At 38.7% G+C, this 144179-nt stretch overlaps 5 protein-coding genes across 10 annotated transcripts; 2 read left to right on the top strand and 3 right to left on the bottom strand.

Annotated features, from left to right (window-relative positions):
* Positions 1–305: 305 nt before the first annotated feature.
* On the bottom strand, positions 306–50892 carry FNIP2 (folliculin interacting protein 2). Of its 6 annotated transcripts, none has more exons than XM_041479820.1 (18): positions 50479–50892; positions 28279–28405; positions 26195–26329; positions 25014–25114; positions 24856–24927; positions 24165–24265; positions 23899–23988; positions 22728–22799; positions 21996–22125; positions 18376–18577; positions 17720–17808; positions 16718–16864; positions 16404–16573; positions 11826–13143; positions 10884–11040; positions 8988–9188; positions 5402–5517; positions 306–4160 (listed from the first exon to the last, which is right to left on the bottom strand). In XM_041479820.1, the coding sequence occupies exons 1-18, from the start codon at positions 50571–50573 to the stop codon at positions 4082–4084; spliced, it is 3402 nt and encodes a 1133-aa protein (XP_041335754.1). In that variant the 5' UTR covers positions 50574–50892; the 3' UTR covers positions 306–4081. The 6 variants fall into 6 exon arrangements, with proteins under 6 accessions (XP_041335754.1, XP_041335756.1, XP_041335751.1 ...); XM_041479822.1 differs by lacking the exon at positions 50479–50892 and adding an exon at positions 50010–50384; XM_041479817.1 differs by lacking the exon at positions 50479–50892 and adding an exon at positions 33429–33895.
* Positions 50893–59581: 8689 nt separating this feature from the next.
* Positions 59582–73973, top strand: PPID (peptidylprolyl isomerase D). The gene is made up of 10 exons (XM_041480084.1): positions 59582–59737; positions 61394–61534; positions 61979–62085; positions 65352–65540; positions 66294–66416; positions 67926–68032; positions 70659–70800; positions 73006–73092; positions 73170–73212; positions 73742–73973. Exons 1-10 carry the CDS (start codon positions 59653–59655, stop codon positions 73828–73830), a joined length of 1113 nt encoding a protein of 370 aa, XP_041336018.1. The 5' UTR covers positions 59582–59652; the 3' UTR covers positions 73831–73973.
* Positions 73974–74322: 349 nt separating this feature from the next.
* ETFDH (electron transfer flavoprotein dehydrogenase) lies at positions 74323–93328 on the bottom strand. The gene is made up of 13 exons (XM_041480082.1): positions 93196–93328; positions 91239–91385; positions 90564–90793; positions 90169–90250; positions 89779–89897; positions 89401–89478; positions 86713–86859; positions 84828–84968; positions 82752–82895; positions 77712–77880; positions 75802–75984; positions 75230–75451; positions 74323–74925 (listed from the first exon to the last, which is right to left on the bottom strand). The coding sequence occupies exons 1-13, from the start codon at positions 93227–93229 to the stop codon at positions 74762–74764; spliced, it is 1860 nt and encodes a 619-aa protein (XP_041336016.1). The 5' UTR covers positions 93230–93328; the 3' UTR covers positions 74323–74761.
* Positions 93329–93435: 107 nt separating this feature from the next.
* CUNH4orf46 (chromosome unknown C4orf46 homolog) lies at positions 93436–95700 on the top strand. The gene is made up of 2 exons (XM_041480086.1): positions 93436–93660; positions 93755–95700. The coding sequence occupies exons 1-2, from the start codon at positions 93499–93501 to the stop codon at positions 93908–93910; spliced, it is 318 nt and encodes a 105-aa protein (XP_041336020.1). The 5' UTR covers positions 93436–93498; the 3' UTR covers positions 93911–95700.
* A 1134-nt stretch (positions 95701–96834) lies between these two features.
* Positions 96835–126012, bottom strand: RXFP1 (relaxin family peptide receptor 1). The gene is made up of 17 exons (XM_041480083.1): positions 125873–126012; positions 113707–113811; positions 112797–112902; positions 111479–111550; positions 109787–109858; positions 108665–108736; positions 107787–107858; positions 106944–107018; positions 106593–106664; positions 105603–105674; positions 104800–104871; positions 104347–104418; positions 102211–102279; positions 101747–101976; positions 99985–100395; positions 99253–99471; positions 96835–97136 (listed from the first exon to the last, which is right to left on the bottom strand). Coding segments are annotated over exons 3-17 (1884 nt in total). The 5' UTR covers positions 112799–112902; positions 113707–113811; positions 125873–126012.
* Between the last annotated feature and the right edge of the window lie 18167 nt (positions 126013–144179).

The raw sequence follows: 144179 nt of genomic DNA, 5'->3' as shown, positions 1-144179 counted from the left end.
GCCACACAGGTGTATGGAACTTCTGCACAACCTATTCCAACAGTCAAAGTCTTAATTTTCCACTATTTTTTGCCATATTTTTCACACTGTAAGAGCTCTTGTTTACATGTAAGTGGGGTAAAACTTCCAAGGATAACCAACCACGTTCCAAATTTTGTGTAGCCTTCCTGTTAGACACTTCTTGTAACAGTGACTTACTTTGCTGATGGGTTATCTAATAGTCCATGTGCTGTTAGACCTCAGCTACAACAACAGCAGCCATTTCAGAAGCTTTAAAAAGGAAGATACCAAATACCACTTACATTGATTTCAGAAAGTTTATTGCACCAAATGCCGCAAAGAAATTGACCAAAATGATAGTGTACATAAACAACTATAAGAAAAAAACATGTAGTTTGACATTGGTGTTCAGTCATTCCTAAAAAAGCCTATGTTCTCCAAACATGCAATAGCAACACACATTTTTCTACTATGGAAAACTTGCCATGTATGTCAAATTACCTCATTTGACCTCAAAGCTCCCACCCCCTCCCCACCAAAAAAAAATTTAAAAAAGAAGGAAATTGTCTAGACTAAATTCAGTAGTTCAGACTTGATTTTTATGTGGGTCCTTTTAATTGAAGTAGAAGTTATCCTTGAAGGGTAAGTGACCATTTGGCGTAAACCTTATATACAAGAATTTGATGCACCTGAAAAGAGGCTTTGACTTTAAGAGTAAAGATGCTTATAATATAGCTGGGGAAAATCAATCTAAAATTCTAGAAGATGCCATCAGAAATGTGAATTACAGAATCAGTGTCTATTAGCTTTTTTGGGAACAAAAGAAAGTTGTATAGCTAGTTCAGAGTGTACCTCACTTAAATTAAAATGTTCCAATCTTGGTATTGTTTGGGGTTAAAGAATTAATTTCAATTCAATTCTACAATTTAGCAGTTCATTCCTCCCCTATGTTTAGTCTTGCCTGAAAACAGCATACATTCTTTGAATTTCAGTGTGTAAACTGCATTTATGTGGGATTTTGGAAAGACTGTGCACTCCCACCTAACCAAGAAAATATGTATTTAAGTTTACAAAAAACCTACATAATACTGATAAAAACAACTTTGGAATATTTGAAAATTAAGCTACATTATCCATTTTCAACACAGCTGTACATTCATATCACTTTTCATCCTATTAAAATAAAACCAGAAACATGCCCTAAAAATGTCTAAAAAACACATCTGTAAATACTTACTGCCCTGTCATGCCACACCAATTTACATAAACATCAAGATGCTACCAAAAACAAGTTAAAGACTTCGAGTCAAAAAAAAGCCCTAGAAAGTGGAATCCTGTCAACTGAGGTAGTACATTTGGTGGAGGGGAAATATGTAATTAGCTTTCATTAGTCTAAAGCCTTTAAAGGTAATAAAGAGCTTTCATTTTGAATTTTCTTTCCCCCAAAACTAAAACTGTGAGAATAAAATAGTTCAATGTGTAATTTCTGAAGAGCAGCAAAATGTTAGAGAAAGCAGCAAGAACTATAAAGTTTTAGCCTGGGCTGAAGAAAATTCAAGTGCTTTTGACCATCGACTCACATGCCACTGCAAAGTTAACTGATGTCTTGCCCAAAGGCAGATTTTTTTTTTTTTTAAACAGCTGATGTGGTAAAATCATGTCTATTATTGATTATGGTATTAATCTTGAAATCACTGAATGTCTGCAGATCTCTGTCCTCTTTAAGTAAACCCTGTGACAACAAAAGCACAACTTTAAGTTAGCATATATTTCTTTGAAGAACTGTCAGAGTCTGCTCAGATAAAAACCTCACGTTAAAAGAACTGGACTGACTTTTAATGATGTCAGCTACTATTTAAGAATGACATGAAATAGAGAAAGTACATGAGGATTTCTATATACACTCAGAAAAGCAGTTTCATAGCCTTACACATGCACACACACCTTCTCCACCAAGAGGGTAATTTAGGAATACGTGACTTGCTCTATGGTTCGTTCCTTGTTTTAACCTTGTGAAACAGAAAGTGGTATCTGCTAAAAGCCATATGCAGAGGTAAATTGACTTTCCAGCAGATAGGATTCGCAGACCAAAGATATGAAAAGTTTGCTTAGCTATAAAGCAGGAGAAAAAACCCTGAACCACTGAAACATTTTAGCCTTTTTAGGTAGAATACTAGGGAGAAATATGAAAATGCAATAAAATAAATATTTGGAATGTCAGGTCAGAAAACCAGCATAGAAGGAACAGCTTTAGAAGTCTTGTATCAGAATATTAAGTATCCCTCCACGTGGAAACAACCTCTTTTCACAGTACGCCAGTCTACCTATTTCCCTCAAAAAGCAACACAAGGTTAATCAAGACCCCATCACATTTAAACAATTCACAATAAGCACATTTCATTATTTCAAATAATTCAAAGTTTACTGTAGAAAAGTCCAAACATCAAGGTAGTAGGAAATAAAAACACTTTTAATAAAAGTGTGTCCCTTCAATGTTAAAAATCTGTAACCACCAACAAGGAGAACTCACAACTGGTGACCAGGAGTTTCTTATTAGAATTCACTATTTTCAAGCAATTGTGTTGCCAGAAATTTGCTTGCAAGATGACAATTTCAAACACTGTATTCACAGTGGCTCACAACAGAATGGTCCAACATTGAGTTTTCCATTTAAGAATGTTTTGATCCTTTGTTCTCTCCTCAGTCTGGTCCATAGTTTCATATCCAGCTTAACAGTGCTTTATGCAAAAAAAGTATTTTTTACATTCATTTTAATCAGCCACATGAAAACAGTGAAGTACAAAATTTTATTTTGCTTTCTAGAAACACCAAAGGCCAGTATCAACTAGTGGAGAAGTAGTTTCTGGTGTCAGAGTAGTTAACCTAGTAAGGAAAGGCACCTGGATGATAGTTCAAGATTTCTGCAGAATCAAAAAGGGTAATTGCAAACATTCAGAGTAATATCAAATATTGGGGTTTGTCCCCACATGTCACTTTACTTCAAACAACGTTCCTCTTTTATTCCTACTCAGAGCAACAACTCATAGCTGGAAAAAAAGTAATACTTTTGACTAAAGGTTTGGTGGGGGTTGTTTGATGTCTTGTATTTTCCCAATACGATGGTCTTCAGTTTGTGCCAATTGTTTGGTGTATGTGCACATGGACACATGCTCACAGCACTGGCATTGTTCAGAAGTTTTTCAAATTCATACTCCTTGGAGATAGCAATACTTGATGACACCAAGACAAGTTTAGTTCCCAGGACCACAGTCATACAGCAAATCAACAGTTACTGAAGTTGCATCAGCAACAAATGTAAACTTGTAGCAGAAGTTCCATAAGGCTTTCCCACAAAATCCCTCTCTCAGAAGTCCATTCCATTCCACTTGTCGCCATGGGCCCATTTGAGTGCCTCCTCATTAAAACAGAAGCAGCCACAGCTCTGAACCTCTCGGTCCTTAAAGGGAAAAGTCACATCGTCCTCACGCACACCATTCCCACATGACATCTGGCTGCTGAATCCAAGTTCCTTGTTCTGAGCCCATCACTTCTACTATACAAAACCACATGTATGTTCTGCAAGAAAATCACATCCCACCGAATACACTTTTGTATAGGAATGCTATATACAGAGTTAACAGCTACCCCTCCTCCTCCCCAGCAAAGAAACATACACATCACACCACACTCACAAGTGTAGTATTACAAAATCCATTCTAACCCACTTGTTCTTTTAACTGGTACTTCATGTTTTGAGCAGCGTTTTGGGTGGCAGCACCCAGTCTGCCACATAGTGTTAACTTTTGTCCTTTCAATAAAAATAAAATGCAAGGATGCAGTCTCTTGGTTTAAGTCAGAAGTGAGATTGTAAGAAAAACCTGAATGCCTTTTGTGTTATGTAAACTGAAGTCCTCCGATAAAACATCCGGTTGAAATCAGAATCGGAAGGTGGCAGAATGTACAGTCATCACCTGCTTTCATCAGTGCTCCCCTTTACCAGTGTTTGGCACCTCTGTTCTTCATTCAACATTCCCATTTTCATAATTGTACTTTAAGGGAATGACTATCCTGAGAATTTAATTTATAAGAGTATTTGAGCAACATATGGGGAATGAGTACTTGCTATAGCAGCCAACAAAGGCAAGTCATTGGATTCAATCCTAGAAATTAAAAAAAAGAGACAGCCTTTAAAATAATATACAGTCACTTTCACAAGAGAAATACAAGATGATACTTTTCATCCACTTTAAAGAAACTGGAAGGGTCTTGCTATTACTAAGTTCATTGTTTAATTATTATTTACTGTCAATAATCATGTACTACCAGTAAAGGTAGGTAAATAATGCTTAAAACCAGGAAGCATGTTAGCACTTAAATCAAAAGATAGCAAGCAGTATTACACTCTGTGCTATATAATCTTTTGTAGTTTAAATAAAAGATCTTTTATGTATTTGCTAAACACTAAGCCTCAGCTTGTAGTCTTACCGGTGAGCAGGCACCAATAAGCCCAGTTTACCCAAGTACTAAGTATCAGCTTATGGAAGATTATGCATTTCAGGTTTTGAATATAACTCAGATCACTACATAGTAGCCCTTTCTTACAAAAAAATTACCAAAAAGCTGAAATTATTAATTATTATGCAATAACAGTTCAAGGAACACCTCTCAAGTGCAATGGTCAGTTTCCCACTATTTCCAAAGGTGAAGCTGCTCAGAGGCCAGGATGTGTGTACATATATATATTTAACATGGACACACACACAGAGAAAAGTGCTTATTTCACTGTTTCACTATTTACAGCTATATTTCTGAGTATGAGATCTGGAACAGTCTGGAAAAGATAAATTAGATTTAATCTACAGTGCTAAAAAACATCTTGAGAAAGTGTATTTACTTCTTCCCCCTTTTCTGCTGTCAGCAGGCAGATCCCTAAAGGTTATATGCCAATCAAGTACTATTATTAGAAGACAGCTGCTGAACAGGACACCTGTTTATTTTTCTACACCTGATTTTTGAGACCCTCTTGTTCCTTAAGATTCAAATGCACCCTTTTCATTCCAAAAATTCTGAAGTATTTTTCAGGATGAAGTTCTCATTAAGGAAATCACAACAGAAGAGAGCGTGTATGAATACTTGGATAACTTCCTAATGACCAAAATTCAAACTCTCTTAATTCTGAAGATTTAAAAGTGACAAGTATTTTGTTTTTGCTGTATAAATGTCTCCTCATTTTGAGATAGCTTAGTAGAACCCATTTTTGCAACTTATTAGGCACATGAAAGAGAAGTGTTAAATATGAAGCAAATCCTCATGAGAACAAGCTGTCAACAATCAGATGAAAAGGAAAAATAACTGCCCCAGCTTTTGCCATTGCTTAAGACTGATAACCTGCAATACTCACCCCAATACAATTCCTAGTTCTTTTACATGCACTCTTGTATGTCCTCGCAGATATTCTGAAAGCATTTTGCTTTTGAGATACATCTCTTGCAGTCTATCCTCAAGATGCATTATGCACTGTAAACACAGACCACAAACCTCAGAACAGCTTTTGCAATCACATGCAAATATTACAGAAATGTAAGCACATCACTTTACCTTCCATCTTAGAAGATAAACTAAGCCTCCACTCCAAAATCTAGATGGGGCAACTGGATTTATTAAAATTGTGCCATAAACATTAAAAAGTTACACTACCCCACAAAGAGGAAACCCCTCATAGGACTGGGGCATCCCAGCCCTCCTGGGTAGCAAGTTTGTTGCATAAACTGCACCTCTATTTCCACTCATGTCACTGCATTTCTGCCAACTTCAACAGTTTTAATGAGGTTCAAAACCACTCGAGAGATCTTACTAAGAAGTAAGGCAAAATTCTTGGATCCAGATGTCTTTGTTATAAGTCAGTACTATTTTTCTGAAAGACTTGGTTTAGACAACAGTTTCTAAAATGATCATTCTAGCTCTAAGGCTCTAGTGCCATTCAAGAAACTAAGATACAACATGGAACATGGAAGACACCAGTACCTTCTTGGTCACAGAATTATAACCCTTTTCCTGACTGCTTTTCTGTAGCAACCAAGTTACAAATCCATTTTAGGCATTTGTTTTCATAATTCCTAAGTACTTCTAGTTTAAAATTGCTTAAACATTTGATGCTGATTGCCAAAAGGTAATAGTTCAAGTTCAAACATCAGTTTAATCATTCCACTTTTCTTCCAGAAGTGGAATGCTAGAAATGCGTATTATTTTTAAATACAGTCATGTGATTCATGGCAATTTCTCATATACCAACTACAAGAGAGCAGATGAACCTTGGCTTCTGGCAAGACAAGGTCAGCAGGCAGCATGTCTTCACAAGCTGAGTAGGTAGGAAGTCTTATCAGGTATTTTGTTGTAGGACAAAGGTACATTCAATTTGATATATTCCTTCTTTTCATGAGGATGACCACTTCAAAAAAGTTAAATTAGGTCAGTTCTCTGAAATCAGGAGATGAAAGCAGGAAGCACATACAGAACCTCCCATTATCAAACATATAATCATCCAGCAGGCACAGACAGCAATTAGAAACAGTAGCAGCAAACAGCTTCAGGCCATGTGCTGGAGCTGAATGAAAACCCTAAGTATTAGAAGTTGAGATCTGGTGTGACAAGCTTTGTTAATTAAAAATCTAATGAGAAAAAAAAAAGACTCAGGCTTGTAGGTAGCCTAATATGTATTTTTCTGATCTGGAGCAAGACGAAGATGTTTAATTATTCTTCCAATGAGTTAATATCGAGTCTTAATAATGGACAATAAAGAGGCATTTTAAAAAACATGTTACATGGTAGCAGAGTAAAATCACTGCCACCAGTGGAGGAAAGGCAGAAGGTTTTTGACAATAGTTTGATTGATTTGCTTCAAGCAAATTTTCATTCAAGTCATTACAATCATAACACTTCTGATTCTGGCCAAAAGGGAAGTAAGCACTCTTATCTTTTCCATGACAGGTAACCCTCATGCAAAAAGCCTATGAGCACTTTCTCAGCGGTTCAGGGAGGCATGCAGCTGATTCACAAAGTAGCAGTTCAATCTGTTTCAATTCCAGTATTTGTGCTGATGATTCTGGACTATTTTTTTTTTTTTTAGTTATGAGGGAGCAAGTAAGCAAGCAAGTAAGAATCCCACATTATTTTAAAAGAGGGGTTATTTACATCATATGATCTATTCCTTCTGAATACCAGCAAAGAATCAAAAGACACTTCTGACTTCTGCCCACAAGCTCAGTACATTAACCTATCTGGTTCAGTGTCCACAAGTATTTTCTTTTTTTTTTTTTTTTTTTTTAAATATATTAGCTTCCTCTGCAGTTTCTCATTGACCAAATGGAAGAAAAGACAAGTAACTTCTAAAAATAGAGAAGTAGCTTAAACTGCGCTTAAAGGTGCAGGTAAAACTTTTGACATATTGCTGAAATGCAGCAGTTGCAATCAGCACTTTCACCAGGGCATACTGCAAAGCTCTCTGCAGCACAGTTATCAGTCTGAAGTGGTACAACAAAAATATCACCACTTGCTTTTCATCTGGTCTCAAATTGGGTTGTTTTCTGTTGGTACCACAAAACCCCAAAAATACTTACTCATCTGAACAGTAACTGCATGTAAAGAGATATACACTCCTAAAGGAAGCTTCAAACATACTGCACTGTGGTCATCTCTGATTGACGAGTACATCAATACATATGTTTCTATCCAAATTTAAATCAATAGAAATACTACTACTAAAATGTCACACTTGTCCTAGAGTTTAGGAACACTTAGCTTCCATGCACTGATGTTGTTTTAGCAGAGTTGCAAAATCTCCTCACAGAAGGATCAAAGTATTTCTAACACAAATGATGAAAAATTTACAAACTAGCACTGTCAGTTCACAGTTCCTTTTCGTAAGAAAAAGGAAATAAAACACCTGAAAATCATTCTGCCTCCAGACACCTCCCAAACCACACAAGCCATACAGAAACTGCATATACAAATCCTAAGGCAACACCAGAAAGAACACTTCAGCTGCAAAATCAACTACTCAGTTTAAAAATGCCAGGATTTAAGTTGTGACTGTGCTAGTATTAAGATACAATTTCAACCACAGCTGCATATTTTTCAATGCCCAGAAGAATCCAGAGAAAACACTCAAAAATGTACCCACATATTTTGCCTAGCATTTGACTTGAAGAACTTAGTGTAATCAATACCACCAATTTAACTCAAAACAGTGCGAACCAATACTATTTAAAGCTATTAGTGTTTAGCTCTATCTTCCTCTTCCATCTGCTGGCACAGTTATTACACAGGATTCCTACAGAATTTCTCAAGGCTATCTGCTGAAGATGAAATCAATTCTATTTATTAGAAAAGGAGTGACTACTGAAAAAACCCTCCATCTCCCCTCACTAATAATTATGTGCTAAAAATTGAATTACAGTTATTGCAGTCAGAGTTGTGGGTCATTTTGTTGTAATCAGCAAAACCAGCATTACTGATTTGCTCTGATGAACTCCACTACAAATGAGGACAGGAAAGGATGCAGTGGGATAGGGAGTATGCAACATGACAAAGTAACATTCCCTGCTGCAACGCACTCATTCCCAGGTGTCTCATCCCATCAATCCTATGAAGCCATCTGCAAAGCTACCCAAGACAGCACTTGCTAAAATATGCGTAAAGCAGAAGCGTCAAGTAAACAAACAGGCACAGTTAGTTGGACTGGAGAGAGAACAGGCATCTACTGCATGGGGCTGGACAGAAACCCCAAGAATAGGAAGTTTTTTGCCAGAACCAGGATTTGGTATCCATTACTGGACTGTAGCATGGATTCTTTCCAATATGTTGTAACAGCTCTGCATTATATCAGGCATTAGTTCATTGGTATTGCAACACAGTGTACAGAACTCTGTGTTTGCTATCTGAGCTAAACAACTTCCATTAGCTACAGCCTTCAATAAAGAAATACTTACAAAGTCAGCTGGGACGTTCAGTTTGTAAAGCTGTAAAATAGACTGCAACAGACTGGATACTTGACTCGAAACCAGAACATCCTTGCCTAACTTCACACTGTCCATCATCTTCCTCTGGCTTGTAGCTACTTGTACATTCCATTTATCTGTGTCTGCAATAATGCAGACAGCTTCTGCTATGGGCTCATCTAGCACCGGATGCTGCAAGAGAAACAAAATACAATTATGTGACACTTTCATAGACATTTACACAGTTCAGTTTGAGGTTCTACTTTTATTCACACTGATGTAGCAAATAAGAAAGTGATTCAATGCATGGTTTTGTCCATTAGGGAACCAAAGGTATCAAAAAGTGACAAGGAATACCAACTTCAGCAACAAGATTTACATTCAGCATTCAGCAGCACTGCATCTGCCAATTTGACTGAAACATCTAAATTTCATTAGTGCCTAAAAGTCACTACTCAATTTTATTTTTCTTCATGTATTCCTCCTACCCTGAAGAGATTAGTTTCTTTCAAAATGAAAAAATAATGACACTGATCCAGTGATGGTGAAAGTACCTTCAATGTTTCAGAGATATGTGAGGGATTTTATTATGCAAAATCAAGAAGGGTATAATAGAACAGCTAGGGCTGGAGGGGACCTCTGGAGATCCTCTAATCTAACTCCTTGCCAAGACAGTGTCCCCTAGAGCAGGTGACACAGGAACAACTCCAGGTGGGTTCTGAATGTCTCTAGAGAGGGAGACTCCCCAGAAGACTCCTGAGCAGCTGGTTCCAGTGCTCTGCCACGCTCAGCATAAAGAATTTCTTTCTCAGAAGCTGAGGTGGAACTTCTTGTGTTTTAGTTTATGGCCATTGCACCTTGTCCTGTTGCTGAGCACCACTCTCTTGACACTTGCCTTTAGGACATTTGCATGCATCAATGAGATCTCCTCAGTCAAGTATCCTCTGAGAGGTGTTCCAGATCCCTAATGCTCTCTGGGGCTTTCCACTGGAGTCTCTCCAGTAGCTCCTCATCCTTCTTGACCTGTGGAGCCCAGATGTAACCTCACTAGGGCTGAGTAGGTGCAGGTTCACCTCCCTTGACCTGCTGGAATGCTCTTGCTATGCACCCCAGGAGAGCACTGGCTCTCCTTGCAGCAAGAGCTGCTCAGGCTCATGGCCCACTTGTCATCCACCAAAGATTTATCTATCACACTATCACACCAGACCAATCTGATGCTCCTTAAGGAACAGACACACACATCACTGCTCTGGACAGTACATGCAGTCATATCAGCAGGATGATTCTTAATTGCTACAGAGAGAAGCTGCTGACAATTACTAGATAAGCATTTAAAATTGCATACTGAGGTAACAGTTATTCCAGTGAAAGCATAGTTATAAATTTTATAATTTAGGAGTACTTACAGTAGAGAAAGAACACAGCAAAGTTCTTATCTATATACAATTACCTTCTGTAGCCAGTCATTTCTGCTACAGACTAGCATCATACAGGCCTCAACATGACTTTACCTCACCTGCAACACATGCCACTAAGTGGCAAAATAAGATGTTTCAACTTGCATATAATTTTTCTGAAATACCGGTAATTTTGTCTGCTATTGTGATGGAAAAGAGAAGCAGCTCAAGGGTTTTCTTCCTTGTTTGTAACTTGAAGTTGCAAACAATCTTCCTCGTGTTAATCTTTGAGGAGAAGCCTTCAAAGTAATAAAGGAAAGCACATGATTCTTGCATGAATAGGTGTTGCATATAGTAAATTAAGGGTTTACATTTTCAAAAAGGAAGACATGGCAGGTGTGGCTGTTCAGAACAGGTAAGTAAAAAACATAACCTACTAAAATAACCTGCTTCTGTAGATTTCAGTATCACAACTCCTACTTTAACTCACATGCATTGCATGAAGTAGATCTGCTAGTAGACACTGCTTGAGTTTTTCATCATTATTTATTCCATGCAGCACTAGATCAGGTATATATGTATGACAGTAACCACCCAGAAGCGATCTTCCAAAGTTTTTCACACATTGACTGCTGATGGTATTTGACCTGAAATACAGAAACAAAGTAGCTAAGACTCTTGCTTGACAACTGCATTCAGATTTTACATTAATGCAAAGTCATGCCTCCTTCTACTGCAAATATTAATCAACAGTTGTACTACAAGTACACATAAATGTTCACATCAGTAAACATCTACTGATGCCCTTTGAAACAAGAATTTCAAAAGTTGAAATTTAACAACACATTGATTTCTTCAAACTTGGAAATAAGCAAATGTATATGCACTGGAGTTTGTGAGATAAATGAGCTCCATGTTCTGCAGCTTACAATTTTGCTAAATTTGAGTTTTCTTCAATTTTCGTGCTTAAGGTAAGTCTAGAAACTGAGCTTAAGCACCATCAAACTCCATGTGTATCTGGAATGCTCAAAAACTTTCAAATAGCACGCCCATGTTTATTCCAAATCTGTATTTGAGTTATAAATATGTCAAATCTAAACAGTTATCTTTTTAAGCGAAATTTTGTTTGTCCTCAGATGCTCTATCTACATGTCTACATTCAATGTTTCAGTCAGTTTACATAAAAAGTTTGATCACCTTTTTTTAGGCATTTGAAGTATACCTTTGTAACAAAACTTTAATAAACTGCTCTCTGTTTCCTTTATGCCAAATCTACTTACAAGAATTCTAACTACATCACTGTCTACTACTGATTTGTTTGCAAGGAACTTAGTCAAGCTCCCAGAAGATTTCAGACTTGAAACTTTAAACACCTCCAAAGTAGCTACAGCTTTTTACTCCATTTTGTTCTAAATTAATCAGACTTCTTTACCTTGGCAAAGGAAGTTCCACTTCTGCAAATTCTTCAAGCCGTTTGCTGAGGTTATCACGATGCACTTCATCAGGGATACAACAATCACCTTCTTCATCACTAGCTCCAAGAGCACTGTCTGAACTCTCATTCCTTGGAATGTCCCCTTCAACTCTGAAGGAGGTTTTCCTTCCAGAATCCCCATAGGGGACATCTTTAGCACCTACTTTAGAGGAATCCTGTTTGACAGTAGAATCTGCTTCTACACAGTCAGAAGAATAGCTCTCCAAATTGCCAGAGCATAAAGTTCTATTTTCTTTCATGTTTGGCAATTTTACAGCTTCTATGTTATCTGTGGGCAAAAGCAGTTCACTAGATATTGAGTTAATTAAATTCACTTCAGTTCCTTTACTTTCCGTATGTTGGTTAAGTATACTTCCCTTCTCCTCACATGGTGGGATTTGTGCATAACAAACATTATGTCTACTGATGGGTATAAAGGCAGCTTCACAACTGTCTCCTTGATTCTGAGAAGCATCCACAGTCAGATTTGTGGAACTTGAGGCACAATGTATCACCTCTGGATTTTTAATTAATGCCTTCAGATTTTCTTCCATTTCTCTTCTATGAGTTTCTAAGTCTGACTCTGGTGACGCTGAACTTCCAATCTGAAATGTGACCTTTTCTAAGTGTGAACTCCTGTGGCCAGACCTTTCAGGACAAGGTACAGCAGATGACCTACCAGAAAACTGCTTCTCCACTTTGCTCTCATTCTGGTTCTTGTTCTTCTTTACACCCATTATATCCTCTAATTTAGATGATTCTTCAGAGTGGCAGGATATGATTCCTGTATCAGTGACAGTTCTTTTCCTACCATCAGCTGTTCCTTTACAGAAACTGCCAGTTAGACAGTCAACAGATGTTTCAGAGGTCTGACTGGCCTTTTCTATTGCTTCCCTCTTTTCTCTTGAAGAGACTGGGACAGCCTGAGTGCCTTCTGGTTCATGCACCCCCTCTGCAGTACTGTTGTTCTTACTTCCATCATTCTTTGGAGGTAGGATTGGAGGCACAAGAGCAGGATCATTTTTAACAGTGACAACCACATAATCAGATTCCTCTACCTCTCCCTTTTCTAGTGCAGTTGTGATCTTGCTTCCATTTAGCACCTGCTCTCCTTCCCCAGCCTTGTCACTCCATGTCAGCTGATTCTCCTGCAGCTCAGAGCACCGGATGAAGTAAGTTAGAACATAGAGCAAGCGCTGCACCAGCTCCTTGCGCTTTCCAACAATCACAGTCCGAGTCAATCTCACTGGAGAGCCTATGGCACCATAGAGGTCACCTACACAGGAAAGCAAAAACTTCACAGGTTTATGTTGCATTGTAATATAACTCATACTGCTCAAATTCAACACATTTTGAAACAGCATTTACTATGGACACAATTAGACAGTTAATTTCTTCCACAGTGAATTCATAAAAGTCTTAAAGAGTAACAAAGGAAGTCACCTAATGCTTCTTACAACTGGCTTTTCTCCAGAAGGCCTTTTGTGACCAATCAGCTGCTATTACTCATTTTATTTCTGTTAAGAGCCACTAAGATTTAATTTACACAATGCTTACAAGATATTATCACCTGGAAACTGACACAAGGGAGCAAAGAAGAATGCATGTCCAGCAAAACTATGAAGCCAGCTATATACTATTTTCTATTTTTCTACTAATTTTCTTTCATCAGAAACAAAGTTTCTCTGTTTTAGTGCAGTGACCTTTCTGTTAAACACAGGCATTTTCACACAGATAAAATCTTAATTATGTTTTTCAGGACTAAGATATCAAAAAAGAATAAAAGAAATAAATATTAGCTTAATAAATGAGGTTCAGAAAAAAAAAGGCATGTAACTACTTTATTGAGCAAAGCACGTGCTGTGTATGTGGGAGCCAACCTCACTCACATGAGCATTTAACTTTGGCAGGGGGAGTAGAGAAGCAGGAAATCAAAATACAACTGCAATATGAAAGGCACTACTACATCATCATCTAAGTCCTCCTGAGAATGACTTCTTGCTATTTATCCTGAATAACTGCTTTTTTAACAGAACTAAGGTTGTACATCTCCTACTTCCAACATATTTTTTTGTGAGAGTGGCAATTATCTTCCAACTGCTTATAATCATCTATCAGCTAAAGGGTTCCTACTCCAGAGTTCTGGGAGAAATAAACAAATAAACATAGATAACCAGTAAGGGAATGTTCACATGCCCCACTGGTAAAAGATCAGCTAACTCAGAGAAGTGTCTATTCCTAGGATGAGTTAACCCAGTTGTCTTCACATGACACCCATCAGAGAACACTCACTAAATTGCCTTTGGCTAACGAATCTATGTCTGATCTCACCAGCACATGGGAGACAGCCAAACCCTCCATTTTCCTCAGATACCTGAAGTATAGAAAGCAGGCTTCTCTACCTTGAGGTCTGATCAGCTACCTGCTAATCTATCAGACTGCTTTCAGGTGCTAAATGCTTCCTTCCTCTGGGCTGCTCAAATTCTGTTCTGGACAGAGCTTGCCATCAGGATTTTGTACTAGACCTCAAAAAGCAACACTATATTAAGAGTTATAAACAGAGCTTCAGAAAGAGTTATACACAGAGCTTCAGGCAAGGGGGCCTCTGGTTTCGACACTAACACAGCAAAAAAAAAACTCCAAAGAGCACATTTATGTCCAGCCTCCTTCTCACTATACACATCATAAAAGGAATAACACTCCCAACTCCATTCCTACAAAACAAGGATCAATGAGACAGTAATTCCATGGCTTCTCTGTCTCCCCTGCTAAGATCTGCCATTTCCCACGATGCCAGTGATGCACTGGAGAGGCTCCTGGCGGGTGGCATCAGTGGTGCCATCTTCCTTCAGTTAGGGACACCCTTGCAACTAACCCTAGAGCCTAACAAGCCAGCAAATTCATTCCCTAGGAACTAAAAGTGGTTTTTCAGACTTCTTCAGACTTCTCAATTAATCTCAAAGGCTGGTAGGCCACAAAGACAAGCAATATGGAAATGAAAGTGGAATATATTGTTTTACTTTTGAGTTGAGCACAGTTGCTATGGAAATCAGATTCAGGCTTCATGTTCATTTGCACAATTAGCTTTTATATAAATACTAATAAGACAGTGCAAAAAGTCAAAATTGTGATCTTCAAAACGTACTAATACTTGTTAATACCATTAGATTGAAGCTGGTGTTTAAGAGACAGTATGTCTTCATGACAGAGGGACTTACAATTGTATTAGTACATAATTGCAATTGATATGTAATGTGTAATGAAAATACAGGTCTGAAGGTGGAAAGACAGGTACATCTAAATCCTGTCATTTCCATTTTTAAGCACCAAGACTTGATTTTTTGTTCTTCTTCCCTCTTCCTAAAGAAGACCAGCAGAGGGCAACATCTCCCTTTCACAATCAGCTTTTGCAACCACAACAGTAACAGCTTTTTGGGCTTTGTAAGAATGAAACAAAAATCAGAGAGCATTTTGAGTTCAGGCACTGAGAACTTGGCAAAACAAAAAGGGAAACAGACTCTTGACTAGTCACCAGTGGTGACTCCTGGGAACAACCACAAGAGCTACTACTGAGCTTACGCCTCCAGTCCAGCTGGTTTTTGCAACTCCAGGCCTGGCTCCATCCTCAACACCATGGACACACTTCTAATTTCCCCTTCAGTCTAACCTCTGCACAATGTTTCAAGGACATCTTAAACCAGGAAACAATTCACTACAATTACATGGTCACAGTAGCAAATCTTTCACAGAGCTTACTGAGAAAAAGAAGCCTGAGACAATCAGGAAAAGACAGCACCAGCATCACAGAGTAAGTCACATCCTTGTCTCAGCGTGCATGTGTTATTTTACATGGCAATATAGTACATCAGCTAAAGTGAAGGGTTGTCTGATGTCAGATTTTCATCTGCTGCCAAGAAGAGAAGGAATTTTCAAATATTTACCACTGACAGAATGACTTTCTCAGCTTTCATTCACCTACTCACTTGACATCAGTTATCTAGTCCCTTGTATCAAGATAATTTACAAGCTATAAAATATTTGTCAGAGACCAGTCTGAGGCACAGAGGATAGAAAAAACATCTTGCCCCAAGCCCATTCATGTAACAGTAAGTGAATGGAGCTACTGCCAGTCGCCAGACTTCCGATTTATTGCCCTGCTCTCTATTCTAGCTATGTGAGAATAAGACAAAGGGAGGTAGCCAGTTTCAACTACAAAGGGCCTCCAAGGCCCAGGGAACTCCTCTCAATCCAGTCTATTTCATCTTGTTTTTTCCCAAACTGCTAAGACTATTGACAGCACTTGCACCATCTTAATGCCTCTATGACAAGTTAACCAGACAGTGTAACAGAGGATGTCAACAAGGATAAAAAGCAGGACATGCAAAGAGGCCTCCAAATGCTCTGATTAATCAGGCAAAAGACACGTGTTGGTAGCAGGAAATGTGACCCGGATTACAAGTAGCCCTTATCTAAAAGGAGTGGATGCACAAAGGTGCTTGTTAGAGAAAAATCCAAAGCTTTCCAAATCATACTGACCCAGCTGTGCCCAGAGAGGGTTGTATGGGTGGGATTTTGCCAGCATGTTCACAGACTGGGATGTGCGCTTCTCAGAGAAAGCCTTGATGGGAGGATGGTCAACTGGCATCACTGTTGGGACCCACGCCAGGTGGTAAGTCAGCACTGCGGTCAGCAAAGCAGCAAAGAACCTAGTAGGAAAAAAAAAAAGTTAAAAAAAGCATGTCCAAAGTAACACCAGCAACAGAACACCCCATTAAGTGCTTTAACATAGTCACATGCACTGGGAAGCACAAAAGCTTTTTCTTAAGAAAAATGGAGTGAGGGAAGCTTACTGATTTTTGTTGATCTGTTCTATCAGAAAGGTAAATTCTTTAAGAAAACGCTGGCATAGCTGATTCTTTTCCAGGGTGCTGGACATCATATTAAGCCACACAGGCTCTGCAATCCTTGGAACAGAATATAGGTTCCAGATGGTAACTCTGCTCAAAGAAAATTCCCAAAAAGTCAGTGTTAACTTGCATGTTTCAATTCTGCAAATAAATATATGTAGCCCCTTTCCTCTTCTGTTGTCCAGATTTTAATTTGCCTTTTTTTTTTTTTTTGCTAAGATCTAGGAGACTAAACAAACTGGAAGAGTTTTTACTCTTCCAGTAATTACTAGTGTTCAGAACACTAGTCTGTTTAGTTCATATTATCAGTAACCCAGTGTCATATGAGTTACATATTTAGCTTCCTTTTTTTTGCATTCCCATGTGAATTTTATTCAGAGAAACCATTCAGAAATAAATTTGAGGGGAAGAACCACCCATTCTATTCATTGCACAGATTCGATTCTACATTCCAGATATTAGAGAACCTCCATTCCATTAAAACCTTCTCTCTCTCCTGGGCTGACTTTCTTAGCCTTTGACCATTCCTTCCTTCCTCAAGTACAGAAAAGAGAGCTTTTGATTACAACTTTCTTGCCAGTTACATTGTTCAACATCTATGGCTAGGAGTAGACACATCTATCTGCATGAGTACATCAATCCACCCAATTGTACAGTCATCAGCAGAAGCCAGCTCTTGATGAGATGTTTAGACTTTTACTGACAATCCCAGGAACATGTGAATGTAACATAACTACTTTCATTCGCATTTGGAAAACGGCTGAGTTGGTTTTGCTAAAGTTTTCTGAAAACATTTCCCCAATAACCAATGCAGAAAATTCATTCACACTAACTGCAAGACTGTCTAAAATACAAGACCTTACATTCAGTTGCTTATAACTGACAAATATCTTTCATGGGGCATGAAAAGTGCTCTCCTTGTAATTCAGAATTCCATCAACTCACCTGAATTCTCCCAGGGCATCCATGACACGGCTGATATAAACCTGCACTCTCTGGCTGGATTCTGCTATTTTTCTACATGAGATCATGGCCTTGATTAAGAGTTAAAGACACAAAACAGCTGCTTAAAGGATTCACATTCTCCATCTTTTTAAACTTCATTAACATGTCAAAATAACTAAGATCTAGCCCCAGTCCTATACAGCCACTCAGGACAACAACAAACGCCAACCTCCCTCCACCTCACAGGACAACAGTCCCTAATACTGGACAAGGGGAGAGAAGAGAAAATTTCTGAGAGGAAGAAGACAGCAACAAATATTTTGTGTCTCTCTTTTAGACACTGCATGAAAGGGCAGAGTACCATCATTTCCATAGTCTCTAGGTAGTCAAGAAAACCTCAGAGTGAAATATGGCAAGAACGAAAGGAAAACCACCCATAGCATAAAACTCTCCATTCTAATTCTGTCTAGAAAAGAAACTGCACCTCTTTCAGCAAATGCTGAGTTCCTACACTGGGCTCAAGCTCAAGACTGCATGTGTAAGGAGGGAGGCAAGCTTGAAACCACGCACCTTCTCCCACTCTTCATCTATCAGGTTCTAGAATACTTCATTCTGATTGACATTTTTCCACATTATGCCAAATTAGTATTCTGTACCTTTTCTATTGCATATTTCAGCTTGTTCATGTGAGACTCAAAAAGAGGAAAGTGAGAGAAAAAGAAATCCTGGAAGTTTCTCTGTGCTTCTTCTTTTTCAGGCAGAGAAAAGATGATGCTGATTGCAATTTTTTTCCTCCGAACCATTGCAGGATTGGAGCTGCAGGTTTCATCAGCCATACTAAACATTTCTTCAGTGGACCTGTAAGACAGATTTGTTAGGACAGTTACCTGTGTACTGAGAGATAATTCAGCTTCTCTCCATAGCTCTCTATATAGTGGAAGGTAACTCATTTGTAGGACTCCTTTGACTGACTACATAAGGCTTTGCTGTCACATGTTTCTGAACAGAAGATGCCTGACATTTTGATGGGTAAGTCCTGTGCTTGTTCAAATAGGAAGAAGACAATCCCCAGAGAGGTCTGGTGTGAACACTTTCCTCTGAAACGGAACTAATAGATTCCCTCCTGGATTTAACTTTGAGGGAGATGAAGAAAAGGGAACAGGGATACATCACACAAAATCGTAACCAAAAAAAGTAAAAGGTAACTTTGGAGCTGTGAACTGCATCCAGCACTCGAGGTCCTATCTAGGTGCTCAGCTGCATATCTATGATGGTCTTGAATCTGGACAATTGCTCATGATGGAAGCTGGGAAACATAACCTATACTATCTATATTGTTCTGGCATCTCAAGATAGATGTTTGCAGTTAACCAGTTAAAATAGAAAGTTTTATTTTGTATGAAGACAAAATGTCACCACCCAGTAATTACTGTGAAAACACAAACTTAACACCTACAAATACATGTTTGCCCAGCTCAAAATTCTGTAGACTTCAGCTTAGAAAGATTGTTTTCTGCTTAAAACTATAAAAAAATACCAGAAAGAAAAAAACACTCATCCAGTGGCTATTTTACAACCATTATTATTTCTCCAGTTCTATTTATTTCCTTGATAGTGCAGCCACATTTCTTTCAACAATTGTGTCTCTTCTCAATATTACATACGGGCTGCTACTAGGATCAATACTGCTCAACGTTTTGATTATCAGCCTGTGGATCAAAACACATCTTCAGTGAGTCTGCAGATAATGTCAAATGGGGGAAAAATGGTCATTCAAGGGGACAGCAGTGTCCAGAAAGGCTGTGGAATCTCTATCCTTGGAGTTTTTCAAGACTAAAAAGAGTCTAAAAAGAGTTAATCAAGAGTCAAGTTCCACAGACACCTAATGTAAATTCCAAGCTACCGCTTTGCACAGGCAACCGATTTGGATGATACCCACAAGTCTCAGCCCAGCATAATTTTTACTGTGATTATACAAAAGGGTGGCAAATCCCTCACCCTGTTCTTCAATAAATACTAGCCTTGCAGTGCTAGATATCGATACTGCTGGATTTACTATTTTTTTTTCTTGTGTAAAGAGTCTTGATCAACTTCACTGAAAAAAACACCATATAAATATATATAAAATATGTATACATAAATAAGTAAAACACTATGGAAAAAATGTCTGTTGGAAGGAACTTCAACTGAATAATGGGTGTTAATCTACTGAGAAATTACAGGAGAATAGAGTAAAAAAGACAAAAAAGCCATGGAGATATTCTGAGCAGCAGCTCATCTGGAAATAGCTTGGCTTTTGAGTTTCTTTTAAGTTAAGACTGCAATACCAGTGAGTGGTAATTAAAAGTTTGAAGTCTTTTCATATCAGAATTATCTTGAAATGGAGTCTGTAGTATTTATAGAACACTATGAAGCAATTAACAAAAGGAAAGACTCAGGGCTAAGCACTCAGTCCATTCTAAAAATAAGTAGTTTACAGTTTAATTGGTTTGACAAAGTTAAATATACAAAAAATTCTCATCACAGAGGTATGAGTCCATGAACACCGGATAAAACACACAATCAAACCCCAGCAAAAAAGAGCTTGTGGGAAAACAAGAGTTCAAGACAAAAACATAACCTCTGAACTTCAGGAACTTGCATACAGAGACAGAAATTCCCAAGGAAGTCAGAAAAGGATGGTCAGTCAGCATCTAAGAAACATCACAAGCTTTTGTACTGCTTCCCAGGAACTGAAATTGAGGAATTTAGGTCTGAGAGAGAAGCCTTTTCAACAAAACTGCTAATCTAGCTTGCTTGCCAATCGACTATGTGGAGTTCCAATCAGACATCTCAATTTCTTTGAGCTATTGGCCTAAAGCATCAGTCACAAAGACTATAGAATCTTGGCTGTAACAACCTGGGGTGCAAACTATGTGGCACTGAAGTATTCAACCAGAAGCTTACTGTTTCTTTAGCAAGTAACGAGAAAGCAAGTATCTGAAGAGGCTTTTTGGCTTAGAAAGAATCCCAGTTCAAGAATAATTCTAGACAGTAAAAATAATGATGTGCTGTTTCCAGTATCTTTCCCCAGCACAGGTTCTTCAGTGGGAAAAAAAAAAACCAACAACCCTGCTCTGGACAGCGAATAAGCAGCCCAAAGAGGCTTTCCTCTCAATAATTTGTAACTTTCAGAACACTTTGCAGTTTATATTTGTGAAAATTTGGCTATTTCTTAAACTGGGCTGAAATTATCTTATTTACCCTAGATGTTTAAACCTTTTTTACATGGGCTGTTCTCAGCCTTCTTTCTTTAGGAAACTAGACTAAAAGGTACTTCAGTTTACTTAAAGCAACCAGTTTATTCTCAACTACAAGTATGATTCAGAAAGCACAACTGCTACATTAGTACTACGGCACAATTCTCCATGTTAAAAATGATTCACTAAGAATATCTAGGAAAAATGCTGCAAGCGTCAGTTGACACTAGGGAAATAAGTCTTTTCAAATGAGGTTCAATTTTTATTTTTTACTGACTACATATTTTAACTGGCAGCTTTTATGCTTCTCTTAACTGAAAAGGGAGAGAGGCCAAATAGCATCAATTTCTTGTAGGTCTCCACTAATTCCCTTCTGTCTCTGGGTACAGGTGGATGAGTACAGAGAGAAGATAATCAAGAACCATTTGCTATTTTGCAAATGACAAGGGAAGAATTTGCTTATTAGCTATGAAAAGTCTGCTGCATTCCATGCTTTGTTATGCCACTGAGCTACAAAAGCTAATAAAATTCCAAAACAGAAGCCAAGCTTTTTGATCATAGCTTTTTTTTTCTTCCTGTTTTGGCAGAAGTCACATCAGGAACATCCTGTACCAGCCAAGAGAGTCGTCATGGGCTATTACTCCAAAATTTCACTAACTGCTCACTAGTCAGACTTCATCATAGTATTAAATCATTATGGTAGCAGTGCTGTTTACAGTCCCTTTCATCTCAACAAGATGCTCTGCTCCTTCAGAAACAATTTAATTTATTTTTCAGAATATGGCTTCATACACAGCCTATACAGTCACACCATGTTAATACACAGCCTATGTATTCAATAAAAATAATTATATTCCAAATTGGGCTTTGAAGTTGACATTCCGCCAAAAGTTCATCTTTTTTTTATATTGGCAATCTCATGTAACACACAGAAGATAGACTGAGTCGAGAACATTTAACAACAGGGTTCGTGCTTTTAAAGAAAGGAGGCTTAAGCTCTCAAACGGTTGTTGTAAGAAGAAAGGTGCTACACTCACCACCTGGGAATAATTCCATTCTCTAAACTGGTTGTCTGACTTCGGAGCCAGCGACGTTGATAGCTGCTAGAAGATGATGATGAAGAGCTTGGAGATGGAAAAGGAGTAACCAGAAGACTGCTCAGAGATGCTATGAAGAAAGCAACAAACCCCAAATACAATTAATCACAAAGATTGCTGGTTAAATACTTTTCTTCATACTCTAACAATAATTTCTCACAAATATTGCTCTTGCTTGCTGATATTTTTCACACAACTTACTTGCCACAGGAGAGAATTATTTTAAATAAATCTTGCTGCTTGAGGACATTCATTTGTTATAAAGTAGGAGAATGTCCCTACTAAAACATACTAAAATGTTGCTTATTCTCATTGAAAGTGCTCTCTCCCACGAGTCCTTGCACTCCCATTACAATAGACAGGATGACTTCTGGTCTTCATTTTCCTATTCAGTGTAAAAAGCCATTTTTCTTCATTTGCTCTAGTAAAGGCTCCAACCAGTTCTTCCTCCAAATTATAAACTGGTTAAGAACCCAGAACATGGTGGCTGTAAACAAAGAATATAATTGCAAATATTTTTGCATGAAGGCTTGGGGTAAATGCAGAAGGCAAACCACCTAGCAGATAAATTATGGATTTACAGGTCATGAGGTGTTTATATTTCAGGTGAATCACTGCAGCCAAGAATTGTAACAATTACAAAAGCAGGCAAACAAGATAGACAGCAGATACCTGACCGAGCAATGCCACTGTCTCTGTCCTCATTTTGTCCTCTGCTAGGCATATCAACAGGTGTGCTGTGTGCTAAAACAAACAGAGCAGATCAATAGAAAATATTACATAATTCATCATACTATTTGTCAGCATTTAAAAAAAAATGTTTAAATTTAAAGGTTATACACCAAAAAAATTACATCCCTTACTGCTGCTCAAAATCAGTATGGTGTGAAGAGAGCTGGCAGCAAACAGTAGCCTATGCTGAGTAGCATGTCACCACAGGAAGGTTATTTGCCCGAAGTAAACGTAAAAATATCTCTAAGGGGCTTAAGAATATGAATACAGTCTGCATTATCAGAAACCAGAACTCTGAAAGTGAGGGCTGGTGGTATCTTCATCACTCTTGATAAACTCTGAGTGTGCAAGATCGTCCTTTGACACAGGTTGAGATCAGAATGAAATAGTCCAGCACAAGGTCCATTAAAAGCTTCTGTTTCACTTGCTGAGCTGAGATTTACTGTCCACAAAGCCTCACAATAAATATTCAGTCTATGTCAGATTACATCAAAGTGTTAGTAGTGCAGAATTACTCAAATTGTAGAGCATGCAAGATTTGCAAAGGCTGTGAAGAAACTCTATTGGTATTTCAGTTCACATTTTTGCAATTAACAGAGTAATTAGGCCTGAGATCTACCCACCTGCATGGATCATCATTCTGCCTGTAAAAAGAGACTTTATGCTGCTTAAAGTTTTGAGAATGAAATAAATTAATATTGCTTAAGGAAAAAAAATCCTTAAAGCCTCCCAGACTTAGCTTAAGAATTTTGAATATCTGCCACCAAATTAAAAAGTAGCAAGAGATCAGAGAAGAGAAAGCAGTACACCAGCAAGACACCTGCATGTTAGCAAGAAACCAGCAACAAGCCAGGAAACATAATGTCTCTAAGAAACACAAGGGCTAATTCATCTTTAAACGACTGCATAAAATACCTTTAAAATTAAACACAGTAATTTAGCCATCTTTTCAGAAGACATGTTTTTAAGTATATACCAGATACACCTGTTGTCACTATTTTAGCCCTCTGTTTCTAGAGACTAATTATGCATGTCCTGCAAAGATTCAGAAGGAGTTGGATTTGTGTGTGCATATGGATGGGTCACACTGTGGCTGGCATTCCACACAAACCTGCAAAGAAAGAAGCACTGCGGATGAGCCGGAGGGGACCTCCTTCAGACACACCCTGCAGCAGTTTGCTGCTACACAGCTGTAACACACCTAGGAAACAAAAGCAACGTAGAGAAAATGGAAAAAAAATGAAAAAAAAACCAAAACCAAAAAACAAAAAAGTAAAAAACCCAAGGAGGTGATGTACTGGGAAAGAAAAAAAGCCAAAACTGAATGAACAGATGGCCTTGTGTTGTCAGAAAGACACAGAACCTGGAAATATTTACCTAAATTACTTCCACTGCGACAGGTTCCCAAACCATTCTGATTGGAGCTCAGCTTTCCCAGACTGGGATCTTGGTTGATGTATTCAAAGCTATCTTGCAAGCTAAAACAGGGAGAAGCCAGTATTCCTTGAGAATATGATCAATAGGTATTAATATTAGCTTATGAATTAGGTTCATTTTATAAAAAAAGAAGGCTGAACATGAACTTTAAAACCAAACTGAAGGATAAGTAGGTTTCTGAAACTGGAAGGAAACAGGCATTTATTTTTTATATTTGAATTACTGGAAGCTTCTTTCTATGGCATTTAGGATTCAATTTATTCATATTGCCCATTTTGGGGAGGACGTAAAACAAAATAGTGTATTTGTTGAAGGAAACAGAAGTGGGATACGGGGACAAAGCATTCTCAGTATATCTCTTCCTCATCTTCTGAGAGCAATAAGAGATTAAGGTTTTGATTGTCCAAATCACCTAACCTCTGAACTTTATTGCATGCCCTGGACAAATTAGGAAGTAGAAACATGGAGTTTTTTTTTTTTAAATCAAAAACTTGGCCAGCCTAACTAGGAACTATTAAGAGAATTCTCCACAGCTGCCTTCCTGATTTTCTACCAGAACTACAAAAGGAGACAGACAACTGCACTGGCTGGGAAAGGAAAGAAATTATATATAAAAAAAAGATGTTCTTACTTATTGTTGCTTCCACTGAAGCTTCCTACCCTGGCTGAGAAGACTTTACTTATCATCAGCTGTGGGGGAGAGCTGAAAGGATAAACAGTCATTTATTTCACTGAGTCATCAATTCCAAGTGCCTGACAAGACAGTGCATCACAGAAAAGGACACTCACCGTATGTAGTGAATTTTCAAGGTGGAGCCTTTGTAACTCATTGCCACTGAGCCAAACATCATTTCTCCCAGCATATTGACATCAGAGGCTGGTCTGGTGTACTACACAGACAAGAAGATGGGAACAGCAAAGTTAAAAATAACTTGGCATACTATTTCAACTTACCATAGTGCCACAGTGATGCATTCAGAATGGAGAACAAAGAAGTTCATCTTTTTCATGCAGAGTAAGATCAGTGTGCACCCAGTGTGGGCTTAACACTGTGGATTTAGCAAGTACAACAGGAAGAAATCCCGCATTTTTCTGACTAGATGAGCAGTACTACCCTTGTTCTGGGGGGACCCCCAAAGGCAAGAGAGAAAAAAGGATCTTCTGCATTTCCAAAGAAATAGCTGTGTCCAGCAACATTCCCATATAACAGAGTGTTTGATAATGTTATTTGTAAATGCTAACAGGACTTGGATTCTGTGGTGTGGATCCCCAAAAAATAAGATGCCTTCCTTATTCAAATGAGTAAACTCACCTTCCCTGCCCTCGTGGAAACGTTTTTCATTGGAAAATATTTTATGATTATACTTAGAAATGCAGTCTTCAGATCAGTTGCTTATTTTGTTCCAAAGACTGATCATCAATAGCAAATACAAAGAGAAGTTTTTTAATTCTGAAGAAAATCACCTTCCAGTTAAATATAATTATTTTCTTTTCCCACCTTAACCTATACATTCTTCAGACTTCATTTTTCTAGGTGAAATGCTAACACTTTTACTAAGAAAGAGACAAAGCACCTTAAATTTAATATTATAGTAAGACAGACTAAAGGGACTCTTAATAAACCATGTTCAACAGCCTCTTCAGAACTGACCTGAACCATAAGCAGACATGAACAGAGAAGAGTATAGTACTTTTTACGATCTTCTCATGACAAAATGGTATTAGATATATTTCACAACTCCTTGAAAGATAAGGCCAAGATAGACAAAAAGCTTAAAAGATGACTAAAAGATGCACCCAAACAAATTTTTATTCTATAACATTTTGAGGATAGAGTAGATGTCTCAAGGTTCAGATTAAGCTGTAATGTACTAGAAGCCAAAGTCATTCAAAGATCTAATAGAAATCTTTAATAAACTAACTTCTTCAGTACAATGGAAAATCAAAAGCAATAAAGTAGCAAACATTACCTGATATTTCGGTATCTGTTCTTTGATATTTTGCATACAGCTCACAGAGGGACTATGGGAAGAAACATTGTTGTTCCCATTGCTTGCTTGGCAGTTCTTGGTAGAAGTCTTTACAGAAGCCTCATCTGCCATTTTCTATGTTAAAACAGAACAAAGTGATAAAAAGTAAATGTGAGAACTCCCATCTTTAAACATATCATGGCAAGAATCTCCTTAAAACTGCAGGAAAGCAACGGAAATAAAGATTACTCTTATTTGATTCAAAAAATATGTATCCGTTTTAAAAATTTTTTTTAAATGCCAGCATCAGAGCAAGTGGAGAACTGCTCTCACATTCACACTGTCAGATAGGTTTTCACAGTATCACATATAATCGGAGTAATCAGTTTCACAGGAAGATCATTCCCAATTGTTATGAATTACACTTTGTAATATTTGCCAAAATTTATGTAAACAATCTCAGCTTATGGGTTTCTTACAAACCAATTCCTGTAATCATTTGCACAATTAATCACTCAAATTGCATATAACTTTTGCTCCCCAAATGATTAATGGATTTCTAAAACAGAAGAACAGCCAGCAAAAACAAGGGATGAATAATCCATCATTTGGTAGAATTAGCAGGTTAAAGACAAACAATGTATTTGAATACTCAATGTGAATAAGCCTTAGTGTATTTCAGAAAAACACACAGTATACACACATATGCTTCCTTGACTTCAATTTAAATGGGACTGAGTTTGAAAGTAATTTTGTCTTAATTTTGAATGAATTAAGTTTTAGTTTTGGTGTTTGATAACAACCAAATACTCAAAACCATTTTTCACATCTAGGTGTTTGCATGGTATTCAAAGTGCTTTGGCTGTTTTAAAAGCTAGAAAACAGATTATAGCCTGTATCATGTGTTATGAGGGAGGTTATAATCTATTTTATGTCAGTGTTGCATAGAGAGTTTCTGGTAGGACATTTTGTGTTAACTTTTAGCTAAGGTATTCAAGCAAGTGGAATAATTGGAGTATTTAAATGAAGCCAGAAATGCATTTTTTGCTAACATGCTGTTGGTTTTAAAACAACTTTAAGATACTAAGTAATGACCTTGATTTTGGGCAGGGGGTGGGGCAAGAGGGGAAGCAAGATTAACAACCAGTCTGACCCATTTACGCTCTTAAGTAGATGATCAGACACCAGCTGATGATGCTCATCAGTCTTACTGATTCAGCACAATGGCATATTTACAGTGTGACTGAAATACAGACTTGGTTTTTAAGCATCTTCATAACTAAGTTCTACAAGTTGTGACTGTTCTTCTATGGCTTATACAGGTGTATATATATAGCTTTGCAATAAACCATGTTAGCCTAACAAGCTGAAGCTGCTGATTCTAAAAAAAATTTCAAAACAAACAAAAATTCGAAATAATTTCATGTAGAAGAGAAACATAGAGGCAGTAAGGAAAAAAAAACCACGCAAAACCAGCACAAAACAGAAAACACTGTTGCATTTACGTAAAATTACCTAAGTTTGCTGCAAGCTTTACTCCACACTTTGTGTGTTTGGAGAGAAGCAAGAATAACCTGCATCTTGACAGCACCTGCTCTTGCTTCTATGTGTCTCTAAAACTTACATGGCCATATATACCGCCATGTGTCATGCTTACATAGTACAGCGTGGTTAGCTAGTGAAGTTGTTTTAATTCACATAAAGACAACAACTTTACTACTCCAAACACCAAAGGAAAAAAAACACCTTTAGACACATGGTGGACATCACTGAAACAAATTGCACAGCCAGGGCTAACAACAAAAAGCAAACCCAGTCAACATTAGAAAGGCTGTAGAAATACTCAGTTTAAAGGTAATTAGATTTCTCTGCCTGAAAGCAAATCTGGATTGTTACATTTGAATACCATATTTATATTATAAATACCAAATACCACATGATAGGCCTGCTGTAACGATGCTTGTTGCAGCTATCACAGTGAAAGATCACAAGATTAAGAATTTGACACTTTTCTATTAAAAGAACTGTTTTTGGAAAGGAAAACAAAAGAGCAGTAGGACAACAGCAAAATTAAAATTTCATACCTGAACCACAGCTTCATCAATTTTGCGGACTGCTTTGGAATCAAATAAGACCTGTCTGCCTCTCCTCTCACAGTCTTGGTAAACTATCAGGCGGATTTCATTCAAGTCCAACTCTGAAGAGGACCAGCTACGGATTAGAAACATGAGATATTAAAATAGTGTGTTTACTTTGCAGGTTCATTTAAGTGAAGAAACGAGTATTAGGCAAATATACGTTTTACTTAGCATTTACAGAATCCAGGCTGCAAATCACCAAAGCAAAAAGGAACTCCAAAGGAGTGTCTAAGCTCAGTGTCACTGACAAAGGCAGGCACAGCCAGACCAATTTTCATCCAATCTTCTTTCAAAATTTTCCAGAAAGAGCACACAAAACTTAGTCTCAGCAATCTGCTCCAGGCCTTAACTAGTATTATTCTCTTCTCTGTACACAGCCTGGATCATCCTTATTATAAGGTAAGCATATTATTTTATGCAATACTCCCAGTGGCAATAAAACACAATGGATTACCATCCTCTCTACTGCAGCCTTTCAAGAGCACAAGGCTTCCACCCTCTCTCTTCTTTCTCTAAACAACACAAACCTAATTCCTTTTGACCTATTCCTGACCATGTAAGTTAAGATTTTCCCAAAGTTTAAGCCTTGCAACTGATAGACAAGGTTTATGTTGTTCCATTCTTCTTCCCCCTTTTCTGAGACATTTCAGGAGTTACAGAGCAGCCATTGATTACTGAGACTTGATGTCCAGCTACAAAGAAAATAATTTAGTACATGAAACCAAGACACTTGAACTTCAACCTGAAGCAAAACAATTCTCTCAAGCCAGAATCTGCCCATTCTGCAAAGACACAACATGGCACACGACCTGCCTCACTGCACTACCACAGGGGCCGAGGAGCCAAACTGATCATTGTGGCAATGACAAGAAACCTCATTTTTTTATTCCAAAAGGAGTCAGTCTGCACAGCAGAGCATGAAGATTCGCTCGGCCTCAGCTTTAGTTACAGAAAACACTTCTCAGGTTATGTAGCTGACAAGCTGAAATCAATGGAAAAAACCTACTGCTGCCTAAAGCAGTGCCACAGAGCACTGATGCTCAGTCACACTGCCCCAGCCCTGACCTGGATGAACTGCACCTGGGGGGTGAGAGTACAACTGGTATTAATAGTTGTTGGTTTAACAAACTACATAACAGACTTCAGCCAAGGCCACACTGATCTTCCACCCAAAAGGAAGTTTCATTTAGGAATTTCCCCAAACTGTGCGGTTTAACAAACTACATAACAGACTTCAGCCAAGGCCACACTGATCCCAAAAGGAGGTTTCATTTAGGAATTTCCCCAAACTATGCTTTACAGAAATGGAAGGTAGATAATTGAGAGAAGAGCATAAAACTCCTATACAGATAAAAGACTAGAATTTATGAAACTATTTCTTTTATTCCATGCTCTGTCAACTCCCATAACTCAACAGTGAGGTAAACACTACCAAACCCTGCTAGAGTCAGGATAACTGCTTTAAAAGGACACTTGCAGACTTGTGATTTTCAAATTATTTTAAGTAAAGCTAGCTTAATTTCTTCTTTGTGCTATTTCTACATAGCTTTAAAAAAAGTCTATTTATGCATCTTTTTCAAACCTGAAAGGCCTCAGTCTGAAGGCCTATTTTTAAACATCATGGGACAGAATAAGCCAGATACCCATCTCCACTGTAAGGTACTCTAATACAAGTATGCTGTAATATACAAGGTTTCCCATCATGGAATGATGCTAAAGGCTGTTTTGCTATCCACAGTGAGGAAACTTCTTGACGCATATGTAACGTGTTGCCTCCAGAACTGCTGAGAGTGCCAGCCAGATTTCAAGCCTTCCCTTTCAAAGGCAGTCACAGCATTATGTTAACCTGTATGAGACCAGACCTGATACCATTGCTGATAGTTGCCCAATAAGATCCTACACAACTTGCTTACAGAGAGATGCAACGACACCATCTGTGTAAGAAGTTTGTTACTAGTTTCTCAGCCCACTGCCTGTGCAATGCTATTACAAAATCCAGTTATACTGAATGCAAGAGAAGTCAGAGCCATCAATACACTTCATCCTAGTCTGCCACATGAATCTGATACTCTTCAGTACCAGATACCCCAATATCTCTTCAGTTACACAGCTATCTATTTACTTACTTGCTGCAACAGACAACCTGAAGTAACTACACTGCTTTCTTAAAAAGGCTGTAGGTCTTTCTTTAACAACAAAGAAAAGTTACATCTCTATGGCTTTAGCTTAAATTCTATGCAGGAGTAAAGCCCTGTCTCCATGACTGGCACAGCAGCATCCATACTTCAGACCACAGGCTTGCAAGTCTAAACTGAGAAAAATTCATTTCAGACACAGATTGAGCCAATTTAGCCCTGCATCTGCCCATTGATGCAGGGTTGCATTCAGGCTGGGTTGCATGAATTCAGGTTTCCTTATGAACAAATGAACTCCCTCATTACACACTAAAGCAAACCTCATGTTGCTCATGCAGTGCTGACTTCTGTACAAGACATGAACTGGATTTTATGTTAAAGTAGAAGCCAACTTAACAGCTTTCTCCACACAACATGCTAGAACTAAAGATTGCTGCAATCAGCCAGAACTACAAACAGATTCTTTAATACCAGACAGCAACAAGCTAAGAAATTACACAAAATCTATCATACAGAACTTTATGTGACTAGCAAACCAAATCTAGGGAAGTAATTTCAGATAATGCTTCTTATAGTTCTAACCAAATATCAAACTTACGCTTTAATGATGCCATTGCTTACAGATGCATTTCCTACAGCAGACCTACCCATCACAGAAGAGATCCTCATTTGATAACATCAAGCATATCTATAGGCAATTTATACAGGCATGCAAGTCCATACTTCCACATGGAATCTAGCAGCAGGCCCAAGACTAGTCAGATGACTGGGATGTTTATGCCCATCACAAAAGCTGATGAGCACTGTTTAGAGTACTTTCACCCTTTATTGTTTAAGCAAGGTTATGTAACAATTCCCCCAAAACACGGACAGCAGGAGTATTCAATCATCTCCTAAAAGCAGAGTGCTGAAGAATACAGACAGTACTCAGACTCATCTTTGACATGCGTAAAAACCAAAACCCCAAAATGTTACTTCCTTATCTCCATATCAGCTTATTGCTTATTTAGCAATGCCAGGTCCTGCATATTCTTAAAAATCACCTGAATTAACTAAATTAATATGATCTTGTGTATATGTTCACATTTCAGGTTAAATGCGGCTGCTCTGACTAAACATGTTTTCTTACCTGACCACAGAAGTAAGAGCCCCACATATGTTTTCCCTCCTTTTTGTAACTAGGTGACCCTTCCTGTTACTTGTGTCTGCTTAGGTAATTGCTGGAGCCTCCCGTAAACTGAATTCTCTCCAGCAACAGAAGTCTGTCCAAGCTCATGAAAGTGGATCAGAAACATGGTTGGAGAAAGGAAGAAGTAGAAGGCAGTGGAACCTGCACCTCTTGGTGGCAGCATGCTAACTCCCTTCGTCCATGAAACAATATATAGGAAAGGGCACAAAGAAAATGTTCCAAGTAAGATACATTCCAAGTAAGTACTGAGGCCAGTTGGGATGTTAATTGAGTTTTCTTGTTCCCAAGTCAGTTCTCTGTCTGCTTAGTGAGCTGACTCCCTAAGGAGAGCCAGTTCCCAAAGGACTTAAAAGGCCAAAGCCAGAACAACGGGAAAAAGGACAAGAGCATGATGCCAAAATTCACAGGAAGATGTGGCTCCTTCAACACCATCAGTCTGTTCCAGCAGCTCAGCTTACCCAGCCTCACATTCAGATTGTACCTTTACTGTAGGTGGAAGATGCTAGAACTAACCAAAACTATCTTCAAGTCAAATAAATAAACCAAATCAAGCTGTGCTCATATGACGGTAGAACCAGGTCTACCATAGATACTAAAAATGGATTTTTTTTTTTTTTTTATCTTTTGAAAGGAAGCCACAAGTTTGGAACAGCTTACTGATACCCTGAAAAGTTCTGTCCCCAGAGAAGCTTAAGCTTGCTTTATTTTCTTTATTTTCTCCTACACACGCTACTTTCCTTTGGTTTTTTCAACATTTCTTCAATTACAGTTATGAGACATGGAGGCAAGATCTCTCTTACTTAGGGGAAAGCAAACTTGTTTGTTTCAAGAAAAAATTTACAAAAAATTTGCCTCATTCTGCCCTGAATAAATACTTTCAGTTAATACAGATCTCCAAACTCTAATGTTTACAAAGAAAGCTTTTGCTTCACCTTTATAATTATCAACATGCATGCAATAACTGAAGAGTGACCTATGCATTTATACAAAAACTACTTCAGCTGACCTTAAACTGTTTTTCAAAGTGACTAACCCCTCACTCCTCCAGTCCAACATCTACAGGCTAGAGAACTAAAGAGACTGAACCATCTATGCATATTCATCTATATTTTTCTGCTTCTTAGGCCAGCAATCCTGAATGCAGAATACTAATTCTAAGACCCCTGGGTGCTAGAATTTGGAAAAAGCCACCCTGAACCATATTTTTAACACAGCTACGTAGCTATAAAGAGTCAGACACTGGAGACATGCTGGCACATGTCTGAAAAGGACAACACAAAAGTTAAATAAATACTATTCCCACTTCAGATTACTCTGATGTAATGCACGAATTAGAGGTAATTTACAAGTAAAGCAGAGGATCCCCCTCTCTGTTCTTCCCCCACTTCACAGCATTCTCTCCTGTCAGCTCCGCACACTGTTAGTACTTGACACACTAACACAGGAGGCGGCAAAAAAAGTAAAAGAGGGGAAACTAATTAGGAAACTAGAAAGAGAAGGTAAGATTATTTAACCTTAATTGAAAAGAAAGGCAATTACCCTTTATGCCTCAGTTTGCATATACATAAATCTTACAAATCAGAGTCAAGTATGTCAGGTCAGTTTCAAAAAGGAAAGACTTTCTCATGTTTCAGTCATCATCAAGAATAAACTTCTAGCAGAATTTTTTCAATTATTTACAAAATAGACTTACAGCACATGATTATAAATCTAGTGTTACGTAAAAATGTGTTTTGTCAAAAATCATATATATAAAAAAGTTACATGCATACCTTTTTTGCAGCAGTCTAGTCACTTTGTTGGCACAGCTGACACTTTCGTCTCTCAAAGACTTTCTAATTCTTTCATCCAACTTGGTACAAGAGAGATTATTTCCAAGTGGTACATCATTGTTGTTTCTTGTTCTTTCTATTTGTCCCCCAGTGCCATTTGCCGTTTTTGGTGTACCCCCACACATTTTCTTAGCTACAAATCCTCTTCTAAGCTGCCTCAAAGAAACTAGATACCTGCTGAAGAGAAACAGCCTCAAGCAAGTTTCTTCACTATCGATCAACCATTAACAATGGTAATTTACCATCAGCTTTCTTCCCTATAAAGGAACACAGTCTGCTGAATTTCCAGTTGGGGGAAAAAAAGACAAAACAATCTTCATGTATTCTGTAAGCCATTAATACAAAAGAACAGCTGTAGCTAATGCACTCCTGCAATTATTCCAGATAGAACAGACATGACTTTCAGGTTTCAGAAGCCATCCTGGACTTGCTCTTGCTGCTGTCAGAGGTTTTCCTACTAAGCCTGGTGCAAAGCTGTAGCAGATACAACAGCTAATATTGACTTTAGCTGTGTTTGTTTCCTGGTATGTGATTTAGGTAGCTGGCAATTATGTAGTCACAAGACTGAACCATATGGCCTCTTTAAAAAAAAAAAAAAAAAAAAAGAGCATAGTTGCTTTTGCAGTGACTCGCCCTTAGTTGCAAGGTTGTTCTAACACTGGCTACAACACCCTGTTAATGGCTCTCATGTGAGCAAGTGTCATCTGACAACCCCTAGCAACCTCGTATAGCTTAGGAGCAAGTAAGAATCTGTCATCATTGCCATATGGTTATCAGTTTAAAAACCCCAACTACCAACACCAAGAAACATGGTAGATATTCTGCACAGTAATGCCTTTATTTCTAAGGACAAATACTACTTTACTTGGACAAGAACTTGACACTAGTACTTTGAAGTTTTTTCAAAAAAATGTATGAAAGAAAACAATGAGAAAAGGTTGCAGACTTCAGGATGCTTGATGAGAATTTATAGTCATGTGCCTCTTAAAATAATTCAGTAACAGTACTGATGGCAAAAATATCTAATAAAATACTCCTGATCAAGTAAAATTAAGTTTTCAAACAGGACAAAGGAATCAGATCACACAAGACAGAATACCATCAAGTCCAACTCCTGGGCCTGCAAAGGAGCATCCCCAAGAGTCACACTTCTGCCCCAAAGTGTTGCCAAATGCTTCTTGAATTCTGCCAGGATTGGTGCTGTGACCACTTCCCTGGGGAGCCTGTTTGAGTGCCCAAACACTCTCTAGGTGAGTAACTTTTTTCTAATATGCAACTAAACCTCCCTGGCACACCTTCAGGCCATTCTCTCGGGTCCTGTCACTGGTCACCACAGAGAAGAGATCAGTGCCTGCCCCTCCTCTTCCCCTCATCATAAAGTTGTAACTGCAATGAGGTCTCCTCTCAGCCTCCTGTTCTCCAGGCTCAACAAACTGAGTAGCCCCTCAGCCATTCCTCATACAGCTTCTCCCCAAGGCCTTCCATCATCCTTGTTGCTCTCCTCTGGGCACTTTCTGGTAGCTTAAATATCTTTCTTGCATTGCAGTGACCAAAGCTGCACACAGGATGTTTTCTTAGGCTCTGGTAATTCTACAGCAGAACCAAGTCCTCTTCCCCATCTTTGCTTTAAAAAAAGTTATGCAGACATATCTGCTCATGATTCACATCTCTCATGAATTATGATGGGCTTTCTCCCCATCAGTAAAATTTTAAACATTTTATAAGATAACAGCCATACTGCAATTTCTCTTCCAGGTTAAAAAGGGAAAATAACTTTGTTAATGGTCAACCAGACCAGCAGTAGAGTTAGAAGCAAGATTTCAAAACCCAGTGCTACGTGCTACCTGCTAAATAGCACAGCACCCTTAAAATGATTTTGTAATCACAGTTAACCCCAACCTCTAAAAACTGGACAGAAGTGAAGCAAAAAACTAGAGCAAGGTTAGGTTGAACAACTTGCTCCGTTGCTGAGGGAAACCTATAGCAATAAAAAAACCAGCTCCACTTAAATCCCCAGAGAAGTGACAAGTACTGGATCACAATCACTCCTCCTCCCAAGTATGGCAAACAAGTGAAATCACCTGTTCTCAAGTGACTTAAATGATCTAGGAAAAGACAACTCTAGCCCTCACCTCATTGAGGAAGACTACTTTAGACACCAGTGTTACCAGTCTTCTTTGAAGTGTGAATGAAATAAGTGAAATAATACACTTTGACTAAGATCAGGAAATCATAGCTTTCACTTCTGTATTACCCTTTCCCCAAACAAACCAAATTCTGGAACATTTATCCAATTCCCATCAGGCATTAGAACAAGGAACTCCTGTAAGCTCACTAAATAGATGTGCTTCACAACACTACCTCATCTGTAAATGCAATCATCTGCAGAATAATATAAATCCTGAAGTACCTGGGGAATTAACACTGCAAATCCACAGAACAGTTTCTAAACAACAAAATAATACATAAATCCACACATGGAAAACACACACAGTCCATAAAGTAGGCAACACAGAAAATGGAAGAAAGTGTCCTGCTCTGCAGATATAATCCTCCGTGAAGCAGAATTTAATCACTCTTTTTCTAGGCTATGTGACAGCATGTCACCTGCTCTGTTTGTAGGTCACTTCCTGTCCTTCATCTTCACTGCGAGACAACTGCCCAAATGATTTCAACTCAAGGTAACACTTTAGCAAGAAAATTCGGGGTGGGGGAAAAGAGGAAATAAATGTATGCAATGTAGTTAAGAAAAATTTCCTATATGAGTTACAGCTAAAACTTAAGCACTGTTTTCAAATCTAAGAGAGTATTTTCAGAGACCCATGCAAGGTTTTATTTTCCAAACAGCTTTTAGAAGTGACTAGAGAAGCTTAGGAAAAAAGTTTGGATCATACCTGCTGTTTCAGTGAGCATTTCTTTTTGCAAAACATACACAAAAAATGCCTAGACTCAGACATTCAGGATTAGTGCCAAAACACATATTTAAAGAAGAAATGGAATACCTTTTGGATTGCCTAATGATGATTCTCCCTCTTTTAGTCCATTGAATAGCTTATGGGGAAGACAGGTTCCCATCCTCCCTCCTAATTTGCCTCATTTACCCTGCATTGTTTCTTCTCTTTCTAAAACCTCAGATATGGAAGAGTTGTGCTGATGCCACACCACATTCCTTTTCCACAATGACTTAAAGTAGTCCTAATATGGCAAAGCTCTATTAACCTCAGATGAACTACCTTGTTCAAGCATGATACATAGTTACTAGTTTCACACAAGTTAGGCGGGATACATTGCAGATTAGTCACGCAACAAGTGAAGGAACGTATTATTTGGAGCACTGCTCTCTCTCTCTCAAGATGGATTTTCCTGAAGAAAGAGTGGAGAAAATAAAGTTCTAGGTATCAAATCACTGTACAGAATGGTCATTTTTTTTAGGATAATTCTACATGTTCTTCTATGAAATTCAAAACAATATTGAATATATTTGTTCATTGAAAAGCTAGAATTCCACAGATTCCCTGCTAAGGAAAGGGCAATATACTGGATTTTTGTAAGGCTGGAAGCATTTTTTCATCATCTTTGTTGCTACAAAGCAGTATCATCACAGACATGCACGAAAAATTACAAGACACACACACTGCTGATAGAGGTTAACAAACAGATCTACACAAGTTGGAGTCACCATAAAGTGCACACATCAGCTTTCCACAAACATAAAGAGCAGCCCATTAAACCAGTACGTCACAACTCGGCTTCTCTAAGTTATCAGGAATCACTGCTCACTTGGCTTATCTACAAGTCTGAAGTTTGGGAGCTAGCTCTCACAGACTATCTCCGTAACAATGTAGAAATAAAAAAATAAAATCCACAATAAAACGAAACCCTAATCAAAGAAAACACCCACTAAGTACATTGTTTGAAGCAGGACCACAAATAGCACAGAGACAGTGCTCTCAGTTGCTAGCTCCAGAAGTGGAATTCCTCATTAGTAAAGAGAAGAGCTAAAGGCTTGTAACTGCATGAAAAAGGCATGCATTTAATTGTGTTTTACCATCAAGAAAAGTGTGGTTTTTGTTAAACTAGGTCTTTAAACAAAGAAAGGTAAAGTCTGCAGTAAGGTTAGCACCCTAGGTCTACCACCTAGTTCTCTCCCCCATACAGAAAGCCGTGCATAGTTTTAAACAACTTTCCCCTTTCCATCCCACTTTCTGCAGTCATCTCCATAGCTTCCAACAGTCAGGACAGCTCAGCTGACCCGAAGTTAAGTCAAGCATTTTACAGACGCTGTTTCAGAGTGATGATCTTTATCATTTCAAAGAACTGAAAATTTGCTTGCAATTTAACACTCTCTAGGATTTGACTCTGCTCCTTTTCCTGTTTATTTCTTCAAGGCACCTGCAATAACCAGCTTCCAGCTTTCACTGGAGCCAAACAGCAGCGGCCATCCGGGAGCAAGCAGCGCCGGCTCCGGTGTGTGTGCTGCGGGGCCGGGCACAGGCGGCCGGGCCGGCCACCCCACCCCACCTCCTCCGGCACGCAGCGCTGGCTCTCGGCTAATGCATCATTCCCGTGTCACTTGTTCCAGCGGCGCCATGTGACTGGGCCAGCGGCCAGGAACACTGCTACTAAATCCAGACACTGCCAAGGCACGTCTGGGAACTGCCTCTGCCAGAAAATGAGATTAAGAGAAATCCTTTATCCTGCCTCTGCCTTTCCCCACCTTCTCTTGAACACAAGGAAGAACTACACATTGTACATCTGTCTGAAGCAGAGTTCTGAGCAACAATGAAAGGCAGAATTTATAGCACTGTACTAGCTCTTATTCCATTGCAGTACTGTATAAAAGAACTGATGGATCTCAGACCTTAGTATCTCCTACAAAAGTGAGCAGGCCAAGACAGACATCACCACACCTTAGGGTTGCTATCCTGAGGCATGGGTTTGGTTGCCTGCTCTTTCCTGTTCCTTCTCCCTCCTCTATAAAGCCCTATATTCTATATTTTATTATTTTTATTTAAGGAAGATTCTGTATACAGCTTTCAAATCTCTGTTCAAAGGATTAATTTCAGAATATGAAAAAAATTACTAAGAAAAAATGTTATTTATTGGACATATGTAAATACATAGATACAGAGAGATAAACAATGTGCGGTGTTTAACATTCTCCCCCGATTTTTTCTAGCTAAATGGATTTTTTCTGCTGTAACACACACGAACACCTTCTCTCCAAGTAGCTAAAAACACCCACATGTTAACAGCAACCACTTCTTTAGAAATTTCCTCCACTTCTACTATGAAAAGGCTACATTCACCAAAGCCAAAGAGGGCTTTGTGCACTGCAGAGGATGTGGCACTTTCTCAAGCTTTACAGACAGAAGTTTAGGGTACGCTCTCCAGGGGCACGGAAAGATTGCAATCCCCATTTCTCATCATTGTTCTGAACACGCACTCCCACTGTACAAAAGACACGCTCAAGGAGGGCTAGAGGCAAGTGCTATCCAAGGACCCCATGGCTCTCTTCCAAGGGAAATTGCTTCAGAAGGGGTCAGTTTCATCTAACCCAAAAGCACAAACTCAGCAGTATCACTTCACTTAAAAAGAAATTAATATTTACCTCCTCAAGTGATACGGCTCTCTAACAGTGCTGAGAGATGAAGCAGCCCAGTTTTTTTGACCAGCTAACACAATATTGGCAAGACCTCTGTAAATGGTTATATTAAACTGTTGTAAGAACAAGATGAGTTTTGATCCTTCTAAAACAGAGACTGCAGCTGAAAAGTTAGTCTGCAATAACAGGAAGGGAAGGAAGAAAAACTAAGTCGAATATTTACGAGAAAATACTGATTTACCCAACTGGCAAGAATATAGGAAAGAACACATACACAAGTAGCCATGCTTGATCACCCAAAAGTTGCTACAGCATGAACAGCCAAGTCCATTGCCTTGGTCTAGATGAATGCCAGGAAATCCTGACTTAGATTGAATGAAGTGATAACATGGACGGATATAACGTCAGCTCCGGCATTTTTCACTAGTTATAGCCAAAAATACGTTTTGCTCCTCTTGTTGTTGTTATGATAATTTGTCTATTCCATCCAAAACACTTCCCTTAACTCTCTCCAGTAGACAGCACAGAAAGCAGCTTTCTAGTAACTAGAACTGAATCTTGAAGGCTTACACAAATTTATTTTCAAGTTTCACTGGAAAGGGAAGGACGAACACCTTGGGACCACGTGCAGAAGATCATGGCAATTAAATCACTCATACCATATACCTTCTCAATGAAAAAAAAATACACACAAAACCAACCAAACAAACCACAGTCCTGCAGCTGACTGGCATGGGCAAACCTACCCTTGCTGCAAGCCACTATGCAAAAGACTTACGTTCTGTTTACCACCAATTGCGTAGGACTTTGAATGTATAAATAGTCATTAAGTTATGAAACAGTCTCCCCTCCTTAAAGCAGGCCAACCACTCTAAACTACGCACATAGGATCCCAAACATTTTCTCAAAAACACTGGTATTATAGTAGACTTAGAAGTTTATCCAGTCAGGTTTGTACGTAATTACAGCTGACCGCACCCAGCAGCATGCTAGCATTTGGCTGCCAACTATCAGTCCATCAATCCTGAAACAAAAAAAAAACCACACAAAATTCAGTTGCATCTCTGTCCTGCAATAAGAATGATTTGTGCATTGATAGATGCAAACAAATTTCAGTCAGCAAGCTTATGTAGCAATTATTTAGACAAATTAGAAATCTTCCTCCTCATAAGAAGGTAAAAATTGGTCAAGCTCCTTTAGCATTCCCCAGAAAAACAGTGTACAAGAAAATCCTTTATAACAGACCTGGTTTACCCTGAGATGAAGTCTACCAGAGCAGACTCACTAAAAGCCATTCTAACAGGATAACTTCATTTTAATACACACAAAACTCACTTTCTTTTCACCTTCTGTCAAAACAGGGACCAAGAATACAATTCCGATGATGACTACAATCAACTTTTAGGGCTTCAGTAATGCAAACAAAAAGCCAAAACTAAATCAAATTTCAATCAAATTTCTAGCTCATATGCTAACAAATTTCAATACAAACACAGAATTATTTCTTTAAGCAGTAAACAAAGTTTAATTCAGAGGTTCAAGTCACATTTGGCACTCTACACAGACAGGTTTTGCTTAAAAAAAAAACTGGACAGATGCACATGGGTTCATTGAGTTGACTGTTTCAAAAAACCCACAATCACTACAAAATACATTGTTCTGTTTGCATATTCATCTTCTTTGCATACCTATCCCTGCACCCATTATCCAGTCCAGCTCTACATAAGCACCAAGTGCTACAATAAAGTGACAAACAGAAATAACATGTATTTGAAAATAGCTATTTCTCTAGTTCCATTCAAAAGCATTCCCAAATATATCCCTTTCTGTAAGACTGCTTACAGGAACTTCTGAACACAAGAAATTTAGTACCTGAACTTTTTTGAACTCAACTGTACTGTGATCTAGAGGAGGTGACTGACATATATCCCCAAATCTCCCAAGTACCAAAGTCATTAGGTATTACTCACCCACTCCCTAAGTTAGAATTGTGTCTGAAATCATTTTAGTGTTTTGTAAGCACGATTTGTATGCACAGGCAAATCTCATAAATACCTTTATAAGGAGAGAGGGTTAATTTTTCCAACTCTTTAACTTTATGTGATCTAGAAATGCTTTTAACAGTTGGGAGGGCAGAGGTTGCACTTCTGAAGCTGTTTCAAGTGGCTAACACTCCTCCAGGAGTTCCTCCAGGCTAAAAGCCAAAACCAAGTAAGAGCTAAGATGCATGTCACTATGGTTGTCTGCTAAATGAACTGAAGCGGCCACCAAATCCCTGTTCTTTATTCCAGCCTTCTCAACACAGCTGAGGATTAGCCCTCCATAACCATTCCTCCACGGTGTGACAGCTTAACACAGACTACTGTAAGAAGAGCTGGTTCTATCCCTGACCTTTACACAGACACAAGTGAGCATCTCAACACTATTCTATCAATGCTACTGTGGAAGTGACAAATGCCCAGGCAATACCTGATTCCAGCACAGAATAGGAGAATGCAGTAGCACCTTGTAACATTGGAGCTATTCATCAAGACCAAGCTTTTATATCCATGGACTAACCCTGCCGCTCCACAGCTGAGCAAAGTGGTTTCTGCACCAAATTTCTTCTTCCTTGCGCCTGCATCTTCCTTCACAGCACCTCATAGGTCTCCACCCACCTTGTTCAACCCAAGCTGTTAAACGAGACAGGACACTTCAGAAACAAAAGGCTCATGACATTTCCTATAGAACAATTTGTCCTAAAAAGTACAATCCATTTTAGAGTGCAAGTTAGAGAGCAGGGTATTAAATGTGAAGATTTTAAATGGTTATTTTGGGGGAACGTGAAAGAAAAGGCAGGCCAATGTGACAGACACAAGCACTCAGCTGTTCAGCAACAGTTGGACAAGCTCACGCGCCCACATAGAAAAACAGAAGATACAACAAAAATTTGTCTAACCATAAACTAATTTCTGTGAATTGCAGATTTCAAAAAGTTCCAATAACTGTTTTTTCCAGACCACAGAGGGTTTTAACATTATAACATTTTATTACATTCTGTAAAATTATCCACATTCAGTGAAATAATAGTAACAACAACAAAAACTTGCTCAGAACTATATATTCAACAGTTTGTACAGCCTTCTCTCTGGCGTTTCCTTCAAAAACTTTATCTAACGTACTCTGCTCAGATTTTCTGTACTCCTGGAGCTGTGCATTAACAAACCCAAGCCCAAGAGTTGAGCAATTGGATGACATCCAGATTCAGAATTCAGTACAAATACTCTGCACAGAAATTCAGAGCACTGAGTGCATTCAAGCCTCTGTTTTCTTTCATAAAAATTGGTAAACTCAGTGAAAACAAAAGCTGAATTGTTATTGTAAGAAACTTTCCAATTCTATTATAAAAAATTAAGTACTACTGTGTTCAGATTTCTAATTTCAAAGTGCTAATACCAAATTCAGATTGCTAGCACCTCTATTATAAAGATAAATAAATATTTTCAATTGTCTGCTGAATATAGCGGATTTCATTAGCACATCTAAAATTTCACTGAGCACCTTGGAGGAGAAAAGTTGAGCTGTATTGCACTAAAGTGAGAGCATCCTGCAGAGAAAGCTCCAAGCTGATTCAGTAATCACATCACACACAGCTCAAGTTTCACTTCAGCAAAGTCCATGGAAGCAGAATCATGATTCAGTTTTAACAGCAGCAAGTGTGATGTAAAGCCCTCTCATGCCCGTTTATCAGTACAATTCTAAGAATCTCACCACTATGAGAAGTGTGCTGACTGACCACAGACATTTCAGCTGCTGGTCAGGTAAATGCACCTGCACTTGCCCTAGTCGATATGGGGATGACACAAGCACTGTTGCCAGAGCTCCTTACTGAGGTATTCAAGTGACAAACCCAGACAAATAGGGCACATGGAGTGACTTGAGAAGGGCACTTAAAGTGGGGAGACAGCAGAACAGAGAAGAACCTGAGCATGAAGATTAAGAAGCAGCATAGGCGGAGCACACACAGAGGAGCCGATTCATGACAGGCAAAGGTGAACTGCCCTGTCCATGCCTGTTAGTCAAATCAGCAGTAATCTGACACTATCACAGGAAGCACACTGAAAAAGTGCAGACAGATATTTGCTGTCTTCACATGAGTACCCCATTCAAAGTCCTCCTTTTCCTGCTTATTTTCTCCAGCAAGCCTGTTAACCACCACCCTACAGAACTGCATTCCTCATCTTTTGCCTAAGAAGTGTACCCATGGAAACCTTCACACAGCAAATACGGGTAATTAGGACAGCCTAAGAACATTCTTCTTACAACGCTTCATCTAAGCTGCACACAAGACAACAGTGTGCTCTTAATCAAGGGTGTACTTAGAAGTAACTCTTGACAAATATAAAACACAACGCATGACTCCAAATCTGAATTTACTCTTCAGAAGCTATCCACAAACATCACTAAGGTGCAAAGTACATGATGAAACTACATGACTGTTAGTGTCAGAAGGAATTCTTAAAGGAACAGGTACATCACCAAGGTTTGCAGCACATATAATGAGTATTAATCCAAAGAATTTTCTTTGCAAAGGAAGTCTTCAGCAGCTTCAATAATACCACAATGTCAGAACAAGGGATTATCTGTATGAGAAAAATTATTCCATTTTATGTCCCCCCTGACCCGAGTTCATTTGCCACATGTACTCTCTCAGGGCATCTGGTCTGCTGTTACTCACTGTTCAGACCAAAGCAACAGCTGAAGGCCCCTGCCGTGCACTGGAAACACCTACATACCACAACGTCAAAGTGGGATGACATGATGACTAATGACTAAAACATTTTTGTGAAAACTCTTCCATATTCCTTCCCCCGAAATTTAATAAAGCTATTTTGCAACTTTAACTTAGTTTACATAAGAAAACTTACAAAGTTTATGTAAGTTTACATGAAACCAGCCTCTACTGGCAGCAAAGCTCTGCATCAGTTTTTAAAATTTTTCTTTACAAATTCAGCTTTTATGAATGCATGTCCACATTTTTCAGCCCCAAGCAGATTTATTTTCTCATGTACATCAAGACATTTATGTCAACAGGTATTCCCTTACAGCATTAGCATCACTGTGTTAAATTGCAGTGTTTCCTGCTTTAAGTTGCGCCACCAACAAGGAAAGGTACCTCCAAGGCTTTCTGCTGCTACTATTCCCCAAACCACTTTCCACTGATCACAGTATGTGGCACAGTACTCACCCAGTTTTGGACATGTCAGCAGCAGAAGTGCCCTACAAATAAAGAATCAAGCATCTACTATCCAATGCACACAAATTTAAGAATCAATGCATGGAGCTCCATGGATAAGTTACTTAGAATTAAGATCATCTACAGGCAAAACCCATTTGACTGTCAGGCAATAATGTGTCTTTTCACGGAATTAAATAACCAAGGTACATCCGTCCCTCTCAGAACATCAGTAGCTTGTGCATTTCCACACATTTTTTGTCATTTGAAAAAAAGCAAAAAATGGGGTGTCTTCTTGCAACTTTAAGAGAAATGGAGCTAGACTCAGAGCAAAGCTAGAGGAAACCAAGAGGATGTCCAGTGACAGCAGTGTTTAGGGGAGGGGCAATCCAAACAACTAATGCAGAAGAATAGCCTTAACTCCTGCAAAGCTCAAAAGCGGAGGACTTGAGGCTTGTTTGCCTTCAAAAAAGCCCCAGGCTGGAAGTGTAGTTTCCATTTCAAAAGACCATAATTTCAATTACTTCCTGTCTAAGCCGTTTTTTTGAGTGAGACTGTAATAAATCTCTTTCTGCAGAACTTACTCTTTAGCTCGCTTTATGGATGAAAGACTAACGCCAGCACAAAGGTGTAACACTGCAGCCTAAGGCTCACCTTCAGCTGTCTGTGTATGGTTTGGATCTGCTCTTTGACCTGTCCTGCCCCCATGCTCAGGTCTGGCCCTGGGCTGGATTGCCCTTCTACAGCATGTAAAACAGTGATTTTCTTTCAAATACTTTTCAAAGGGTTTATAGCCAAATGTTTATGGATATTTCCATGTATGAAGATGTACATGTGTGCACAGTAGGGTTATTGCTGTGTGGATCTCTACAAAACTGCAAGAAGCTCAAGAAAAAACCCATATTAGGTCACAAGAACATTCTGAGGAGTGTTCCATTTGAACAAACTGACATACAACCAGACTCCAAGCTCACTACTGCTTTCTTTCCTTTTTCAGAAGGTGGAACATTGCCAGGCTGGTAACAAATGCTGTGAAATAATGCTTAGCAAGTAGGATCTCACCAAGCATTTCAGCACTATGACCAAAGGAATCACTAGTACCAGCTGCCAAACAAATGATCTCATATACCAAAGCTAACAAACTGTTACCAGATAGATATCCTGCAGCTACAACATGACATCCTTTCCATTATAGACACCAGAAGGAGCAGCTGATACTTAAAGCTGAAGAAATAGACTGCATGTAAGTTTCAGACACAGCTGAAATAACATAACCTTTAAAAAAAAAAAAACACATGAAATGAAGTTATTCCCTACTTTACAACAGTCCTTCACTACACATACCAATATCAAAGAAATTTAATCACAGGTTGCAGTGTAGAAATTATATATTTAGCAGTGAAAGAAGTCTTCCAAAAACTCCAAGACATTTATTTTCATTTAAAAAACCCAAAACCAAATCAAACTATCAAAGACTGAAATTAAGGTGAAGTCTGAATCCACAGCTTAAGGACAACCTCAGACTTTATGTCTAAAAGTACAGAAAAGCAGAGATGTGAAATTTCTTCTAGAATCAGGTAAACACAATTACAGAAAAACTGCTATCAATTTAAGTAAAATCAAACTATCTGCAACCCTTATCAATTTCCTTAAGGCTATCCCCCAATACCTTACTCAAATATATGCTCAGCACTTGAGACATTCTAGTCTTGAGATACTATGTGCTTATACTCTATGCAATCCCTAAAACGTAATGGGCTGTTCAGTGGGCAAGGAATTGGTTGGATGGCCACATCCAGAGGGCACTGGTCAATGGCTCAGAGTCCTAATGGACATCAGTGACAAATGGTGTCCTTTGGGGGATACAGATGATGGTACTGCCTACACCCTCAGCAAATCTGCAGACGACACCAAGCTGTGCTTTTCTGCACACCTGAAGGATGGGATGCCAGCCCAAGGGACCTGGACAAGCTCAAGAAGTGGGCCCATGGCAATCTCATGAGTTTAACAAGACCAAATGCGAGGTGCTGCACCAGGGTCAGGGTAAACCCTGGTACCAACACAGGCTTGGGATGGACAGATTCACAGCAGCCCTGCCCAGAAGGACACGGGGGTGCTGGTGCGTGACATGACCCAGCCATGTGCACCTGCAGCCCAGGAAGCCAAACATGTCCTGGACCTCATTAAAAGCAGCATGGCCAGCAGGGCCAGGGAGACTACTCTACCCTTCTACTCTGCCCTTGTGAGACCCCACCTGCAGTGCTGCATCCAGCTCTGGGGGTCCCCACCAGAGGGAGGACATTGACCTGTTGGAGCAAGTCCAGAGGAAAGACACACGATTAGAGGGATAGACTATCTGTCCTGTGAGGAAAGGCTGAAAGAATTGAGGCTGTTCAGACTGGAAAAGAGAAGGTTTCAGGAGGACCTAATTGCTGCTTTTCAGTACCTGAAGGGAGCCTACAAAAAATATGGAGAGAGAATATTTTAAAATGTGACAGGACAAGGAGGAATGGCTTCAAACAAGGAGAACAGGTTTAGATTAGATATTAGGAAAAATTCTTTACTGTGAGCATCCTCTGTGAGAGGGACTTCTTCCACTGTGAGACACTGGAAGAGTTTGCCCAGAAAAGTGGTGGATGCCCCATCCCTGTAAATGTTGAAGGCTGGGTTGGATCAGTCCAGTCCTCTGGGGTTCTGATCAGTCTGGTCTAGCGGAAGGTGTCCCTGTCTAAGGCAGTGGTGGCTGGAACTAGAGGATGTCTAAGGTCTCTTCCAACACAAACTGATCTATGATTCTGCTGAATACATGACCCTAGTAGCACTCAAAAAAAATGTACAAACTATGCTAAACCAATCTTGTAAGGGAAGCAACATTTGATAAGGAAATAAGAAGTTTTAGAGGAATTTAGCCACATAAATACACATTGCTTGCACACAAAGTAATTAGGGTTCTCCCAGAGCCTCAGAGGCTAAGAAGAAATATATTCAATTACAGCCACTCAAGTGCCTCTGTTGAAAGGGATGTGTGTATACACACATACACTTTTACATATGTATTACAAAAATAGATATATTTTTAGTTAAGGGAAGCAAGAAGCAGCAGTAAAAAAAGGGAAGCTCAAGTCCATATACAAAACTGCTTAGAACAAAGGTAATATCTCACTAATAGACATCTGTTCTCCAGCTGGTTTATAATTTCTCGTTTTGTAAAAAAGGAATTAAGCTATTCTATAATTCTAACTGCTACCCTTCTATCACTTCATACTTCCATTATCTTGAAGGGAGGCCTGGGACAGTAGAAGTCCTACTATCCCAATAGCTCTATATTAGCATCTACACCTCATGTTTACATTCTCCTCACCCTGCAGGTAAAGACTGTGCTCATGTGAGCAAGTAGTGCAGCCCAGACTAGCTCCACAGAGTGCATTAATTGGTGCTAAGGACCTGACACCCACACTATATGTGTTCTACAGTTTTACTTTTGACCAGCTGTAGTATGGTCCCAGGGACTGAAGACCCATTAGTGGTTGGAACACACTTTCTAATTTCATTCATTCCAACAGGAATCCAGTTTATGTACCAAAGCCACTTGGCTTTGTGAGCCAAAGTGCAGTTAGTGGGACAGTTTAGAGGTTTTCTTTAAAAGAGCACTCCTGAGCCAAATTAGTATGTTCATATTCATGCACCCAAGAAATAATTTCCTGTGGTCCACATTCATCCATAGGCACCATGTCTCCTGCTCTTTGAGGCTGTGCCAGCTCATCCTGGTAAGCAGCATGGACCTAGAAGCTTGATGCTTCCTTCTGAGCCGAAGCAGCATGCACCTCTGGCCAAGATTTAGCTCCCATTAAAGGAGAGAGTGCAACAGAATGAGCACATGCAGTGCTTGCAACAGGAAAAATGCAAGCCTGGTTGACAGCCCTCTGCAACAGAACTTTTTCTGGTGTTCCTGAGAAGACCAGAAAACACAAAGCTTCCCAGCAACATAGTTGAAAAAAGTTGTCAAATCACATTAATTTGAGGAGGCATTATCTACTAAAGAGATTTTTGGTGATTCCTCTCTTTTTCAGGGTAAGGAGGGTGTGTGAATACACTTAAGCTTTCAAGGCTTTCATAACAATTGAAGGTCCAAGGATACAGATTGTTACTGGTCTCACAGGACCCCTTAACAGAGCTAAACACTGCCAGATATATTGAGGGACCTCACTAACCAAAACCTGGAAGGAATAAAGCTAACTAAAGATCCTTAGAAAGGCAGTCTTGTCATTAGAAAATGATTCTGCCACTTTGCATCCAACACTGGCCAGCAGCATGTGCTTCATACAGAAGCTACCAAAGGATTACGTTTCCTACTTTACTTAGATCAAATCACATCTCTCCACTCAAACAGAGATTACTGTTGAGCAGAAAGTCTATTAAAAGCATTGCAGCCAAGCTTCTCAGACCCTGTAAGTATGTTCTTGCAGACCATCAACAGATCACTGGAAAGAAAGAAAAAGCATTACAGCATACTTAATTGTAACGAAGAAGCTTAATATTAACAAGCAAGAAACCCCCTTCGTTCACATGTAAAATACTTCAAATAATTTTATTAACCTTAGGTGCATTAAAAAAAAATCAGATAGAAGGGAATGAGGAAAAATGGGGGATAAAAAGAGTGAAGGGTACCTACAGTAGTATTTTCATTAAGCTTTTATGTGAAGCGTGACATCATTTAAACATTACTCAAACTGAAAACCAAATGTGGAATATCTTGCCCAAAAAACAGGAAGAAGGAGAAAGTACAATCCCTAACTTCACTAAATACTCCAGATGAAATAATCTTACTGATTTTAGGGGGAAACACGCTGTGCAAGGAATCTGCCTTCCTGGAGACACTTGATAATCCAGTAACAATCCAATAATCCAGAACTAACAACGCTGGTCTCTAACTCAGAATATTTTTAAGTACAATGCAAATTAATAGAGTTAGTCTGGAACAGTCAGTTTCAATGTGGAAAGCTGTTTTCTTCCACATTAAAGGAGATATTTAACTCATAAAGTAAGTGCTAAAATAAATAAGTAACAGTTACACAAAAGAAATCTGTGGTTACAAGTGCAGCATACAGACTCTGCAGCTTCACAAAATTCACCAGATTTGTTCTCTAATATGAATGCAGCTCCAATACTGCGTTCAATCACTTTCAAAGAATCCACCTTATAACCCAAATATATTGTCATCTTCATCTTACACTATGGTTCTCCATGATCTTGTAACTTTAGCCACACAAATGGCAATATCCCACACAAGACCATCTTTGAAATTACAATGGTTCCACAAGTGTGGTCTTTCATACTCGGCGCGATGGCATTTTGTGGATCAAAATATTGTCCACTGCTCTCCCTCACCATCTTTAGTAGTTTCAGATTCCAATTCAGCCCTGTGTACCATCAGATCACAAGACCAGCCAACTCATGCGGCACAGACAAACAGGCACAGAGGTTACCGGGCACGCATGTGATTGTCACTGCGCTCACCGGGCCGCCCGGTCTTGTGAGCAGCACAGATGTCACACGAACAAAGCTCCAAAGCGCCAGCCTGAGCAAACTGCTGTCCCCGGAGGTTCACAAAACATTAAAAGTTCAATATTACACAGAGAATCAATATTATATAGAGGTTATACACATAAAGCCCGAAGTAGCGATAGCTACTGAACCTCACCTTTCAGCACTCACGGTACCAAAAGCAGGGGCAGTGAAAGGTGCCTAATGCTTAGCGGGTCACCACACTGCGCACGTGTATTTAGGTCACAACAATTAAGCCGTTTCTTAATTTTCCTGCGCTGATGAGACCCGGGCACGAGTTATCTCATCAACCGCACACAAACGCCAGACAGGGGGCCTGGCGCCTCTCCCCCACCGCTTCCGAGGGACGAGCGCCCCAGGCTCCCGGGCGTGCCACCGCCAACTCGAGCAGAAAATGGCTGAGAGATCCAACGAGAGGGAAAGGCGGGAGAAGAGCCACCCGGCGCGGCCGTGCCTCCCGCCGCACCCCCTTTCCCCCGGCCGCTCCCCCGGAAACTCTGCGGCGGGGACCCCGCGGGGCTGCGGCACACCTGCGCCCCACGCCGGCCTCCCCGCCGCCCCGCGGGGGCAGCCCCCGGGGCCCGCCGCCGCCCGCCCCGGCTCACCTGAAGGCGGGCCCCTCCCCCGGAGCCCGGCCGTGAGGGGCCGCCGCGCCGCCGCCCCTTTTGTTGAAGAGCTTCTGGAGCAGGGTGGGGGCCATGCCGCCGTCCCGCCCGGCGGCGGCCCCGCCGCGCCCCTCGCAGCGGCTCAGCGGGCGGCGAGCGGCGGCGGCCGCGGCAGCATCTCCGGAGCCGCTGCGGAGCCGCCCAGCATTCCGCGGAGGCAAGGAGAGGAGAGGCGAGAGGAGAAGAAAGGAGCGCCGGGCCGCCCAGCCGCGCCGCTCCCAGCGGCCACCCGTCACCCGACCGAGGGCCCGGGCGCTCCCGGCCGGCGGCGCTGGCACCGGCCGCGCACCGGACCGGGCAGAGCAAGGCAGCGCTCCCCGCGCCGCCGGCAGACGGAGATGGGGACGGGGCCGCGGTGGCGCCGCGCCCCTCGGGCCGTCCCCATTGGCTGCCCGGCGCCCCCGCCCAGCCCCCAGCACGTCGTAAGGCGCGGAGGCGGCCTTAAAGGGACAGGGCCCGGCCGGGCCGGGCCGCGTGTGCGGCGGGCGCCGAGCGGGTGGGCCCGCGGGGAGCGGCGTGCGCCGGTACATCGAACTGGAGAGTCCGTGTGAAGGGGCTGGAAGGGGCCTTAAAGGTCCAGATCTGGTCACACACTGCATTCCCATGGGCAGCGACACCTCCCACTAGACCAAATTTCTGAAGGGCTTATTCAGTCTGGCTTTGAATACCTCCAGGGTTGGGGCATCCACAACCTCCGTGAACAACCTGTTCCAGCTTCTCACCACCCTCACAGTAAAGGATTTCTTTCTAATATCTAACCTAAATTTCCCCTGTTTCAGTTTGAACCCGTTATTTCTTGTCCCACCACTACAGTTCCTGACAGAGAATCCCTCTCTGGCTTCCATGTAGGCCCCTTTAGATACTTGTAGGTTGCTATGAGGTCTCCACACAATCTTCTCTTCTCTAGGCTGAACAGCCCCAACTCTCAGCCTGTCTCCGTATGGCTCTTAAACTTGTGGTGCTCCTCTGGACTTGCTCCAATGGTTCCAACTCCTTATGTTGGGGACACCAGAACTGCAGGCAGTTCTCCAGGTGTGGTCTCACAAGAGCAGAGCAGAGGCGGAAAATCGCCTCCCTCGATCTGCTGGCCACTCTGCTTTTGATGTAGCCCAGGATTTGGTTTGCTTTCTCGGCTGCAAGCACACATTGCCAGTATATGTTGAGTTTTTCATCCACATCCACACATGGATAATGTGTCTTTTACAATACATTTCTCTACAGATAGAACAGTGTTTGCGTAAGTATGTGTGCGCACGTGTAAATGATGTGTTTGTGATTTACAACACATATTTCTGTAGTGAAGCAAGAGCAAAGCACTGCCTGCGTCAGAAAGGGCTCCCTGCTTGGGCTGACAGCAGAATGTGGTGTCCAAGTGTCCTCCCATCCTTCTCACACCAGCCAAATCCACAGATTGACAAAAATCCATTGAGTTTCAGGAAGCTCACATCCCTTGTTTTGCTTCATACACCAGTCTGTCACTGGTCCAGGAAGATTTTAATGGGATTTTCTCCCTACTCAGGACTAGAATATCTGTAATAGAGAAATCCCTGGCATATAGTTGTAGAAGTACTGTGATTCCCTTGAAGAGTCTGAACCTTTACTTTAGTCTTTGACCCGGTAAGCAGCAATATTTTTGCAGGATTAGGTCTGCTGAAATGGTGCCTATTTTCAAACAGCTCTGTTCTATTCACAAATAATTAGATGAGGCTACAGTATTTAGGTATCATTTGGAGCTTTATGTGTGTTTAATTTGAGGGAAAGGATTGTTTGTGTGGCTTTGCCCAGCAGCAGGATGACACCTTGATGCACCTAGCAAGAGAATATGACTTCCAATGCTCTTTTTCAACCAGCTAAGTCACTGAATAATACTGTGGTGGGACAAAAACCAGCCAAACAAATCCCCCCAAAACCCCAAGAAAAGCAGAATCACAATTACTTCCTGCTCTTTTTAGGAAACTGGAAGATGAGACATGGGGAATAGTGGTTATTATAATAGTTGTAAAGAACCATTACAATAGTTGTCTGCAAACTCAGCATCCAGTAGTGGTGGAAGACATGGTGAATGTATTTCGGAGTCAGCCTTTCACTGTCTGGAGAAGCTGATTTCTCTTTAAAATAAGAGGTGATTGTCTACTGGCCTGATAATCTAATCAGCTGTATCCTTGATAACACCAGACTGAATCTTGTAAGGCTCAACTGATCCTGTATGGAGATCCATTCTCAGAAGGGCTTTCACCACTTCCTCTGTGAGACTGAATACCCAATGTAAATCTTTCAGCCTGGATTGTTGTTACTGCCCCCAGTTATTAGAGTCAATCCACTCAAGCAAAGCTGAAGGACAGAAAAGAGAGCACGTGATGATGGCAGCACACAGAAAGGTGAATAGCAGGGTGTGGCTGGACAAGATGAAAGACATCACAGTTGACACAGTAATCAACACAAATGAGAATCCAGGCATTTGGCTCCAGAAATAATCACTGGACTGCATTTCTCAAGGAACAGTCCTGAGAAACTTTAAAGTTGCAAATACCATGGCTGCCCCTCTAAGGTCCATCAGTGTTAGCAAGGAGTGCTGACCAACAGGGGCAGAATCAGAGGCTAACAACCAGTCATCTCCCACTGTCCACACCACAAATATTTTACATTTTACACAAACATTTTACCAGTCCATTTATTTTGGACTGGTTGCAGTCTCGTCCTGTCAGCAGAATGCATGTCAGTGGTTGAAGAACACTGAACGTGTTTCTGAAAAATATGTGGTTTAGTTTCATCTGAAAATGATCCACTTTTTATGCCTGGATGCCACTCCAAAATGTGAAGCAAGACAAAGTCAGTGAAGACAGTTGGAATACTCTCTTAACAAATAGCAGTGTAAATGCACCCTACATGTTGGCTGATGCTCAGTGCAAAATTAGTTCTCGGTGCATTCTGTTAATGTGTCTGACCATCACTACTGAAATCGATAACAACACGTTAAGACATTTGTGTTCTGAAGGCTATTTCCAAAAAAAAAGAAGACAAAAAGGGTAAACAGCAGAATCAGCAAAAGACTGCAAAATAATTTTCACAATCATAATGCACTGTCACACCCCAAAGAGAGTTGGGCTATAAAGAACACCTGGCAAAGCCAATGCAGTGATTTTTCACTAACCCCAGAGTGCAAAATAGGGGCAGATGTAAAGAAAACAGCCATATCAGCTGTCAAGCAAAGATCATTTACAGCAAGACAGTGTGTCTACAGCCCTTACTCTTCTAGGAAATACAGGAAATAAAAATGGCATTTAAAAATCAAAAGCTGATATTTGGCCAGGGTCAGACTTTATGCACAGAGAAAGACAATTTAGTTGTTTAAACTTCAGTCAGAAAAGGAGCCAGATTCTCAATGCAGAAATAGATGAGACCTTGTTAGGAAACTGACAATACATAAAAAGGATCATTCAAATCCTGGCATCTCTGAATGCTTGGAAAAGCATATCAATGTTTCATAGTGCATAAATCTCTCTTAAGATTCTCTCCTGAAAATGTAGCCAGGTTCAATAGCTGGGACAGGTAGGATTAAAAGCCAAGTCTCCTAAGTCACATTTTGCTTCCCCATCACTTACACCTGGTTAAAATGTTAAGTTCCTTTATGGATGCTTTCATTCCACTCTGCTCAGTCCTGAATGCACAAATCCAAAATGCTCCTAAACCTCTGTTGTCAGAACTAGGCTTTGGAGGTACTGCAAAGAGAAGCGAGAGGCCAGAACAGGTAAACTCTGAAGATTTAACAAAAAGTTTCGTAACCCAAGATGTTTGTTTATGATTTACTGCTTAGTGTGGTAATTCATGCTGTTTAGGTTATATATACACAGGTAAGTCTTGCTACACTTTGCAATGCATCAGCAACATTTTTGATTCTGTAAAATAAATAAAATCCCATTTTTATTGCTAATTCAAATATGACAAGTAAAATGTGGTATTAAGAAATATCCAGAATTATTCTCTCTCCATATTGCTATTGTTACTATTTAGCACATTACATCTAAATTACTCTCCATAGAGGATTAAAAAATCTATTGTAAAAATGTATTTCACTTCAAAAGCACAGACAGAAACTGACAGAAAAGGAAAGCTTGGGCTTGCAGCCCCCTGCAAACCAGCTTACTCACCCTTCACTGAAGCATTACATAACTTGAGCTGTTGCTGCAGCAACATTCCTCAGCCCCTGAACAGAGCCACAAAGGTGCTGCCATAATACAGATAAGCAGTTTCACTGTCTTTTTACATGGAACACACATTCAGTTAGAAACCAATGAGAGTTTGAAGGGAAATACAAATTTGTTTCAAAATTACTGGGAAATATTGATGTATGTTATGAAACATTTAATTTTCAATAGTCTTTGGTGTTAAAAGCAAAGTGAATGGCCAGATGAGGAATGTCTTCTTTTAATCACCAAAATATAAATATCAAGTAATATGGAGAGAATTGGATTGTGTGAAGGTGATATGTACAGTGCTCTGGAATCACTACTGTAAGTATCTTGTCAAATTTCCTAAAGCAAAGGTACACTACTTTTTCCTTCAGAAGAGCCTGAAAATGTACATACTTGTGAATGTTCAAACACTGGTTTAGAACCTGGTTCTTCTTCTCAACAAAGCTCTTAGCATTGGTAAATTGTATTTGTAAGACTCTGCCCAGGATTCCATCCAAAGTCTCATTGGAAATCCTCATGCCCCAGATTTTCAATGCTGAAATCGGCCATGGGCCTTCCTATTTGCTGGCTGCACTCTTGTCTTTAAGCCCATGCAGATGTAGTTCACCTGCAACTCCATCCTACACATTAGATGCAGACCAAAACCATTTTCTACATAAGAAAGACTGCAATCATTATAATTGATATTTCAGTACCTTTTGGTGGTAACTGTGATAAACATGCATTTACATGAAATTGCAATAATATCAGGACATACATTTATATCAAAACTGAGGACAGAAATTTAGCAACAAAACTGATATCCTGCAATACTGCAGCAGTGACCAGCAGCTAGCTGACTCTTTGGGCCTTTACTTGAAAGCCATGGCTTCTACTGTTATCAAGAAGTCACAGGCACCCTCTTCCATGCCTCCTCACATCCTCAGGTCCTAAGCACTAATCTGAATATTTGAATCTAAAACATGTTTTAAGCAGACCTAAAATACATAGCAAAAAAAGTCTGCTTATTCTTGCTTCGATCTTAACCATTTCTTCAGGGATCAGCATATCTGAAATTTAGTGACAAGTAAATGCGTGACTTTATTTTCAGTTTCTGTCATGTCATCTCTGTGTGGAAAATTTTCTTTTTAAAACATCCTCAGACAAGAACATGTAGTTCTTTCATTGTTTAACACTGCATTTTAACTCAGCTTAGAGGAATCTGCACAGAGTTAGTAACCGCTCAGTACCAGTTTAATCTGGACCCTCCTTAATCAATTTTATGCAGAAAAAGACTTAGTGCAGGTGGGTAACAATAAACCTGATGGTGAAAAACCAGATTTATTTTTCCTGTCTTGTGTGTCTCTCATGAAGGTGACATGCTTGATGTGCCAGGCCACATGGGAATAGCGCATGATGCGCCCTGTGTGTCACAGGGCACAGGGAAGGCTGAGTGGTTGCTCTATTTCACAGCCAGCAGTGAAAGCATCCTTTCCAAGAATGCTTGCCTGTTGGGAGCTTCTTGATAGCTGTTCTGAAAAGCTGATGAGGTATGTGTTTCAATTGCTTGTCAGAAGGATCCCATCAGTACTGCACCATATTCTGAAGCTGCGGCTCAGTCCAGTGAAAACCTCACACATGAATTCTGCACAAAGCAAAATGGCTTTTAATATCCTTAGACAAGGCAGTCCTGCAGTGAGCCAAAGCACTCACTTTAGCATATTTAAGCCTCTATTAGCATATTTAAGCCTCTATTTTCTTTACAGTGTCAAATACAGATTTAAAGGTGAAAAAAGAGCAAGAAAAACAAAAAGAAAAAATTCTAGTTTGTATGTATACACATTTGCCCATCTTAACACAATCTGCAGCAACTATAAATAATCTTTATTTTGCAGTTTATTCTTTTGTGAATGCAAGTTGGCAGGCTAGAATAATTATGAAATAAATCCGCTTATTGTGTATTCCATCAGAGTCCCAGTTTTAGAATTACATATGTATTTCTATGCATTTATCAATGATTGCTTGCTTATTCAGTCAGTGAAGGAAGAAGAGGTAAACCCAAAGATTTTATAACAGGCTGATCTTTGAGTTTAATTAGGCTGGAGGGTCATACTCCAGCAAGTGTGATGTACTTGGTAGAAGCGAGACCTGTACTTGAAGCCATTTGCTTTAGGATTTTTTGGCTCACAACATGTTTATCTATTGATAATACTCAAACTGCTTTACTGGGTGGCCAAACCTGTATGTGTGGAAAAATAAATAGGTGAATTTAAAAATTAACAGACAATTCAGTTATAGTGAGTATTTTCAATGCACTGTTTTATAGGCATTTACTACATAAACAATTGGAAGTGTCAAAAGAAAAGAGGTATTTTGGTGATAGGAAATATTTTTAAATTACAAGATCACAAAGGATTAGAGGATCACAGGGGTGATTTTACTGCTTGAAAACAGATTTTAGAGGACTTTATAATGGAAGTCTGACTTTGTAAGAGGTTATTTGCATGTAAATTCAGTGTATAATTTAATATATGAATTTGAACATGAAATCACTCAGTAAATTCTTGACAGAAGTCACATTATGCTTGTTTTTACAATCTGTCAATGACTATAAATTAATGTGAAACTAATTGTGCTACTGCTGTGCTTGGGAGATATTAATTCAGCTCACATATTTTCCAGAATCTCCTACTGACACTGAGAAAATCACTTGATTTCTGTCTTCTTCAGCTCACATCTCCAAATTATCATGGAGATGCCTCTTTCTTTGTACCGCTAAAGGACCTTGTACATAAGGACTTCCAAGCAACTAGTGTAAAAAGAATTACTCATCTAGAATCTAGACTATTCCAACTTCACCAGCAAAAAAACCTGCAGGGACTGAATAAGTCTACTCCTGAAAGAATGAATCACTGCTTCTTCCTGAGAGGAAGCTGCCAACAGCTCTTGCGGGGGACACACACCAACAACACACACTTTACTCTGCTGTCTGCTACAGAAATCTCTTATAGACTCTACTCATTTGGCTAGCAACTGACTCACTGAGATCATAGAATATTTTAGGTTGGGAGGGACTTTTAAAGGTCTTCCAGTCCAACCCTCCTGCAATGAGCAAGGACATCTTCAATTAGAATAGGTAGTGCAGACCCCTGCCCATCCTGGCCTTGAATGTTTCCAGGGATGATGTATCTGCCACTTCTTGGGGCAACCTGTTCTAGTGTTTCACCACCCTCATTGTAACACCTTTCTTTCTTTTATCTAATCTAAATTGACGCTTCCTCTGTTTAAAACCATTAACCCTTGCCATATAATAACAGGCCCTATAGAAAGTTTGTCGTTCTCCCCCAGAGCCTTCTCTTCTCCAGGCTGAACAATCCCAGCTCTCACCCCTTCCTCGTAGAAGATGTCCTGTAATCATCCCTTCATCCTTTACATGATCTTGGTGTCCCTGCCTCTGGACTCAGACAGCTTGTCATCCTTCCTGTAGATGCAGCACTGCAGGTGGGGTCTCACGAGGGCAGAGCACAAGGGCAGAATAGTCTCTCTGGCCCTGCTGGCCACGCTGCTTTTAACGTAGTCCAGGATATGGTTGGCTTGTGGGGTGGCAAGTGCACATTGCTGGTGTGAGACCACTTCTCCTACACCGCTGTGCCTCATCTACACTAAGCATAATGATAAAAATATCTCAGCCAGTGACCATGGCCAGATGCCTCGTGAATTACAGATGACTCAAAGTTTTGGTGGCCTCTGACATCGTGGAGCATGTGAAATCCCTGACACAGCTGCATGACCTGGCTCAGAGAGAGAAATGCCTTAGTGCGGTTCCACTGATTTCTCACTAAGTGTTCCCAGATGGCAGCAGATGGCTTTTCCTTCTGTTAAGGGTTCCCAGATGCAATGTGTAACAGCACTCCGTGCCAAGCACCTCTCCTACCCAACATCTGTGCAGATGTGTGGGAATGATTTCAATGCAGTATATGGACTGCAGTTATTAAAATCAATGCTACTTTATCTTTTCTTTCAATCTGGGAATTACAACTGCCCTCTGACACATCCAATATTGAGAACATACTGAGAGAGAGATGAAAACCAGCTTGACGAAGCTCAAGTCCAAACATATAGACATGAATTACAGGAGAAAGCCTTTGGAGAACACAATGAATCAAAGAATGAGAGGTTTGTGGGATGGATTAGAGGAATCCAAGAAATAAAGAGGCTTGTTTTGATCAGCAGCATTCCCAGAAGGACTACAAGTTTGCAAGAGTAAGACCCCAGCATTCTCCTGCCCCTTCTATTTTTGCCACAAGTACCTTGCCTCCATGATGCCACTGAGTACAGGACGTGGCCATGTTGAACCATTCACCTGCTTGGGAATCAATGAACACCTTCAGGAGCCCCGACCAAGTATATTGATAGTACTCACATCTTCTCAACACAAATGTCCAAAAGAGATTGTTGGCCTTGGAGCATTATCATGACATTCATCCTTTGGGATGAAACTTATTTTGTTTTCAGATCTTAGGAAGGCTGGAGATATTCTGCATTTCTAAATCTTTATGGGATAATAGTCACTTCTGACAATATGCGCATTTCACCACAGACCACCACTTTTCACACAGCCTGCCATTTCTCTCATAAAATACAAACCCAGGTAAAACCTAAAATTTTTCTCCTTCCCCCTATTTCCAGGCCTTGTGGAATTTCCAGGCGTGTATGGATAACCCCGAGAAAGCAATGCCCCTTCTCTGCGGATTATCTCCGAGTCACTTAAGGCCGCTCGGAGGCAGGCCCAGGGGCGGACCAGTCCTGCGGCCATCTGCGGGCTCCAGGCTCCCGGGGGACCGGCCGCCCGCCCCCGCCGGTGGGCGGAGCGCCGAGCGGCCCCGACCCGCGGGCGGCCGGGATCGCGGGCGGCGCCACCGCGCCAGCGGGCAGCTGCGGCATGTCGCACCCGTCCCCTGTCGCCCGGCCCAGCAAGGCCAGCAACCCCCGCGCCTTCTTCGATGTGGACATCGGGGGCGAGCGAGGTGGGGAGGGGGCGCGACGGAGCCCGGGCGAGCGCCCCGGGCCGGGGCGTTGTGCGGAGCGTGCGCGGCCCGGGCCGGGCTGTAGGAGCGGCGGGGGCGGCTCCGGGCCGGGCCGGGCCGCAGCGTTTAGGATGTGGGGGGACCCTGGGCCGGGCCGGGCGCTGCCCTAAGGGCGCACAGCTCCAGCAGCGGGAGCAGGAGGGCGCCCAGCCGCGAACGGGCCTCCCCCGCCGGAGCGAGCAGGCCCGAGGAACATGGCGAGAAAGGCAACATGGCAGCACTGGCGCCCGGCCGGGGGGGTGCCGGGGGTCGGGCTCGCCCGCCGCCGCTGACCCCGTGCCGCGCGTCCCCATGGAGCCGGCGCTGCCCGGGCGCGGCTCCCGGCGCTGCCCACGTGTGCGGCCGCTCCGCGCCGCTCTCCACGTGCTGCGCCGTGCCGAGCGCGGCCTCGCTCGGAGCCGCCCCGACCCCAGCGTGGGCCCCGCCATGGCCGGGGAGCTGCCGCGGCGCGGCGAGCCTCCGAGCTCTCACCGGGGCTGCGCGGTGAAAGCTCGGGGAAAGCGCAGCCCTGGTTCTCTTGGCAGCGCCAGTGCTGCCAGAGGTCACTCAGAAATTTGGGCAAACGGTCAAAATCGAAATAAGGAAACAGCACGTTAGCTGGGGTACTGCTTGAAAGCGTAGGTTTAAAAAACTTACATGGATAAAGGTAGGGACTGCCTGAATCCTGTCAGGATATTGCTTTTCACTTATTCATTCTGTTACTCAGAAGAATAAAAGAAGAAAGTCTTGTGAGATGATTTGCCTTTTATTGACTTTCAGTTGTCTAATTTGTTTTCATTCCTGTATTAATTAGAATCAATATATTTACATGGAGCTACCGGTAGAGTGAAGTTATGTTAATTAATTGACTGTGAGGCTGATGAGAAAACAGGAGCGTCAAGTGATGGAGGCTGCTGGGAGTGAGAAATAGCTCTGTGAGAAGCCAGTTTGTGAAGGAATGACAATTCAGCACAGAATCCCATTTATCAGCTGTTACAGGATCTGTTTGCTACTCAGGTTTAATTTCCTTCAGTTAAAACATGTATAGCAATTGTTAAACAATTGCTTGTGGTGTCTCTGATGGTAAATAGCCATTATTCATATGCATATAAAGTATCACTGTCAGTAAAATTCAGGTTTAAGAGAGTGAGGAGTAAGGGATGTCTTTAGCATAAGCTTTTTTATGGATTAAAAGTCTCCACAAAACAGTTTTTGTATTGTATCTACTTTTGATTGAACAAACCACATATATACTAAAATTTACGTAAGTGTGCATATTAAAATTCATAATTTGGCTTTAATATGTGTGTGTGTGTTTCCCACACACCTTTTTTTGGCAGAAAATGCATTTGGCATTTTCATTAGTTTTTGGCAGAATCTGTCTTTATTCCTGCTGCATTATTCTTGGCAGGGGAATTCACTGTTGGTAATAACATTGCTAAATACCCAATGTAACTCTGCGAGCAATTGCCATGGAGCAAGATGGAAATTGAATAGTAATCTAAATAAAAATAATAAAGCTTGAGTCATTAATTTATTCTGACAGATAATGCTCAATGCATCGCCATGCCAAGGACAAGTCTTAAAAAATGTCTTATTCTCTCCTTGTCATTTCAGTTGGACGCATTGTCTTTGAATTATTTGCTGACGTTGTACCTAAAACTGCTGAGAATTTCCGTGCGTTATGTACAGGAGAAAAAGGCACGGGGCCTACCACTGGAAAACCTCTCCATTATAAAGGATGTCCTTTCCACAGAAGTAAGTTCTGTGAAATTCTCCATTTTCCTATTGGTAACGAAAGTTGTCTACCATGAATATTTGAAATACTATTAAATAGTATTTCAAGTACTTGTTAAAGAAATAACTTGACTGAAGGAAAGCTTTTCACTTTTTGATCCTCCTAATGACTTTGTGTTCTTACCATGCACTGACAATAGTAAATTATAAATTTATTAGTAGTTTTGCAAAACTAGTTTACTCTGAGTTGTAAACAGGTTGAAATGAATTTCAGGTAATGGTTTAAATATCCACATAACTGAAAAGGAGTACTTAGGTGACACTTGGTTAATAAAAGATGGATTTTGGTTCCATTTAGGTGCTGGTGACAAGGATTGCATTTCATCATAGAATTGTTTGTTTTTTTTTTTTTTCTTGTGCCTTTTGTGCCTTTCTGATACAGTTTATAACTACTTTATTTTACAGTTATTAAGCAGTTTATGGTTCAAGGAGGAGATTTCTCAAACCAAAATGGCACAGGTGGAGAAAGTATATATGGTGAAAAATTTGAAGATGAAAACTTTCATTATCAGGTACTCTATTGAAAACACTGATTCTGTTCAGTTGTGACATTGCAGTGATGTTACTCCTGCTGCAGTAATAAATTGTCAGCATTGGCACTAACCATTTTCATATCATGTTATATGTGGTAGCATATGAGGGACTCTGAACAACACTGACTGAAAAACTTACAGACATCACTGTCCCATGGTTAAAGCGAAGCCCTGACTGCAGTTGTACTTGGCCCCAAACAGTATTTTAGGAGAAGAAAATACAGCAATCCTCCACTAAACAGATAACAAAATCCTGTATCAGGCTCACAGAATCACAGGGTCTGTTAGGTTGGAAAACACTTTTAGCATCAACCAAGTCCAAGCCTTGACCAAACACCACCTTGTCAAGTAGAGTAAAGCGCTAAGTGCATATACAGTCAGGTCTTGAACACCAGGGATGATGACTCCACCACACCCCTGGGCAGCCCAGCCCCTTGTGTCAAGAAATTCTTCACAATGTCCAACCTTAACCTCCCCTTGTGCAGCTTGAGGCTATTTCCTCTTATCCTGTTGCTGATTGCCTGGGAGAACAGATTGACGCCCCACCTTGCTTTCAGGTAGTTGTAGGGAGTGTAAGGTCACCCTTGAACCTTCGTTTCTCCAGGCTAAAAAACCTCAGCTCTCTCAGCCAACTCCCCGCTGGACTGGAAGGACTTAAGTTTGGAGCAATAACTGGAAATATGACTACAGTATTCATCATAAAGATAATTCCAGTTGTATTCTCTGAAGTCTGACACTCTGGTGGTGCCCACAGCACTGCTGCTAACAATGTCTGTTCATTGGTACTGTCACAGCATCACATCCCTGAAGATGACTTTGTGTCATTACGTTTTTGGTTGTTCTTTCAGATCTGGAGGTAATTATGAACGTGATACAAATGATTTCCATTTCTGTACTTCTCAACTCTAACAAATGTTGTCAAAGTGCTAGAGATGTATTGAAGAACCCATTTGGATCCTGTACAGAGTCTTAAGAGCTTGATTCCTGTTATGTATTTGCCAAGTATGTTAGGATTTTACTTGGAGTTTAAATGTCTCTGTTACATAGAAATTCACTGGCTCTTGCATTTAATCCAGCAGCCCTGCAGTGTTCTCACGCACTGTCTCAGAAAACAAAGAGTTGATTTTGTTGATGTTTGAGGACACTGGAACTGTTTCTTCTTGTGCTGGTTGCATGGACTGTTGCAAATTGCAGTATATCAGATCAATCCCACTAGGCTTTTCTTGATGCCACTTCTCCAGCTAATGGCTCTGCTGTTGTGGAACACCCAACTTGCACAACCCCAAGCATTGTTACTATGGCATAGTTTTGCAAGCCTTGGATCTGTCAGAGAATCTGATTTTGTCCAGATTTTTTTTTTGCTTGCTTTATAAGCTTACAAAATGACCGCAGAAACCATAATGGGAAAGACACTCCATCTGTCTGCAGTGTTTTTCAAAATACAGCAAGAAAATTCATGAGCGACAACAGTTTTCTTTATAGAGACTCTTGTAATTTGGGACTAAAATTCATAGCTGGTCCCAGACAAAACGGGGTTGTGTATAAGTGGGGAGACTGAAGGCACCAGACTGCTCTCTGTAATTTCCAACTTGTCCCCCCACATCTTTACAGACAAAAGCTAAACTTGCATATATAAGGCAACACCAGAACTTACTGTTACTTGTTTTTTTGGTTACAAACCGTTGCTGTGTAGCACTAGCTGTAACTGGGGAGAGAGTGGGGGGAAAAGCTAAGATTTACAGGTCTTAGGCAGTGAAGCAGTGACCAGACACAAATGGTATTGGCAAAAATCTGCTGTGGGGCAACCCTTCTGTTTAACTTGTTTGCCAGCAACTACAGTGCAGTGTCAGATATTTGTTTTGGAGGCTGCAGTCCTACCAGCTGCCTTCTCTTGCTCTGGAACACAGGCTCCTCTGTCATTTGCTATCTCTGACTCCCAGGGCAAGTTTCAAGGTTAGAACAAAGCCAAGATTCCAGTAGTTTTCTGTTGGTTGGGTGTGATTCTGGCTCTCAGCTGTAGAACATTTTCCCAGAGTTCGTAACCAAATCCTGACTGAAAAGATTCAGACTTACTGTGCCTTATGACCAGATGAACAGTTCAGGCAAGGAGGTCTCTCCACCACTATGGAAATCCAAACACTGTGTGAGAAAACAATTTTCATGACAACAGGTTCTTGAAACTGGTAGAGAATGTAGGGAAAAAACAGATGCTTAAATACACCAGGCTCAGACTGTTATCTGAAACTAATCAACCTCTCATTGAGCTCTGAAATCTGTTTCTATGTCCTCTGTGCTATCATCATTTTTTGCCCCTCGTCTCTTTCCCACAGTATCAAGTTTCTTAACAGCACCACAGCATGAACGCTTTAGATGTGTCTAGGTTTAACATCCTCACTTACATGAAATGGAGTTCCTTGCACTTAATAACCAGACCAACTTGGGGAGAATAACATCTTCATGGCTGGGTTGTGCCAGTTAAAGAAGACATTCACAACACGTAAGAAAAAATACATTTTTGCACTGCAGAATAATCTACATGATGGGACAAGAAAAGTCTTAGTTCAAAAAAGGAAAAAGTACTTGCAAGAACAGGATAAACAGTATCTTCTTACATTAGGCTGTTTAACAATTTTCTTTTAGTTTGAGGCCTAGTGGCTTAAGTGGCAAAATAATTTTATAGTTAAAAATCCCAACAGATTAAAACCTATGTCTCTAGGAAAGTGAAGGAGATAAAAAGTCACCGACCCATGAATTTCAAAGACTACAGTCTTCTAAACTCCACAGTTCCACACCATACTTTGTGTGAGTAGCCCTTATAAAATTCACATTACTTACCCATCTAGTAGCTCAACATTAAAGTTGGTTTCAGTGGTTTTTAGCCTCATTTCTTAAGGCCAGTGGTCTTAAATAATTCAGTGAGGAGCTTCACTCCTTTCTCAGGTGATCTGTCTAAACTCATCAGCTGTGTAGGAGGTAGAGTGTAGAAGCAGCAGACAGGTGTTGCAGCATTAAGTCAGATGTGGCTGTGCTTGCTAGGTTGGTAGGGGGCAGGTAAAGACCCAGAGCTAAGCATTTGCCCTCTTCAATCATGGTAGGTAAAATTAGTTGGCACCTGTATGTAATTGGTTTACCAAGTTGTTATGGCTGTCCTGGCTATTTTTATGATCAGCCTTACAGAATCTTCCATATGGTTTTATAACATATTTTAAATGTTGATGGTGATTTTTCCCCTCCCTCCAATGCAGCATGATAAACCAGGTCTGCTGAGCATGGCAAATGCAGGACCTGGTACTAATGGCTCTCAGTTCTTCATTACAACGGTGCCTACTCCTCACCTGGATGGGAAACATGTGGTGTTTGGCCAAGTGATCAAAGGAATGGGTGTAGTTAAAATACTAGAAAACGTTGAAGTAAAAGGAGAGAATCCTGCAAAGGTAAGCAAAATGCAAAGCACTGAGGGATGATGTTTATTATTTCATTATATGATGTATAATAATTTCTTCTAAATTCTTGGTGTAATATTTAGAACTATTAAATGTTAGTTATTTTTACTAACTGGTAATTTCCATTTTACTGTCCTTATTGAGAGGCTTTTGTTCTTGCACTGTACATTTCCCTTGCACAAACCATTTATTGTTCAACACAGCTGTGAGGGTGGAAGCTTTTGCCAGAAGTGTAGGATGGGCAATGAAATTAAAAGGTGGAATTCACAATCCCACCTAAATGATACGTAATTCTTATAATTTTTATGTCAGAAGTCATGTTTCTGAAAAAGCAATTGGTGTGTAGGTCATAGCAGTTTGTGGGTGTTTGATGAATTAATACCTCTAACTTTAAAAGACTTGGCAGTTGAAGAAAGAACTATCTTCTGCAATGTAGTAGAACTTCCATGTCTTGTTTATTGCTGCACTTCAGCTTGCTGCCAGTTCCTCTTCCAGCCTCCCTGTGAAGCGTGGGTATGGTGTTTTCGGAATGCTGATCCTCTGAACACAACACTTTGTGTGATAAAAGCCTTTTCATGAGGACAGGCTAATGATATGATGGGTTTCTGAAATAAATGCACCCAAACAACAGATGAAAAAGCCTTTTTATGGAATTTCAAAAATTTCAAAGAGCACTTGTAAGTTACTGCTTTTTGAAAAATTGTCTTAATAAGCAATACTACTATTTACACTTTGTTTTTTCAGTTGTGTGTCATCGCCGAATGTGGAGAGATAAAGGAAGGAGATGACTGGGGAATTACTCCCCAGGATGGATCTGGAGATGCTCATCCAGATTTTCCTGAAGATTCAGATATAGACTTGAAAGATGTAAGTATTTTTCTTCTTGGGTAATTTACAGATTGCAAGACTTATGGGTGATCTGAGTTATGTGGTGTCTGTGATGATGTTCATTAAGCTTTTTTTCTTAAGAATGGATCGAGGTCCTGATTACATGGTGACATTCCATTTTAAGAAAGAGAAGGCTGTGTGGGAAGGGATTGTTCTCTTTTTTTTCAGTGCTAATTTCAGCCCATTTTTTCCCCCAGTAACTAAAACCTCACTTAAAATTGTCACACTTATTTTCTGTTCTTGATTTCTTTTTATTTTTGTTTGTGCTGTAATGTCAGGTTGCAATTACTAGAACTCCATCCTGCAAATGACTAACTTAATGTTGTTATCTACACACTTTTTTAAATACTCACCCTTTAACAGACTCTGCCCCACTTACTAGAAATAAAGGATCGGCCTTTTTAAAAGGTCGGAGGTAGTAAAACATCAGAGCTAGTTGTTCTTAATTCCCAGTAGTTGTTTACTTTTGAGATTGTTCAAACCTGCAGAAGCTCTGTTGTTGGGAGGTAGGGAGCAGACTGGTGAAAGCAGCTCTTTTGCAGGGTTTTAATTTCTCATGTAGGTGAACTAGACAAACTGTGTAAGTCAAACAGTGATTTGTGAGAGAGGGAAGAAAAGGGGGCTGTGTGAGTAGATTCCAGATAGAGAATTAGGATAGTAAAAATCCATTTGAGCTAGAAGACGATTCCTTGGCTGTTGAGAAGCACTTCAACTTACGAAAATGTTTTTGGATAGCATTTGATGTGGTGCAGAATTGAAGCTGGCAGGTGCGTGTGCTCTTCAAACTTGTTCATATAAACTATAGAAACCATGGTGACATTGGTCTCACACTGATCAGTTTTTGCCAAGGTTTCTGATTCTAGTAGGGTAGAGTAGACAGCAGTAATTATAAACTATTTATAATTGCCACTGGAGAAGTAACTTGAAGTGTATACTCTTCTGGAACTAGAAATGATGGACTTGATAAAGACAGGCAGTTGTTCTTTTCTCCTTCCATTGGTACTTTAAGTGTTCAGAGAGAAGGAGAATTGTGTTGACGACTTCCACTTTGAGTGTGTGCAGAGTTCACGTGAGTGATACTGTTTTGAGAAGCAGAAAACAACATTTCATCAGGAATAAGACAGTCTTGGTTGAATACTTTGCTTGTAAATGTATCTTCTTTTCTTTGAATAATGGTCAACACCTTTATATATAGCTCTATGTGGGTAGCAACATTTAGGACTACTCTGTCTTCTCTAGTATTTTCTCACCATTTATACTGTAGAAAACCCACTAGGAATTTCATCTTTCAGATCTTTGTGTTACATAAAGTAGAGAATATTACAGAAGTGGTTTGAAGGTAGTATTTTGTCTAAAATTGGAGTATTTCTATTTTGAGATTTTATAAACCTTGAAAGAGGATCTGGGATTGTACTGTTAAACATTAGTTAATTCACAACTTCTTTCATAAATACATTCATACTTTATATTTCCCATCTATTTTATTAGGTTGACAAGATTGTGGCCATAGCAGAAGACACAAAGAATATAGGAAATACTTTCTTCAAATCGCAAAATTGGGCAATGGCAGCTAAAAAGTATAGTAAAAGTTTACGGTAAGGCTCTCATCACTCAATCAGATAGTTCCTGTAACCCAAATGAATGCCACTATTAAGCAACGATTTGTGCCTGTAAAAGGTGCCTGGTGCAGTGCTGTTTTCTTTTTTAAACAAAGAGCCTTCTGAATCTTGAAAACATCTGGTTGATTTTTAGCTACATAATCAAGTAGGTCTTCTACTCATTGCTAGGTAAGAGCTACAGGCAGGAAGTATTGCTGAAAACTGCCTAAATAGTCTTTTTATAATACTGCCACTGTGCTGGTACATACCTGGGAAGAAAAGCACAGTAGTATCCAGGGTAGTTAGTGGACAGCAAGGAAGGGAAATAATTTTTCTATGATTTATGAAAAGCAGTAAGTTTAGGAAATTGGTAAGTTCAAAAGATAAATGTGGCCCTTACTCATTCATTACTTTTTTTTTTTCTGTGGGTCCATACCATCATCCTGACTTCATGTATGATTCAGACTTGCCTTCAAAATCATAGTCTTTTTGCTTTTGCTTCCATATTGCTTCTTTCATATTTTCATGCTTTTTGCTTTAAGTGTATGAACATCTCCTAAAAATAAAGTTAAACTTATTGACCTTTATCCCAACCTTCTTAATGATCACTGGTTAAGCAACAGTGACAATAATGAAAGAAAAAAAAAAATCAGGCATATTTAATGCTTCAGCTGAAATTTTAGCAGACTGGGTTTCAAATAAATGTCACCTTTCTGAACCATAAAATGAATCCTTTAATTGCAGATATTAACCCAAGATGCAGTGTCTCAACCTGACCTTAAAAAGCCCATCATAGAAACAGAAACCCCAAAGTAAAAAGGATTTCTATGCAAACCTTTTGGAAATTGTACATAAAGAAGGCCGGAATGGATCTTTAAGGATCTTTGTTGTACCTGTTCATTTTCTCTATGCCAGGTATAATTACACCATCCCTTCCAGTTAGGTATCTTGCTCACTTTCAAACACACTCAGTGAAGGCTCTTCCTGTCTGAGCTGCTTTGGTGCTTATTTGTCCTTGCAGGTGAAAATCGTAGTCATTTTCTAGGCTAAACAAATCTGATCTTTCCAGCTTTTCCTTATAGGCCACAGTTTTACAGGGACATGCCCTGTATCTTAGAACCTAATACTTTATGTAGGATGGTGACCTTTAGCTGGCACTTCACAAGAACTGATAGGCAAAGAGTAGCTCTTACCAGGGTATCCCATGGCTTTGGTACAATTCACCTGGCACACCATCTGAAAATGCCTTTTTCTTTTCACCTGCAGTAACCATTATAATCTTTTGTTCTTTTTCTTGTTTTATTGCTTCTTAGCCTTTCTAAAAAAATACATTTTATATGTTAGAATTGACACCTTTTTTTTTTAAAAAAAAAAGTATTACTTCCTTGTATCTCCCTTGATACTTTCTTCACTGATTTCTTTGACTTGGAAGCTCTAATCTTACTTCCAGAATGGTTGCAGTCTTTCATGTTTTCATTTATAAATATTATACACGAGTTCCATTTGTTTTGAACATAATACAGATTTGTCTTATAACTCTCCTTACCTTTCACATGTTTGCTCTTTCTTCTTGTTCTCATCTTTTGCATGATGCCTAGCAAGTGGAACAAGCACTGGGACTGCATCTAATTTACAAGCACAAAGCATCTAATTTACTTTTTAAGTATTGCTAATTTTTGTGATCCAAAGATTGTATATGAACAACAAAAAAGGGCATGCAAAAAGTGAACTTCCATAGGCACTGATCTACAAAGACTACATTAATTCATGGCATGCTTAAAATATGAATGTATGCAAGCACAATTTTTGGTTTTTTTAATAAAACTCAGAGACGTTCTGTCAAATAGACCATTAAGGAGTTAAAACTTCTGTATCCACAGGACTTTTGCCACTGGAAATAAAAACCAGACAGCATTAGCACATTGTAAATTAAGAAATGTGCTTTCAAAACAGAGATGTAGTAACTGCTATGGCTCCATCCTGAACCAATGTCAGTTTTGAAGTTCAGGGGACAGGGGGAAGAAGGTGGTGTTACTAATGCTCATAAACCCCACTCCTTTACAAAGTAAAGTTAGCTTCAGATTTTAGCCACAAATGCCTAAGCTAATTAAAAGATTATTGAGGGAACTCAAAAAGAGATGAAGCAGTGGTGGTATCAGTTTTCTAGCATAAGTAAAGTTAGCTTCAGATTTTAGCCACAAATGCCTAAGCTAATTAAAGGATTATTGAGGGAACTCAAGAAGAGATGAAGCTTCTCGTGAACGTGCAGTGGTGGTATCAGTTTTCTAGCACTGATGAGCAGTGTGTTTTTTGAGAATAAACTGAGATACATTCTGATGTTTTCCTGCAGTAGAATAGTGCTTTTGTCTAAGAAAAAGAATGTGTTAATACAGTGGAGGACTAAGAGTTACAGGAAAACATTCTTTAGTGAGTTGATTTGTTTTTATTAAGGTGGGTTTTATGTATTTAATTTAATAAAGATTTGCAACAGTTGAATTGAAGCTGCTTTAGAAGTAGTGTGGATAGGTTGGTTCACACATATCTGTGGAGGGATAGCTAAGGGCAGGACAAAATGGGAGTTGCAACACTAATCCATGTTGTGTGTGAATCTGTTTTTCTGCAGGTATGTAGAAGCTTCTGAAGCAGTGGCAGAGGAGGCAGACAAACCCAAGTTAAAGACTGTTGCTTTGACCTGTGTTCTAAACATCGGTGCTTGCAAACTAAAACTGTCTGATTGGCAGGGAGCCATTGAGAGCTGTTCAGAGGTAAATGTAATGTTCAGTATCTTGGTCAAGAATTGGCCTGTATAGACACAAGACTACAAAGGTTTTTTAAAGTCTTCTGACAAGCTTACGATTTGAAAGTGAACAAATAGAAGCTCATGGTGAAGTTAGTACTGACTTTCCAATATGTGGCTTTTAAAAAAGATTCTGAAATTGAAATGAATCATTAGAAACAAACAAAAGAGGGCTGTTGCTTACTGCCAGGAAAAATGCACATCATTGTCAGTTTGTAGAGCTACTTCTTACATTACGAAGAGTTAAACTGTGTTGTTCAGTGAAAGAGGAATACTTTCTCTGGAAGGTGAGTATGAGCAAAATGTTTTACATGCCTCTAGATTTGATTGCCTTGTATTTTATTCATGGCAGGGACTTTCTAACTAAATAACTAACCTTTCACATAGGCTTAGTGGTGAAATAAAATTACTTAATAGGAAGAAAGAAACAAGGTAATGATAAATCTGGAAAAAAGAAAACCAGTAGAATTAAAGAAAAAAAAAGGAACCATGACATGGGCATAGTGAAAATGTAGTAAATTTGAGGAAACTTCAAATAATTCAGTAAAACTCCAATAATATGAAGGAAACAGAGGAAAGAATGCTCTTATCTGTTAGCAAAGGATCTTGAGCAGCATATCTGCTAAGGCCTTGTGCTGAAAGCAGGAGTCTCAGCTAATCTGTGTGTGAAGTCATTAGAAAGCTGGCTTGCTGATGGTGGAAAACCTTCATAAACCTATATTTAGAACAGACGAATGGGCAATGAGAAAAGAAGAAAATAGGAAAAATATTGTGTAATGTGGTATCTGTCACCTAGAAAATGGTACAAACTGAAACAAATGTGTTATAGGTGGAAATTACTATAACTAGTAATACTTGACATTGTGGGAAGAAAATTGCACTTCCTTTTTTTAAGAGTAAACAATTGTTAGATGAAGGCAACTCCATAGCTATAATAGACTTCTGTAAGTTATTTAGCTTATGCCTCATAAGTGTGTCAGTGCTTTAATCAGAACACCAGTTTCCTAAAATTAGCTAATAAAGTTCTAGGTAATTGTTAATGAGAAACTGTACACTTTCACTTTTATGATTTCACAAGACCAAAAGCAATTTAAACTAACAGCCTGGAATACATGCTTTGTTTGGTGTAAATAATGAATTATGAAGAGCTGAACCTGTTCAAACAAATCTTGCATTGAAATAGCTGTAAGCAGAATGGTCAAGGTAAAACCAAAGAATGCTACCTCTGTGTATACAATCCAGACAACTCTTTCTTAGCACAGAAGAGGCTGATGGCTTTATAGTAGGTGGACCAATAGGAGCACCCACAGTAATACTTCCTTTGTATTAACAGCCAATACACAAGTGATTTAAAAAAATATGAATGTGTTGCCTAGTAATGATTTAAAGTTAATAAATTAAATTCACATTGCTGTGAAGACATTTCCTCTAAACATTGAGAAACTATATTCTTTAAAATAATAAAGACACATTATAGAACTAAGTGCAATAAAAATGTGATCTTCACAGGCAAGATAAGGTAACAGGTAGTTGACCAAATTATCCAAGGTATTCTGAAAAAATAATCAAATAGTGGAAAAATCTCTTTGCCCAGCCATTGTATTTCCCATTTTGATATTGTCATATTAGAGCTGGCATATACACATTATTGAAAACATTCAGCTCAAAAAAGGCGTAACGACTGGAACTTGGCAAAATTCCTGAAGCATGATGAGATGGATTGCTTGCATGTATTTTTCTAGCCCACAGTGAAAAAAATCTTTACAGGAAATCTCTGTTTTATTTATGATGCCATTTGAGGAGGTTTTGGTGCGAAGGAAGGAGCTGCAATAGAGAGATGCCCTGTGAGACTCAAGGTTAGGATAATTTGAACTGCAGCAACTCCTCAGCCTTGACAGCTATCTATATATACACACACACCAGCTGTTCCATTTGGGCCTCGTGTGTGCTCATCCTTCACAAAAGACCACTTTTGCTGCAGCGGTACTGAAGCTGATTACTTGCTATTCAGCGTGCTGCATTATAGCATTCTTTTTTACACAGTTAATGTTTTGACAGCTTACCCTCAAACCAACTGTGAAGATTGTCTGCTGGTGTGAATTGTGCCATTTGTGGAGATGGGAGGCTGTGAAGTATAAGAAATGTTAATGTGACAATTTTATTAAATTTACAGGCTCTTAAAATAGATCCAGCAAATACTAAAGCTCTCTATAGACGGGCTCAAGGATGGCAGGGAATAAAAGATTTCGACCAAGCACTGGTAATGATCACTTCTTTTTGTCTTTTTAAATTTAAAATTCTATCAAATTATTAATTTATATTTTTCTTTTATTTAAGGCTGATCTTAAAAAGGCTCATGAAATAACCCCCGAAGACAAAGGTAAAATAAGCTGTTTCTTTTAAAATTCCCTTAAGAATTTAACAAAGTATCCAGGGTAGTATTCAGTTAGAATTCATACCAGTGTGATGCCTAAAATGCTAGCTTCTTAAACACTGATGTTATAAGCACAGAACCCACTGAGGTGGAAAACCTGATTTTATACAGCAGTGATGCTTGTGTTGCACTGGAAAGCCTGCTTATGTAGGTCAGCAGCATTCCTCTTGAACTATGTCTGTATCTCACAAGGCTCTTACTAGCTTAATTTCCTGCTCTAATTGGGTGAGATTTTTATCTCCTAAGTTCTGTGTTGGCACCAACACCATGCTTGCTGCATACTCCTCTGTGTGGTTACCTTACTAGTTGAGACAAAGCAAGGGACAAGGCTTTTGCTACTAGTATCTGACCTAATCAAAGATTAAATGCAGTTTTATGAAATAACATAGGTAAGTTCCAGCAGTGACCTGGTGTTAACCTATGAGGAGATCTAATGTAAAGAGATTACTGTAACTGTCATTTTCTTTTTGAGCAGCTATCCAGACGGAAACACTCAAAATCAAGCAGAAGATAAAAGCCCAAAAGGAGAAAGAGAAAGCAGCTTATGCTAAAATGTTTGCTTGATTTTTTTTTCCTAAACATTTAAATCTATGCACTAATTCACGCAAAAGGATAAATGGAGCTGCTTCTTTCATTTGCCCTCTGCTGCAGTTTTCAGTGTTCACAACACAAAAGTCTAATAATAAAGACAGACTGTTCAAAGGTGATGTGGTTTTCTCTTTTTTTTAAGCTGTAGTAACTTGTGTTTTGCAACTCACGTATTTTTCTAATGTGTAAAGCATTGGTGGTTGTTTTCACAGCTTAATAGTGCTTCCTAAGCAGCTTGGTTTCACATGAAGAGAATGTAGGCATTTTCATAGTTCCTATTAGAGCAGGCCTGATTTCTTGTAAGGAATAAAAATGTTGGTAGACATAAAATGAAAATGCAGATTTTTTTTTTTTTTAGAACCACTTTACAATAGGTATTCCCTATTATCATCATCAGAAACAACAACAAAAAAAAAAACCCACACCCCAAACTGAAAATTTGATGTAAAATGTAACACTTCAAAGCAGTGACAATTTTCTAGACTGATTTATTTCCCTGACTGCCAGGTATGATTACATGTAAATCACTCCATCTAGAGAGAGAAAATACTTTTTTAAAGGTGGGTCTTAAATTATTCCACCATACGCACAATTCTGGATATGGCTCCTATTATCACTGAACTTCAGCAGTAAATCCAAGATCCAAAGTTCCTTTGTCAGTCCTGATAAGAACTTTTGCCTGTCATACAGCTCCTCTAAAGAAGTGCTATTTAAATAAGGCTAGGGTTTAACCAGAAGGCACCAACTTTCTATTTAATGCAGCAGTCAAATGTAAAATTCAGAATGGCACATTAGTCTCAAACTCATTTAAGTCAGTGCTGTACATTAATTACGCTGCAGCATAAAATACCCCAACATATTTGGGGTATTTTATATTTAGAAGTCACTGAATAGATCTCCTGTTAGTTTACATTCCGTTATAAGCTGGTCCTCCTCCACCTTCAGGTACTACCCAGTTAATGTTCTGACTTGGGTCTTTAATATCACATGTTTTGCAGTGGACACAGTTCTGAGCATTTATCTGCAGCCTTGATCCTTCTCCCGTTTCCAGAGGAACATACTCATAGACTCCTGCAAAGAAAAGAAGGGAGCTATCACTTTGCTGAACAGCTTCCCCCTGCATGTATACTCTACCTACCAGCAAGTGTAACAAGGGAAGTATATTACTAATGTGACTTAATTCCCTTCTAACAAGTTTAACAATTATTTAATCACAAAAGTACTGCTAACGTGTTTTAAGACCTTCAGCTGAACCCCCTTCTGGGAGGAAAACTGGGGTAGAATGCCTTGAAGTGAGTAGGAGGCTAGGTGGACCCTTCTTCCTTGAGTTCTTCATCTTGCAGAAACAGCTGACACACACATTTTTGTTACCCACCTGCTGGACAAAATCTTTGCTCCGGTCCATCGAATATGGCCAGGTTCCTGCTCACAGGGACGCTGTCATCTTTGAGAGTTAAATGAGCGGGCTGGTCATGTTCATGGTTGGTACCACTTAAAGCCACAGATGACAGGAGATCAAAGCTGATTTTTCCATCGGGCTTTGGGTATTCAATAGGGGTGCAGTCTTTGGCTGGCTTGAGCTGAGCAAAATCTGGTCCTAAATACATTTTCAATAAATTTCAGTAGAGAATTATTATAATTTGTAGTTACTCAAGAACAATTTAACTAAGCTGTTTTAACTTCCCTTGTCCTCAGAATGAAGTACTTCATAAAAGGTAGCCTTTTTCACGAGACAAATACCTATACCTCGTTATACTAAGCAACGTTTTACTGTCTTAATTTATACTGTGTAGTAGTTGATATGACAGTCTGCTTCAATGCTTTATCATCCATTTCTTTTGCACACTTTAAGACCTCATGATTGGACCAGTGTGCACTAGGTGAAACTAAGACCAGAAGAGACTGATGTACAAATTGAGAATCTTCTTCAGGAGATAATGAAATTACCTGGATGTTTTAATGTCCACGGTTCCATTCCTCTCAGTAGCCAATAAAATATGCCTGTATATATCATTCCTCCATACACACCAAGTATGCTGTGGCAGGATGGTCGGATGTTTCTCACTGCATACAGCTCTTTCCAGACCCAGGACTTCTTCAGGTTCTCTTCATATTCTTGCACATCAAGCCCTAAGGCAGTACATTACTTGTTAGGTACTTACAGTACATCAAGACTATCCTTGAAATAAAAAAAATAAATGCTGAATAAAAGCAACTGCTAGCAATGAAATCAGCAAAATGAGAATTTCAGGGCTGTAAGCTAGGAACATATTAGACAACATGTTTCAGCCTCTTGAATAAGAGACCTGTTTTGTTGGCAGACATGTACTGCTGCTTTGTAGCCTCTATTAAATGAGCCAGAACCATTAAATTGTCTCAAAACTCAGCAAAGTATAATCAGAGAGGTGGCTCCATTGGCACCTCTGTGGGAAAGCAGCTACTCACTCACAGGATCTGCTACTCACTCACAGAATCTGAGTGCTGACCAGGACAGTCTACCTGTGATCCAAAGCCAGGTTTGCAATTATAATGTCAAGTTCTAAAGGTTTTTCCAAAGAAATTTTACAACCAAAGTCCCATTTCAGTAACTATGGCTATGGCCCAATGGCAGATAATTTCTTCCTTTGTAATTAGCACATTCATGAGACTAAAAGTATTTGACTGCAAACTTTTGATTGAAACTCTTTGTATTCTTTACAAATACTAGACATTTTACACTTGATACATCTACCACGGTGTAGTTAAAGCCAAGTAATTATCTTTAAAAATAATGTTTCTTCAAATCAAAATTATTTGAGAGCCTTCTCTTCACCATTCTCCATTACTACTGCATAGGAATAAATGTTCTAAATAATCAGTTTTAAGCCCTTTCTACACATGAAAAGCATACTTCCGTAGTATTTCCCATAAAGCCCATTATCCCTGCAAAGAGCAGAAAGTGGGTTGGAGTAGTCCAGTTTTGATGAGACTGGAAAACAGCATATAAAACCTGTCCATAATCAAACAAGAGTGGCACACTACCCACCAACAGTGTTTATAGCTTCAGATGGATGCCAAGCATTTTAGCATGTCTAGCTGGAGTTTTAATTGTTCAGCACACCTTCTGTGTATGGTGCATTTCAGCTGAATGAGGCTTGAATCCACCAGTACAGAGAAGAGATTTCTAAAATAATCATCATGTGGCACCAAGCTATAGTGTCTGATCTCCAGAGTGACTGAAATTCTAATTCTCTCCCTACAGACTTTATTAAGAGATTTAAGGGGACAACTAAGGCTTAAACAAATCACTACAAGGTGGTCAGGGTTAGGTGATTACTACAATGTGCTTGTATTATGTATAAAATAAAATACACTTAGTCACAAACTGAAACAACTAAAAGATTAAAAGACAGAATAAAGGACTGAACAAAAACAGGATCCTAACAACAGCAAGAGCAAATTTGAAAAATCTCACACTCTTTTGCTTACATTTAATCTATTTCTTTTTTTTTTCCCCTCCTGTTTCAGCAGGTTTTCAGTAACACTTTCGGAATCATAAAACTCTACTTTTTATTATGTTTGTAGGAATTAAACTATTCTTCTTTACTTATACAAGAAGCATAAGCTTACTTTTCAGATATTCATTAGAGCTTCTAGCTTCTAGTAGAATCAATACTTATGAGTAACAGCAAATATTAATTTCTTTCATAAATCATTTGACATTATCAATAAACCATAAAATATATTTTAAGCACACCCATTTAACGATTTATTAACATTTCCAACTAATTCATTCAGCCAGATTAATTACTGCTGTTAGCTGGTGGTGGTTCTAATTGAACACAAGGTAATAACAACTCCAAGTGCAGTGATCTTACCTATTGTCTTTGATTGGAGATTTTCATTGATTAATCGACTAAAAATGGCTTCTGAGGCCAACATGCCACTTTTCATTGCAGTATGTGTTCCTTTGATCTTGGGAACATTCAGGAGTCCAGGACTGCAACCAATTAATAATCCACCTGGGAAGGTGAGTTTCGGTATTGACTGAAGGGAAAACAGAGAGAAATGTTTTGTTCTTCTTTATCTTTGTTCTTGTTTGTTGAAGTGAAAATATCATTCTAGAAATTGAAGTGGCATAAGGCTTGAGTGCCCTTTCCACTTCCAGACTTGGCACGTGTACTGTCTAAACATACACCAGTTACTGCACTTACTCATGGAATTTGAGCATAGTATGCACATAGGAACACAGACACTGTACTTGTGCTGAATACCAAAGTGACATTTTCCTTACATCCTCTCTACAGCTGCCTTATCTGCAGCAAAACTCCAGTAGTGTCACCCATTGATATGGTTTTCGTCCTTCAAGCTCAAGTGAATTTTATAAAATAAAAAACCCCCTTTGTTTCCCTGATTTCCACACAGTAAGTTGTACTCATCTCACCTCACAGTGCTTTTTTCCACAAATCTTTTTCTGTGAAACTGCACAATGCTATCATGCCTGCCCCCCCTCCTCCTTATTTTAGAAGTTGCTCACAGCCAGCAAATATATTTTGGTGCAAAATCACCATCTTACTCCCATGCTGTAAGCATAATGTCATAGAGTATGGTCAACTCCCAAACCTAACACAGCCAAAATGATTTGCAAATATCAGATCAATAGTGTTAATATGCTATGTTAGACACCCATATTAACTAAGGAATACCTCAACTACCAAGGTGATTAAGATTTTACACTGGGAGCAGCTTCAAAATGCACACTGACTGCAGAACTTGGAGCAGAAAGCTCTGATCAAAGCCTAAGTCACAAATTGCTGAAGGTTAAGTTTTGAATGTACCTTCCTCCAAAAGTCTTTAGTGCTGAGCAGCACATCTTAATCTAGCATCCTGATTTTATTAAAACTGTCTGAAAGTTAATTTTGCAGTAACCTAAATACTAAACAAGTAGTTGAATTTCATGAAGAATGTCAAAAAAATGTATCCCTTGGAATTCAGGGTAACCCAAACCAAAAGTTTTGTTTCTTCTGCTTGTTCAGTTGTTACCTCTTTACTAGTCACGCAGGACTGCTTACTCTTGTGTAGTCGTATAGCAATCACTAAAAAAGGTTAAATTACACAGCATTTCCTCTGTGTTTTGTGCAATTTGTTTCATCAGAGACATAGTGATTTGGTTCATAGGAAAGGTAGTTCAGGCTGAAAATGAAACTACAACTTACTTTTCTGGGAAAAGAAATTCTAAATTCAGCTACATAACTCTATTTCAAAGGGATTAAGTATGTGGGATGTTCTCTCTTTTCTCAGAAAACAGCCATTCTATGTTATCTATTAGGATTCAATGGTGCAGCACTGACATAAGCATAGGAAGACTTCTTGACTGACTCTGAATTGCATAGAAAGATGGTGATGAAGTACTTTTCTTCTGCAGACACTGTTTCACGCAATATGCACAGTGACCCACCATACTGCTAAAGAACAGATGAGATTAAAGGTGAGTCATGTAACACAAAAGGCAGCACATACTGCAGCTTTGGTAGCAATTCTCATTATCAGTACTATGGCACTTGGTGCCTGCCTTCACAGTCGGTGGAAGAAACACATCATGCCCCTGAGATACAGACACAAAACAAGGCTGCTTTAGAGAAGGGTCTCACAGAGTCTTTCCTGCTGGCAGACAGGAAACCTCATGTTCTTCCTCCCCTTAGCTCCAGACCAGGGCTTAAAATCTCTTAAGTGAGTCTAATATTTGACACTTAAATGGGTTGTCAGGTTTTCCCCCTGATATTCATAGCATACACTGCTCAATAACTGCAAGACCTTTTTCTCCACAAAACTCTTAAACCTTTCAGAAGTTTTTGATAAAGACAAAATAGAGGTGCATGGGAATTTAGGTGCTTTGTTTTGCAATTTTAATCAAGATAATAAATAGTAGCTACAGAGATTAAGTTACTAAACTCTGATCCTTCCTTCCACATATATTAAAAAACACGTGCACACTCTCTCCCCCTTCACTCTGTGCTAAAGATTGAAGATCATGGCCATCAGGTTATCTACAACAAAAAAACTGAAGTTGATGGTAATTCTGTACACCTATTTGATGCAATTCTGTTACCAAAATCAAAAACTGGAGCTATGGAATAACTTACATAAGAAAATATTCCTGGACTACAGTGATACAAATGAGTCAGACTGCTACAGTTATTAATCAAAGCAACACATGCAAAAGAAGAGCTAATCTTAAAACTCTTCCTAAGTGAATCATCAATAAAGCTTTTTTTTACTGAAGCCATGTATTAAAAAAGTCTTTTAGAAGAGTAACTTCATGATCAACTAATCAAATCTATCTACAGGAAATTAAAAAACCCCACCAAAAAACCAACAAAGCAAAACATGCTTTTATATTAGGAACAATGGAATGTAAGGGACATATTGGTTTAAATCCAGCAAAGATGTCCAAAGATGAGGTAGAGATGTGCAAGATCTATAGTTCTACTGTGTAACTTAGCACAATGTCTGTGAGTGACTTAAAAAATACTGTATTCTTTCAGCTATAGGTTTTGAGTATAAGGAGGGTGCAACTAAAGTCACACTCTGGCTACTTCACCAAAGCCAGAAATTCAATGACTATGTGTGATAGAGAAACCAGTGCATGGGGTGGAAAAAGAAGCCTCTCTTGCATAAAAGCCTAGATTAAAACATCTTGGTATTTTTCATGGTATCTGTGCTAATAATGGAGTGGCAATGGCTTTTGAAATAAGCCAGTAACACAGCTGTGTTACAATGTGATATGACACATTTCCACTGCAGACTGGACAAAATCAGCGCTGATTAAATGTGCAGCATGGGTGCAATCCAGTTGCTTCCTGAACTCACATGACTCACTGCCAGGAATGCACACTGGGGTCAAAGCCTAACTCCACATGACACGGACAAGAGTGAAGCTGTGATGAAATTCTGCTTGTATTGCAAGAACCTCGTGAAGCTACGTTTATACTTTAAGAAGAGGTTCAAAAAGGAAAGGCAAAGTAGTCAGAGGGCAGAGTGGCATGGCCCCACATACAGGCTGTACATCATGGACACTCAGGCTAGTTTTAAGGTCCAAACTGAAAGGAGCATCTGGAAGATGGATCTGGGAGTACAGAACATACTGCCACACCTTGTGTTTCAAGATGAGAAGCTAACACGTTGAATGTACTTCAAAACTGTTAAATATAAACTCCAGACCATTTTTCTCCAGCCCTTTCAACTGACCTTAGTCATAAAGGTCAGTATTTAAAGGGAAATTTATTCATCAGAAAGTCTTGATGAATACATATTCAAAATTTTACCTTTTGCATTACTTAACAAAATTACCAAAGTATTCCATCTCCCAAGAAAGTGGAAATTTAAAGCTGTGCATGAAAGAAACTCAAGGTATTTGTACTTGAAGATGTAAAGATTTACCTGCCGAACTACATTACAATTTCAGCACCCTCAGTGACTCAAGGCTCAAGCACTGAAAAGGAGTTGTTTTTTGTTTTGTTTTGTTTTGCTGGGATAAATAAGTAATTTGGAAGACCCCACAGGAGCAGATTAGTGGTACTACCCTGTCTTCCCCAAGATTCCACAAAAGATTGTCTGTGGCACCTTTGCTGCTGAACATTCTTGACCGCAATATAAATTCCACTTCACCGGCTGCTCATAGCTTGGACGAACACGCTGCTGGGTAAAAACTCTGGATGTCTGGGCTCAGAGAATGCTGGTGAGTGCAGTTACATCCAGTTGGCAGTCAGTCACTACTGGGGCTCCCAAGGGCTCAGTACCGGGGCCAGACCTGGTTAATATCTTTATCAATGACCTGGACAAGGGGATTGAATGAACCCTCAGTCAGTCTGCAAGCAGCATAAAGATGAGTGGGAATGCTGATCTGCTGCAGAGGATGGATCTATGGACCAAGGCTGATCAAACTGACATCCAGTAAGGCAAAGTGCTGTGTCCTGTCCTTGGGTTACAACAGCCCCATGCAGTGCCTTAGGCTTGGGGCAGAGCGACTGGAAAACTGCCCAGCAAAAAGAACACAGGAGGTCCTGCCAACTGAACATGAGCATGTGCCCAGGTAGCCAAGGCGGCCAGTGGCATCCTAGCTTGGATCACAAATAGTGTGGCCAGCAGGACCAGGGCAGCGATTATTCAGCTGTAGTCAGCAATGGTGATGCTCTCTTGAATCCTTTGTCCATTTAATATTTAGTTTTGGGCCCCTCACAAGACACTGAAATGCTGGAGTGTGTATCTACAGAAGGGCAATGGAATTTACGAAAGGCCTGGAGCTCAGGTCTTAAGAGAAGCAGCTGAGGGAGCTGTGAGTGTTCAACCTGGAGAAAAGGAGGCTCAGGGGGGACCTTATTGCTCTCTACAACCACCCGAAAGGAGGGTGCACTGAGGTGAGGGTCAGTCTCTTCTCCCAAGTAACAAGTGACAGGAAGAGAGGAAAGGAGCTCAAGTTGTGCCAGAGGAGGTTTAGACTGGACACTAGGAAAAATATCTTCACAGGAAGGGTTGTCAAGCACTTGCACAAGCTGCCCAGTGAAGTGGTTGAGTTGCCATGCCTGGATAAGACATATAGATGTGGCACTGAGGGACATGGTTTAGTGGCGGACTTGGCAGTGGTGGACTAGTTATTGGACTAAATTACGTAAATGGTCTTTTCCAATCTCAATGTTTCTATGATTCTGTATTTAATTTAGAAAGTAAAGTGAGTATGTCAGAAGACTTTCAGTAAGACAGAGCCTAAAACTAGCAAATCTCAGCAGCCAGTACCCAGCAAGACAAGAAGGTTTTTCTGTCCAGCAAAACATTTGGTAGCGCATGCAACCCAAATCTACAGCACTAAATATAAGGCTACAGAGAACTCAAAGATAAAAACTTTGTGAAAAAAAAATTACCTGGATACCACCTTCATTTAATGCTCTGGCACCATAGGCAATCCTTGTTCCACCTTCCAAAGTAGGCTGTACACTAGGATGGTGCTTCCATCTCTGAAATTCCCTAAATGGATTCAAATAGGGATTTTGATAATCTAAACCAACCTTAAAAAAAGAAAAAAGTGCACATTAATAAGGTATGAAATTTCAACAAAAAATGGAAATTAAAGTAATTGCATATTACCATATCAAGTATTTAAATCTATTTTATAATAAAGCAACCTCAGGATCTTTCTATTTAAAACTACTGCCAAAAATATATTTTATTAATGGTACAGCAGGAGCAAATCCAAAAATCTACTCTTGTACCTATCTGAAATACGGAAAATATTTAATTGCATTGTAACCTCCTTTCAGTTGTCTTTGGTATAAAAAGGATTAAATTAAGCATGATTTAATGGGTGGGATAAGCAGCAAAACTTGTTTTAAATTTGCATTTCATACATCTGCCCAAAAAAAGCTGGAAAAAGAGGCAAACAATTATTTTTTGATTGTTATGTCCTTGTGCTCCCATACTTTAAACAGTTCTTCAAATTATTTAGTGTCAATTATAATTTCCAATTAGGTGAGCCATTGTAATAAAGCACAGGGGAGCAATGATGAAAGCAGAAAATGGGGTAAAATAGATTGACAGTGGGCTGGATGCCCAGGATTTCTATACATTTGAGAATTTGACTAAATACATTTCATGCATTTCGCATCTTTAAGATACTCTTAAAAATAATTCTCTTGCTGAATTTTTCTCTTTTGAGAAAGGGATTATTTCTGGTTCCTGTGAGCTTTATTGGAGATAAGTAACAAAATACATCATGAGTCAGCAGCAATCAAGACTTTGGTATCTGTGGCAGCTCACTACTTTTAGAGAAGTGCTTGCATCTGTGTTGCTGACAGGACAAAATTAATGAACTAGTTCCAAAATAAGGGTAAAATAACCCTACTACAAGAATCATCCCAGACTGAAATAGGTATAAAGCTCAAAGACAAAAAAGTGATTGTGTGTTCACACAGAAGTTGATTTTTTCCTCTCTGGAGAGAATATGAACATTACTGATTACCTACCATTCTCTGCAAGAATCAGAGCTCTCAGCCCTTCTAAAATCAAACAGAATTTGAGTATCCACTGTATGTACTTATCAACTCCAATATTGGAAATCTGGACAGGACAAATATGTGTGTCTGAGAAAGTTAATGAGTTTTTTTTCAATGCTTGTTACAAAACAGACAAAAATAGAATTTTTCCACACACTCTGTAATCCTTCTGAAATCTAGGAGACAGAAGTGTCAGCTCAGTCCCATGCTGCTGAAAGTCCAATTTGTATGCTTGACTCTTACAACATCTGTGTTGAAGCACGTGCACAGGGTAAATAGTGAATGTTTCATTTTGAACTGTAGGTGATAGAGAATATTTCCAATCCTTGCACCTCATATCACCTGGCTGCCAGAATGACACCAGACTATTTCTAGAGATCTCACTGCTTCTGATAAAGGGGCAATCAGCAGCAAGAAGCTGCCTGCCCAATTCAGAAAGGCAGCTGCTAAAGAAGGCAACACCAACAGGGGTGGAGAATACCAAAACAAAGTGAAGAGCTCAGAAAATAAAGGGACATTACTAGGAGCATTGCAGTGCTTTCACTTTAGATATTTCTCCCAAAAAGTGGAGTTACACACAAGGCTGACACATGAATTAGGAAATGGAACTGTACAAAGTACATGTGATTTAGATTTCCTAACTTAAAAGAATTTTTTGAGTACAGCTTTGATTAGTCATTTGGTTTTGCCATTACCAAAATTTGCTTGTTTTGCCAAGAAATTATGAATAAGTTTCCTACTTGGTCTCAATAAAAGACATTGGATTAAAGACAGATTAATATGAAAAATTAGCCTTCCCTGCTATGGGCATAAGCACTTAAGATTGAGAAAGGACTAAATTTGGTCTGTTCCTATTCTTATATTTACATTTTCTCATTAAAACAGAGCAAAGAAAGTGCATAAAATGATCAAACAACTTGTATGAATGAAAAAACTAACGTCACTTACCACAAATCCAAGAGCAACTAAAGGCTCACCCTCATTTAAGTGATAAAGAAAGGATCCTCCATATGTATGTCTGTCTAATGGCCAGCCTACAGTATGTTCCACTCTTCCTGGTTTCCATTTCGTTTTATCAATAGTCCATAACTGAAATGAGGATGACCAAAAAATTACTTCAGATTGCAAAGTTTCAATAATATATTAAAAGACAAACAGACAATTACATATAGGAGAAACTTAATTTACTCCTATGAGCAATGCAAAAATTCATACAGCAAAACACTAACTGTTCAGTATAGTTTTTTGGATTACCATTTAAGGTTTTCCCAATACCTCCCTTAAAATGTTGAGTATCAGAAAATGTGATTGGGACTCCAGTACTACACCCAAAATTTTCATTCAACCACAAGATTCCGAATATTTGACAGACACTTCTGCCACAGAATGCAATGCTTATGTTGAATTTTTTCTTTGAAAGTATTATTTTTTAATATAATTCTGTGAATTATCTTCTGAGTTTTTCGAGGTCAGGACAAAGCAATGTGCCTGAGTTGATCTAAATATTTTCTGTCAAACAAATTGTCCCATCTCTGCTGTCTTCTATACATTCCCAGTGCTCCACTGACCCATGGTGAACTCAGAGAAGCATTTTCATGTTTTCAGGAGTGAGTCCATTTTCTGCTCATTTCACAAAACATCTTTGCACCATGGAGGTACATGCCAGGCACAGTCTAATGACAGGAGGGCAGCTGAGCACCACAGATCAGCTCAAGCATTGAGGGCACATCTACAATAAGTTCCAGTTTAGATTAAGAGTACATTTTTGAGCGGGACTTCTGATTCCTCTCACTTACTGTGTTTTGGCTCACATCATACTGCAGAAAAGGCATGAATTGGATTCCTTCAATGTGAAATTAAAAGACAGGGTCCTAAAAGTCCATCTAAAACATTCCAGTCATGAAAGAGCACTTAGTTCACAGGACTAGATCACAGCTAGTCCAAAGTAAAAATAAACCTGAGGCACGCATAGTACGGATAACAGCTCATCAGCACCAACTACTTCAGATCCACTCCTACTGGATGGACTGCACTATTGGTTAAAGCAGACAGTCTCATCTGGAAGTAAGGGAACTCTAAAATAAAACCCTTCTTTAATGACAATTTCTGTATTAGACACTATAACTAAGATTATGTCATATTTACAAAATGGTTATTCTCTACAGAGTGTAAACTATTAATTTAACCAATATTTTATAGCTGTAAGCACATACTGAAGTAATTCTGTTATAGTCAAAATTCTGAACATATTCTAAAATAATACAGCTCTTTTTCATGAGTGATATTTCCTGAGTATAGAATATGTTAAAAAGGAAACCTCAGTCCTATCCCAATTTTATATGCCCAGTGAAGGGAGGTTTTTTTTAAAGAAAGGCTCATCCAGAAGGTGCTTCAGAGACCACGACTTATCATCTGAAACAGCTCTCCTCTCTCCCTTTCACTAACATACAGAAAGCCCATAGAAAGTATTTTCTTCCTTCCTCATGTACTAAAGGCCCCCAAAATTAGGCAGCACAAATTCCTCCCTTATTTAGCAGATATATGGAAAACAGATATCACAAACAACTGTAATCTGAAAATGTTAACAGAGCAGATTCACAAGTACCTCTAGTTATAACAGATACAAGAGAAGCAGCAGCTGAAGTGGAACAGTCACGACATTCAGGGAGCATCTGCTCTGATCAGCTTCAGAACAGCAAAGATTCTGGAGTCTCAAAGTGTAACTCAGATTCTTTAATTTTTATGTCATAGAAAAATTAGCTAGAAAGCAAATAGAATCTACCTTAAAATCTTATGGTGTTTTCTTTAATTGTTAAAATCATGCAAGTGGTACCTCTTTCAATCCAATGCCATAGCTCTGGGGTTGACAATTCTCCCTTAGATTGTATTTTTTGTACAGCTGTTTGGCTAGATGTCCATGACAACCTTCAGCAAAGACTGTGACTTTAGCATGGAGTTCCAAGCCTCTTTCAAACGTAGCCTGCAAAAGTACAGCACTTAATCAGCAGTTAGGTCTGTGCCACACCAAACTCACAGCAAGAAAATGGAGAATAATAAAGTGATTTTACACTACTTGGTAACACAGACTCAGAACCTACAGATCATTGCAAATTATAGTTCAGTTGTCTTTTCCACCTAACCATGATGCACCCCTGGCAAGTCTTGCAAGGGGATTCCAGTAGAGCAGCCCCACAGTGAATCGCTACTTGTCACTGACAAAGAGAATCTTTCCAGATCAGAGGACACTTACATCAAATCTGCTCATTCACAAGGTACAAAGGAACTCTGACAGACAAAGAAACTTTTTTTTTTTTGTTAATTTTTGCTCATAAAGTCACATGACAATAAAACATTTTGTGTATGTGTGCCCCATAGACTACACAGAACTACACACATGACACAGCCTAGACAGAACTACCATATCTGAAAAACCTGAACCACCCCTGCTCCCAAAAGGACCCACTGCTTCAGAATAATGACATTACTCCAATCTGATGTTTTAAAGCATATAATAAAATTAAACTAAATAAAACACAATTATAAAAAAATTCTCATTAAAAATTCCAACAAGGATTGAGAACCAAGTAAGGGGAATTGGCATACTGCTGTATGAGTACATCACCTGCATCTGTGAGTGCGCTGGACAACAATATAGATTATGTTTACAAATTTTTTATAATGAAAAAAAGCTTGATTTCAGTCAGAAAGTTTGATGTTGAAAAAGACAAGGAAAACAGTTTTGGATGAACTTCCAAAGCAGTAAACCATCTCAAGCCAGCACAGGCTCAAAAGAAGCTTACTGCTTTGGTTTTTAGTTGTCTCTCAGGTGCAATCTGCTTGTAACTTACAAATGAAAATGTTCCCTCTAGTTGAGAATTACATTCAAACAGGAGTCATGGGATTTTGTGAAATTTTTTGTTCTCTTTGAATTTCTGATTGTCAGTGTGAACATGAATTAATTTTACAAAATACTAAACAAGAGTTACCTCTTGAATATACAGTGTCCACTTTGAAGTAGCTTTATATAAAACAACTACATCTCCACATTGTAAATATTAGAAATTCATTAATCTGAAACATTTCAGTAATGTGACAGAGCTGTATTTCATAATTAACAACCTTCTCCCGTATCTACCCAAGAATCAATGTGCAACTTGCTACAATGTTTTTTTACCACTGTCATTTTTATTTGCTCGGCGCTGACTGCAAGGTGAAAATCTATTCATTAACCACAGTCTATTTGATTAGGCTCTGTATAAACACATTGAAGATACTCTTGCCTTGGAGGTTATACAAACTACACCTATTTACCTGAGCCTTTATGCACTGGAGGCAATACCAACTGACAAAACTGACAGCTAAAAAACCTGAATTCGTGAGTGACAGTGCAATAAAAACAGCTGCAGTAGAGGCACACTCATTAGGCACATGAAAGAAGTTAAGAGACACGTTCTCTCAGAACAAATGGGGAAAAAAATGAATCTACGTTTTGAGGATGTTAAGAAATACACCTAAAATAGTTCCTTCCCATCTTAAAACAAACTCAAACTCCCAGTGAAGCTGCACGCATTACTTGTGCCACCTTCTGGACAAAGCATGCACTGGAAAACGAGAGCATGTCTGTCTCCTACAGCAGATAAACAATATTACACTGGAAAAATACATTACTCCTCCACTGGCTATATTATCTCAAAACAAAAAAGAGTCTTTTGCTCTCACTCCCTGCCTTAAATGGGGAAAAATAGCCCACACTTTATGTGAAAGTGAATACCTCTTTGAAACTCTAAGAAACCAGAATAAAACTGTATAAAAAAAGGAAACTGAATGTTAAGAAAAAACTTGCACTCCTAATTTATGTAGTCAAATAATTCTGTGTGAAAGTTGCTCCAAGTAACTCTGAGGTGCCACATTCTCCCAACATATTTTACAGGGAAACAGCACACTTAGGGCAGGTTCTGGATTCCACTGAATAAAACAAAAATCCAAGTGTGACACTTAGGGCAGATTACTGCATCCTTTTGGATGCAGACATGTGACCAACCAGCACAAAGGTATAAAGACTCAGTGTGTACCTTGCCCCAACAAGGCAGACAGACTATCAGCAAGTGCAGCTGTGGCTGTAAATACCAAGGAAACCAAACCAGCCAGAAGCACACACTCTTACATGTTGCTAGTTACCAGATGGACTAAAGCTTTCTATTTCACCTCTGAACCTTTTTTCCAGGAGTTCCTGGAGTTCTTTCCCTTGTTTCCAGATTTCACATATGCCAAAACACCCTTACATAATCTCCTTCAAGACAACTTTTATGAAAAGGCTTTTTCTACTAATCTCAGAAGAATTTTACAATGTTCTGAGACAAGAACTTTCACAGGCAATCAATCCAATTAAATAGAGAGGGAAGACAGGTATTGAATTTTACAACTTTTCTTATGCTGCAGCAAGACTACTGATGGCAGTAGAAGCAGATGTATCACAATTTCCATAATTAGATCCCCAGTTATGGGGAAGATAGATACTCACTTTAGGTGCTCCATCCTTCTGAATGCCTACATCATTAGTTGCTATCCCTTTCACGCTACCATCTTCATGAAAAAGTACCTTTGGAAATATTTCAACAAACAAACAAAAAACATTGTAATGAAACTGAATCTATTAATTAAGAGTTCTAAAGCAGAACTCCTAAGCACTATGACTTAAATGGTCAAACATGAAGATTATGTATTTATTCATGTACTGTATGCACTTTGCTGGATCTGAGCCAGGGAATTTAGACAGATAAACACAGTTTTCACAATACATATCGGTTAAAAGGAATGTTGCACATGTACAAAGATCATGACTGCACTGAAGGGGGTTCCAAAGCCACTTTTCATAAACACACACTGATGTCATTAGTACCTCAGCTGCTGCATAGCCTGGATATATCTCAACACCCAAAGCTTCTGCTTGTTCACCTAGCCAACTCACAAGGTGGCCCAGACGTACTATGTAATTTCCATGATTAACCATCGGAAGCCCTAGGCAAAAAAAGACACACACACATATAACACATCAGACACTAAGTAAAATAACCAAAGCTGTATACAGCAGATGTCACATCTACAGCTACTACCTTCCAGGTAATCTCCTGTGTTATCAGAGCCATCATCTATGCAAAGTGTATCACTGTAACCTATTACATTCTACATACACTTGCTGCACTATACTGAATCAAACTTCTTTTGATTCATGGAGAAGTTCAAAAAGACACAGAGGAAGCTGACTCTATTCTCCTTCACTAAACTTTACCTGGAAGTATTGGCACTGGAATTCTAGATGTCTCCGTTAAAATTCCAAACTTGTCTTCGGTTACAGGAGTATTAAGTGGAGCCTACAAAAGATAAAATAGAAGTAGAGAGTTATGTTTTCTCAGCCAATCCAACAGAAACAACAAAATCAAACAATCAAACTGACAGTCAAGTACAGGTTTAGTATAGCACTTCTTTAGGAAGGTATCACAAGAGAGAAGATAAGGTACTTTATGAGGCAGAAGGTACCCATTTTTGTTTTGTTCCATCAGTGTATTTTAAAATGGTACTAATTACTAATGCAACCAGGTACTGACTCATACCAGAATGAGTCAGATATGAAGTTCATTACAATCTAGTAGTAATGAACTTTGGTGTTTACATGCTTATACATACCCCTCGCTCTTTCCAGTCTGGAAAGAGTTCTTCTAAGGACCTTGGCTCGAGACAAGCACCAGACAACGTATGCGCACCAATCTGAGAAGCCTTTTCCACCAGACAAACACGCACTTCTCTGCTGTGCTCAGCGGCCAACTGCTTGAGTCGAATGGCTGCAGAAAGGCCTGCAGGGCCTGCTCCAACAATGACAACATCAGCTTCCTCTGCAAATCTTTCCATATTTACCCCTGCAATAGAAAAAAATGATAATAACATAAGCCAATCTGCAATCTCCTCCAGCCTCTCTCACTCTAATCCTAAACCCTCACGGTAAGAACAACTGAAAAAAACCAAGCAGATACATACTGAACAGAACTAAATCTTGTTGTGATAATCACTAAACCAAAAGCTGCTTGTATATTTTCTTTATGAAAACAAGCATAAAGTTGCTTCTGAGACTATTTTATAGCATTAAAGACACTCGTGAGATAGCAAGCAAAAATTTCCTTGGAAATATTAGTACTGTATTTAAGCGTAGAAAGAGAAAAAAAAAAACCAGCATAAAGAGAAAAAAAGCATAAAGAGAAAAAAACCAGCAACACATTTTACTGTCTTTAAGACTCAGCAACGACAGTCATAATAACAATGACAATAATAATAAAGCAGCTTTTAAAGAATGCAACGTTTTTTTACCTTCCCATCGTTTGTCTTTGTCCCGAGGATGAATTGTGTAGTGTGTAGTTATGCGAGGCACAGAGGCAGTAGAGGCACATCGTGAGACACGCAGCGAGAGAAGGCAATCTTTCTTTATCAACTTCAGAGCATGAAAGCACTGACGTGCTGCAAAAACCAGAAACAACTTTGTCAAGTCAGTACTTTTCCAAATTTTTCAAAGTTTCAGAGATGCAAGTAGCACAACAAATATGACAGCTTCCCCCTCCCAAAGACTACCAGGTGACATGAAGATGAGGAACCATAAACACAGATTTTTACATTTTCAAGTTAGGAGGATGCTATGTAATTTTTTATCAGGAGAAAAAAAAAAGAAGCCTCCCCTTTAAGCGATCTTTACTCAGTACACAGGCCAGCCATCCACAGCTGACATAGGATAATATGTGTATACACAAGTGCCAAACACATTTTAAGTTCTGATTTAATTTTGAACTTCAAAAGTTTTATTTCAAACTGCATTAAAAGTGACCAAACAATGATAGAAACAGGACATACAAGTTTAGCTCTGACACCTCAACACATGTTGAGACACACAGCTTGGGCTACTAATACTAGGCAGTTCAGCTAAATTACATGCCATGGTCTGCAGTAAAAGCACAGTCTTGAATTCAAGTGTGCTTAGCCAAAGCTAGGAACAGTAGATAGAGGTAACCATTTCCTTTGCTGCACATACAGTAACTGTTGTGAAAACAAATTAGAATTTCTGTGTAAGCAAATGGATGGAAAAGAAAAATTTCAAATTATCAAACCTGGACTTTTTTCAGAGGGCTATTACATATCATAGTTTTCCTCTTTTAGAAACAAATAATAAATGTGTGTGATCTGCAATAAAAAACTCTAGAACAGTTAGTACAAAAACTAGTTACAGTTAAAAGATCTGTGAACTAATGCACCTTGGCTAATAATTTTCTTTCCTTAAAAAATTCTCTATTTTCAGGGATAAAGAAGAACACCATATTTAAAGTGGAGTATTTCTGTAAAACTACATAAGTAAAATCACCAGCATACTATGATTGAAACTTTTGGTTGAGAATGGCTACCCTTGAAAAAGGCCAGCGCAAGCACGCTGTGTCATAACCCTGCCTGGTGACAGTAAGGACAGAGGTCTCTATATGCAAGGTAGCAAGTATTATCCATGTTGGTTCCTTAACAGGTATTCTGTACCTAACCAACATAACATAAAAGCTATTATCATACCACCTCATGATTCTTAGTTATTCTTTACCTGCAACCAGGCAGGACAACAAGTACTCTATAAGGTTGATAACATCTACACATACACATATATATATTAATTTATATATACTTAACTTTCAGGACTTTTTTTATTTGACCATAACTGATGGTACTAAGAATCACACAGCATATTAAAAAAATAATTTAATTTGCGCATATGCAAAAGAAGTGAAACTCTGCTCCGAACACGTCTGATAACAGCAGAGCTGGGTGCAAACGCTGGACGGGCAGATTCTTGCCCAGCGGGCGCACAGTGCCTGGGCCACGACGCTATGGAGAGCTCAGGGACTCGGAAAGCGACGGGGAACGCCTGCACGAGCCAGGCGATCCCCAAGGAGAAACTTTGCGGCAGTTCTTCACTAACAGCTGTCGGGATGCTGTCTCCACAGCTACCTCCCAAGCAAGGACACTGGTTCCACTGCTTTATGTCACCCTTTAGAGCAGGTGACAGCTAGCGTCGCTCAAAGATCCCGCCCATCTTTTCAGGCACCCCGCTGCAGGTGAACAACCCACGCCAGTACCACGGAGCCGGCCGCGCTCACGCACAGCGCTGTCCTCCGGCCCTGGGGCGCACAGAGGCCCCGGGCAGGGGGAGCCACGGGGTCCCTCCCGCCCGCCGGCCCCGCCGCCCGGCCCGGCCCGGCCCGCGGCCCGGGCCCTCCAGCCGGCCCCGGCGCGTTACCTCGGCCGGCGGACGGGCAGCGGTAGAACAGCATCGCAGCGGCCCCGGGCACCGTCCGCTTCCCGCGTCCGCCCCGCCGCGCACAGCCCGCCGGCCTCGCCTGCCGCGCCTGCGCGCCCGGCCACGGCTCCGCCCCGTGCCGGCGGCAGGACTACAGCTCCCAGAGCCGCCCGCGGGGACGGTGACGGCGGCCGCTGCCGGCCCATCCGCGGCCCCGCCGGAGCTCGGCGGGAGCGGGACTGGGCGTGCCGTGGGCGGCGCTCGGGCGGGAGGCGCGCCCGGCGCGGGAGAGCCGAGCGGGACATGGCCGAGGCGGGGCCGCTGCCGCCCGCCGCGGTGCCCGAGGGCTCGCCCGGCGCCGAGCCCCGGAGGGTCCGCCGCGGGAGCGAGGGGTCGGGGTCGCCGGAGCTGCCCGGCGGCGACACGCGGGAGCTGCTGGAGGAGGTGGAGATGCAGATCGACGACGTGAGTGCGGCGCGCTGCCCTCGGGCGGGCTCCGGGGCCCCTCGGGGGCGCTGCCGGGCGCCGGCGACCCCCAACCTCTGTGCCGTCCCTCCAGGCCGCCTTCTCGCTGGCGAAGATCCTGGAGGCGACGTCGGCCGTGTCGGCCCAGGTGGAGGAGCTGGCCACCAAGTGCTCGGAGAACGCCCGGTTCCTCAGGACGTGGCGGGACCTGCTGAGGGAGGGCTACGAGTCGCTGAAGCCCAGCGGCTGACGCCGGCCCTGCCCGCCGAGCCGCCCGCTCGGGGCTCCTTTCGACCGCCGCCCCTAGGGACCTCGCGTGGGGTTCTGTTTTCCCCCAGAGTTCTTTCACAAATACTTGAGGGCTCTCGTATGGATGTTTTATGTTAGTCTATCCAATAAAAAAAAACTTTGGTTAGGGAATCGGTTTTGCCTTTTAGATTCTTCGTTGAAGCTCAAGCGATCTCTTACTCTCCTATTTTTTCTCTCTCTTTTGCGCTAACGTGGTAGATACAAAGTTAGTATGAGTGCTACGTTCAGAACTCAGTACTGGTAGGGAAGTGGTGTCCTATGATAAAAAATTGTCAGCCCTCCTTTTTAAGAGCTGTCACCGGCAGAAACCCTGCCAACCCCAGAGAAACTTCAACTAACTTCATCTTTTTGTTACACGTACTTTTTCGTCACTTTGAGTATGGGACAATGCAACAAGTTGTGGCTTATTTATGAGCTGTAGAAAAATCCTATACACCAAATCTTACTATTTTTAGCAGTATTGCAAGTATGTCTATAAAGCTGCAGATTATTTTTTGCAAGATGTTTTATTACTGCAAACAATTTTACCCAACCTTTAGTTGTAATTAAGTGCCTTATGATGAACCCTGTATCTCTTCAGGGTAGGAATTTAGCAGCATTTACTGATAGGATGGATTATTTTGAACTGTAAGTGAAAGCTTCTATTGGAATAGGATCTGTGACATGTATTCTCCCGTCTCTGGGGAAGCACCTCAGAGGTTTTCAGCTCTGTCCTATTTTTTATCTTTGCCTTAAGCAGTGACTAGTTTGATAGTCTAGAGCTTACTGTTAATAGCACCTTTTGGTCTGAAGGATGGCTGATCTGTAATAAATAGCTGTCCTGACACTCCTGTACCTTAGCCAGGCACTGTGGAAAAAAGTAATGCTGAGATGCAACGGCAGGCTGCAGGAGAATGTGACTCTGCCATGACTTGTTAGCAGGCCTTATTTTCACTTATAGGACTTTGAGAAAGACCCGCTGTAGCTTGCTTATCAAAGCAATAAAGAAGTTGCAAAAATTATGAAGTATTGTCTATTATGGTGTTACTGATAGAAACAAAGGTGACAGTGGATATAACCATAATCACGTGTAGTGAAAAACAAGTAATGGCAAGGTCAGGGATCCTTGCACATCCCACCAAAGGCAGTTGCAGTCCTTGAGAGGGCTTGGCCCCTGCTGAGTAAGGAACTTCTATTGAATTGAGTTCTAATTGTCCGTGGCAGGATTTTGCTTAGGTGTTTTTAACCCCTACAACCCGAAATGTTGCTAAACAGCTTGGAAAAGAAGTCGTTTTGTTCAGCAGATAATATTTTATTTCAGTAGACATACAGTAGTGGAAACAAGATGCTTAACAATCTTCAGTTTCAAATCCAAAGATAATCCAAGGTTCTGTAAACAATTGAAGTGTGAGCCACACTTTTTCAAAATTCTACTTCTTATACTGCTAAGAAGTTAAGTGCAAACATTGGAAGTATCTTTTAACTTAATTTTAAATAGTTTCAAATCAATGCAAAAAAAAGCTTTTTTTACCTTTTTGGGCTTCTAGGCCATCAGACTGAATACGGTACTGAAAGAAGAAGGGAAGTTGTAATAATTCATAATAGAAAAGATTATTTTCAGTAAGAATGTGTGAAGGAACTGCCTCTAGGGGATTGTTTCATATGGGATATTTTTTATTTTACACTTGTAATTCTGGGAAGTAAAATAATGCTTCAAAAAGTGCTGAATGGCTGTGGTCTTTAAGTTACTTTAGCTGTAATGCATCCAGTCATGTACAAAGTGATTAAAATGTAGATGTCATGACACCTAATAAGACTGATAATTTATTATTTGACCATCTCCCTTGTACATAGAGAGACATCTTAAGACTGGAATTTGTTGAAGTCTGCAAGCTGTGGTGAGCTACTTTTGGTAGCCTGTTAAGAAAAGTGAGGAAAAGAGCAGCAGCAAGGTGCTGGGATACTCAGTCCAGTCTTTCCCGAGTGAGAACGGGGAAACTGCCACCAGTTAAAGCTGGGGGACGCTCAGCAAAAACAACAACAAACAAACCAAGCCTCTCCTTTTTATTTTTTTCTTCACCACAGTTCTGGTTCTGCCTGAATTGGAATCTTAAAGATCATCTTGCCCCAGCCTCTCCCTGCCATGGCCAGGGACACCTCCCAGTAGATCAGACTGATCAAGGCCTTGTCCAACCTGGCAACTGCATTAGAACTATCATTACCATTTCACTATTGCCTTTACATGAGTGAAATAGTCTGTAAATTTATAAAAGAAATATAATTTTTGCTTCTTTGGCCTTGACAAATGTGGTTAACTGACCTAATTATGAAATTTGAATGTTTTTCTTACAGCTATTGCTCCTTAAAGCTTTTTAAGAGATGATGCAGCCGAAATAGAGCCAGTCAGAAACTTTGAGGAGAGAATACATTTCTTAATGAGGAAACCAATTAACTCTTAAAAAAAAATCAGCTGTTGAAATGGGAACTTACAAGAAGAAAAAAGAAAGGACAGACAGAGAGACAGACACACACACACACACTTCCCCATAAATAGATGATTTTCAAACAATCTGCTTTCAGGGTGAGATGTTTCAAATGACAATTCATTTTTTTTTTTTCCCCACACTCGGCTTCTGGAAGAAAAAAGCCCCAAACAACTGATTTCTCATTCTGATCTAGGATGAACTGTCAAAATGTCAGGTACTGCTGTGAGATGGTAAAATGCCAGTTCTACCTGCAAACAGACACATGGCTCCTTCTTCTTGGCGCAGTGGTTCACTGAGCCCTGGTGTCACACCTCCCTCATTTTCCTCGTGGCTGTAAAGCAGCAGGCCCACGGATGTGAAGCTAACAGTGCCGATGTCACCGTGAGGACTCAAACTGTAATTACGTGTATGAATTTAGTCTTGTTGACTGTGTAGTCACTGAAGCATCAGAAGAGTCTGTACAAAGCACAGGCTTCGTAACCTTTGGCGTGATTTCGTGCATTGGCCACATCTCTACCCAAATGAATGATGGACCGTATGGTTTCTGGCTGCTTTTACCTCTTTTGGATCTTCTCTGTCTGTAGTTGTACCAAACCTGATGAATCATTTCTTTGAAAGGTCGTGTAGTCAAAGTGTAGAGAAGAGGATTCAAAGCACTATTTATTGGCAGTATAAAAATCACCACCCAAGAAGTTATGGTACCTTAGGGAGGGAAGAAGAAAGGCAGCTGTAATATGCATCGCAGTGTTTGCATTCTTTAGTTAGCATAAGCACTTGATGCCAATGCAGCACAGCTTGCTGGTGAGGGGGGAGATCATTAGGCTGAGCTCCTGGCACAACAGGTGCTTTTCTTTTTCTTCTTTCTGTTACACTTGCACTGCCTCTTATCTCCCTCTGTTTCCAGTACTCCCTGCAAAAGCTGACATTTATTATTCTCACAGTAGTTCCATTTATCCCTCTTTTCTATGCCACAGCTCCCTATTTGCCCTGACAGACTTCTTGTTCTGGCTGAGCCCCTTTTTCTTGCCCCAAAACCTTTTGTCTCTGCTTTGCTCCTTATCTCTTCCTGTGATCTCTGTTCCCCATCTTCTTTCCAGGACTGATGACATGCAGTCCTAATCATAACCCTGATCTTCTGTCCTGCAAAACTATCCTCCATTCCCCATATCCCTTCAGAGCCTAGTTTTCTCTTCTTCACCAGAACTTCTCCACTCCTCCCCCTAAAATAGAGCATTGTATACATCCTCCTAATTTCCTTCTTTTCCTGTTGGTAGGAGTTCGCTGTCTGCCTATGTCAGTCTGTGCATCTTTACAACATCACTTTCTCATCCTTTACTGTTTGGGAGATAAGTTACCTGAGGGGCAGGTGGAGAAGAGACAGGATTAAAGTGCTGAAAAATGCCAGTGAGTGCCCTCCATTGTGTTGTTTGGCTTACAAAATTGAATTTATATAACTTACAGAACTTATATATTGAACTTACAGAACTTATATAAGAGTTCTGTAACTTAAAACAGTTACAGAACTGTTCCAAGAGGCATAGAAACCTTCATCGGCTCTCCCCTTCCAGAACACCCCTCCACGCCCCTCTCCACTTTTACAACTTTGTTGCAATACCAAGACATTTCCTGGTGACGCCCATCACATTGGCTACAGTTTTGGAAACGAGCAGTTGCTTAGTTCTAAAACTGTCACAATGTATCACCAGCACAAAGCAAATGCTATCAAAGGAGGTTTACAACTTCTGTCAACTTGGGCAGCTAGCTGTCATGTCTTTAGTTTCACAAATTGAGTAATTACTGTTTAATCTGGTTCATCTATCACAGGACACTAACTTGCTGAACCTGAGATCGCCCTCTGATTCAGCAAGATTTCTTAAACGCTTCCTGACTTATAATACACCTGCTTCTACTTTTCAAGATATTTGCTTTCAAATAGCATAGGTGGTATGATAACTTCTTGAAGAACAATTTTAAAATATTTGAAATAACTGAACATAATCAGTGTAACTTCCAGGCATTTGAGAAGCATGTCCAAACTTTGAAAATTTCTACTCCCAACCCTCCTGGTCAGCACATAAGGCAAAATCATCTGAGCTAAAACATTTTCTTGCCAATGCAATATTGTGACATACATCTGTACACTGAGTCTGAATCTTCTGCTGCTGATTTTTCTGTTCATGCTCACATGTTCTTTCTAACAGGGTTAACAAGCCCCACACAAAGAGGCTTTTTTTCTGGCATCTACTGGTATTGCAAAGAGAAGGAAAAAATTAAGGTGCAATTTTAGTCTTTTAGGTTACACTATTTTTACAGGGGAATACATTCACAGCATGAAGAAGATAAGCAGATCTTTATGTAACTTAATGAGTGGAGCTATAAATACCAGCTTTTAAAATAAAGTAATTTCAGAATAAGTTACATTATTGAATCAAGATAGAAAACACTACATTGTCCTGAGACATTTAGGCAACAGAACCAGCAAAAGTCCTAAGATGAGAAAAGCCAATGCAACTCAGCCTTGATTTTCAAATATATTTTGTACACTTTATAGATATTATATGCAGATAGACTTGAATGATTTGAATTTTGGAGTTTTTCCTATAACTCAAAGGTGCCTAATCTTTCATGATTGTAGTAATAGAGTTCAATTAAATAGCAAAACTATACTATTCATTATATTGTGTGTACATATATAGATATAGAACATGAAGTTAATTGCAGCAATATAGTTAATTTCATTAAATTATTTTTCTTCTGAAGTAGAAGGAACATTTCATGCAGGCACTGTTGAAACAGCCTCATAAAAGAAAGGACATACCTGGTATTTCTACTCGAAGTAAAGAAAGGAGTTTCAAAATAAAAATAGGTATCCAACATAGTGCATCAGTAAATACAATGAAGAAAAAACGTTTAGCAAGGATCATCTCTTTTTTAATATGATTCCGAATTTCAGTAGCCATAATAGCTGTCTGGTGAACACTGTAGAACATACTCCCATAGGAAAACACAATGATGACAAAAGCTGCCAAGTTTACACCTGTTTAAAAGTTAAAATTAATTATACCTTAAAAGAATAATGGCAACTCTACATCACCTATTTGCAGTCTGGGTAATAAAGAAGAATATTTCATCTAAACTGCTAGTGCCATGGAACTAAGTGGCCAGACAATCTGAGTCTGTCCTCATCTGAAGACTGAATTTTTGTTTCTAGTCAGGTATTAATTTTATTCACTGATAACTGACAAAAGAGTGCCATCTGATTAAAATGAAATAGTCCTTCTCTGGCCTTACCATTGCTCTACTTCCTTAACATAGTCTATTAATTCAAGAACATAATGGTCAACAATTTCTTTCTACTTTCTCATCCCTTCATGCATTTTAAGATAAGAAGGTACACATCTATTACAGTAAAGCATTTATATTGGAAATGGTCTTTAAAAGATTGCTGGAGCATCTAAATCCAAGGAGGTGTGAACATCACAGCTATCTTAATTGTTTGAAAACTTGGTTTTGCAGCTCTAGTAATACATAAAGAAGAAAAGTAACTTACCTAAGAAAATCACAACAGAATAAATCTGACTTCCTGAACTTTCTGATTGTTCTGAGTGAAGAGGAAAACAGACGCCATTGGTGCCATAGTAGTTCCTGAAAAATTCCTTATTGCTCAGTGGGATAAAAGCAACAGCAAACCCAATTATCCAGATAAGAACCAAAATGGAAATTGTCCTGCCTTTTCTGGGCTTCAAACACCTAAAAGGATAAACTATGCAGATGTATTTTTCCAAAGTCAGATAAGTCAACAGTAAGACTGACACCTCTGTAGACAGAATAGCCAGCGATCCAACCAACTGACAGTGAACACTGTCCATCCACAACTGAGCGTGCTTGTTGTATTCTCCACGATATTTAAGATCAAAAGCTCCAATCACAAATAAATATATTCCCATCAGACAGTCAGCACCTGTGGGCACAGTGCTTAACATCATTATTTACACATCTGAATTTCCCATTCTCTCTGTATATGTATCTTGGAAAACAGACATACACACACACACACATAAATAAATATGTAAGTATCTATTTACAAGTAAGCTACTACACAGACACACACACACACATACTCACGTAAACAAATATGTAAATATCTATTTACAAGTAAGCTACTACATAGATATAAAATAGATATTAGATATAAAATCAATGTTACATCTGGAATAGTACTATGAATTACAATTAAGTAATTATAATTACTTAATTATAGTAATTACTTAGTAATTAAGTAATTATATTCCTTTTTCCTATTTTTGCTTTCCTTTTCATTTGGTCTGACAGTCCATGTTTCATACTTGTTTCCATTTTTAAAAGCTCTGGTAAAATTGTTTTGCAAATAGAAAAATATACATTTTTATTTATAGAAATATTCTTGCAACACTTTTAAATTAGGTCTTATTTCTTTATTTATTTATATATTAACATTTGGCTTAAGATAATTTTCTTTGAGTAGGCCATCTCTGCTGGATTCAAAGTTTATTTTTTCCACCTTATGCTGGTTCAAAACTCGTGTGCATAGTCTCCTAAGACTAAGGGGAGACGACCTGTCAACACAGAACTGAAGGCTTCATGGGTATTTTGCATAGTATTCAGATTGTTTTATGGGAAAAACAAAGTTTCACAATCACCGCACTGCTGTATTTAGAAAAGTTGCAATAATTTTATGCACTGTTGACAACTACCTGTCAAAATACATCTAATTGCATTTGTGCAATGCTTATAGACTCTCCTGTATTGAGAGACTCAGGACTGTAGTGATTGCATTGCCAAGCAGTTAATCCATTAACTTGTTGTGCTTTCAGGAATGAAATAAAAAAAATCATCCTAATTCCTAATATTGGTGAGCTAGGGTAGATTAATTTTCTATTTTTGCATAAACAACCTTTTGTTTGTGCAAATAGACTATTTGAACACAATAATTATGTGCAGAAGTTGCTACTTACTGAGAAATGCATAGTAAAATATAGGTTTTTGGGTATTTGAAACGTTGGAATTTTATTTCTTCTTGCTGAAGAAAGTGGGAATTTGACAGAATTCCCACAGCATGAAAATCAAACATGAAATCTTTGGAATGTCCTGGTGGCCAAAGGCAGCATTTAATGAGACCTCTTGGTATATAAGCCACAGCATTTGTGTTTTCATTTGCAACATCATGAAAACAGAGTTAATCCAGTGCTGGAAATACATCACTGCACTATAATAACAAATATCACACACACTACAAGCAGACTAAAAAGATATTCTAGATATGGAGTACTCACAGCAGAGAGACATTATGGAGATGGCATGCAGCTTGTTCTCCGATCTGATGTAAGGCCTCATGCAGATAACAAAAATGTTTCCGAAGCAGGTAATGGCAGATACAACCCAGACAAACACTCTCTGTATGATGCTAGCTAAAAGATTCTCGAGGGAGGAGATCCCATCAGTGTTGGGTTTGCAGCTGCGCACGTGAGGAGCATACCCACAGTACTGGAATTTCTTAAAATATCTGGTTGTGAGAGACAGATGAGAGCTTGTTCTAGATTGGTTGTCAGAATATCAAAATGATCTAGTAACTACTCAGAAAACATATTCTGAAAGAAGAAAAGTAAATTAAAAATGGTCAAAATTTGACAACTGCTCACGTGCTGCTTTTCATACACTCTTGTTTTCAATTATTCAGTATTCTGTAATTGTAAAATTCAGGCCAAAGAAAGCATACTTTCTAAAATAATCTACTTACATGTGGGAAAGGTTTCTCAGGGGACTGAACATTCTCCTCTGGATGTTTGCAATTTCAATGCCCTCCAAGCTGCTGTAAAAACACGTTCTCAGTAAAAGGCCATAGAAACTCAGTAGCAGAAAACCAAATTTTATGAGCATTTTGTTGTGATTTTATGATTATAGGAAACTAGAGAAGAACTTTATTGCATCTAATTTGTCAACCCTTTGAGACCTGATCAAAAAGACTTCATAAAATCTGGAGTGGAACAAAAAGTGCAAGTAATTTTAATAAACTCACTGCTATTCCAGATTTATGAAGAAAACTCTTAGTGCTGCTCTCAGTCATGAGAATTGATGAATGTCTGATTAATATGTCGCCCTTTCAAAGTACTATTCTACTGATGTTCTTTCACCATTTCTGGGGAAATAATAACTTGTTCTAGTAGTAATATTTTTCTTTTTTCTCTTCTCTCTTTTATTCCAGGGAGTGCTTTACTGGACAAACAAACCAACCCAAAATCTCAGTCTCTTCATTATGTCAAAACCAGCAGGAAGCTGGGACACAGAACACAGCATGTAAGAAAAAATGCTGGCTTTTTTGTGACACACAGGTGGGATTCCTTATTTTAAATTTCATATCTAGATATATGAAAGTAGTAATATTTTTCCCCTGCAGTGCTAGATCAATACAATTTAACTCTGTAAGAAGTTCTTTTAGAACTTCAGGCTCTGTATTGTTCCAGTCCCTCCTATCCTCTGGTTAGATGTGCACCTGGTCAGGGGTCTTTGGTTCTCTTGTGGGAAGCCTTATTTTGATTTATTGTTCAAAGTGTTCCAGTCCCTCCTATCCTCTGGTTAGATGTGCACCTGGTCAGGGGTTTTTGGTTCTTCTTGTGGGGAACCTTATTTGGATTTATTGTTCAAATATTTGAATGTAATATTCCTGTGAGTTCTGAATTCATTTAGGCAAAAATGGAGAATTGGTCAGTTCATGTGGACTGGTGGGCAGTTTTGCTGGCAGACATGAGAAAGCCCCAACATGGAATTGTGCTACTTTTATTTAAGTCCTGCAATGAATCCTAGGGAGTGGTTTCCCCAACTATTTCTACTATTTCAAACAGATAAAGAGGGAACTGGTGTTCTACAAACGGCCAAAATACAGTTGCCTGTTGATCTATCTCAAGATTTAACAGGTTTTTTTTTTTAACTAAAACAGGTGGAAGGCTATGATCACTGAGTTGTATGAGTTCTTTGATGTTAAATAATAGATAAAATGATAAAATCAAGCTGTGGCTTGACTGTTAAGGAGGTAATTGGTTATTATTTTCTGTGCTCAGCTGCTTATTTTCATAACACTTATATAAATTAGTATTTTCAGTTCATTAGTCTTTTACCAAATTTGGTTGAATTTGGCCAGGGGGCTCCAGTCACTGTGAGGAAGCTGGTCTGATCAAAAAAGGTATGTGTACTGCTAGCTACAGCTCACACATAATCATATCAGGTCAAATCATAAACTCCTGCTGCACTGCTGTCCAAGAAAACATCTGATTTTTAATCACAACCATTTTTAGTAGGGCCTGCTGCAATATGACAAGGGGTAATTGTTTTAAACTAAAAAAATGGTAGATTTAGACTAGATATTAGGAAAAAATTCTTTATGAATAGGTGGTGAAACACTGGAGTAGGTGGTCTAGAAAGGTGGTAGATTCCCCATGCCTGGGAATGACATTCCTGGTCAGACTGGACAGAGCTCTGAGCAACCTCACCTAGTTGAAGATGTCCCTGCTCATTACAGGGAACTGAGCTAGAGGACTTGTAAGGGTCACTGCCAAAACAAACTATTCTATGATTTTGAAGTGATGTCTGACAAGAACCAATACTTCAGAGGTGAAGTGACCAGTGAAGAGGTACTTAAATCTACTGTAGGATAATTTCAGATTTGCAAGATTGTTGCTGCATTGTCTCAAAGTTTTAGGAGGAGCTCTGCTGGCAGAATTCAAGTTAGAGCTACTGTGTTAGTGCACCTGCAAAACTCCCCCTAAACTCTTCAGGGGTAATTTCTTACAAAACATATTTTGGATCATGTCCTGCTCCTGAGGGAGATGTGCAAAATTGCAAAGAAAATATAGCTAAAATATAAAAACTTGATACTTACAGGGATTTGAGTTTAATTAGAAAATCAAACTGGTCTATTTGTATTTTCTTGATGGGGTTGTAAGAAAGGTTCCTGTAAACACAACAAAAATAACTTTGGCCACATTACTTACAGCTTATTCTAAAAATAAAGTCAATCTACTTTTAAAGTTAAATCCTATTATATCCTGATATCATCTTAAGTGTTTCCATGAAATTATTAATTTCTTATGATGTAGCTAACGTAGCTCATCTTGTATGGAGTAACAAGATCTAGAAAAAGGTAGAATTTGAACATGCTGTCTTTTCGGACATGAAAATGCACATCTTTGACAAAATTATTCTGGACAAAATGCAAAAATTGCTTTTGGTGTGTTTTTTAGGCAGAGCTTAAATCATGCGTACAAACAAACTGAAAACATCATATCAAATGAGGAATATACAGTTACGTATAATAATAAACAAGAATCCTTACAGTTGTGAAAGCTCCTTTAGTTCCTTAAATATATATGGAGGAAGTGATTCAATCTTGTTGCTAGCCAAATCTCTGCAGAAACACACAGGTTACAGTAAGTTCTTACTACACACAGTAATTTTACTGAATAGTTTTGCAGTTTCAATATACACAATTGTATTTGTCAAATAGAATATTATTTATTCTATAGGTTATCAGAAATCTGGACTATAAAATAATGATGTTAAAACAAGGTGGGAAGCTATATCTATCAGTTCTTGCTTTGTCACATTAGTTCAGATATACCATTAGATACATAATTTATTGTTATTTTATTTTCATCAAAAAGAAAGTAAAATGCCATTAATTTGACTTGTAGAAGCTTACAAATTAATTAAACATATTGTTTCATGATGGGAATGTTTCTATATGGGCTAAACTGCATTTATTTCTACCTTTCATCTTACTTTCTCTGTGCAGAAATCCTAATAACAGAGGAATAAAGGTCTCAGTCCAACCAAAATTGTCAAACTGGTCTAAAAGACACTGAAGGCACACATGCACCTAGATTGTAGTGATACAAGAATAATTGATATTATTATTTTCAGGGAACATAATGTGAGAAAAGCCCCAATATGATTTATACAGATGATGTATTTTATTGATTATTTTCTTCCTGTTCAATATATTTTTAAAAAAATACCCTCAAGAAGGATGCCATCTCCTCAGCATGTTATATGAAATAGAACTTATGATGAATGATATTTCTAATATAAATCACAAAACTGTGTGACTGGTACAAATAAGAGAAGAAATCTACTCACAATTCATCTAACATCTGGAGAGAAGAAAAGCTGTTTTCATTTATGGAGCTGATTTTATTTCGTCTCATCACCCTGAAAGAATAAAACAAACTTATGTTGCTTCTTCTTGGTGTCTACTTAATTTTGAATATAAGGTTTTATAAACTTTAAAAGTTCTCTGTTCTCTGCATCTTCAAATATTTGCTCAATTCAGTTAATAAGCTAATTGCATCTAGAAGTTTGCCATTTTATCATTTGGTAAATAACTTTTTTTTGGCCTATATATGCGTGTACTTTTGCATATATATATATATACACACACACACACACACACACAAGCGCGCGCGCGTAAACCCATGGAAATCTGGTGCAAATGGACTGAGGCCAGGAGGAAGATTAAGTGGGCTGGAAGGCTTGTGACTTAATCATGTCTCAAACACAGGTACATGGTTGTGCAATTTTTCATTCACCCTTATTTCATCTGCCACTGAGATTAGAAAGCCAAGAACATGGGTACTGCAGAAGAGTTAAAAATTGAAAGCGGCACTACCATGGAGCCTACTGATCTACCAAAAAGTAGAAGGGATTTTCTGAAGTTGGTTATATCATCACTGAAGAAACTTTGGAGAAAATTCTAAAATTGATGAGCCAGTCAACCCACCAGCCAATCAAAATAAGCAACAAGCTGTGTATTTTGTGTGTTTGCTGGTTCTCATTATGATAACTTTAACTCCAATACAAAGGTTATAATGAAAATTTTTAAATCTTAGTAACAGCCAAAGCATCTTCAGTGAAGTCTTGTTATATATTTCAATGCTGAACTTTGCTGTAAAATATAAACAGTGGATATTCTGTGTAGTGCTCACTTCAAACCAAACATTTTAATTTAATATCCTCAAGAAATAAGTAACCATAATACTCAGGAAACTTTTATATTAACTGTAATGAATCACTTGACTGTTCAGTATAAGCACATCTCACTCTGGCTAGCTAGCATATCCAATTACTTACAGTACAGTTAGAGTGCTGCAGGACATGAAAGTGGCATTTTTCACATGATGGATATGGTTGCCTTCAAGGTCTCTGGGATATAAAAGAACACCATCAATCATCGAAAATAAACTCAGGCACTTATTCTAAGGTAATTGAAGAAAAATATTGCCAGAATTTGACTACACAGAAGAGAGTAGGAGGCAGACATGTAATACTTCTGCACACTTAACTGCTGACTTCAGGCCATCAGCCCTGCAGTGACCCAGCGGGCACGCTGCAAGATCCAGCACCCCATAAGAAAAAGTGGTGTGGAAGTGCCATACAAAGACAACAAAATAATATTTTTCCAGTGAAATAAGGTAGACTTACAGCCAGTTTAATCTTGGCATGTATTGGCACAGAGGTTTATCAGGTAAACGAGCAAGAGAATTATTCATCATCTCTCTAAGAAAAAAAAAAAAAGAGGAATAGTACAGCTGGTTATATTTGCACAGTTATATTATAGAAAATGTTCATGTCCCTTATGTACTTCTGAAAAAAAAAACCATTCCTATCTTGAATAGTTTTGAAAGTAGTATTATTTTCTTCAACTTCCACATATTTTCCCTGTGCCATTCTGTGCAGCAGTATTTTATCCTTAGCTTGCTCATGTCCAGGTAAAGGAAAGATGTTCACTCCACTTCACTGCTATTAAAATGAAATGTAGAAATCCAATACAAATTCAGTCAGAACACGTAACTTCTAGGGGTGATGGAGGAAGTGGGATGTGGAGGGAGGTTTCCCTCTGGCATGCAGGGGAAGAGGGTCCCTCATCTTTCTGGCTGGAGAGGTCAGTGGCAGATCTTAGACAGGGTCTTGGGGAGGGGGGTCAGGGTGCCACCAGGGGCAGGGACTATGGGACCTCTTCTGCCCCACCATGGCTCTGGAGGACACCTGGAAGCCAGTGCTGCAGCTGCCTCGACCCTGCCCTTTCATGGATGCTTTTTATCACTTTCCTCCCCCTTCTCCCTATACTTTTCCAAACACTGTATGTCCACTGCTGCCAAAATTCTCCCACTCCAGCACGTTGCCTGGGGTAAGGGAAAGCTGCAGGTGTACTGCCAGCACTCTGGGGAGAGCAAGCATAGTCAGTGTAAAAAGGTTTTTATATGCATATGCCCTTCCTAGTCTGTCCTTTTAAATAGAACCTTTTTTATCTTGTTTCATACTTACAGAAGAATGAGGGATTTGAGTCCATAGAATGTTAATGGATAGATCCGATTTATCCTGTTGTTTTCAATTATCCTATAAATTACAGCAAAATGTGTATCAGATTGATAATTGACTTCAATCTTAAATTCAAGAGATAATAAAAGGTAACAAGCTTTGTAGTGAATTTCTTCAAGAATCCAGTCAAACTACTTATAAAAATTAACACACTATTCTGTGATGGGTTAATATACTAATATCCTTTCTGAAAAATGTAATAAAAAAGTAACTTAGAGAAAATAATTTCTTTCAACTTAGAAATAAGTGTTTTCCTTTGAGCCTTTAAAATCCTTTGATTAAGACACCTTGAATGGATTCTCTGTAAAAACAAAGTAGCACAACCTAACAGTGTTCTGTGGCAATCCAACAGTCCCAAACATGCAGAAGAATGCAAGACATAGTATTTGCTTATTTTTGATAACTTCATCAAAATCTCTCCAAAAGGCAGTAATAAGCCAGTATTTCAGGTTATGACAGTAATTTTGTCTGGACATTCTAAGCACTAGTTACAGGAAAAGATCTGCCTAAAAAAATATATCTGTATACTGTTTTATAGTACCCAGGTTACTTAATATATTAATTTGTAACAAGCAATTCCTAATAAACATTGTTTACCATTGTTAAAAGTCATCAATCATTGAAGCCATTAAGGTTCAAGAATTATTTTCTGCTCTCACAAAAGCCAATTGCATTTTTACCTTGCAGAGTGTAACAGGAGCTCCTTAGTTATTAGCTAGTTTAAAGTAATGCTATGCATAAAAATGAAAGCAATAAAAATATTATATATACTTTAATTAATTATTTATTGAGTAAATAAATATACAAATAAGAAAGCAACATACAGCCATTCAAGCCTGTGAAGGTCTGCAAAGACAAAAGGCTCCAAATTTGTTATCTTGTTGTTGCTCAGGTATCTAAAACAAGACCAACCAAAGATGAATGAATGGAATGATTATTTAGCAGCAAACACATGAAAATGAGTTTTAAGATTATTTTTCCTTGATAATTTACCAGAATACTCCTATTTTGTTAATAATTTTTTTTACTTTGGTAATTTTCATGCCATTGTTTGAGAGGACTCCCTGTGGTGAGGATTTTAAGACCAATTATGTACAGCACTTTGTCTTATCTATAAGAAAGCACAGCCAGCTAAATATTTTCACTGTGTCATATTTTAGATCCTTTCCAGTTTCCTTCTGTGGAGTGATTTGTTCCACGAAAGTTCCATGAAAGTTTCCAGGATCCCATTCATTCTTTGCTAAGGATGTTAGTCATAAATGTAGATACCAGAATAATGGAAAAAGAAAAGCTGAAAACGAATGGGGAGGGGTACTATAAATGGTCTGGGAAGATAATAACAGCAGCTGTAATAACAGATAATCAGCCACACTTGTGTGATGGAAACAATAAGAGGTACAGCTTTGGGAAACTTCCATTCTGCAAACATTGCGGTAAAAGTTCTGAACCAAACAGTGCAATTTATGCGTTGTATCTTTCACTGAGCATTTCCCTTAAAAGTTAGAAACACCTTTCAACAAGTTGCTGCAAAATAGAGAAAAAAGTGTTCCTTTCATCACCTATACTGGTTACTTTGAATTGCATTTGTAAGCCAAAACACCGTGTTAAAGAATTTTCATCTACCACAAGCTCTCGCTTTCATTTTGCTCTTTCTTCATGCTCTTTGGCTTTCAGCAGGGTAACTACCATACTGTCTCCTTCTTCCATCACGAGGATTTGGGGAATAGGATCGAAGAAGTATGGAGGCAGCTTGTGTTTTCAAAGTACTGTCCTGCCAGATAAACTTGCAGAGATGCCTCTTATTCTGTCTTTGCTTTCTCAATTCACTCGTTGGGTTACAGTTTTGGACCACTTTGCAAGTTCCTAATATGGAATCAGGTAGAGAGAGGCTCTCAGAGCTCTGCCTGCTGCTTTCTACTTCAGTATCCCAAAAAAGCAATACTTACAGTTTTGTCAAGTTGTATAAACCTTTGAAAGCACGTTCAGATATGACTCTGATTTTATTATTCTGAAGATACCTAAGAAGATACAAACCCAAAACAATTTATTCTCTAAACAAGTGAAGCTAAAGCAAACATAAGTAAACAACTTAAATATCAGCTAAACTGAATGCACATTTGATACTTTAAAATCAGATGTTATACTAGTTACATCTTGAATTTGGCAATAATCATTTCACAGCTATAGCTGGAAAGATTGCAAGGCTGTTTCTAAAGAAAATCACACAAAGAGCAAAATCATAAAAATCATTCCAATGGATGCTTGCTTTGCCAAAGATAAACAGTGGAGTGGTGGTTTGCAACCTCCTTGATTAGGTCCTAACCTTGCAGTGCTCAGCTGTATGACCTGATCTCTGTGTTTACCCAGATCTCTGCTGCAACCAAAATTTTGCATGGTAAATGTAAGATTGGAATAATTTTTTTTTTTTTTTGTGGTACCAGAGAATTCTCAAAATACTGCATTTGTAAGATAATATATTTAAAAATATACAGCAAATTTTATTAATCTCCTGTTAACTAAAGATACTATTTTTTTAAATTCTGGATTTCTTTATCTACTTTGATGAAGTAATGATTTGAAAAGTAAAAATGCAAATTCTAAGTCTTTTCCAAATAATTTTAATGCATTATAACATTATTCTCTGAATAATATTTGAACTTAAGTCCTTTAAATCAAATTCCACCTAATGAAGCATCTAGATGCATTCCTGCTGGGAAGCAGTAAGAAATGGGACATTGGCTTTTACAAAATGGGTTTGTGCCAAACACTGCTCAAGATCTTTTGGAAAATGTAAAATTATCTATCAGAAGGGTGTGAAGTTGATATTAGAATCAATTTTTTTATACATATATAGATAGATATGGATTAATTTATTTTAGTGAAAACTTACCTTTCAGGAATTTAAGGGACATAATAGGACTTAACTTTCAGAACACAAGATGGTGCTGCAGTGTAGCACAGTTCCCATGAAAGAACACTTTGAATAGGTTACACAGAAGCCCTACTCTAGACTTCTGCATTTAATTTTTATTTCACTACTATATAAAGAAAACTTGTTAAAGGCTATGATTTTTGAACAGCATAAGAAAACTTGTTAAAGAAAACTTGTCAAAGGCTATGATTTTTGAACAGCATGTATGTTACATGCTGGAAAACATAACACAGTATTATATTGCCATAATAATTTGACTTGTTGAGCATTATCAAATCACTACCAGACATAATTAGGAGTAAAATCATGTGCCATGGGAATGAGCTTTCCATGATAATGGGGAGTTTGAGTTTCCAAACTTTTTTGCCAGAATAAATCAATTAACTTACTTTAATTCAATTTGGCATATTCTGTTTATTATAAATGTAGCATCCTTCAGACAAAATTAAAATTTAGTATTTTTCTGGTATAAACTTGTCTATAAACATAAACCATTGAATATGCAGAAATTATAGTTTTGCAAAAAAGAGACAGGTGTCAAATCAAGGTACTTGAGCCAAACAGGGTACACATGAGGTATCAAAAGTGAGACAAACCATACTTTTGTTACTTAAAGGTTAAGCTCCATGTGTGTACATATGGAGGGAAGGAAAAGATGAGTATTTAAGACACTAGGTAGGTATTTTATGTTAAAGCACTCCCTTACAGATTTTTAAGATCTTGGTATTTCTTGAAAACATCAGCAGAAAGTTTCCTTAGCAGATTCCTCTGAAGAGACCTGTAGGAATAAATGCATACAGTAAAACTACTGTGCCAGGTTCCTACAGCGCTTTTGTTATTTAATAAAGCTCACTCTGCCAAACAACAAAAGCAACATGAAACCATCTGAATATGCTTCTTCTGTTCTTCTGTATGCTTATATCTACTTAAACAGTAAGAAAAATACATTATAATAAAAAAAATTCCATGTCCCCAGGAAAAACTGGCAAAATAATAGTTAAAGCTAAGAATGAAAAAGATTTGAATATAAACTACAGATTTATTTCAAACCTTAAATGCATATAGAGTGTATTTCCCAGTTCATGCGTCTCTGTGTGCCATCTCCACTGGGGACACTCAAGTGTCCTGTCAAGAATAAAATTCCTTCAGGATGTGGTTTGATTAGAAGAGAATTTATCCCGAAAGCCAGCTGAACCAGCTCACTGCTTCTTCGACAGCTAGAACTGGGTCAGTATTTTGGAACTCTTTTTCAACCCTGAGCCAGAAGCCAGTTTAAATAGATGCTTGACATTCCACATCAGTTTTTGTTATGAAGCGTTGCAGTATTTGAATATGGACCCAACAAGGAGAACTTCAGCCACATATGAACACAGGCTGGGACCAAAAGGAAAGATCCATGACCCGGATCTACGGGGGAGACCCTCAGGTAAGGACATGGGATGCTGCTCCCTGCTCACCACACCTAAAACTACTTCTCACACAGCAAATCAAGCACATCAACCATATTGTGATATCTTAAAAAAGAGTTTGGCTTACACATACATATCTGCATGATGAGTCAGACCAATTAAATCCTTTTAAATAACACCATATTCAGAAACATCAAATGAGAACTCGATAGATTTGCTCCAGCAGGGAGTTCCACCAAGTTCAAGGTTATTGACTTTATTGGCAGGAACACGGACTAGGAATATTAGCAGGATCATAGAATAAGAAACAGGTTCTAAGCATTTTGTCTTGGAAGGGAGCATTTCTTTTGTAGATTTCCTTAGATATCCTGAAACTGTACCTCAAGTCACTGTTACACACATGAAATGATCGGTTCACAGAGTTTTTTGGTTCCTTAGTTTCTTTTCTCCCCTTTTATGTGAGGAAAACCTGTACTTAAAATATTTAAGTACTTGTCAACAGAGAGACACAGTGCTTCCCAAGCATCAGCGGATTATAATTATAAGGCTGTAGCTGTGAAAAAGTTGTAGGATTGACAGTCAAACTTGAACAGACCAGGTTACTTCTCTACTTACATTATGGTTATGTTTGAAGAGACTGATGGGACAGCACGTAGTTTGGCAGCATCACAGAAAACCTCCAGGCCTTGGCAGGTACACTCTGCTGGCACATCACCAGCCACTGCAGGAGAACAGGAACATGGTCGGGGCAAAAGGTGGCATATGGGGTGTGATGGGACGTGGAGAAAAGAAATATGGTATAAAAGAACAACGAGCGCAAAGACAGACATAGCAGGCTCTTTTAAACACAATTAAGGCACTTGTTTTTACAAAATTGATTTAGACCTTGGAGGAATCTAACAATAAATATAAAAGGACGCAAAAAATTATATTATCTCTGTGAAAGAGCTTGTAAAAGCTCTTGAACCTTAGGCATGATATATAAGAATCTGGAATGCGTTTTTTGCAAGACTTCTTTAGATTATTCAGCAATCTTATTACTAGAAGGAGCACAATTTCTATGGGTGAAAATAGGTCAAAAATGGGTCAGGAAGTCTTTGCTCATCAGAGGAGACAGCAGAATCAAAAACTCTGTGCAAAGACCTGTGTAAGTGGAGGGGGTTTGCAAATTTCATTTGATGTACAAAGAAATTAACTGGGAGCAATGTTGCCTTCATTTCACTCTGAAATATATGTCAGTTCTGTGGTCTCTCCAGCAGTATCAGCATATTTAGATAAACATTTATATTGTCCTCCTAATTGGCATATGCTAATTAAAATATGTTTGACACTTTTCTTGCAGAAAATGAATCATCCTTAATGGAACTGAAATTAGCTTCAAATTAGCATTAATTCAATTGAGATATTATGCTGTTTAACTATAAATGAAACAGCATCAGCACTAAATTTCTTGCTAAGAATATATTTGTTCTGTATTTCTTTCTAGGAATCATCATTAATAAAATAATATCTGTAATTTACTTACAGCACTCAGGTGTCTTTGTCTGAAATGCATACAGAGATTTCAGTTTATTGTATTTGTCCTTTGTATAGTGTTTATCAAATTGCAGAGACCATCCGTTGTTGTCCTCTAATAAAAAACCAAAAAACAATACAACATAAACAGACCACAAATAGAAGATGCTAAAATAGAAATGGAAGGCAGGAATGTTTTCACTTAATGTAGTTGCATCAATTTTTGTCTAATTAATACAGGCCTTTATTCCAGAGCATTTCACACACCATTAGATAACTTTATACAGCTGCTTAATCTTACCTATCTACAAATAATATGAATTGCATAGAAGTAACAGTGTATTATACCTTCAATAACAGCATTTGCTGTGACAGTCACACTGAAAAAGTATCGATGGGACTTCAGAAATGTTTATTTATGTAGAAGCCTAAAAATGAGAGTGAACAATATTTTCATACTTCCTTGAACATGCAGGTTTGCCACTTTGTCGAGGAAAGTTGAAATGACTACTATGACTCTTAAGTAGTTTGTGCAGAGGGATGTCTTGCACTGTCACAGCCTATAATTTCTTTCCTAAAAATCTAGAAGGCCAAAGGAACACTGCTTTTCAGGAAAAGAAGAGACTTGTAATCTACTCAAGTCAGAATGTTAATGTTAAGCTTAATATGCATCTTAAACAAAGCATGATTCCATATTACCCTTTTGGTCACTGTGCATAGATGTACTGGAACTGAGTAGTTTATGGACGTAAGAGCAAAATTTAAGAGCAAAACTTTTAGTTCAGTCCAAAGACTGGACATTTCAAGGTATGGTAGTGCTAGAAAAAGCTACAGATCTGTTAGCTACTTGTTTTTTGGAAATCTATTGTATATCTGAGACCTGTAAATTGACTCATCAGGTAGCTACTTTCCAAACAGGCTGGAAAGGGAAAGGGAACTTGCCTTTAAAAGATGTGATTGGATTTTAGTTTTATTAATTTGAGTCTGACTTTGGTTTTCTTTATTTGAGTCTGCCTTCTCCTCAGCTTTTAAAGCATCTCTTTTAATGAACATGCAGCAGTAGCAGAAATACTCCTTGGGATGGCACTCACTAGCTGGTAAGCCAAAGCATCCATGACAATTGAAAGCAGCACACTTTAAAGATATCTACTGCAAAACAACATTTCTATGAGAATTCTCAGGATGGCTCTGCTTTGCTAGTAATTACAGTCTCAGATTCACCTTTATGATGTACTGGCAATAGTCTTTACCCCTGTAATTTCACAGGTTTATAGTTTAGTTATACTTAAATACAATTCCTCATGGATATTTCTCTATAAATCTTTATATTTAAGTAAGCATTATTACTATATATATAGGCTTCAAAATAGGCAGGGAGAGATAAAAAATATTTAGTTCTTTGCAAATGTTCCCATTCTGAAATGGTTTATCATTTTTCATGCCACATTACAACTCAGTTTTTGTTTTCTCAGACAGGCAATGAAATGACCTTGAAAACATCTCCTGACACCTGCCTACAGATGAAGCTGGTTTTGAGAGATGCTTGCCTCTTTGCTGCTGAAAAGATGTGTTATACACACAGATTAATGATACTATGAAATATTAAGTAACTTCAGGCAAGCTATCCTTCATCTAGTTATTTGTTTGTTATGCATAAATTGAAAAGATGAAAGATTCAAAGCAAACATAAGTGCCTGTCTTCAGGAATTGCTCCAGTGAGAGAAAAGACAGACCTGGTAAGACATTTAAGAACACTTTATTAACTTCCTTAAGAGCACCTTGCATGCTCTGATCCATTAGCAGTTTTGCCATTCTAGATCATTAAGCTAATATTCAGAAGCAGCCTAATGCATTTTGGACAAAATGAAAGGTATTGGCCAACCTTCTCCTGCCTGCTTTAAATGCTCAAAAGATCAGTGTTAGCACTGCCTGCAGCATGGAATTTGTAATTGATGAAGTGATGAGAACAGACCCTTTGTCAAGTGGCAAGTGCATTAAAACCTACTGCCCTGCAGATGGGACCATAGTGAGGTGTTCTCTGCCACTATTCCTGAATATTTAACTGGAGCACATCCATTGACTTTCGTTGATATGACTGGACTCAGCAATATGTGGAAATTCAACATACACAGAGGAAGTAAGATTTTTAAGTAGAAACTTGGAAAAATGGTTTAAAAATGAGATTATTGTTAAAGTATGAATTATACCAAAAGAATGCTTTGCAGTCAGGAATACAGTGTGAAAATACTTTTGGATTTCCTAATTCATTATTATGTTCATATAAAGTAGCTATATGAGATTTTTTCCCCACATTTTTTGTACTTTTAAAATGCCTTGTCATGTGACAAAGCATGTACAAGAGGTGACCATCAATGCATTTCACATCTGCAGAGAAAAAGGATGAGAAGTGCCTCCCACACTAATGGGAATCATGGAGAAATTTGCCACAAAGGGGAAGTTCCTCAACATTTTTGAGGAAGTCTAGAGGCAGCTGTGTATTTTTGGGTGGCCATAAAAAAGAAGGGGAAAAATTCACAGAGAAGATGGATTATTTTGTACTGGAATGGTTCCAGCTGTTTGGTGTTTCTAGTGAGTTAATTTTAAATAACGGGCTTTTCTCATGGCATGCTTTCTACTAGAAATAAAAAGGGCTATTTGAACATAATAAAACAAGTTATTAAACATCTCTTGACCTCCAGAAAGATATGCTTTGGGGCAAACTTTGTGCCCAAGCATGGGACAGTCTCTATTTTATCCAGACTGTTTTGTCAAATCCTGAAAGAATGTATTGTGCAGAATAACTATGTTTAGCATGACCAATCAGTGAAACACTCAGTGGCAGAACTGTAAATCACTTTTTGGTTGTTTAGAGTTTAGATGAAGGTTTGTGGCCTGTTTTTACCTCTTTCAAGGTAAGGTTCTCCAAACACTTTAAGAAATGACTGGTAATAGTACTGGTCTTGAAATCCCAAATCTATAATTTGAGGGAGTACAGGTCAGATGAGAAATTACTGCTACCCTGAGCCAGTTTTAAAATAGATTATGTTGGCCATAGTTCTGTTAAAAAAAAAAACAAACACCAAAAACAAAGAGATCTGAGAAAACAAGGCATCACTAAATCTTCCTCTACACAGGATAAATTATATAAGTGGTGGCAAACTGGATTTATCTGACTAGAGATTAATATGCTCTTTTTTACTGAAAGTTTCCAACCACCACTTTTGATGGGAATGAGAAAGAGCATGTTGATCCTGACAAACTACAAATTTGAGTAATCATTTCAGTGACAGATCCAAGGAAGTATCGTCTTTTCTCAATTAAAGACATATCTCTCACTTAGTATGGAGCTTATGATAGGGATGCTATCTATATGACTTCCCCTTTTTGTCAGCCATGTCTTCATGGGTATTATACAGAGAAAAGCTATCAGCTAAATGCATAAACACTCTAAAGAGACACTGTGTCACCCTTTGAATTTGCCTTTGCTCTTGGTGGTCATAACCTTTGGACATATTTTTTTTTGTCAGTTGCTCAAATACACTTTTTCTTGCTATAAAGAATTACTTCAGGCTTTTCACAACAGTACCTTTTGGTACAAGGAAGACCCCTGTCCTCCAAACAAGAAGAATTTTCTTTAAAAATATTTACAGATTGAAGAATATAATTGCCCTTTATCACAGTGTTGAGGCATCCTGATACAGCCTCATAACTTACAACAAGACCAAAACTACACAGAGATTTTACAAAACCAAGGGCTGTGGTGCCTGGAGGAAGGGCAAAGTTGGGATGGAATTTCACTGTCTCAGTCTGAGTATCCAATCAGAAAAACTTAAGAACTTAGAGCTAGACATCTTATCAATCAATTCAAAGGTAAGTTACCCCACAGCAATCTGCATGTCACTGCACATATACTGTGTCCTCTACCTGCTGATTCATTGAAATCACATGTAGCTTGTCTGCTGATATGTGACATGGTAATCATGGTAAACCAGACAGGAAACAAATTAATTTGCATAAAGTTTACAGTTCTCTGGATGAACTAGATTACATACTTGCCCAAGTTTTTTTTTATGATTTTAGGGCAACTCAATTAAGCTAGTGCAACTTTTAAGAAAATAGGCAGGTTAAAGTTTCCAGAAGATAAACATCTTCTCAGTGTTTAATCTTTATTCCTATGAAATACGTGCATTGAGTTTTCTAGTTTTATAACAATACTTTTAATCTATATAATTTTTTCTGATTTTATATTCTGTTTTTCTTGAAGTATATTAAATTTTTAAAATCAAAATAATCTAACAGCATGAATACATCTATAGCACCTTTTGTTGCTTGAAAGTTCCTTTGGCAGTAACCCACTACAGTGGAGACCAGGAGAGGCATAAGTCTAATGAAATGCAATTTCCTCTTAATTACCAACAATATTTAAAAATCACAGTAGCAAAACTGACTAAAAACCCTCAAAATTTCAGCAAAGCTATTCCATGTGCTGATATTTGCACATCAGAGTAAACCTTATTGTTTTGGTGTCATATACTGTGAATGGATGGCAATGACAATAAAATTTGGCCATATACAAAAAATTTCTATGTGAAGCTTTAAAATTCTCTGTTTTCCCAGGTATTTGATACATTTTTAGTACACTATTGACTGTCAAACATTTACTTTATGCTTCACAAACAGAATTTGCTATCTAGGCTCAGAAGTGAGTACCACCTCATTCAAATCCTGTATTTTAAGTTCGATGGTAAAAGTGCCATGCCAGGAAAACACAAGACCAACCGTAACATTATTAATTACTAGTATTAATTTGAAATATAAAAACATCAAGGTCTTCTGCAATGTGCTGATACAAAAGTGAAATTTCTCATCCCTTATGGGCAATCCTGTAATATTAAAACATATATCTTTCGTATAGATGTTTTGAAATACCCGACAGAAATTTAGATTTCTGTTATGGAAATCTAGAAGATTTAATGAACCTACAGAACTGCAATAGTTCTATGTACAATTATGGACCTTCAAAGAAGTACATACAAATCAGCATTACATTATACAGGCTGTTAGTCTGTTTATCCTGTTGAATTTTTATTGGTCCCTTTTAAATAAAGAGGTGCTCTATAGTAATTAATTTCTTCAGGCAAGGTAGTCACCTGGTGAGCGTGTGGCACACAGTAACAGATGAGGTCTGTGTTTTTAGAGGCAAATAGGTGCAAGACTTCAAACAGCCACTCCCTGCCCCAGTTCTTTAGGAAACTTCTGTGTGTGATGAACGTCTAAAAGTGAATTCACAACTGGGGAGCGGAATGCTGTCCTTTGTTCGGGGAACTCTTGGGGCTGAGAGCAACACAATAGTAAATACATTTAGCCAGCAAAAAACTCCTCTGGAGTCAGAAACAAATTAAATCTGCATGCCTGTTCTTGCTTCACTAGACTGGAAAAATGTGGCTATGACACTGTGATTAAAAAACAAATGCAGACACACTGCAACCATTGCCTAGCTGCCAAAAAAACAGTTTTACAGAACTATCAGCAAAATTGTCCAGAAGCCAAATTTTTAAACACTGAGGAAACTTGTGCTCTCAAAATAGCCCAGGCTACTTTGTTCCATTTACTGCTCTACATAATTAAAGATACTGCTTACAAAAAAAGATAGAATTAAACACTAGCACATTTTTTCTTCCATTCTCTCTTTTATTATTGTTTGTATGTAAAGAGTAGCCAAATGTGTAACAATAATTGCTGGTTTTTAATGTCCCATTCATGGCAAAAGAGTCTGGTTTGCAGAGGTGCAAGGGATTAGGGCCAATATGTGTGATTTTTTGTTTTGAAATTAATAAGAATTCTGGTGTTTGCATTTTTACAATTCTTATGTTAAAATACTTTTTATTCTAAGTAGGACTTATACCTGTGTTAGTTGCACATAAAGACTTCCTCTAGAGATTTATTAGTAATAAATGAAGAGCCTATATTAACAACCAGCTCTGAGATGGAGCATAAGAGCTCTTCAGTAGTGTGATGTGACAGTAACACTAATTTTAAACGAAGAACCAACCAATTAAGTTTGAGATAAAAAGGATTGAGGCATTTATTTATGAAACCTATATACCACAGACTGCATGGGAAGAGACTGTATATTATACCTGATATTTCTGTGACAGGTTGCACAACCTAGATTTCTTCATCTAAAGGAAAAAATCCCCCACTGCTGGCACAGTACTTCCAATCTTTTCCAGATCTGCTGAGGAAGGCTGGTACATGAGTAACAAACACTGGGTTTTTGAAATATATGAGCATTTTATTAGTTTGCTAATTTAGGTAAGTTACGATTCTTTGCTCACTGCAGACAGGGGAATCTCTCTGTTGATTTTAGTGGAGTCAGTCCAGGCCAGTTCTCACTGGGCTTGGCTTTGCTTCATAAGCCAGGTGCTGTGACTGAAGATATCACATCAGTCATACTGCATTTGCATTTTAAATTAGAACTGAACATAACAAATCCAATAACTGCATAGACTTTAACAGCATGCTCGTGTGCTACCAAACCCTAATGGAAGTTAGGAAAAACTTTTAAATCTGAAAGCAGAATTATTTATAAAGGAATGACTCCACCTTTACTTTACATACAAGGGATTTTCAGAACCTGCAGCTACAGGGTGCTGACATGTAGTATATTAGTGACAGAGCAATAGGGATTAATCTCAGTCTTCCAGACATATAAAATATGTTTTCAAATTGGCCAGGTAGGATGTAAAGTCCAGAGGAAAGCCCAGTACCTTTTGAAGTCTGATTTTGTTCTATATTTTCCCCAAACTAAATTTGACAGTTGATGGGTGGTTTTGAAACAAGAAACTGGAGGTAACCTTCACTGCAATTTACTGGGAGGCTTCTCCCCAAAAACTGGCATCATATTAACAGCAGAGCTAATTTACAGTTCTGACGATCAAATTGTGCTCATCACCCAGCAGAATATATGGAATATGACAAAAAATATTGCAACAAATTTCTTAGAAAATCAGGCAGGAAAAACATCTATTCATTCTTTCAAAATTTACCTGCATTTACAATTTTTGCATACTAATTTTTAATTCTTATGTTATGACTACAGAATGGCAACTGACCCAGTGTTGTATCCAGCAGAGATAATTACACAAAAGTTGTTTGACTGAGAACTTTGCTCTTTTATCACTGCATCCAACAGTAGGACAATTTTAGTCAGGGAAAGCTGACTCTTATCTAGGAAAAAAACTTGTTCATTCAGCTCTCTAAGTAGAGGGCATATCAGATATCAGAGAATTTAAAAAAAAAGAAAAATAAGTGTAAGATTTAAAATTTAAATATTTAATTAGGAGCATATGAAAGAACTTTTTTTGTTGTGTGTCTAAAGCTGTTCCAGATATTTTGAAAACAGAAAAATCTGTGGATCATTACTGGCAGTGTTAGCTGTCTTCTTCCAAATGCATGGAGATATTTATGTTGTGATTAACTTTCCACATTTTTTTCCCAATATTTTGCATGTCAAGATTTTTTCATGTAAAGAAACACACACCTTGAAATGAAAAAACACACTTAGGCTCAGTGCAAATCTACATCATAAATATTGTTCTGTTATTTTTGCTTTGCATTAATCAATTATCTATTATTAGTTTTGTTACTTTTTTCTACTGTTAGTTTTGTTTTTGTTTTATCATTAAATATCACTGTGAAGGCAGGGATCTCAAAACACTTCTTTCCAAGAATTTGTACATGGGAATACATACCTGGCACATTGAGTATGCCACTGGACATCAAAGAGTTTGCCTAGAGATTGTTTAGACTGCATTAACAATCATATTGCAGCAGTAATATCTTCAATGTGAGAAATATTTGTTACTTATTTTAGGAACAATTTCCATGTCAACACTTCCACGGCATTATGTGAGCAGAATTTGTAATTACGCTTATTTATCCTGGCTCAGGTTTAAAAAGCAATGAAGTAAAAAAAAGTTCTAACCTCCCATCTATAAATGCCAAGGAGCTACAGATTCAAACCTTACAGCTGTAAATAAATGGGAAAAGCTCTTCCCTGGAAAATCAGGCTGAAGCCATTACATTTGAAATCAAGATACTAGGTCCAAACAATATCCAACTTGCTCTGCTTTGCCAGCTTCATCTTTAAACAAGCTTGGGCACAGAAGGATGCTGAAATTGCTATCTCTTATTTCCATACATATTTTGAATTTTGCAAATACATACAAAAATAACTCCAAATGAAACATGATAGAGGTTAAATTGCCTCACAATACCCTCAGCCTAATTAAGAACTCGGTACTTCAGCAAGGATGAGTGTGGAGCAGAACCACAATGTACAATTTAATGCTCTCTCGAGCCTAAAAAAGGAAATTCCTCAAAAGCATAAGCTTCATGACAAATTACAGAACTTAAATTTTTTAATTTAAAAATATTATTTTCATGACAGATTTTCCAAGATCCTTGCTTCCTTTTGGTGAACTATGTTTTTGAGTCCAAAAGGTGAGATTACATTTTCCATGCACATTTAAGGTTATCCAGCCACAGTTCAAGCAGAGCCTCCCATCACTGCAGGCATGATAAATTGCCAGCTGCCTTCTCTTATTGCAGTTTACTGTATTGCCTCAAGCCCTTCCCCATTAGGGTATAGTACACAGTATTTTATTGATTTTGGAAAGCAAGCTAGGTGGCAAAAGCATGAATTTTCAAAGGTGAGTGGCTTCATTCTAGTGTGAAATATCAGATATAATTCATTCCTTTCCAGAAGTGAAGAAATGCTGAAGATGAGCTAGGATATTCACATCCTGAGGTTAAGCACTAACACAGCATTCTGAGTCTGTTCCCAACTCTACCTATGATCCTAATTTGAGATCTTCACTAGTCTGGACCTTATTTTTGTGTTTATTATTTGGAAGTGGAAAGGAGGGTGGAAGTGAAAGAGGAAGCAGAATTGAAGAGGGCACCACAAAGCCAATCTTTGTGTGCCTAAACTGGATAATGAGCAGTGATCACAGCACATTTGAAAATACATGTCTCAGTGTGGATTTGGTTTAGTTTGAAATATTCATAATCATGTTTCGCTGTTATCAGGCACACAGTGCCTGAAACAAGATTAATACTGCAAATAATCTCAGAGACTACAGCAACAATTTCTTACAACAATAATTTCTAACAAATATAATCTCACAAAGATTACAACTATAATTTCCTTATAGAAATAAAATGGGTAATGAGACAAATTTGTTCACTAAAAGAAGAAAGGATAATTGGAGTGAAACATCTAATGACGTATTTTGCTTTGTGTTTCCATGCCATATAGCTGGTTTTACTACAGACTTAAGATAGTTCTTTACCATTACTGTTAGTAAAACATTTGGTTTACCTAGCTTTGCTTGAAATTTATGTACTAAAAAAGAAAAAAATTGGGGGTATTTTCGAAGTTCTTTGAGGGTCTTCAAAGATTTTTTTCCCTCCCACACTTGCGGGTTGAATCCTGTACACCGGTCACCTCCAAGTTCCTCACGTTGATGCAAAAGTGTTCAGGAATTGAAAAGCTGAGCTATTTACTTAGAATACCTCATACATAAGATTAAAATTTCCATGTTTCACTGAGTGGAACAATTACCACACTGGCATAATTTCAATTTTAATTTTTTTCTGTAACCAAGAGCAATGAGTTTAACTGAAAACTAGTTGTAAATTTAAAAAAAATGGGGGAGAAGGAGCCAGATATAACTGCTGGCATGAGGCAGGCATCCTGAGGTGATCCTAGGAATGGCAGGGGAAACAGAAAAGACGTATGGTTTCTCTGTCGCAGGAACACTGAGGACTCTTTTCATGTATTTTAAGCAAGATGAATAACCAAAACCAGAGTTACCCCACAAAGATCTCCCCACTTCCTATGTGTGGAGTCATTGCAGAAAATCTCCTCAAAACATTCCATATACTCAGACAAGGAAGTGACTCTTTAACTGTACAACGAAGTATGACTGCAATAACAATTTTTGAGAAAACATTACTGCTGAATATTATACTAATGCATTGCTAAGTGAGAAGAGGGGGTCAAGATATGAGAAAAGCATGAGCAGCATAGTTTTTCCCTGTAGATCCATACAATGACTCTTCATCTCTCGAATTTAGGTTTTCAAAGACCAAGGCTAACTCATTCTTGAATTACAATACGCAGAAGAGGATTCAATATCGCAGCTGAATTGTTTTGTATGTTCATTTCTATAGAAGAACACTAAGGCATTACTAAGGACTTTTTTATTCATTGCTTCAGGGTTCAGTATTAAATCACTTCTTGCAGCACTCTCCGTGCTCACCGACAACCCATGCTACTTCTAATTGAATTTTTGAAATTGGTTATTCATAATCCGAGAATACCTCAGTTCTGTGTTTGTAATAAGATGAGATGCAAAGAGCTCTTTGATTAATGGTCTCAATGATCTTAAATTTCTTTTCCTACCTAAAAAATTCTATGATCCTATACTGTCTTGTACCTCCCATTATAAAACTGTGTATATCCTAATTATTATCATACTAAGCTGTATCGTTCAGCAAGTCCTTGTATGATTGACTTTGTGGTATTATACAGAAATGAAATATGGATAAAGCAACTGTTTATTTTCCTTGGACTTCTTAAACATGAGAGGGCATCATCATTGGCAATTCCTGCTCCTGTAGGTCAAGATGACTACAGAAAAAACAGAGCAAGCCATTTTTGTTCAGGATTTTGATTATTTACAACAGAAAGTAGGTTTATAGCACCAACAAATGATATAAAACTGCAAAATAGTGCAGGTTCATTATATGGGATTAGAATTTAAAATCACATTCATATGGAGTAAGATCCTGAAATTGCGTAGGTATAATAATAAGACACTTCACATAGGTACACAAATCAGCTTCACATGCTATGAGAACAACTACTTTCAAAACCTCGTTGACTTTGCTGAGAGTGCTGGTGCAAAATACCTTTACCATATTTTGTTTGAAATTTCTTTCAGAAAATTTCTTTCAGTATACATAGCATGGAATTTTCACTTAATATTTTAATTCTTTGCATCCTCCCACCCAGATCTGATGGCAACATGCCTGCCTGGGGCAGACAAACAGTTCAGCTGCCTGGCTTTGGGGGGCTGGAGGCAGCATGTGGGGCAGGGCACAGTGCACTTGGCTGTCCTCCATGGCTACAGGAAAACTACTAAGGAGTAGGAAGCCTACTTCCCCCACCTGCCACGGATCAGCAGCACTGGAAAGCACCTCTGAAATATCCAGGCTGTAAGTAAGGTAGCAATAACAGTAAAAAAAATGTGCTAGGGTTGATTTTCTCTCCCTGTGTTCTTAGCTCACGACCAAATGGTGAAGCTCTCTCTTCACAGAATATGGGGCCCCATTCCCTGTGCCACCTCTGAGCTGTGTCCAAACGCTGCATGATAGATGCTGCTCAGCATAGACAAGAGCTGTGCCAGGGCCATGCTCACAAAGAAGCAGCATGGACAGGTAAGTGGCCATGCAAAGCCCTGGCCTTACCTGGTTTGCAGTAGAGGTAAAGCCAAAGCCCAGAAGCCAAGTGAAGATCACAGCTACCATCCAGGGGGGCTAGGAGTGACAAGGATCAAAACAGCATGCACAAGTGACCTGACTATGTGTGTGCCCTCTGAGTTTTACGTTTTTAACCACCAAAGCCTGCTGGTAGTGCAGCTTGCACAGTACGCTTACAGATGCACTTGTTTCTCTCAAATTAGGGCATAAATAAATTTCTGAAAAACTTTGAAAATTCTTCTAAATTATGTTTCCCACATTAGGTAACATTAAGCTTTTCATAAACTCTGTTGGAGCACACATCTAACTCTCCTCAGCAACGGTCTTTGATAGATCACATCCATCCATTTGTGGACATCAAAATGACTTGTACAAAGCAGTTCAAAGCAGGGAAAAAATTGGATACTGATAACTGATACCATGTACAAATAAAAATGTGGCCCATCTTCTTTCTCCAGCAAATGGTTTGCAGGGTGGATTGATTAGCTAAAGCAGACCTGCTGCATCCTCTGCAAAACACGCAACTTTGCTATTGCTGACACTCACAGCCCCCTGTTTGGTGTGAGCACTGCCTGGGTTTCAGTGACTACAGGTGCTAGACACGAAGCAAAGTCACAGCCACGTACCACAGTTGTCTTCGTCAGCCCGATTGCCGCAGTCATCCTCACCATTGCAGTGCAGCTGCTGGGGCAAACACTTTGTGATATTGCCACATGGAAAGTAGCCCAGGGGGCACCTGGTGCCAGCTCCAGAAACGTGATCTTCCAAAGAGTCACAGATGACTAAACAGGAACAGAAAAAATATGTTTATTTTATGATGTGTTTAAAGGTATTTGATATTATGTCTTTGTAAGGAGTCATTTACATTTGAATGTGAATATCAAGCAACAAAAATGTATTAATTCATTGGACATGAAATTAAAAACAGTATATGAAGGACTTGTTAAACTTGGCAAAAATATTTTATATTGTTAGCTAATTGAAATTTCCTTTGATATGAAGCAAACAGATAGTTCTCAAACAGGTAATTCCTCCCTATTCTTCCTCAGAATAAGATCAAAATGATAATTATATAAGACAAATGACCTAAGTCTACCATTTTAAAGAATATTTTCACTATTTATTATAATAATATACCCGATAAGCTATAGGTATTCCTGTCTCTGGAAGGGTGGTTGGAGCTAGATGATTTTTAGGGTTCCTTCCAACCCAAACCATTCTATAACATTAATTTGTGCTGAAGTTTTAGATCCAGATAGGTAAGCCCCTTTATACAAAGTCAGATATATATATGTTTGATTATATTCTAATTTTAAAGAAACTTCTTGGTGTAAATGGATCAAGGATCAAAAAACAAGGCAACTAAGATGAAATCCGTTTTGCTGAAAATTTAGTAGGACATCATGAAAGGGCCAATTATGAATCCTTCAGAAGAGCTGTCAGTCTGATCCAAAAACTGTGGAGGTATTGGTCAGAATATATCAGTGTGAAGTTTAGATACACAGGTGCTCTTCTGCTGAGCCCATGCTCTGTAGGAAGGAATTTCAGAGAACACAGGACTTCATTGAAGCAGTGCTGAGAGGAAAGGTAGAGGGATGCTGATAAGGGACAGCCAGGGCAGCGGAGGACTCTGCCTGTCCTCTGTTCTTCCCTTCTGTGCTGCAGCAGCTGCAATCACCCACATCTGCAGATGCATGATGCCTTACCAGCCCCACAAGGGCACCTGAGGGACAAATTCTGCCATCACCATTTTTTTCCTGAAAAATCATGACTCTGTAATGCTCTGTAATGGATTGCAAGATGCCAAGTCAGATGTCTTGTTGTACAAGACCAACTTCTTCCCAAGAGCATACTATGGAGAGAGTTTAAAATTACACTAGAATTAAATTTGTTCAGTCCACAATACCTTGGAAATGGAGAAAAGCATCATCAGGACGGAACACTACCCAATGTTCTTCACTTCCAAATCTTCCCTAAACCTACCTAGTACCTTTCTGCAAGGGTCTGCTAATTTAATTTTTGAAGCACTTTCAAAAAGGAGGACCATTTGACTTAATGCATACTGTCACAGAAAACCCCAAAAATCAAACACAGATTTTAAATTTCATTACAATCTTAGAGAATTTCAAATACTCTCTAAAAACTTTATTAACTGTGATGTGATGCTTGTTCAGATAGCAAACTCCTAATTCTGAAACATGCAACTATTTTTCCAGGCTATTTTCAAAGACAAAGTATAAATCTTTCACACAACTTTCCCAGCTTAACAAGGAATGTTCTAGGACAATATCTGCACTTATTTTTCTCTTGGACTAAGAGAAATCACCTAAAATTCAATCAATTACTTCAGATTCATAAAAAGTCCCTTCTGGAAGAACTTCCTTCCAGTTAAGCCCTTGACAATGTTTAAAACTCTGAAAAATTGGAATGTAAGAGCTGTAGCTGCAGAAAATGGAGATAAATATCCTCAATATGTACAGAATTATTCTTGCTGTCAGAAGTATCCAGCGTGGAAATTGTTATATTCCAGCTAACCACCACTGAATGATTTAGAAAAGTTGATTTGCTTATATACATAACTATATAATCTACACAATTACTCAAAGAGCATCAACTCCTTAAAACTTTTATGTATAGGTACCAAAAATACAGCTGCATGCTAGTCACAGGGTGAATTCACACTTGTTGATAAATTTTTCTGCTGTTCTGTGCTTGTAATCAGAACATTATGATTAACTTTTTTGTTCCACCCAAAAAGAAGTAGCAAACAAAGCTTATGTAGGCACACTGTTAAGCAAAGAGTGTATGTGTGCTACTTAGTGTCTTAAGTATCATTCTTAGCAAAAAGCTGAGCAGGCAACTGAGGGTCCCTTAAGTGTTACAATCTGAGTACCTACCAAACCATTGGTAAGAGACACCAGTATGGAAAAAACCACCATAAATGAAAACATCCCAAACAGACCATCAAAAAACCTCTCACATTTTGTTAAGCTTTTTATCCTACACGTTAGAGATATATTTAGACTGATCTCAACCTTGTGCTTAAAGGGACTGATCTCCATGCAATTTAAATTTCAAATTAATGCATTTATCTTCTCACAGTACCATTCAATGGAATTTCACAGCATGTCCCAAAATTATTATTAATTATTCAAATAGTATTAAACCCTAAACTAGTTAATGAATTTGCTGTTGCATATTAGAAATCTGTACTTTGCCACAAAGAATAAGTCCCTCATGATTTTCAATGTTTTGAATTCTCTGTACATTTATAGCCTCAGTGATATCTATTCTGAATCTCTGCATTATTCATTTGTGCTATGTTGGATTATCCTGGCATGTAAATATCTGCCTGGGAAAGGAGACAACACAGCTTCAAAACTCAACAACTTCATCCCAGTTATAAAATCAGTGAAAGCACTGGTCTTTGTCCACTGACTTGTTAACATCACTTTGTTTATGCAAAAAAAGACAGAAGTTTGGACTCTGCTGATTGCAGGAGATTTATGTATGGAAAAGCCCCCAGTTCTCTGGGGAAATATTTGGTAAAGCTGACAAAGGTAGACAGGAGATAAGACAGTAAAAACTGTTGTAAAATGGTGGATAATATTAAAACAATTATCTTTCAGATTGAGGAAATTAAATTTCTTGTATGTGAGGAAAATGGATAAAGATAGCAATGCAACAACAGCAATTAAAAATTATGGTTATTGTTTTGCAAATACAGACTTTACTGACATTGGAGTTCACCATGACAAGATAATGATCTATCACTCCATCTTTGTGATGTGGTATTAAAGTTGTTGGCTTTTCTACATTTGATTGATTTTCCACTATGAAAAAATTGAACCACTCGTCTTGTATCTTGTTTGTTTTTTTTTTTTTTTTAGCAGCCCAAAGAAGATGAAAAGTGATAAACCCGTGACAGATTTGCTTATCAGGTTTGCTTTTATAGATAGCAAGTAAAAGAGCCTCTTCCTTGTATACTTTATAGAGAAAATAATCTCCTGCCTTCCTGTGACATAGAGATAATTGCACACATTTTAGCTATTCTGCACCAGAAAATTTCTTTTCATAACATTAAGCAAAAATATTAAAATATTTGCAATGTTCCAAGAACAAAGAGAAAAGAAATAGGTGAAGCAGCAAAACCACAAAAAAAAAACTCTTTCTGGCTTGTTGTCTCAATAAAGAAAAATGTTTAACTTAGCAGCATGTTCATGATACTGCAAATTAAATATTTCTGACTGTTGTGTATTTAGGGTCCCCTACAATCTCCCAAATTCATCTCTAATTTTCAGAAAGAAAAAAAGAATTTCTGTTGTGCACTTTTTAAGCTTGTCCAGACTGGCTGCTTTGAGATGCTTATTACTGTAAGACACGTGCAGTGAGGAAGAAAGTGGATAATGTTCCCTGCTTGTCTTTAAATACCTGATTAATGCTGCTTTCCTTTGCTAAAGGAATAAGCATGTGTTGGGTTGTCATTTAGTAAAGATGATAAGCCTTTTTACTCTGTTCATGGATGCAGAATCACTGGGGAAGGAACATGACAGCCCCTCTTTAAACAGTCATAAAATGAAATCGAAAGAAGGAACGCATTTGGGAAAGCCAAGAACAAGATGTTCCCAGGACAACATGGCTTGGCTTCCAACTAAATTGATTAATTAGGCTTGCTAGTTTTGTGCATTCTTTGAAACACAGTGATTGGGTCACAAGTGCTGTTTGAGACACCAAATAAGGCACATGTGCACTATAGGAACGCAGACTCAAGACTTGTAGGTTCTGTAAAAGAAGCGAGCATGACTCCGTAAAGGGAACAGCTCTGGGCTGGTGGGACTGAGCCATGAGCACCTAAAACCAACCAAAGGCCTTACTCATTGCCTGGTACCCACTAGTCACACCAGTCTCGACTGTGCTGCATATAGGTTCGAATAAAGGCATATCATAATACCAGGAAAATATTTTTGTGTTTTCAAGGGTTTGAATAACATGAAGTCCAGTGTCATGAATCCAAAATGACTCATGAATTCCATCAGCCAAATAAGCTGACTTGTTTTTCCTCACTTAAAGTGAGTTAACACTTCAAAATGGTTGAGGAAATCCAATTGCTTTTTGAAAAGCTCCTTAGATGCCAAGAACTGGGGAATGATTCTGGTACTGAAGAATGCACCCTGTGTTTTTTTGATGGAAAATTATTTTACCTACAAAAGCCCAAGTTCTTCAAATGCACTGATGCAAAACCGGTGGCACTTTTCCAATCTTACATAACTTTTTTTGTTGCTGTACTTCTAGATACAGTGGGAGATGGGCTGGAGAAAGAGAAGACAGAACATATTCTTGCTTTGATACAGAATGTTTTGTTCTAATAAAACAGAATCAACTCAGAAAATATTGAAGTTAAAATTGATTTCACCTGTAATTTTGTGCTAGCTTGAATACTTCAAGCTGACAGTTGATTAAAAAATATCCTGTTCTGCTGAATGGTATATTAAGGGCTTGTGAAATGGCTTTGGAAAACCTTTAACATAACATAAAACAAGTCTCATAAGCCTATTACCTTCATTTGTAAAGATGAATCATCAGAAAAAGGTTATAAATGTTTACAACTATGAATTACTTAACCTTACAAGATGTTTAATTAATTATTAACACAGAATAGAAGTGATGAGTGACTGACCAACTTTGATCAGATGCACCTGAGTCACCAAAAAACAGAAAAGAAGATACAACAACTTCAAAAGATATTTTTAAAAAATAATTTGTTGTCTGAATTTGAACATTACAAAAATATGTAAAAGTGAAGGCAGAGATGGAGTTCATTCTTAGATTAATTTTCCTGGTTTTGTTCAGAATTTTCAGCTTCTTCCCTCTAAACCAGGGATTTTGGAGTATTATATGACTGAGACAAAGATAAAGTTAGTCCACTGTATTTCAGGATAGAAATAAAAAGTTAACTTCTGCATAATTTCATTTAACTAATTTTAACTTTATCAGTGAGAATCTTTTTTTTTTTTTTTCATAATGAAATTTTATAAAGTCTCTCCTAAAATTTTCTTTTAGGAGAAGCTTTCTAGTGATATCTGGAAAAATGTAACAGGAATCTCCTATTACTAATGTCAATAAAACTAGCATTTAAACTGTCCATAAATAGCATATAAATAGATTCCAGTTTCATTCAAGAACAAAACAGTTTATGCACTTGTACTTTAGTGCTGTTCATGTACACACACTTGGGGTAACACCTTGGGCAAAATTTCTATACCAAAATAGACCTTGGTCTAGCGGCAATAGATTCTTTGGCATTAATCCATGAGACAAAGAGGCTTAAAGGATTAAATATCTGTACAGGGCACTCACAGAAGTGTAATCACACTGTTATCACTGCGCTGCCTTTTCTGTAATTTGTGCCTCTCCTTTGTTAGTTGTCCAGCCCTGAAGTCCGTAACATGTTCTAAATATATGTATTTATTGCATATGCATTGTGTTTTTAATTTTAGGTTTGATTGGGTGCAAGTGACACAGTGCCATTTATTCAGTATGACAGATTCATTTCTAAAGCACTAGAATTTTTTAAAAATATTTAGCTATTACTTTTGCAACCAGAAATACACTTTCAGTTTTATTGCATTATATTTATCTTTAGCAAACTATATTAGATGTCACTCCAGGAATAAGTAGTACTTGAACTACAGAACTAAGTTTATATTTGCTTCCATTAAACACAATATAGTGCAATGGAATTTAGCAAAAATGGTGCATATGTTATGACTCTCGCACGCCAATCTGGTAATTATCTTGGATTTTCATTTCATAAAGTACCTTCATATCTTGCTGTGGATTACACAATGCTTTCATTTCAGAAGCATTTTCCAAAGCAGAAAATTTGTGCTATTTTTTTTTTTAAATATCACCTCCAATCTCACGACAACATCACTAGTTATCAGTTATGCCACAGATAATTCAGTCTAATTAATGCAGTTAGAGGGCTGGATGATTCTTGCTGTCTAACTGCCAGATAAATCCACTCCAGGGCTGGAAACTGCCAGTAGAACAACTCAGACTGGTGACATGGCACCTTGCCAGAGGATTTGCCTTTTATACCTTTTATTAATTTGTTGTTTTGTTCTGATTGCACAGAACTTAGAATAAGTGCATAAAGAACTGAAAGAGATAGTACCACTAAAAGCCCCAGTATGAAGTAAAATAAGTTAAATCCTCACATTTTGCAGGGCTTTCTCAGAAGATGAGAGTTCAGCATAACACCTAACAAAGACACAAATTAATGAACAGAGCCATACCTTTTTATTGCTCCACTTTTCCCCCTTCTCCCTCTCCCCAAATAAACAGAATTTAAACAATATCTGACTATTTCTGTTTAGAAAAACAGAAGTTATTTCTGTTTAGAAAAACGTTCTAGCTCCATATTCTGACATGATTTTCCAATAGAAAATACATCAAGGTAAGCTTTCCTTTGCCCCTATATTTTTTGCCTCAGTGTAACTCCTCAGTTTCACTAATTTCTTTTTCACAGCAGAGCAATATCAAGTTGAAAGCTGGCCATATGAAACACTAGGGTTTTATTCAAGTGGTGTTAGGTATTGAATAGAAATAAAGAAACCAATCCAAATGTGTTAAACACACTGTACTAGTCAGTACCATCCCTCCTGGAAGGCCTGGAAAGGGAAGGGCTAGCCATCAAACTAAAGGAAACTGCTCTCCCAGGAGTTAATTCTTTCCCACAACCACTCTTGAGTGTGTTTGGCCTGGTTCTTCAAGCTCCAAAGAGAAAAGAAGTTGGTTGCAAGCAATTTTTCCCCCCTCATTTGAAACACGGCATTTATGAGGTAATGATTTAAACACATGTAATAAGTCACCCAAACCAATTAAAAAAGACCTCTGAAGTTTCATACCTGGAATGGTATTTTTGAAGTTTTGTGATCCTAGGGTAAAAGGTTTCTTCTAATGCAATATTTGCCAGGTATCTTACAATTATTTTTTGTATCTTATAATAGAGTAGTATGCTAATGAATGTTCTTTTTTTTTTTTTTTTTTTTTAAATCTGAGCAATCCAATAATTAAAAACATATTTTAGCCAAAAAAATTAAGGACAGATGTTTATAAATAAATTAGTGTCCCTCAAGCAACAATCATTCAGCTCACCTAGATAACCAGCACTGTGAATTTCAATATGTAAGGACAGTAGTTAGAGATTACTATAATACAATTTCTGACTTGCTGCTTTCAGCAAGTTAATCCAGTCAGCCATGCATAAAATAAGCAAAAGTGAAACACTGACTAGTGAAAACTAAATTATTTAAATTACAAACAACAGACATTTGTAATATTTCTCTTAAGTTTCCATAAACAAAAGGCAGATTTAAGTGACTTCATGACACAATGTCATATACAGGAGGAAGTTTGTGTACATGTGCATTCATGCATGGAAGCAAAAAGAAATCCAGCAGATGAGACAGAAAGTACTTGTAGCAAAGTCTTAAGAGAAAGCTGCAATGAGAAAGGGGAATGAAACTAGAAAGGCAATGAACATGGAAATTACCTGCTGATATTCAGACTGTAGGATATTCTGAGAACACATTATTTTGCAAAAGAACAGAAAATCATTACCTGGGTATCATCAACTGTCCTCAAGGCAGAAACAACCTAAAATATCATAACCAATTGCCTTACTTTTCTTCTGTCAGAAAGTGCAAGCCTGTGTTCCATTTTTTTCCTGTGAAGTATCTACACTCTCACCCCCACCCCAAAACAGAAGTTATAGCTAAGTTATGCAATTTATTCCAACTTTGGTATGTTGTGATGGGAAAACAAACCCCACAAACCCCAACAACATGGTAGAATGAGCATCTTGCAGTGCTGATCATAGAAAAATAGGTTTGAGAACATCCAGCCCAAACAGTCTGAGGAAAAGAACCTGAAGGGTGGCAGTGGGAGATTCTATTATCTCTTTCTCTGTCTTCTTTTGCTCTCTAGTCTCTTATTTTGTTACAGAGTCACTAGAGCTAAGCAAGCTGGACATCAGCCACAATTTCAGATTTCACTGTTTTTCCTCTTCTCCCAAGTAGCACAATCTCAAGTAAGTCTTTAAAAAATAATCTCAGTTATGCTTTTTCTAAGACTACAGACAGAAAAAAAGTGTTTTGGGAGCCCTAACATTGTATTTGAAATATGAAACATAATCTGTTTTTTTTTTCTGTTTCTTTTTTTTCTCCCTTTATTGTGGTTTTAGTAAAGACTAAAAGGATTGCAATAATAGCTCTTACAATGGAACTAAGCCAGCATAATTTGAAGTGAAGCTCTGAAGCACACTCAAGTTTAATCTTGTAACAATGAAAATACATTATTTCTTGGTCAGCCGGAGACAGGACTGTCTGATATATTTTATTAATTCACATACCTTTGTTACTAAGAACCATTTATAACTATTAAGAATTTAAATTGAATATAGAACTACAAGTTCAGATTTTGGAGGTGGCTCTGCCCTGTGCCCTACCTGACAGAACTATTTTGTGAAAAATCAATTTGCATAATGTGCTTAAATAAATGCATTATTGTTGGATTCTGACTCATTGCTTCGATTTAAAGATCACAAGTTTTCCAATCTCTGCTGTATTCTACTATGAGTACACATAACTCACCACTAAAAGTTGTGACACTCCAGTTAAGTGCATAAAACAGAAATTATCTCAAGTTAATAGGATTTCTGACCTTCGTCAAGTGAATAATGTTAGCTGGTTAAACCACAGGTCGTTTAGGTTGGAAAAAGCCTCTGAGATCACATCATCCAGCTGTTTGGACCCCATGACCAGAGACATCTGACTTATTTTTTCTTCTGCAGGTTGTATCAAAATGTGCATGCAGTTTAAGAGCAATAGATCTTTAAATTATAACTTGTAGATCTTATGCATTTTTTAATGTACATAAAGAAATGTCACATGAGCAGCACATATTTGGAAGTTTGGATAGCCAGATTAGAAAATATAATAAGAAACAGCATACAGAAGTTGTGGCTCCATTTTGTATTCACGTTGGCTAAGCAATATTTTTGTGTGGATTGCTGTGGATTTAACCTTCACATAGTCTACAGTCACTCCTTCTCTTCATTTCATGCCACTTCATCTAACCTAAAAGAGGATGGTGCCTACTCCTGACACTGTTTTCTCATTGCCAGCAGTGAGAGCCTGCTTTGTGGAGCCAATCTAGAAACCAAGAAGCCAATCTAGTTGAATTATGATGTGAAAGCAGCAAATATGCAAATGAAATATTTAAAAAGAAAAAAACGAAAATTAAACCAAGTAGTAGTAGTAACCATGATAGAACAGAAAGATGTACAAGGTGTTTGATTTTTGCTAAACCAATTTAAGACAAGGAAAGATCTCCTGTGACATCTAAGTCTCAGAGGTGTAGAAAAACCAACTATTTACTACCTGTTTCTGATATGTTTTTGGAAAAAGTAGAAAATGGCTGCACTCTTTCTGCATGATACTGAGAATCCATACTGAAGAAAAATCAGGATTTATAAATGCAAGTTTGCAGTATTACTTGATTACTAGAAAAGGATGCATGTGTGAAAACCAGTGTCTATAATTTCTAGGTAAGACTACATAACAGTTGATTCACATTCACTCCAATTCCATGTTTTACATGCAATTGGAGTCCAAAAAATGAGATCAAGAAGCATATTTTTATGGTAGATAGGCCTTCTTGGATAAAACTTCTAAAAATGCAGATTATCTTTGTCAAGTGTATTGCTATTAAGTACTCCAGACTAATCAAAGCATTAAATCATGTGGCTTTTAAATTCATACATTTAGTCCTTTTCTTCACCATACACACAAATTTTGGCTTTAACTATGATGTAGACAGTTTCATTAAGGGATGCTGCTCTTAGCCTATTCCAAAGAAGAGCTGATCTATTCCTATCTATTTAAAAAACTCCCAACAAAACAAAAACAAAAAAACCAACAACAACAACAAAAAAAAAACCCAAACAAACAAACAAACCCAAAAAAAAAACCCAAAAAACCCCCCAAAAAACAACAACAAAAAAAAGGCCAGGGTAAATACATATACCTAAGTTTCAAAATACCACTTCTACCCTCCCAAGAACTATGCCTTTTTCCCTATGTTGAGCATAGCATTGACAATCAGGTCTGTGATGGGAAAAGTCTCTTCTCCCAGATCAAGCCAGTTATTTCTTCTGCAGAACAGAGGAGAAAGAGGTAATGTTCACCTGCTTTGACAGACTTGTGCATGTCTTTGAGCCTCAGTGACTGCACAGTCTCCCCCACTCGTAGTGCCATATTGACACTTGCTCTTCTCTGGAGGAAGAACTGACTTGGCTGAGACAAGCCATTTTGACCAAATAAAGCCTTAGGACTGCTACAGAACAGGCGGGTGGAACACAACGAGCTGTGCTCTAGGGGACAGGGTGATTTAACATCCTCTCTGGATAAGCTCTAAGTCATCTCACGTGCACAGATCCCCCAGGATCAGGGTCACTGCTGCTGGGCTCTTCCTCCCACGGTGTGCCCACCCTCACACCTGGACATGTATTCAACCTGTGCTCCCAGGGCTGCATCTCCCCATCAGGCCACAGCTGATGGCTCCTTAGACCCGTTCAAACCCTTCTTTTCCCATCAATCTTTCTTCCTGGTGTATTTGTCCTGCCCTGTCACACCAGGCAGCTGCATGCTGGATCCCTCATGAGCATCGGGGGAGACACAGAGCAAGTGAGCACAAGACTCTGCATTAATTCTTTGCTAATACACAGCCACTTTATGTGCAACATCTGTTATTAGCAACATATAATCTACATTTGAATTCAAACTCAAGATCTTTATATTTCATACATTTCTGATAACACACCTCCATATATTACTAAAGGCATTTTATCTATGCGTTGATTAGTCTTCTAGTGTATTATTGGCATCTTGCTCTTTAGTCTACAGTTTAACCACTTAGAAGCTGCAATATTAAATTCCTACTTAGCTCCTCATACTGCTACAAAAATTAGACTTCCCATTTTTAAGTTTTCAGAGATTACTTAGATTACAGTTTAGAAAATGATCCTATTGCCCAGATGGGGAGCTGAGACATTAACATACACATGGCAAGGGTTTCTGCTAATTTGAGGTTTTTACTTTCTGAATCAGTCAGTGTCACAGATTACCTGGAGCACAGCTTTTACAGATGTTAGTGGGAACCATGCAATGAACACTGCCACATCAGGATGATCAAACCAAAACCACCAGGAAATCTGCTATATAATTATTATCCATTTGTAAGGCTTTTAGAGCAAAAAACAGGAAAAGTTTTCTACAGCAGAGTTCAGTTCCTTTCATGAAATAGGCTTCATTTTGTAATCCCCAGCCTCATCCACATTTTATCTTAATCTTCTGCAGCAAGTGAAGAAGGGATCACACAGGCAGCATAATTCACCATAATTTTTGATTCATCCTTTTAATGCAGGACACAAAGCATGTGTTTTTGTGGAGTTATAACATGAAGAAAATTCAATATGGGCACATAGCACAAATTAAGATTGTGTCCTTTACCTAAATTCCTAAGCACTGAATTTACAAAATAAATAACTTTCTCTGACAGAGGTAACATTTACTATTAGAAGAGGAAGTCAGTTTCCCTCCAGCATTTTATAACAGGGCACCAGGCTGCATCACTAGTTCACATCCTTTAGCTCTCCAGACCTTTGTTTTTTGAGAGGGTAGAGTGATCTGACAGTGCTGATTACCAGCCTCTGAGCAGAGGTGCTACTTGGGAGGAGACATGTTGAAAGAAGTCAGTAAGCCACAAGGACAATCTTGGGCTTTGTTCTGGCTTTGTAATACAGAGCTCACCCTACCAAGCACAGCTTCTTTTTCTGCTCAGGCTCAACCCAGCTGCTTCACTCCCATCCCTTCTTGTCTGATCACTACCTACTTCCCATCATCTCATCCCCTTCTTTCTGTACAGAATCCTGGTTCTGATCTCACCATCCTCTGACTTCATTCTTCAGATGCTCACTCCTCTCTCTCAGAACTCCCTGTCCTTCTCCTTTAATTAACTTTCTATTCCCTGCTGGCTCCCTCTTTCACTTTCCTTTCCTCATTCTCCACTCTCCTGGACTAATAGTCCTTCTGATTTCCATTTTCCCTTTCTAAGTAGCATTAGTCTTTTCCCTCAGCTCTCTGTTACATTGTCCCATCTACCTGTCCCTTTTGTCTCTGCTTTCGTTGTCCTTTTCCAGTTCTTCCCAGTACATTTGCACCTCTTCTGTCTTTCAGACACAATAATTTTGACTTCCTGATCCTCTCAGCTTCCTGTGCCTCCCAGCCTTGCACCAGCCATTTAAAAGTCTGATTTGATGGCTTCAAAGTCATGGCACTCAAGAGAAAATGCATGCTGAGTTGGCTGGTGACAGATCCTCTGAGTGTCACACTGGTCTCTAGCAGCAAGTAACATCTTTGAGAAAAGGTGATTTTTACTTTACTGCAACCAGGCTTGAGCAGCATCATCAGCTCTAGTGGGGTGGCCTGTCAGAGGATTGTCTCTCAGCACGGTGATATTGTAGAGGGATACTTCAAAAGTACTGTTTAAGGAAATGCTTTGCTTAATACAAGATTATCTGAATTGATCAATGGAGGCAAAATAATGATTCCTCAAATTAAAAAAAAAAATTGGTAAAGTTTTGATTGTCTTCTTGCTAAAGGTCCACAGATTGTACATAAAATTTCAGAGCAAGTGGTTCAAGCCTGGTAGAGTTAGTTGCTATAAACAGTCAAGTTTTCAACGTGGGTAGCTCCTCGGGCTGTTAACAAAGGGGTGAAAACATTCTTGCCCAAGCAGGATCTAACTTTCAAAGCTTCAGTTTACCATTGTGTAGATTTTTCACTACCCTCTAACTGATATGAGAGTAAATTTTCCTCAGGAAATCTACTTGAATCCCTGATTTTCTGTAAATATACTGATTTTCATGTTATGCACATGTATATTCACAAGATGCACATTGTTCTTCTAACTACAGGAAAGCCAGACAGATTAATGCCCAAGTTAAATGAAAGAAATAACCAAATATTATTATTACACAATGATTATTTGAGCTTGTGCAAAGGCTGAAGTAATTTCACTTTCCTATTTACAAATCTGGAAGGAATCTTAAAACATGTTACAAACTATGTAAACAGGAGCACACTCATAAACTTGCAGTTTTCTGAAGAATTCAGGATTGTCTCTTTCCCACATTTGACAGAAAGCATTTGGTATAAAAGATCTTGGCCTTGAAAACAGCTGTCACCTGTATGAAGTACCAGAACAAGTAATGAGATTCAGATGGTTTAAAGAAAGTTGTCCTTGGCATTTTAAAGTGAGGGTAAAGGATGGAAAAAATATGAGGGGAGAACAGAAAGAGGAGGCTAAAGGAGCTGGAGGTACAAGCAGAAATAGGATTGGAAGCAGCAGGTAGAGGCACAGAGCATAAAGGGTTAAAATTGTAAGAGTTGCAATTGTTTTTCACAAGGAGCCTGCCAAATCCCTTTTGGAACTCACTTTGAATACTTTTCAATACTAATGTTCTTCTGTTTTGCTTAATGATTGATAAATGGATTGTTTGAGATCCTGTCACTTAGCCAAGGTCCAGGAGGATAAAAGAGCTTTTTGTCCCCAGAAAGCCAATCAAAGGGACTCTGGGGCACAGCCGTGCACAACAGTGGCTGCAGCAGTCACAGCTGAGTATTTGGCTAAGAGGAAAGACGCAGCAGCAGCCAGCGCAATGCCAGCCACACAGCTGAAGTGACCTGCTAGCTTTGCCGTGGGGGTGACCCACCCAGGCAGAAGTTCATCCTGGCTACACATCCAGCACCACCAGTTCCACAGCTGGAGGCTGAATTTACTTATCTCCACGTTACATTCACTGCTGTCGTGTGGAGAAAAACCATGATACAGATGCTGTTTTCATAGAAAGCTCTACCTGGGATAGTGAATTCCACTTTGGAAGATAGTCAGGTGGTTGCCAGTACCTACAAAGCTCAATTGCTTGAATTCATTTGGTTATTTAGATTTTGGAGGGAAAGGTTTTTCTTGCATAAAAAAAAAAAGATTTAATGAAGAGTCTCAAGGAAGAGAGTAAAAAACAGTGATTGAACTTCAGCTGTTGAATGGAAAACTAAAGAGACACAGAGTGAATGGATCCGGGTAAATCAAACCAGTAGCTTTTGTGCAATATATACTCCTCATTTTACTTTTTAAAGAATTAGAAGGATTTGTGACTTTGTAGAGATTAAAAAAAAATACCAGCACCAAACATAAAAACCTCCACAACAATACGTAGCTGAACTTGCAGCCATCCACCAAAAAAAAAAAAAAAAATCCAATTTCTATAGACAACTATCCTTACGCCAGGAATGTTTAATACCAGCTAGCCTAAAGGCTTGAGCAGAGCTGATGTCTATTGAGCAGATGAAATCAGTCAGCTTGTAGGTGTGGTTATAATTTTCATTGTTGACTAAAACTCTGAAAGGCAATGAAGCTGTGAGCGGTGCACTGAGCAAGGTGAGGAGATGTGTCACTAAACAGAAGCTAATTTTGGTGCAAAACAGAGCACTAACAGGTGCCAGAGACTCCAGGCATGAATGTGTTTTAATCTAAGAATTCACTCATCACTTTAACAAATCTAGATGAACCATGTGGTTTTTCTATAATACACTAAATATATGATGTATACACCATAAAAGGTAATGGTCATCATATCTAGAAGACTTGTAGTCGTTTACAGTCCTAATTTTCTATCCTATTTTGCTGTATGCTTAATATATTCCAATATGTTTCATAAACTCCATAGCAGAGATGAATTTAACAGCAGAAATTACAGCAACAATTTGCACATATTTTATGAATGTTTCTATGTTTTAATGTTTTGGCATAGAAAATAGTAATGTGAAAGGCTTAATTTGTTGAAAACACTTAGCCTTTATTCTGCATAACTGGAAGTACTACTTTAAATATTGAATTATAGCTCACAGAAATGCAGGTGCATAAGAAACCAGACCTTGCTCACAGGTTTGATACCCTGTCTTTACTATTGCTTTCTTAATTCCAAATACATTAATATCACTGTTTTTTTCATGCATGTAGCTTGCAATTATGTATTCCTCTAAACCATACAGGAATTGCTTAGAGTTTTTCCACTGATTTAACTGAGTTTTGCAACTAGAAAAATAGATGTGTATGGAGCTCTATTTCTCAAACTCCTATTGGGGGCAATACCCCTTACAAATCTTATCTTAAGCAGCATCCTATGAACACATGAACCCAAAATTATGTCATTTAAAAAGAAGAAAGAGAACAAGCTGTTGCACAATACAAAAGAAGATAGAATTTGACTTTTTGCTCCTATTATTTAAAGAAAACTGTTCACATTTTAAAGAGCAGCTATTTTCATCTACGCAATTAATGAAACACTATTTTAGTATTGACATTGTGCAATAGAAAGAAATTCATAATAATTACAACTAAAGAAAATGATAATCATTAGGAACTTGCAGCATATAGATCAGCATCAGCAACTTCACAGGGACAGCTTTGCCAAGTGATAAGAAGCACTTACAAACAGGGTACTCAAATGAAATGAAGAAAACACAGCTAAAGTAAGTAGCATGTCTGGTGTAACTCCCATCACACTGAAGTGATTTGCATCTGAAGGAAAACTAAAATCGAATTCAGTCTCCCTCTTGCATGTTATACTGCCTATCATGCTAAAAATTCCCATTACCTGAACACATTCAGTCCTCTGAGAACTACCTATACTAGAACCCTAGTAGCACTTGCACAATATCACTTCAAACTACTGAACTGAGTCTAAAATGCGGATTTCATGGCATCTGAGTTAAGTCAGTTCTGCAGGTACCTTCAATAAATATTTACAACAAGTATTTATGCAATGTTTAAGCTCTTTCTCATTTTTAAATTTCAGCTCATAGCTAATAATAGTAACACTCAAGACATTAAGTGCAAAAAACATCTGATCCTGACATGTAGCTAGTAACCTTGAGAGACTGCATTACACTTCGATTCTCTTGAAAAATAATTGATGTGAAGAAATGTAAAATAACACAGATACCACGGTTTTTGAAAGAAATCCGCTCCTGAAGTTTATCAGCGCTCTGCTTTGCAATGTTCAAAACAAGAAAGGAAGCCAGGGACACTTACCCTTGGTACCAATAAGTAAGAGCATGTAGAAGCAGCAGTTGGGTGTCATATCTGTCCTTCAGCAATTCAGTGAATAAAGTCAGTGGATGTTGTCCTTCGAACTGCACACCAGCCGGAGTGCTGCACGCACAGCCTGCCTCTGAGAGCCCTCAGCAGTGTGTGAAGAGAGCTCCCTTCTCTCCCTGCCTTCCTCCCTGCTCGCCTTTGCTCTAGGTCTCCCTCTCTCCCCCTCTCTGGCATGCAGGCACATGAAAGTTTCCAGGATCACACTGTCTCCTGGGCTCTGCTTGCAGGCTGGGATGTGCTGTGTGGCAGGCAAAGGCTGGGCTGTGAGCATGGACACGGCTCTGCCCCAAGGAAAGCTGCTGCTGCTGCTGCTGCACAGAACAGCCAGGTCCCAAGAGCTGTCATCAATAGTCCAGTGCTTCTTCCTTCTCTTTCTTCCCTCTTCCCTCTAAAATTGCAATGCTGCAAGAGGTCTGAGAAGCGCAGTATTATTTAGTGGAATCTGTTTGAAACCAAATGTTTTCTGTAGTTTAGATAAAAACTGGTGGTTTTTCAACTAAGGGGAAGTGAAATTTATAAATACAGTCCCTTTGTAGCAATCCAGACACTCACTGAAATACAGAAAAATGCACAATGCAATTTATTTCCAATATCAGCATGTCACTACTTTTACACACTAACCACTCTTCATGACTAATGCTGAGGAAAACAATCTGAAAGAACAAAGAGGAGTGTTCAAAACTCATATTCTTTATGAGGAAAAGTTTTTTCACAGATTTTTGTCTTACTTGAACACTTTGGGACATTCCTATCTGGCCCTCGATTTTACTGTCACCAGTAGATCATGGTATTCCCCATTACATAAACAGTCACACAGTTAAAATCTGTTTTATGATGTGAAGGCTAACATTTAGCAGCACAGCAAGACAAGCTTCAGAACAAGCTGGTCAGTTGAGACGAACTCGAGAGAAGAGTTAAATTTTATGTGGACTCAAAGAGTTTCAGACTTTAAGGTTTTTTTTTTTTTTTTTTTTTTTTCCAAAAAACCAGCTTGTCAGGATGCCAAAGGTCAGAAAGCACTGGTAACCTGTGAGCAATTATGTCAGGTACTGAAGGAAAAGAGCTTCTCTGACTAAGGAAATATGTGCATACAAGAACACATCCACAAAATGGTGAATTAAAAAAATTAGAAAAACCTCTATCACAGTCGAAATCTAAGCCCACATTGTTGCTATGGCAAAGATGTCTACAAAATAGGCATTATGAACTGCCAGCCTCTCAGTTTCTGATATAAAAGAATACAGAACAGAGAGGGGTTTACAAAAAGGTTGTTGTCTATGGAAACCTCAATAAATACTTTGACATCTACTATAACAAACAGCACCAGTAATAGGCTATGCACAGGCAAAAATGGATCAAAAGGATTAGACAACCATAAAATATTTCTTTCATAAGGTGGGGACTAGCTTTTGAGCATATCAATTAAGATCACACTTGCTTCAAACAACTGTTTAAGAGTTAATCTAACTCCTACATACTCTAGGGCTAATGTCTCAGCTGAAAACTCTTCCAAGGTGATAAAATAGAAGAAGCTGAACCAAGAAAGTGAATAAAAAGTGAAATATTCTTTCAATGAAAAGTAAAATAAAAGCTTTACCTCTTCAGTGCAGGGTGAGACAGAACTTACATTCTAAATAAAGGATTTTC

Source organism: Pyrgilauda ruficollis, unplaced genomic scaffold (genome assembly GCF_017590135.1).
Source record: "Pyrgilauda ruficollis isolate IOZ18807 unplaced genomic scaffold, ASM1759013v1 scaffold5, whole genome shotgun sequence".
Classification (NCBI taxonomy): domain Eukaryota; kingdom Metazoa; phylum Chordata; class Aves; order Passeriformes; family Passeridae; genus Pyrgilauda; species Pyrgilauda ruficollis.
Note: the sequence above shows the minus strand (reverse complement) of the source record. Positions and strands in the feature narration are given on the sequence as shown.

Coding starts and splice junctions, on each gene's coding strand:
- FNIP2 (XM_041479817.1), bottom strand. CDS start 33,613: ATGTGTGGGGGTACACCAAAAACGGCAAATGGCACTGGGGGACAAATA. Junction 23,989..24,164: donor TCGCAGTGGAAGTAATTTAG/GTAAATATTTCC, acceptor TTTGTTTCCTAG/GTGTGTTACAGCTGTGTAGC. Junction 13,144..16,403: donor CCCTCTCTGGGCACAGCTGG/GTCAGTATGATT, acceptor TTTCCTGTGTAG/GTGACCTCTATGGTGCCATA.
- ETFDH (XM_041480082.1), bottom strand. CDS start 93,229: ATGCTGTTCTACCGCTGCCCGTCCGCCGGCCGAG. Junction 89,898..90,168: donor TCCAGTGCCAATACTTCCAG/GTAAAGTTTAGT, acceptor TTTTTTGCCTAG/GGCTTCCGATGGTTAATCAT. Junction 77,881..82,751: donor TAAATGAAGGTGGTATCCAG/GTAATTTTTTTT, acceptor TTTTCCCTTCAG/TCAATACCGAAACTCACCTT.
- CUNH4orf46 (XM_041480086.1), top strand. CDS start 93,499: ATGGCCGAGGCGGGGCCGCTGCCGCCCGCCGCGGTGCCCGAGGGCTCG. Junction 93,661..93,754: donor TGGAGATGCAGATCGACGAC/GTGAGTGCGGCG, acceptor CCGTCCCTCCAG/GCCGCCTTCTCGCTGGCGAA.
- PPID (XM_041480084.1), top strand. CDS start 59,653: ATGTCGCACCCGTCCCCTGTCGCCCGGCCCAGCAAGGCCAGCAACCCC. Junction 62,086..65,351: donor ATGAAAACTTTCATTATCAG/GTACTCTATTGA, acceptor CCTCCAATGCAG/CATGATAAACCAGGTCTGCT. Junction 70,801..73,005: donor CCATTGAGAGCTGTTCAGAG/GTAAATGTAATG, acceptor TTAAATTTACAG/GCTCTTAAAATAGATCCAGC.
- RXFP1 (XM_041480083.1), bottom strand. Junction 108,737..109,786: donor TTATACAACTTGACAAAACT/GTAAGTATTGCT, acceptor GTCTTGTTTTAG/ATACCTGAGCAACAACAAGA. Junction 107,859..108,664: donor CTTCACAGGCTTGAATGGCT/GTATGTTGCTTT, acceptor TGTAATTTATAG/GATAATTGAAAACAACAGGA.